Raw genomic sequence first — 144,179 nt, forward strand, 5'->3', positions numbered from 1 at the left:
CAGGCACAATGCACTGAGATAGCTGCCCGCACACCAATATTACAAAACTAAAAACAATAAATTTGTTGATTCAATAATAACATTTTAAATGGTAGAGTAAATAATTTGCTATGTAAACAGTGTCATTTAGAATTAAAAAGTACATGATAAAAAATGTGACAGAATCCCTTAAACTGAAGCATTATGCAGTATTTACTGCCTATGAATAGATGTCTCATACTCCTTTCAAGTAAAATAAAGGGAATTTGCGCTTTCAAGATAACGCCAAGCAAGAACACTTCTTTCCCCGCTGGATTGACTTTTCAGTACCAAGGGATACGTTTTCTTTCAGGGATTATATAGCAAATATGCTTGAACGCATTCTAACAGTTTGGCATATGGAGAGAGGTAATACAACATAATTCCATGTTTGAAATAAAATAATGTGAAAAGAAACTAATGTTCTACTTGTTTTTCATTTATATTGATTACTGCCGGCAGAGACATATATTTTTAGAAATTATATTCTGAAAGCTCTTTTGAAGTTATATTCAGTATAGGCTTTTTTCAACCATTTTCTCCCCAAAGATTCAAACCAAACTGTTTTGAAAAGAAAACCTTATGATATATTATGAACACTTGAGTTTTTATGTGATTGTCGTGGCATATGCAGTTAAAGTGATTTTTGGTGTCTATGTTTAGCAAGAAAAAACATTAAATTTTCCTAAAATATGACTGGTTGAATTGCTGAACAATAAGGCCCTTCCAAAGGAAGTCTGCATTTGATTTGATGGCAAGTCCAGAACACCAGCTCCCTTTGGCCTTTTTGTAAGTGTTTAGGGTTACATGACTCATTTATAGGGATGTAGCGAACCTAAAAAAAAAAGTTTGCGAACATGTTCGCGAACTTACGCCAAAGCCCGCGAATATTCGCGAACTTTGCGAACCCCATAGACTTCAATGGGAAGGCGAACTTTAAAACCTAGAAAAGCCATTTCTGGCCAGAAAACTGATTTTAAAGTTGTTTAAAGGGTGCCATGACCTGGACAGTGGCATGCAGGAGGGGATCAAGGGCAAAAACTTCTCTGAAAAATACTTTGTTGGCACAGCATTGCGCAAAAAACGCAAGCTATTCTAGCGCTAAACACCATGAAAACAAGATTTGCGTAAAAACGCATGTGTGACTTGTGCGGCGTATTGTACAATACTTTTGCGACGATAAAAAACGCGGCGGAAAACGCGGCGCGAACCCAAACTGCGAACATATGCTGAAAGTTCGCGAACATACGCGTTCGCGAACACCCAATGTTCATGCAAATTTGTTCGCCGGCGAACAGTTCGCTACATCTCTACTCATTTAGTGGTTTAGTGGTTGGTCAGAGATACCTGGCCACATAATAAAGTTGGTCATATATGAACATTAATGTATCAGTCATCCTTTCATTACTTCAAGAATACATACTATGTTAATCAAGTGTTCACCTAAAATTCCAACCTAATGCATACTTGGTCTTCCTGTTTTTGAGCCCCACTGCTTTGAGCCTACCAGTGGGATACAGCTCCAAAGCTTGGCAATCTCTAGCTTAGGTCCTGCTGCATGAGAACTAGTGGAGTGACCACCAAAGGAATTTCCTATCACTATCCATATAGTGCCTTGAAAGGACCAATTGATGGACTGCAATCAATTTTCCCATTTGCCTTGATTAGCTGAAGAAATAACAATAAACAGATATTTCATGATTAAAACAATAGGCACAAACAATGTTCGGCACTAACCCTATTCATTTAACTCATCTCGAACAAAGTGGCATATTGCACCTTAAAGAATCACCTTTTCATACTTCCCATAATTTATATTTTTATGGTCATATATGTATGAAACATACTTAATTTTCTCATCTACCTGCATAAAGCACCTTTCCCCAGGAAGGGAATAATGTGTTCCAGTTGTTCCAGATGCTCCATCTGTATCCATTCTATTTATTCTTCTGCTCCCAGATATGTGGGTGTTTCTATATTATGAGTTTAAAGTGTTTCTGTTACACATTAGCAGTGCAAACTAATTAATCTCATACCCATCGTAATTCCATTGGGGTAGCAGGCACTGTTGTGTGGAATGTTGTTACAGAGTTCTTTCTACCATCTGGCTTTTGTGTACGATTTCTACTTTTTTATGTGATATTATCAATGTAAATGTTAGTACTTAGTGGTGGGAAAAAATTTCCATTCTTTCTGAATATTTCTGCAATGCCACTTCAGCAGATTAGTAATGTAAGTGTTGCCAGTATCAGTGTTGATCATATTTGAATGAATGCTTTTTAAGGAAGAGTATGTGAGGTTCATTGAAGAATATGTAAGATTCATGTAAAATGAAGTACATAAATAGCCTTCTTTTAATTGTTTATTCCCCATAGACAACATAACATTTTCTTTGTGTCATTTCTAAAATGCCTATTATTAAATCTATATAATTATGTTTCTGCAAATTTGGCCGTGTGTGTGAATTATATTTTTATATTATCTTGTAGATTGTAAGCTCTTTTGGGCAGGGCTCTCTTCCCCTCTTGTATCGATTATCGATTGCTTTATATGTTACTCTGTATGTCCAATGTATTTAACCCACTTATTGTACAGCGCTGCGGAATATGTTGGCGCTTTATAAATAAATGTTAATAATAATAATAATTATCAGTAACCTTCTTTTACCACAAGGAAGATACTGATTTAAAAGTATTGTTTGGCTGAAAAGCAGTTGTCATTAGCAGATTCCAATGAGCACTGGTCTCTTCTGAAACAGACAAGCCATTTCCCTTTAGTAAATGAAGACCACCCACCAGAATTGTCTTAAACAACAATGCTTGGATACCTCCTGTCAACCAGTGATACATAAAAAGGGCACTTGGAGCAAAGGTCTTTAGGCTCCATTTCTGTGTGTGTCAAGTGCAGCATGCGGGTGGCAATCCTCTCCCTTTTGCTGATTATGTCATGGAGAGAACTCAGCAGGCAAAACTAAGCAAATGTTAAATAATGTATGGGTTATAAAATATCCATGAACATAAACCATTCACTGAAAACAGCATTGCCATTGATGGCTACTGCCAGCTTTTGAAACATTCTGCTGCAAGGAGTGCCCCATGCTTGCAGTTAACAGATGATATTTTAACAGCGTCATTCTTTTGTCTGTTTGTTTTCTTGGTTTCCTTTAATTATTTATGCTCCATAGAGACTTGTATTTTTCACAACCAGCAGGGAAAGAAAAAGAGAACACTTCAAATAATTTTTCAGTGCCTTAAAAATCGGCCATCAGTGGAGCCATAGGGGCGGATTTATTAAAGTGTGACTTTAGAGCTTAATACATAAAAACTAACCCACCTTCATTCTGTTCTAACGTTTTATGTATTAAACATAAAAAGTTTTTATAAATCTACCCCCAAAGTAGTCATATTGGTAATGGCTTTTCTGTAAAACCTATAACAAGTGATTGCTATAAATACAGCTATGGGATCTAATGCTTTGGACATGGGGTTTTCTAGTTTAGAGGCCTTTTCATAATTAGATCTACTGAGAAAATGTAAAAACTAAAAAAGAAGCTTTGTTTTGCCACCAATATCATACTGTTTTATTATTACAGAGGACAAATAACTCTAAAAAAATAAGAATTACTTTTCTTAAATAGACACTATGGTAGATGACTTTCACATATTATGGAGCTTTCTGGATAACTGCCATACCTGTATTGTCAGTAGTATTACCCTTTCTCACTTTTTATTTTTATTATACAAAAAGATCTGTGAAGCACATGAATAACATTTGGACAATAGCAATAATGGATTTCACTGAAAAAAGAAAAGTATTATAAACTTATGTGACTGTGATGACAAATTATTAACACTGGGCAAATTTACACCTGTGCAGTAACTCATGGCAACCAATTAAGTTTTTTTAATGGTTGCTATGGGTTACTACCCAGGTGAAAAAAAATATTGGTACAGGAGCCCATTGTATTTAGGATGGAAAGGGTGAAGTTGGTTATAGTTATTGCAAGCTGAATATTCAGCGCTATGGCCAAGCTAAGAAAGAGGGGTTATGAGCAGGGCACAGAAGATGCTTTCAGTTTATTATTATGTTAAGGAAGTGCTACAAGTATGTCACAATGCCACAATTACCACCTGTACATACAGTCTGTTTGCTTTTAAAGGTATGTGCAAATGTAATTGCAGGTGAAAGCAATTTTCTGTTCTCGGGGTCTGAATTTAAAAACCATGTAACAGGAGTCAGGTCTCCTTCAGGTCTTTTAAAGGGGAGTACCACCCAGACACAATTTAAGCTTTTTGAAAAGAAAACATAATTCCAAGCAACTTTGCAGTAAACATCAATTAAACAATATGCAGGTTTTCATGATTTTAATATAATAATATGTTTTGAAACATTACCTAAGTCTAACCCCCTGTTCTCCCTCTGATCTGGCTGACTTAAAAGAATTAAAAATAAAAATGTAACAGTAGTAAACAAGTGCTCAGCCTGCCTTCAGCCTACATTCTCCAAATCCCACAATTCCCTGCACACCTGATGTCAATAAGGTAAGGAATGCATTGAGGGTTATGTCATTCCTGCATGCTATCTGTAAGCTGTGGAGAAGTTGTTACAATTTGTAACATCAATGTTTAGGTCCCTCCTCCCCTGCCAGGATTTCACATGATGCAGAAAGAGAAGAACTATTTTACAGCTGGATTTCAGCATATAAAAATGGCATTTAGTCATACTTTTTGAAGGAACAGATTACAGAGATAGGTATATTATGGGTTTCTGTGTTGTGTGGACCTCCTTAACAAATTTTGGTGCAGAAGTTGGAGTTCTTCAACCGGATAACGTGCAACATTGTTTCACGGGGAAGAACCAGCAGTTCAAAGAATATAAACAGCCAGAAAAATGCTGCTTGTAATACCAATTCAATGTAAAAACAACTTTATAACCACTGATAATGTGTAATTTCAGTCAATTTTTGCACAGACACGTTATGTTACAATATAGTTTTATGGTTTATATGGTTTTCCCGCCGTTTACAATCGTTCAGATACAAAAAATTGGCAAGAGCTTGCAGACTGTAAGGTCACAGACTGGATCTTATTTCAGTGTTAATATGTATTTCAGATTTCATTGAGGTAATTTGATCCAATTGTTCGTATAGTATTATCAAGAACAACTCTAATGCAGAAACCTTGCTCATTTAGGCCATATTACACTGTGTTCTAGCATTTCCCTTAAAAGGTGATCATAATTAAGCTGATTTTTATAAATATATACAGAAAGGAAGAAGGTGCAAACCAAGCAGTATATTACTCTGCAGTTTGCTGCTGAGCTAGACCACAGCATAGCTTCACAGATGTCATTTTTCTTGCATATGCAGAACAACGTGATCTAGTGACCATACTATTCCACTGAGTCTTAATTTAAAAGGAATAATTACTATTTTAAATGCATTTCACCTTGGTTATCTGTGTCTAAAGAATTTTGTCCTTATGTTTATTAAAAAAAAAGGTTTCAAAGATGCAGATGCAATATGAAATATTAATGAATACATACTATTTAAAATACTGAAGCTAGAAGTTTTTATTAGGGCACCAGTCTGTGCTACAAATCAAAGCTTGCATGGAGCCCAAACAGTATAATACAAGTCTCACATATTCTTTTACTATCTCACATGCCTTTAATGCAGCCTGCTGTATAAAATGTAGTAAACAAATTAAAGGAGTGGTTCACCTTTACATTAACATTTAGGGGGCCATTTACTAACCTTAGGATTTTTTTTCCCCTGATTTGGATTTTTAGCACAGAAAAAAAAAGTCATGACTTTTCCAAGATTAGGGGGAACATTCAAGTACAACAGGTCCGATTACAAAAAAAACGTATTTTCTGCGATATTTTAATTAATTTGCACAACTTTTTCTTACTTTGTGACAATTTGCGTGACAAAATTGTATTTGTTGCAACGAGAACGAAAGTTTCGGATTCATTCAAGCTTCGGTATCGTGACTTTCCTTGGGCCAGGTTGGAGCTGCAGAGTGCCATTGAGTCCTATGGGAGCCTTCCATAATCATGCACTGAAGTCAGAATGGTTTTCCCGCCGTTTACGATCGTTCAGATACAAAAATTTCGTGACTATTGGATCGCCATTTGCAAAGATCGTTTCAATACGAACATTTCTGAACTTTCGTAAGTAATGATCGAATTTCGTGATTCAGATTCGTACTTTAATGAATGTGCCTCAATGGGGATGATTTTCTAAGGTACGAATCCGAATCACGAAATCCGATCATTTCTGATGATCGTTTGAACACGAAAATTTCATACTTACGATTCGAAAGTTCAGAAATTTTCGTACTGAAACAATTGTTTGTGAATGGGGGTTCGATAGTCACGAAATGTTTGTATCCAAACTATTGTAAACAGAGGGAAAACCTTTCTGACTTTGAACCTTCAGTGCATAGGATTCAATGGCACTCTGCAGCTCCAACCTGGCCCAAGGAAAGTCACGATACCGAAGCTTGAATGAATCCGAAACTTTCGTACTCGTTGTGACAAATACGATTTTGTTGTACAAATTGTCACGAAAATTGTCGTAAAGTATGAAAAAATCGCAGAAAATACGCACAGTTCTAAAACTTAAAAAAAATACGAATTTTTGTATTCAGACTCAATAGTACATTGATGAACGTGCCCCATAGTGTCAAAACTGCTAAGAACCCAATTCCGACAATTCACCAGCTAATGATTACCGAGATCATGTAGAAGTCAATGGCAGATGTCCTTTCTCTTCCCTCGAGGATCCTTCTTTCTTTTTTTTTTAACTTTAGAGGTTCTGGATTTTTGATGCTGTTTTTTGTGCGACAATTAAAAAAAGTCTTAGTTTTTATATGACAAGTCGAAAAATTCTGAATTTTCACAAATCTTCTGTGACTTTTGCTGCATGGACTTTTCTGACCTACATGGTGGAGGGCCACTAATGGAAGTGAATTTTGGCCACTCCGCTTTATTAAACCACACCGACTTTGAACCACACCCATGTTAATGGTGGTAGTGCAGCAAAAACCTAAATGGTTGGTGCTCACTGTAGGGATATCCCCCTTCATTCATATGTGAAAGAATTATATTATGTCATATTAAGACATACCCTTAAATCCATATGTCTCCTCCTCCCCTGTGGATAGCACAGCAACCCCCAGCATACAGTATAATTACACAACTTATGGATATAATGACTATTTGCAAATGCTAACAAACTCCCAGAAAAAAACCCTGCCAGGCTCACCTCCCACAGACAGCATGGGGCAGACAGAGTATGGCAAACACAGGCAGCATAGGGCAGGCAGAGTACTGCCTGTGTGTGCCATACTCTGCCTGTCCAATGCTCCATGTGTGTGCCATACTATGCCTGCCCTATGCTGCCTGTGTGTGCCATACTCTGCCTGCCCTATGCTGCCTGTGTGTGCCATACTCTGCCTGCCCTATGCTCCCTGTGTGCCATACTCTGTCTGCCCTATGCTGCCTGTGTGTGCCATTCTCTGTCTGCCCTATGCTGCCAGTGTGTGCCATACTCTGCCTGCCCTATGCTGCCTGTGTATGCCATACTCTGCCTGCCCTATGCTGCCTGTGTGTGCCATGCTCTGCCTGCCCTATGCTGCCTGTGTGTGCCATGCTCTGCCTGCCCTATGCTGCCTGTGTGCAATACACACAGGCAGCATAGGACAGGCAGTACACACAGTGATACATTGCTGGCACTGCTCTAAGGTGTGAACAGGTGAACAATGTGGGGGCTTACAGTCTGAGCCTTAGGTGTGAACAATGCAGGAGGTAAACAATGCAGACACTAAAAGGTGTGAACAGTACAGGGGATACATGTAGAAACAATACAGGGGTTTACAGCCTAAATCTGAGGTGTGAACAATGCAGGGGGACAGTTAATCTCAGTTTACCATTTAAACCTTAAACAAAGGTAAGCAATCACAGCACTCAGACAGGTGGTGGTAGTGGGAGTTACATCATAGACAAGCATGTAAGTGGATACAAATATCTTTAATTATATTTACATTACAATAAATATAAATACACACAATTACAAGCACCTGAATGCCCAATAGAACTAACTATAAAAGTAGCATAATAGGGAGATTACATGGGGCTATTTCTTTTCACATGTAGCTGGCTGTATCAAAGTGAACATTCACTGTTCATGTCATGTAGGCCTTCTTCTGAAAGATGAAATAAATGAATGTTAGCAATCATAATCAAAGTCTCTGACATTATAAATTACATCTATGTAATGAAACCATATCCATTTATAGCAAAATGTATTTCCTCCTCTTCCTGGCTGAGATTCATCTAATGATGCACTAAATTCACACTTCTACTAAGACAAAACCCTATTTTCTCTTTTCATTTACCATCAATCACTGGCAAGTTATACAAATATAACTCAGTTGTAAGCTCCCTTACATTTTTCTTTTTTTTATCTTACTCAAAGTTTAAAGGAAAATGCATAGAAGCAGAATAATTCAGGTTTAGGGGGGCTTTAGGCCCTATTAATGATTGGCAACTTTCATTTTTTTTTAATCAAGTTTGCCTTCTTACCCTTCCTACTTCTGATCCTGGGCCCAGGGACGGATTTGAGAACAGGGTGCCCCGAGGACACCACCCCCACCTCCATTCCCCCACTTGCGCAATACTTAACTCACATACAGATAACTGGGGAGAGGACGCAGTAACGTTTCTGCACGGCCAGTCCCCATTCCTTCGCATGTGTGCAAAATGTGGGAGGCATGCCGCCCCTAAATTTGTTCTGCCCTAGGCCACAAATCCGGGCCTGTCTGGGCCAGTACTCTATCTCTTCCATAAAACACATCATTGTACTTTTTATATTTGCGCTGTGCCACCATACTCTTTCCTGGCATCCCAGGCAAGGGCATGTGCTGAACCAAAATTCTTTGCTGATTTATGTACTGCATATGTGCAAGTACAGAAGGGGCGTCTGGAGCAAAGGAAGAGTATGGCAGAGGTGTGCTAAGAAGAACAGTGCCCAGGTAAGTGCATTTTTGGAAAAAGAGGAGTGTCAACCAAGGGTCTGAAGTAAGTGGCTAGCATAACCCAGTGATTCTACCATACCTTCTCCTTTAAAGGAGAAGGAAAGGCTAATAAAGAGTTAATCTCAAGCTGCAGGCATACCTTCAGCTGTCTCAATAGTGCCCTTAAGTCTCCCCATATTTCTCCCGTTCAGATGATCAGAAGCCAAACAGGAAGAAAAAACACTGAGCTGTGTAAAGAGGAATCCCATAATGCCTCACTCCTGCACAGACACCCAGACCAAGTGAACATGCTCAGTTAGTAAGACTATGGGGGAGATTTACTAATCCACGAACGGACCGAAAGCACCCTAATGCATTTTTTTTCATAATGAGCGGTATTTTTGCGACTTTTTCGTCGCCGCCGCGAATTTGTTGTATATTTTCCGTGAATTTTTCGTCGCCGTTGCAAAAAAATCATATTGTTGCGCCGGATATGAAAGTTTCTGATTCATTCAAGCTTCGGTATTGTGACTTTCCTTGGGCCAGGTTGGAGCTGCACAGTGCCATTTATTCCTATGGAAGGCTTCCAAAACCATGCAAAGTCGGAGAGGTTTTTCCGCCATTCACGATCGTTCAATACGAAAAAGTCGCGACGGCAACGAAATAGTTGCGCAAAATACGAAAAAGTCGTGAAATTTTCGTTTCCAATATGATTTTTTCCCTTTCGGGATTCGGATTCGTGGATTAGTAAATCTCCCCCTATGAGTCAGCTTCCTGCTGATTGGCTCAGATCCACATTCCTAAGGGGGGGGTGAGTTCTTAGCATTCTTGAGGGAGGGGGGAGCAGGAAAGAGCAGAAAGCAAAGATCTGCGTGTCTCAGGCAGAGGAAAACAGACGCAACTAATATTTTTACAGAGAAGTCAGTGCAGCGTTTCTCGGAGTGCTTCTGGCTGTATTTACATAGAGCTTTCTGATAAAGCTTTCTTAGTTTTTACCTTTCCTTCTCCTTTAAGCATATGTCAGGTATGTAAACATTTGTCACTTGCAGTAACTAACTATGCTAAGACTTTATACAGTGAACCTTTGGTTTCCAATTCTTTTAAACAATGTCCTTGGGTTAGCATGCTACATTTTAAATGTTATCCTAAATGAATCCTGAAACCTGGATCTCATTCTCAGAATGCACAACAGGAAGGTAATGGATGCCATGTCAAGTCGTTTACTGTTTAGGCATTTTTTTACATAAAAAGGCTATTTGTAGTGTATGCTTCTGCCCAAAGGGTTACTACAATTGTGCTTCCTGTAACAGAGAAAAGTCCTCCCCAGCTCAGTGACAGAAATAGAACACAACACAGGTCAAACAGCAGTTTAGAGCCTTATAAAACAACAAGATGTCTAAGACCACATTGTTCTTTTTTCTTACCTGAGCTGCAACTTGGATTTGAAATTAGTTTTTGTTCTTATGAGTAGCAACCATTGATGAAACGTTTGCTACCAAAGCCACAACTTGAATGGAGCCAGGTGACTGGGGATTTATACACAATCAATTAGACATTGGCAAGCTTATGAAACTTAAGGTGGCCATACACGGCCAATTGTAGCTTATCAGCCCGTGTAGGGGCAGGAACAAGGGGCATGCCCAACCGATATCTGGTCTGAAATTGGCCAGATATCGATCGGGCAAGTTAAAAGATTAAGTCAGATCAGGGACCCCAGAATCTGTAAACATCTGTATCATATTGTATTATAGTTAAATTATAGTTATAGTAATCTACCTCTACAGCCCCTACATCTCAAAAAAGTGTAAGAAACTTTTTTGCATTTTCACCAAATATGATCTAACCAAGATACTTTCCTTTCTTATTACATAGTATTTATCTAAATGCTATAGAACAATATGAGCCCAGAACATGGTTATTGTTGCACATTTGTAGCCATAGTAAGTTAATGAAACTAGGCACATTCTTGAAGGCAATTGGCTTATGGCATATTAACATTAACAATTTATTTAAACGAAAATAAAACCTTAATTATTTATTTCTCCTGCTGTTTCTTCGCATCCTTAGATGGTTCCTTGCTCTAAGCTTTCAATGGAATGAAGAAAATTTTAAGGGTTCACCTCATTTACTTATAAATTTGCGTGAAATATCCATCAGCATGCAGAGACTTCAGCTGCTACCAGACTTACAGCTCCTTATTATACAAAGAGGAATTTGTGTTTTAATTAGCATTGAATCTGGTATACTAAACCCACTGAGATTACTACACATAGTAAAATTTAATTAACTTGACAAAAAGATCCTAATTGTTTTCATTCCTTTATCTTTCGAGACGAAAGCAAAAAAAAAAAACACCTTTAAAACACAGCAGAACTAGAAATTGTATTGCACTAATAAATGTGTGGCCGAATTTTGTAGTGGATAATTTTAATAGAATGTTTTAAATGAGGATAAAGTATATTGTAACGTTAGCGTATTTCTTCAAATTATCTGTTTATAGTTCGTATTTTAGTCAGTTAGCTTCAAAGGTGAAAAGTCAATGGGAACACTGACTATATATATAAAGTATAAGCCCTGGTATTTATCAGCATTTTTGTAGAGCCCAGGCATTTGTACATTTTTTTTTACTATTCACTCTGTTTGTCTGGAGGCTCCCAGTCATTCCTATTCACTTATATACTTGTGTAGTGGTGAACTATAAACTTAAGCTTAAATTTAATGGTTTCTTATAGCAAGCCAAACACTCACCAAATTAGACTACAGGTCCGGGTGCTTATGCCCTGAACCTCTCGCTCTGTAGATATTCAGTCTTCATGTTAGTGCAATTAATATACTACAGTGAACAGTTAGATATACACTGATCGCTTCCTCTCAGTGGCCCGGGTGCAATGCCCCAGACCCACAGCAAGGGAAACCACGACCTCAAATCAGGTGTAGAAACATCACCAGCATGCACTCAACGGACTCCAGGACAGCGGTTGTAAAACTTCAAAAAGGCTTTATTCAAGGATCCAGACCTGGATCCTTGAATAAAGCCTTTTTGAAGTTTTACAACCGCTGTCCTGGAGTCCGTTGAGTGCATGGCGGTGATGTTTCTACACCTGATTTGAGGTCATTTTTTTTACTAAACAATACTGTATATGTTTTACAAAGCAGAACATTTGAACTACACCTAAAACAAAAAAACATATATCATGATTAGCATATTTCTGCTAAAGGTGGTGGAAAAAAAGATATAGCAATAAAATGTAAAATCAAATTAGGAAGATTCTTCTATAATAAAAAAAAACACAAATACAAAAGTATAGTAGAAATGATGCCTATATTGGCTAACAATAAAAAATACATTGCAAGCTTTTTAAGGCTAAAATACAAATGAAGGCTGGAATGGCACAACATATATACTGTTAGATCAGAGAGAGGTGTTCATGAGTAATAAAATCTAGTTACAGATAGAGATAACTTGTGAAGATAATAAAAGTGAACGAGAAAGTAAGATCTATGAATTCAAATGTATGGAGTTATTAAAGAGATTAATACAGGGCCTTAATTTGGGGGTCAGTTTCATGTCACACTATGTGACCCACCTGAATCCAGAACCCTGGATTATTTACAATCCATCCTAATAAACATTAATTACTTTTATTATCTTCTGTTATCTTTTAAGTTATCCCTATCTATCTGTAACTGGATTTTATTGCTCATGAACACTTCACTCTGATCTAACAGTATATATGTTGTGCCGTTCCAGCCTTCATTTGTATATATACCTGATGAAGGGGCCTTAGAAAGCTTGCAATGTATTTCTATCGTTAGCCAATATAGGTATCATTTCTACAATACTTTTGTATTTGTGTTTTTTTTATTATATTTGACACTGGCTAACACAATACTAGTTTCATGAAGGTTCTTCCAAAAATTCCAAAGTTATATATTTTCTTGGAAGTCTTAATTTGAAAGAAATTAATTTAAATACATAGAACATGTACATGGTATTTAACAAGTGATCCTTCAAATGCAGGTCCTTCAATGCAGGTTTTTGTTTGCCACACAAGCACATAAAGCTGTCTCCTCCCCAATATCCTGATTTCAGGTGCAACCTGGAGAAGAATAATTTTTGCTAATTAAAGGATAATTAAACCTTTAAAATGGGTTGATGTGAAACTGATGAGAGTGCTGTTCTAAGCACTTGCAATTTGCATTCATTGTTTATCTTTTTTAAAACCACGGTGTTTAGGGTTAAAAGTACTGTTAATATGAATGCATTTTGTTAGGGAAAACATCACACACCTCAGATAACTTTTCTCATGTCTTTGTTTCTCCTGATAACTTCCTCGACAAGGTCATGGACTACTTCATGTTTGGAAAGTGCAAAAGTTCTTAGAACTTAGTTCTTATCAGTTTTACATCAACTTATTTTAAATGATTTTACTTATCCTTTAATCTAAAAAGCAAAGTAGGAACAGATATAGGACCCCTTATCCAGAATGCTCGGCACCAAGGGTATTGTGGATAAGGGGTCTTTCCATAAATTGGATCTCCATACCTTAAGTCTACTATAAAATCAGTAAAACATTAATTAAACCCAATAGGATTGCTTTGCATCTAGTAAGGATTATTTATATCTTAGTTGGGATCGATTGCAAGGTACTGTTTTATTATTACAGAGAAAAAGGAAATCAGATTTAAAATTCTAAATTATATGATTAAAATGGAGTCTATGGGAGATGGCCTTTCCGTAATTCGGAGCTTTCTGGATAACGGGTTTCCAGATAAGGGATCCCATACCTGTATATGGTAAATCTATTAATACAAAAGTGGACATTGTTTAGGGACAAGTTCAGTAGACTGGGAGTGGCTAAGGGAGTAGAGACTTGAAGCAGAGTTGTGAATACATGGCTTTTCTTGCTTGCCAGCTGTTTACTTACTACCTCTCTCCACCCAATCATCTCCAGTAGCAACAGTCCAGCCCATACAACCAAGAACTGTCCCAAGAATGGTAAAATTAAGCACTTCATATACAGTATATATAGTCCCAAAGAAGGAGCACTCACATTAAAAAATATATTGACTGCCTGGGTGCTAGTAACAAATAATGTTATAGTCCCATGAAGTACAGCACTCAACAGGTCTTATGCAAGCAAAGACAATTTTTTTAAATTTAATTTCCAACCCCAAAATAACAAGGGGAATTCAGCAGTTGTTGAGTGCTGTACTTTGTGGAACCTTGAGAAAGGTCCCAGGGAGGACCGAATATATATATATATATATAAAAATATATATATACACCGTATATACTCGAGTATAAGCCGAGTTTTTCAGCACCAAAAATGTGCTGAAAAAGTAACCCTCAGCTTATACTCGAGTATATGGATTTGAAGATGTAATGTGCTTGTTGCGTGCAAACACCCCCACCCCCCCGTCGACGTGCGTGCAAGCGCACGACAGACAGGATGTCTATAACTTGTTTCTAGCGTTAGTCTGGCCTCGTTCAGCCAGTCGTGGACCACCCTTCTGGACACAGCAGGATGGCAAGTACCTGTCACTTAGTTTGGCAGCTTAGCCTTCCCAAACTTGCTTTTGTCTGCTGCTGTACCATTTTTCTTTCCCTGTACCTGTTTTCTTTCCCAGTGCTGTAACTCTTCAAGGCAGCAGGGTCAAAGGGTCCTCCATCCACCTTCCCCTAATCACCTTTCCCTAATATGCAGCTGCCAGCATGATATATTTATGAAGAGTTCACAGGGAGTCACGCTGAGTGTCCTTTTATTATTTATTTGATTATTGAAACTTAGCAGTAGAGGCTACATTTCCCACCCTAGGCTTATACTCGAGTCAATACGTTTTTCCAGTTCTCTTAGGTAAAATTAGGTACCTTGGCTTATATTCGGATCGGCTTATACTCGAGTATATACGGTATATATATATATCAATCCAAATGGTGTCTGCACTCCAAGGCTCAATATTCTGCGGGGTGCATAGCCAAAATTATGTATATACAGAAAATAATAATCATCTGTGGCCAGCACAACCTTCAAAACTTTATCAAAAATTTATTGAAAATATATTGTTTAAAACCGACGTTTCGGTCCTCATTAGGACCTTTCTCAAGGATTTTCAATAAATTTTTGATAAAGTATTGAAGGGTGTGCTGGCCACGGATGATTATTATTTTCTGTATATATATATATATATATATATTTATTTACATTTTTTTTAAAGATTGTGAAAAGATCTTGGTATAAATAGAACCTTTGTGCATAGCCACTTTGTAACTTGCTGCTCGATACCTAAGACCCTGTAAGGGATATAAAAGATACTGGAGTTTTAAATAAAAGAAGGTCAAAACAAGGTGTTCAACAACTTAAAGGATGTCTTTTTACCTATTATAATTTGTTTTTCCTGTTTTTGATGGTAACTTTCCCAGGTGATACTCTGCCTGAAAGTGAAGGAATCACAGTTTGCAAAGGTTAGAAGAGTCTCCCCGAGGTTCCCTGTGAAGGTGATGTGAGCCAGTAAAGGGTATCACAGATAGCTGAACTGGAAACCTGCCAAGTCCGTCTTCACATTTGTGGGAGTGTCTTTGGTCTGTAAATGATTATTATTGATTGAGTATTATATGACTATTATGCAACCCATTCTTTTATTGTTTAATTATTCCTGGTATTTATATATGCCAACACATATACAAGAATTTTACATCATTCATGTCAGTCCCTGCCCCAGTGGTAGAGATTTCAGCTGGATTTAAGGTTACTAATACAATTAATATGGAGTAAGCTACAAACCACCTGTAAAATAAAGCCCAGCTACTCTTACAAATGGAAAACGCTTTAATGCTAGGTTAAGTTGTAATTATGGGTTACTTCAATTTTCCAGACACTATGGCTTATTTTTGGTGCAGGTGTGCTGCACCTATTGACCAGTGAAACCAGGTCTGGACTGGGATACAAAATAGGCCCTGGTATTTCATGTACACAGAGGCCCAAACAGCCCCCACCAGCCCAATAAATAGTAACTGCCTATGGCATCTTACAGCAGCCCCTCTGGAATTTTCCAGAATTCACAGCTTGTCAGACTGGGCCTGAGGGGTAACCCTGGATCTACTGTCTCATCTCCTGACCAGGCAATAGCTCCAGGGACTTGTGGCAAAAGAATAGGGTGCACACATTACTCACATGCTGAACACTGAAAATGATGCCAGGCATATTTGGTGCAACTGTGCCTGATTTGAGACAAAGTTCACAAGCAGTTGCATTCATTTTAGTGAATCAGGCACAAATGCAATAGGTGCATCGCAATTGTATTAAAAGAGTCACCCATTTGAATCAGCAATGGCACCAAAATTGTGGAAAAAATTGTGCATTGTAGGGGAAAAAAAGTTGCACTTTGTGCACTGCGTCTAGGTAAGTGAATGCACCCTATTGACTGGGATAATAGCCTAGTCAAAAAAAAGCTAACAGAAAAAAAGGAAAACTTTTTATTTTAGTTATATCAAGAACCTACGTGGAAAAACTCTCTACTGAATTCATCTCCAGCATTTGTGTGAGTGAGCATTTAGGGAAAGTCATAATACAGTCTTCCTTGAAATTATGTTGCAAAGATAACATAAGATATTCTATCCTACTTTAAGGAGCTGGAACAAGTATCATCCTGCATAACTATTAATTTATCAATCAGATTTTAAATAAGCATTCCGCTCAGACTGTAAGCTCTTTGGTGCAGGCATTGCTTTCTTCTGAGTCTCTAACCCCATGGCACTTAATCTTTATATTTATATTTTATTCTATTTATTGCCATGTTTGTCCTCCTGTTCACGTTCATGAACAAAAACTCAAATTTGATGGAGCTATTTCCTGACAGGAAAAAGTATAAACTGTTCTGAGTAATAAATGAAGCTTTGTTATACATGAGAAATAATTGTTACTAAAAGTTAAATCATTGTACAGACATTATTCTTTTAATTCTTAAAGACACTCAGTACAATGAGCAACAAGCAATTTATTTGCTCTTGGTAAATGTGTGTTTTAAACATTTTTTAATGATATTCAATGTGTATTTTATTTAATTCGGCCCCTGGATAACCTCTTGTGTCCTGCGTCTTCCCATAAACACAAAGGAACATTGCTACATCTGCTCCTGGCATTTCAAGTAGCCCGGCTGAAAAAGCAAGAAAACAGTATTACAAATTGCAATTTAGCTGAGAAACTTAATGACTAACTGCTTATTTAATTTTCATCAAACCTTATCTCCTAGGAATAAAAACAATCTAAAAATAAATGGAACATATTATTTTTTTATTGCACTGCCAATCAGCCTTTTTAAAAGCAATTTAAATCATAATATGACTTGAATATGGTTACTTAACCAAACAATTGTATTTATATACATGCTTAATAACTGTGAAAAAGGAGGGGGCGGCAGCGTGGTGTAGATGCATTAGTAATTGTAAAAACATTAGAAAATAAACAGGATCGAGCAGACAGGTTTAAAGAAGATTTAACACTCCCCATGAGTGCAAAATTGAAACTGACTGGGATTCCAAAAATTTGAACCTGCAAATCTTTAACACTGCACTAAGATGAAGGCATATATTTTTCAAGTTTTAAATGGTATTGTCAGACCAAACTCTTTTCAGTCAACTGTAAATCCATTGGCTTCAAGTTCACATGACATGCTTCTCTGCAGACAGAATTGCAGATGGTTGTTTTATATTCGCTATTAAAGATACAGTATACCCGACCGCTCCTGCCCTGACGCGTTAAATTTACACGCTTGGGGGAGGACATCGGGTGGAGGCCCCTGTGAGGGGGGTTAGGGGCCCCTCCGGGGGGGGTTAGGGGGACTATGGGCACGGGCACCTGCAGGGCCCCTGGTGCGGGAGCCCCGGTGGGCTCTTTATCCCCCAGTCCGACCCTGGCAGGCTCTGACTAGCTTCAAGCTCTTCCAGGAGAAAAGAAAACCCTCCTGTACTTAACAATAATCCAACTCTTAACTAGGAACGTTCTAATTTTTTTTCTCTGTAGCAGTTTTTATTGCATAAAATCTATATTTTTTCTTTCATTTTTTGTTTATAATGCTGTGTGCATGAGACATTTTCTGAGCAATGACTCCCCAGTGGAGAAAACAGCCAATATGGAGTACATGATTTCTGAAACCTTACACTTAAATTCAGGGTCTATAAAAATAAAGCTTGTAAACAACAGTAGGAACTTCTTCATTGAGATATCAGAGAGTGATATCTCAATGAGAAACATATCATGTTTTAGTTACTTGTGGATAAACAGGCAGAATAGCAGACTACATGGAAAATTGCTAAATTATGTGCAGAATCAATATATACAATGAAATTAAATACAGTAGGTATTCTAATTCCCCCAACACCTAAAATGTGGGCATCCTGTATGATGATCATGCTATTATTGTAGCTTTGTGTTACATAGGCAGACCGCTCTGGGCAGTGGTTTATACTCCCAGTATCCACGAGAAGGGAGGTGCAAGAGGACATCTAATTGTAGTGTAGGGACCGATAGGGTTCATAGTTCCTATTGCTTAAAATTCCTACTAATTAATTTCCCTTAGTTATATACAGAAGTCCGCGTATCTACTGTAGGTTGCTTCTTCCTTGGCCTACATCCTTTCTCTAGATTGATGTGTCTGGGGAGCCTGGTGTCAACAAGGCCAGTATAGAGTTTTGACCTAGAGGTCTAAACTCTTTACTGGAACAGAGACCCTGTGAATAAGGTTTGGACAGATTACATTACTAGCTTTGTTAGTAGTTTAAAGAGGGTAAGATAGTGAGGCATAGCTAGAAATAGAGATGTAGCGAACCTCACAAAAAAAGTTTGCGAACTTCTGCCAAAAAGTGCAAACTTTTGCGAACTTTGCGAACCCCATAGACTTCAATGAGAAGGCGAACTTTGAAACCTAGAAAAGCCATTTATGGCCAGAAAACTGATTTTAAAGTTGTTTAAAGGGTGCCACGACCTGGACAGTGGAATGCAGGAGGGGGATCAAGGGCAAACATTTCTCTGAAAAATACGTTGTTGTAATCAGTAATCAGAAAATAAAAGCAAATAAAAAGGACTATTGGGTTACAGCAGATGAGATCAGCAGGACAGCTGTCCCCAGCAGCTACATACAGAGCAGTAGAAAGTAGATTACTAGTCAGCAAAGCTACCTAAACTGTCCCTCAAATCCCTGCACAGCTCTCTCCTATGCTAACTCATCAAGCACACACAGGCAGAATGTAAAATGGCTGCTGGGTTTCGGTTTATATATGGAAGGGAGTGGTCCGGGGGTGGTCCAGGAGGGAGAGCTGCCTGATTGGCTGCCATGTATCTGCTGGCTCTGGGGTGAGAGGTCAAAATTTGGCTCCAGCTATGGCGAACCCAAAATTGCGAACTTGCGAACACCCGATTTTCGTGCGAATTAGTTCGCCGGCGAACAGTTCGCTACATCTCTAGCTAGAAAGAGAGACCTTGTGCTCCACCTAAGGATTGATAAATTGGAGGTAGCTCTTCTTTAGGTATAACTGGCCTAAAGTGAAGGGACCACAGTGCAGCAGATATTCAGGATATTGTGTTTCAAGCCCCATAAACTATTTCTGCTGGAGGGTAACCAGACCATTTCAACAATGAGTCTCACTCACTGCTCTACTTATGACTGTACAGAATTACCTCTGTGATGTCTGAGTATTAACCATATGGAGTGTTTTTCACAATAAAAGCTTTTTCATTTAGTTTTAAAGAACCTCTGGTGTCCTGTATTTTTCTTTCTATACAGCATAAGAGAGGTGTAATCTCACAACATCATCCCCTTTCCTCCTTCACTCATCTGGGTAAAACAGTCCAGTGTGACTCATGTTCTTTCATCACTAATCTGGAAAACACCGTTTTAGTCAAGATACTATTAGATTTCTGCTTAAAACTTAAATAGTTGTTACTATACTCTTGGCTGAATAAAAGCTTCTCCTGTATTATTTCCCTCAAACTTCTTAGGGAAATTAAGTTTTCAGACCACCTAAAACTACTTGGCTTCCTCCTTCCATTACAGTGTGATGGACTGTATATGGCACATGGCGCTGTATTTTATTATTCATCTACATATTTCTTTACTTTTTATTTATAATCAAACCATTGGAAAATGATTGAAATGGTTGTGACTAAATCAACTTTTCAGTACATCACCCAAGTATCTCTTGATCAGAATCAGAGAATATATATGTAGGGGTGTTATATGATGTGCTCCTTCTACTACTAAGGTATTTCTGTGATAGTAGATTAATTTAAAGTGTTCAAGTAATGGCAGTAGGTACTATGTTTTTATAAGGGTTTTCTGATTGATCACAGGCTTTAGAGCGTTAGTGAGAGGAACAGAAAAGACATTTTCATTACTTATGGTAATAGCAGTTCTGCATGAATGTCCTGATGGTATGTAAATGATCCACTTATATATGTAGAATTAGATCCAGCTATTTTGAGTGATCATAATGAATATAGACTATGTTACACCAAGAAGGGAGTACAGCATTAATTACAATTAGTAACCAGCCCTCCCAGAATGTAGAAGCTGGCTTGTGAATTTTCCCCATGGACTTTCTAAACCTGCCAATAATTACAGAAATGTGTAATAGTGCTCTGTTGTAAAGTTGTAAAACTGTGCTAAGATGCTGATTGTAAACTCTTGTGAGCAGAGTCCTCTGATCCTGTTTTTTATTCTTGCTGTTAAATTATTGTGAGACCCCTGTTTACTTTTAATGAATGTAAAGCAGTGCATAATTTGCTTGAACAATGTAAACTGATTATGATGATGATGTGCTAGCAATGCAGCTGGCCCACAAGGGAGAAGGCCTGCCCTTGACTTGTTATACATATCCTGCAATGCCTTATATGAAGCATAAATATTCAGCTTTGGACTTTCTGAAGTTGCCCCATGATGTGGACAACCCATGTGTTTAGGCCTTTGTAAATGTCTTAGAGGAAGCCATAGCCCTATGAAGCATGTGGTGTTTTGCTGCAGTGCTCTCTTAGACTATTTTGATGCAGAGCATTTCCCATATTTTTCAACAGGTAGAATTTACAGGATATATGGGGCTATTTGCTGTCCCAGTTTTTTAATCGAAATTATATAGAACATCAAGTAAAGGGATTCATTTATTGTTGTTTTTATTTTTGTCTTAGTGATGTTAAAATAGAGTTTAATCAACTTTCTTACTTACTAATATACTACATTTTAGGGGTAATTTACAATGCCTGGGGGAAGAAGAGCAATAGCACCAAGGGAAGAGAAAGCAGCTGTCTGCAGCAGCATTATGGGGCACAAGCCGAGTCCTCTGACACTCCATAGTGGCACAGGCAATGTTGTATTTAAAGGGGCAACAGCTCTACACTGTGAAAGAGTGCAGTTTTGCAGCAGAGGAAGGCAAAGTATCCATTTTTGCACTTTGCCTTGAAGGTCATAAATTACCCCTTATAGATAGTACCACATTAACTGATCATTTTCAGTGTTTTTTTGAAAAATGTGGTTGCACTGCTGGTTCTGACTATTGAAACACTATAAAAGAAGCCAGATAATTACTATACCTCATGCAAAGCACTTTTGTAAATGAAGACTTGGCTAAAAGAAAGATGACTTCTGCTGCACTGTTTGAAAAGTCAGAACTAGCAGTGAACTCAGGAGAAGACTCAGCCCTCTAACTACACCTAAAGGAGGACTGCAGTGTGCACATTTTGAACCATGTGAGACTATTCATGCCAAACTGGAACAACCATCCCAGAACAGAGAAGAGGTCCTGTGACACCATTTGTCAGCAACATAACATGTCACTTTGACATCCTTACCCCGGCGGTTGCACAACAATTTACCCTTTGTCATGTACATTAGAAAATAAAAACAATGAAAATCATGGCACCATTAGATCACACTTTCAAATGCACACATCTGTGAGTTTCAGCTTACATCTACCCGAATAAGTTTAATGGAACCATTGTGATTGATGTCTGAGACTGTACTACACCTAATGGTTTAAATGCCGGGGAAGTCCCTACCACTCAGATGAACTGAAGAAGCCACCTGGAAGAGTGGTGAACCATTTGCAACAAAATTTAGAAAGAACCCCCTACCAAAATGTAATGCTGATATTTTGGTATACCCAAATAATTATTATTACCACCATTGCTACTACTAATTTTACTACTACTAATATTATTTTAATATTTTTTTTTACTAGCCTAACAATCTTTTTACTAACATAAATGAAAAAAAGTCAAACATCTTTGATGATTTCTTTATATTATTTAATAAAAGATGCCTTGCCTGAAATGAAAAGCCCCTGGCATTCACTGTAAACCTTTAAAACTGTTGCCAGAAGAGATACTAGTTAATAGTTTCCAAAGCTATTGTGGCACATTTCTATGAATCAGAGAGATAAGAGACAGTGTGAGAGAGTGCTTCTGATAGATATCAAGACAAAGGTTAAAAGCATTGTAAAATTCCAGGGAGAGTCATTTGCTCCTGCTCTTGCCCTGGAGTCAGATAACGGGCTGCAAACAGTATCGAGCAAGTAAAAGATCATTTTGTAATTCAAAAGTAAAAAAATAGCGGCAAACACAGATGGGATCCTATGATATGAAGCTCTGTAAAGCAATTCACTACGATGAGTGCTTGCCCATCAAAAAAAAAAGAAAAAAAGTATGTTACTGTATTTGCACTATTGAGTTCTTATGTTGGGTTTTGCAAGAATACAAAGAATTCTTTCTATGTGGCACTGAAGTAAAGAGTATCATCAGCAATGACATAATCATAACCAATTTCACAATAGAGTAAAGAAGTAACAATGTCCGTGATGCTGCACAGAAGAATTGATTCTAAATACTAATGGTTAAGATAAGAACATAGTAGTAGATAAAATGTTAGTTAAAAAGGAACAGCAGATAAAAAAATGCCAGTTAACAAAAACCACATTGAATTTCACCTTGCTGTCCAGATATTTCTCCACAATTTTCTGCATTATGGCTCTCACAATGGGGAGGTTGGATACATGTGGGGAATACTGGTAACTCTGCTACTGTTCATGATTATGAGGCCTTCATAGCTGCATTTGTAAGGTGCATTTGTAAAATAAATTCAGTGCTTGTATATTTGAGTGCAGAGGGGGTGGTATATTATACTATATAATGGCAAATGGAGGATGGGGACATTGCACTGTGATTAAAAATAGTTGTACAGCATATCACAAAAGCTAGGGGGTTTATAATATGCATTTAAATGTCAAGGATAGTCATGAGCTGTGGGTAAAATGCTTCAGCTCCATCTGTAAATACTTATTATGCTGGTCTATTAAATTCAGTAGCCTTAGCTTACTTATTTTCCACCAGAAACAATATGGCAGATTCTAACTGCAATATTTTGTATTGTATAGTTTGCACTGCTGCACAGCCCATGCATTAAAACTTCTAACTTAAAATTCATTATATTTAAACCAAAAATAAGCTACATTCAATGCATTTTTTTCAATTGCACAGTATGCAGTCTATGCAATAACATGTCTAACTTAAATAAATATTATTTTTGCACTAAGTATATCCCACTTTTAAGTAATGTTTAACAAATGATGAATATTACATTGAAAATGTTAGTTTTATCATTATTTTTCTGTGTACAATTATAATGTCCCCAAACACATTTACATTTCTAACCCTTCCCTCTCCTAGCAATGAAAATATCTACTACCACTACTGATGCAAAGTATTCCCCATGTCACTCTAATGGCCCAGGTGCAGCACCCAGAACCTGTAGCCAATGGGGATGAAACATACCAGCAGAACTGCAGCAGCAAACAGACATGCACTCCAAGACCCAGTAGAAGTTGTTAAAATAGAAGCTTTATTTTCACATTAATCCTCCAGATGCATTTTCTGTCTTAAGACATGTAATCATAGGCGTCTACTCATATAAATTTACACACACAAAAAAGTGTGTGTCCATCTGCTGCTGAAATTCTGCTAGTCCGATTTTTTTTTCCAACATTATCAGCTTCATGATAACTCTAGATTAGAGGTATAAAATGTTCTGCCTTTGACTGTGGATGCATTTTGTCACAAATTGGGCATACCCTGTGATACTCACAATGAAAAAGGGTATATCCATTGATGTTTGGACCAATTTTTGGACCAACTGACAGCAATGTAGAATTTATAATGTCCCATCAATTACATTCTGTGTTTCAGACGAATGGAAAAAATGTGTTGAAACATGGTGAAAGGGGTGTGGAACCTTTAATACAGCAAATATCATAATATTTATTAATTTCAGAGTGAGTCTGTGATATTCGCATGAAAAGCACATTTAACACAAACATGGAGTCCTAAAAGGACACCAACTGGAGAAATACTTCTGGAGACTCATCGCTTATTGCAAGAACCCTCTAGGTTACTGACCTCTGGCCACACTCATCTGACTACAGAGTATGAAGTAGCCGGTAATTCCCAGTGTTTCCATTTACTAAACATGCATTCACTTCTAGGCTTTTAGGTAAAGTGTTACATTTCAGCCTTCCCAGTGAGATGAAATTCAAACCAAATGGCCTGAAGGTGTTGAATAGGTGAACAAAGGACTAAATACAGTTGTAATAATTAAGTCTATAATGCTCATACTCTTTAAAGAACACATTAGTTACAAAGTTACACATTAGTAATCACTTAGAAGACCAATACTGATCAATCAAACACCATGTTGACAAGTTCCAAAATACTGTACCCAAGTAAAAGACACAAGCTATAGTTATAATGAATCTCATCAGACTTGACCAATGCAAAGCTACAATAAGGACTAACAGCCACTTATGCCACTGGTATTTACCATCCTATTTGATGCCTCTATTATTATTAGGGGAGGTAAGCAAAAAAAGGTTGGAAGTCTGGTATTTTTTCCAAAAGAGTAGACCATATCCTATTAGCTTTTAAACAAAGCCCAACCATTTTAGAGAATAATTGTGGTGGTTCCATATCTTGTATTTATGTTTATACATCTTTCACTCTCTGTTTCTGGATTTCTTGTATATCCTTTCTGTAACTTGCAATACTGTAGAAATCTTGCTCTTATTGTTGCCTTGTCTGCTGTTTACCCTTCATTGTCTACTTCCCCTTGTCTATATTCTCCTCAGCTATTAATACAATAAATTTCCCTAGCTTATATTTTTCTTGTACACTGAAAAACACCCACGTGTTGGCATATGGCTATGCTTCCAGTGACATAGCTGAATCCTTTGTATGTGTATTTGTATTGTGGATCTAGAAATGTTCTTTAAAAAAATGTATTGGCACTGTAAAAATTACTCTTTAGTCTTATCTCTTAGAACTAAAAACATTTAATTATTTACTTATCTTGTATACAAGAGATTTTGCTATGATACTATACTTATGATACCCATCAAGTAGAGGTTAGTGAGCATGATGAGACAAAATGGTGGCAGGACACAATTTCCAGTGCCTTACAAAAAAATTCAGATCCTTTGAGTGAAAGAGTTTCTCTTGCAGTATTTCCCAGTATTTTGTGCATTCATCCTTCCTTTTTTGAACAAGACCTCACTGAGCTGTTCCACAGCATCATGCTATCACCACCATATTTTCAATATAGGCAGTGTTTGACTTGTGCCACACATAATTATATAACTTTTTGTCAAAAAGATCTGTCTTGGTCTAGTCTGAGAGCAAAAACTGTTTCTCACATCTGGATTATTCTCCTGCAATTTCACAACCTCCAGATGGTTTTTATATTTTCTTTTCTGGCTTTTTCTCTTGCTAGACTCCCATACAGACCAGTGTCATACAGAGCTGTAATGCTTGACCCATACTTTCAATGAAGTATAGTGGTGGTAGTACCATTGTGGGGAGCTGCTGTTTATTAGCAGGGACTAAATGTAGCAAGCATGGATTGCACAGGGAAATAAGAAAAGAAAATTTGTTTCAGTGTGAATATAACCAAGGGTTTATCTTTCGGCATGACAATTATCCCACCCCCATCCACCAAAAAGGACAAAATAATTTTGAGGTGGCTCAAGTATAAGATGGTAAATCTCCCATAATATCCTAGTCAAAGCCCTGAACCAAACGCAGTTATAAAACTGTGGCACTAATTAAAAACTTAAATGCATAGCTATTATAACTCGAATAATCCAGAGTAAGAGAAAAATATGGCTCTATATGGGGACTGAATACATATGGAAACTGCATATTTCAGTATTTTATATTTATTAAGTTTTTTTTCTAATATAAAACAATATCACATAAAAAATAACTTTGAGTTTCAGTGCTTTCAAATAAAATTGTCACAAAAACAGAATTGGTCAAGAATCTAAATACTTTTCCCAGGAACTGTAAATGTTTAATTTTAGATCAGATGCAGTAATGTACACCTATAAAACATAAAATCATTTACATATTGCATTTTTAAAATAATAAACTTTGCTGTTTTGAATGTAGGAGAATGGGGGCTGAACTCCTCTCTATCTTTATTAGGTCCTCATTTGCTTTGATGGCCTCAGTGGGGGATCTGTGCAAGAAAGGTTATATAGTGGTGCAGCACATTCAGGTGTATGTACTGTGAGTAGTGGTTGCCCTTTGATACAGTGATATAGGTAGTTAAACACCAGTGGTATAATAGGTTAGGGTTAACCATGTAAGTTTTCTTGGATTCCCTTTATAGAGAAGGACATAAAGCTGGAAGCCTTGGATAGGGAAGGCCACTAAATTTAGAGCTTGGAGAAGACATCAGTGGACCCATAAATTTCCTAGATTAGGCTTGATGCTACATTTGATTACGCTATGGGTAAAGCTTTCTAAAGCTCAACAGTTTTCTGGAACAGATGGTACATTGGTTCTGTGGTTTGCACTGCTGCCTTTTAGCACTAGATTTTAAATCTGATCTGCACCCCCATGTTTGGGTTCCCTCTGGGTACTAGGGTTTCCTATTGCTCTCAAAAACATATAGGCAGGTTAATTGGTTCCTGAAGAAACTGACCCAGTGTGTGTTTTGTGAGTGTATAGTTTTGCTGGGGCATGGACTGATGGCAATGATGAATGATCTCCTTAGACCTGCATAAATTTATTGAAACAGCATAAACAAAGGCTAAAAAATAGCATAAACAATAACCCTAGAGTGAGGTTTTTTTTTTTTTTTTACCAGTCAGTAACTAATACCTCTTTGTGGAAGAAACTGATTGTGTGACATCTGTACCATAACAAATTCAACAATAAATTGTTTCAGCTAATGATGTTCAAATTGTTTTGTTAATTAAAGGTACCTTCATTCAATGTACAGCGAGGACCCCTTTAGCAAAAGAGTGATTTGTGCTTTGCTAGAAATTGCTCACAGAAGCCACAAACATATACATATATATATATATATATATATAATTATTTTGCTTTTGGTCTACCATAAGTGCACAATTATTATGATTATTTTTTTTCTTCTAAAACTGATTCCAATCTCATGTCTTCCCTAGTAGGTATGTAAAAGATATGCTAACCAAAAGCAATTAAAACCAGTACAAGTATGGAACCTGGTATTAAGAATCATCAGGACATGAACATTTCTAAATAAAGGGTCTTTCAATAATTTGAATCTCCATAATTTGCCTACAAAAAAATCATTAAAAACATTAAATGAACCCAATACAGGCTAATTAGCTGGGATGAAGTACAAGGTACTTTTTTATTATTACAGAGAAAAAAGGAATCATTTTTGAAAACCTTAATTATTTCACTAAAATGGAGTCGATGGGAGATGGTCTTTCCATAATTCTGAGCTTCCTGGATAATGGGTTTCCAGATAAGGGATCCCATACCTGTACTGTATATCTGTATATATATATTTAAATTTCCCATATATATATATGGGAAATTTAAATATCAAAGTTATTCTGTGATAGCATTATTCTGAAGAAAGTATTATTTTTACAATGCCATTTGGAAAGTTAACAGGGCTTTGTAGTTCTTTAATATGTAGTTTTCTTTAGTATGCAGGGTAAAGGATAGTAAATTCTAGATTGTAAGTAACAGCTAAAAATACAATTTAAATAGCAGTTATGAAAACAGGCACTTGTAATAAAAAAAAGTGTTCCCTAAAGATATCTATAAAGTGGACTAGCCACCTTTTTTACATATTCATTCAGAAAGCCTGATCTATCGTCCTTATTGAGCGTAACTATATGCATTGATTCCTAAAAATAAACAACTAAATCATAACAGAAAAAAATGCATTCCTTAGAAAGGTGCATATTATCCTTTAGCAAATGCTCATCTAGCTCGAGTCATATTTGCAGCCATGGAATGCAGAGAGTAATCCTTCTCCTACTGAGACTGGGTAGGGAGGTAGAGGGGAGTACATGAGTAACATTGGTAATTACTGACAATATCACTAAGCACCATCTATAAGGATATATGTTATGGGTTAATAGTGACTTGTAAGCTATAAACAGTTTTGTAAGGATATTAATAGTGATGAGTGAATCTTTTTGCCAGGCATGGATTCGATGTGAAACCATCATTGGTGAATTTTTTTGCAAAACTGATGTGAGAAATCTCCGTGACTAAAAATTCACAGAGTGAGAAAAAATTTGCTGTCTCAACAAGAATGTGGCCGTGTCAAGAACTGTGGTCATATAAAAAAAAATAAAATACAAATGTGAGTTTAGAGCTCTATACATAAAAACTCAACCATGTTCTGTTCATTCCTATGGGATTGGAAGCATATTTATTTATGGGTGAAAGTTACCATTTACCATTTGATAAATACGCTTCTAAAAATGTGGGTGAGTTTATATGTATTAAGCTCTAAACCCACATTTTGATGAATCTGCCCCTAAGAGTTACCTTTCAGGTAACTTCTAATGTACAGCTGTACTTATTGTTGTATTTTCAAACTGGGTGTTTTTCTTATAAACATGGTTCATGAGTGGTACAAGCAATTAAAGTAGTAGAGAGAAATGAATGTAACTGATGACATCATTAAGCACCATTGATATGAGTGTAATTTCAGGTTATTTATAACTTTTGTGTATTATAAAAGCATAAAATACCTTTATTACACAGTAATTTGCGTAATTTGGGCGGTTGGTGTTAAATTAACTTGCTTTATTACCCTGTGGAAGTTAATTGCTTGTGGCCAATTTATAGCTACTTATTAAAACTGAAAAATCTCATTTTCTAGCAGTTCTGAAAACACCTGTCAATCACAAAAAAAAACAAATAAAAAAGGTCAATTTTATTTCAAAGTTTGCTTCTTATATTGAAGCACATATTAAAGCAACAGTACGATGTTCATAAAATATAAGTGTGATGCCGTAACATGTCAGAATACTGATATTTTGTATGTATACTAAAATAAGAATTTGAAAATTGTACAAATAGATACATTAAAAATGACATAGAAATAGGGTGCGTATCTGGCACGTATTAGTTTAAGACAGGATTATAAGCAAAAAGATTTACAAGAATCAGCAGTAACAAGTCTGATGCTCAAGAGACAGAATAATTGTACATTTTACTGTACATACATTATATGGATTGAAGCTGGCTGAATATTATATATATTTTTTTTCAAGTTTAAAAATGCACTACATATAAAGTGTCCATAGTTTAAGGCGAAATTACAGCTCAAAACTGTTATCCTTTTTTTTTTTTTTTCATTTGTGGAAGCTTTGTTTGAGAAGATTTGATGGTTATGTTATATACTGTAAAGATTCCCCTTTTTTGTTGCATTTTTCCTGCATTTCCATTTCTTTAAATAGGCTGCATTTCACAAGTGGTTTCTTGAGAGAGAAAAAAAAACTAATACACAACTTCTACACAGGCCATAGGGTTTTCACAGTATCCACCACCATTTAACAGTTCTTGTTTTGGAAGGAATCCTGTCTGTAAACCTTGCAAGGTTGAAGAAGCCTTTTTCATGTTTTCTTTAAAAAAAATACCTGTTAATGTTTACTCTGGATATTTGAGTACATTATGCAGTTCATAAGGCCAAATTCAGAACTTAATCGTTAAGAGTCATCTTCACACATGTCTTTGGACCCATATAAATCTGCTAGTTTCTTAAATCGAGGTCCCCAGTTTTGTAGATAATCATAGTCCAAATCTGAATCTGTAGAGGCTGACTCTAATGAACTAAGAGATCCAGCCACAGAACCTCTCCCTTCATATCCATAGATCTGAATGGAGTCATAAGGCGGGGCTGTAGGGTCATTATCAGCTTCATGTATCCTTGTGTTAATGAAGTCATCAACATCAACACTGTTTGGTGCAGGTCTTATTCCAATATCTCTGGGGTTATATTGAAATTCTGGTTTAATATCTTTTCGTGGCATAAATCCATTAATCCCATCAGGATTCTGCAGGGTTGCAATGTCAAATGCTTCAGTGTCTTCCTCTCCACCACCTTCATCATCATATGTGATTATATTTTCCCGGATATCTTCCTCTTCAAAAACAATAAGAGGTTCCTTCTTTTCTCTCCTCAGAGTCACAAACAAAACCACAATCACTACAGAAGGAAAAAAATAAAAATAGGTAAATATTTATATTAATCATCTTTATAAAACCTGTTTAACCCTCAACATCAGCAGAAGTTTCTCTAAAACTGAAATAAATTGCTGTTAAAATACAGAATCTTCTTTTTATAAAGACTGATATTCTTTAGTTCACATCAGTAAAAAACAGCAAAAACGATTATTTTACTGCAATCAATTTTCACAATTGAAACTATTATAAATTATATTACTGTAGTGTTTATACAATACATTTAATTAAAATTATAGATTCATAGGCTGCTAATTCCAATTTTTGAAATGTATTAGTCCTTTTATGTTCAGATGTTACATTTTGTATTTGAAAAGAATAATGGATAATTGGCAGAGAAAGAAAATACAACAGAAAGTGACTTATTTAATACCTAATAAAATAACAATGCAAGCAAGGATTGCAATCAGTGCTCCAGTACTGAGTCCAGCATTAAGGGATTGAGGCTCGGCATTACAAGAAAGCTGAGATCCGTCACTATTGCAACTGCATATTCGGACAGAAAGAGTATTGGTGCTGCTCATCGGAGGGCTTCCCCCATCACTTATAACAACAGGAACCAAATACAAGTCTTGTTTCTGGCGGCTGAAAACTCCACGGCCAACACGAATGCTTGCTGTGTTATCTACAATATTAAAGAAACATAAATTATGAACAAACACAAGGCTTATTTGCCTGCATCTATTGTACAAAGTATGGTGAAAGCCATTGCCCATTGAAATATCGTATAACAACAGTAAATATTTCACCAATAATTGCCAGCTTCAGGGTCAGATCCAAGACAGAGAATCCCAGCTGCAAACAGTCCTATACTTTGATATTTTTTTTTTTTATGGAAAAAAATTATTTGCTTTTTAATAAATATATATTATTACCACATTTTATAAATATCATTATGCTGTATCCTAGTGTTTTTGTTTTTAATTCTGGTTAAAAGTATTCTGTATATGATATGTATGATATTTATGTATTTTGCTTCACTTTAAGAACTCTCCAAATCAATCTAATTGGCTTCTGGTGAAATACAGTGTGTGATGTTATATGGACCATATGTAAGATCCACTGGAGAATGAACTGATGAACAAGTGCAGTAAAAGCATGTTGGTGCTATGTTAATAAAGAAAAATAACTGAAATATCAAGATTACCTCACTGTTGATATGTTTACAAATATGGGCTTGCACACAATACAATAAAAATTTGCAAACATTAGTTCTTGGCTCATGTGTATTTTCTAAAAGCCTAGGTGCAGCTGCACTTATGTTATCGAATTCAGTAGGCTAGGTCAATAAGCAAAATTCAAAAGTGTAAACTGTTTGCCTAGTCAAACCAGCCAAATTTCTGTAATTTACCTATTCATATTAGCTAAATTTCACTAACACAGAAAACCAAGGAAGCCACTTACATTCTGCTCACCATGGTTTGGATGGCATATGTCGTTCATCGATAAAAGTGCTGCTATATTAAGGGTTATTGATATAAAAGCCAAACAGCTCATGTAAGTAATTCCCACACAAAAGGCTTTGATTAGAAATTCAATTGAAAAGGAGGCAAAATCACTTTGAAAATCTGACTGTGTTTATTTGTAGAGTATACGAGTAGATGGACCTCAGCATGTGAGTGTGGCTTGGTCCTTTAACACAGCTTGAAGTTTCCAATTACCTCATGGATTTTTATGCAAAATAAGCTTGTGAATGGGAAACTTTGTAACACAAGAGGCTTGTAATGGGGATAGAGTCTGTGATTGCTTCTTTTTTGGTTGCCGCACCATGTAATTACTTGCAGAAATCAGTAAAAGGATCTCTTTTAAAAGCTATATTCATATTACAGAGCAATAATAACCTCGCAAATTGGGTGTTTTATGCCTTTCTACAGTGTTGGTGAAGAATTTGATTTTCAGTACCCATAAAAGGGAAAAAAGTAAATAATATTGCTGTAACAGAAACTACTACTAAGCCTAATAACTCTTTCACAAATTGAAACAGATATATACTAAAAGGTATGTGTATACATGATATACAGTTATATATATATATATATATATATATATATATATATATATATATATATATATGTATATAATAAGTCATCGAGGAGTTCCATGTCAGAGGCTAGAGGCTGAGTGCTTTTATAAAACAGATTTCCCTCTATTTATGAAATTATGAAACTCTATTCCTACACAGAGAAAAACAATACATGCCCCTTCACACATAAATGGCTCCCTACTAGTGCTCACTGAACTATACTATAAGGTTCTCCGCCATTATAGTTGACCTTTATTTGCGTATTAGTGTTCCACGAGTCAAAAAAACCCCCACATCCTAGTGTGTGTTTTTTTCCTTCTGTACAAATGCATTAAACATAAATAGACTCTTGTATTCAAAGGACAAGATTACATATAAATAATGAGTGATACAGGAGGTATATTTATACTTATGTTTAGAATTAAAGTGAAGTCCAACAAGGGAGGAAATCAAAGCAGCAAAAGCAGAATAGTTCATCAAGCCCAAAAAGTTATGATCCTAACAATATCAAGATTCAAATAAATAGCATGCTCATTTTTCTGAATAATCTGTTGAAATTGTAACTGTAATATAATTGTATGCTAGTAATTTATATTGTCATTATTTATTGGCAGTACCAACCTCGTTTGTCTACTATGGTGAAGTTTGGATTTGGGTGTACTATTTCTGGGGGAAAACTAAAGAAAAACCGAAGTCCATTGGCAGTATCATCTTTATCTATTGCAGTGATAGTCAAGAATTCCTGAAAAAGAAGAAATATTTAGTAGTATCAATAGAAAGGTATAGATATAAATATATAATATAATATATATAATACTATTTAGAAAAAAAAGAAAAAAATATATATAATGCTTGGTAGTAATGCACTGTAACTATTTATTCTTATATGGTTAAAGAGATTCTGGTTGCCTATTATAAAGTGATTCAACATCAAACACATTAGCTTTATATAAACAGGAAAAAAACAGTAAAATGAGATAACACAAGCAATTATACATAAACTACAGATTTAGCAAAAAATAATTGACTATATTCTTGTTGTAAGGCAGACGAGCAGTTAATGAATATGCTGCCAGTGGAACAGAAAAGCCATGTAATACATTTTTTGCAGACCACAATATTAAATTGATTCAGGCGATAATAAAATGTCTGCAAATAGGGAATTAAAGAGAAGTAGAAGTCATTTTTCAGTGGTTAAGTCACTGTTCTCTGACTTCAGGATTCCAGGGTGGACTATACCATTAACTCCTTTTGGCCTTAGCAATTTATGAAGTTAAGCATTTCATTTAAATCACAATTTCTCGATGGGTACGCACTCCAGAAATGGGTGAAGGTGGTTTAAGAAATAGCTTTATTCACATTTGTCCTGACGCGTTTTGTATTTTTCAACGCATAATCATAGGTATATTGCCAAACACATAATCACACAATTTAAAATACTGAAGGATCTGACATCACAAATTCTGTCCCCGCCCTTTTCTTAATTAACGCTTACTTATCTGATTAAAAACCACTGTGGATTTTCCTTCATTTCTTTTAGTTAATCAGTTTCAATTTCACTAGTCTAGTTTACTAGTTTATAAATTATATTGTTCCTTGCTAAATCTCATAAACATTAACTTTGTAAAGCAACAAGTTAACAATTACATATAAATATATTTATTCATTCAATTAAATAAGACCAATTGAAACTTTTTAAGTTAAGTCACTGTTCTCTGACTTTAGGATTCCAGGGTGGACTATATATATAACTCCTTTTGGCCTAAGCAATTTATGAAGTTGAGCATTTCATTTAAATCAAACAATTTTGTAAAATTTGACATAAAATTATTTAAGTACTTTTCAAATAATGCCAACCTTTCCTTTTGATATCATTTCTTTGTCTAAAAGCTCTGGGTGCACTATTTCTAAAATAATGTATGCCAGAATTTTACAGACATAAATTTTCTGAAGTCTGTGGGAACTTAGCCGTGTGAGAAATCTTGGAAAGAAATTAGCATAGTTCATAAAACAGCAAAACAAAATGTACACATGTTACACAATTTTACTACCTTTGCCAGTTTCTATGCACCCTTACCAGCTTTTTACAAAAATTTCATTTTTATCTTTGTAGTCATTTCTAAACTTTTCAAATATATAGGTATCACACCCATTATCCAGAAAGTCCATCTCCCATAGAGTCAGTTTTAATCAAGTAATTCTAATTATTAAAAATGATTCCCTATTTCTCTGTAATAATAAAACAATACCTTGTACTTGATCCCAACTATGCTGACAGAATCCATATTTGTGGCATTGGGTTTATTTCATGTTTAAATGATTTTTAGCAGACTTAAGGTATTGGGTAGAGATGTAGCGAACTGTTCGCTGGCGAACTAATTCGCGCGAACATCGGGTGTTCACAAGTTCGGAAGTTCGCGAACTTTTCGCGTATGTTCGCAATTTGGGTTCGCCGCGTTTTTTTTTCCGCTGCGTTTTTTCTCGGCCTAAAAACGCAGCACAAGCCACACATGGTGTTTTTCAGCCTAGTACTGGTGTAAGCAAATCCCGTTTCCATGGTGCTAATAGTGCGAAATAGCAAAAAACGCTGCGTATTTCCGCTAGGTCTGCCAGCTGCCTTCGCGGTTTTACGCAATGCTGTGTCAACAAAGTATTTTTCAGAGAAAGTTTTGCCCTTGATCCCCCTCCTGCATGCCACTGTCCAGGTCGTGGCACCCTTTAAACAACTTTAAAACCTAGAAAAGCCATTTCTGGCCAGAAAACTGATTTTAAAGTTCGCCTTCCCATTGAAGTCTATGGGGTTCGCAAAGTTCGCGAATATTCGCTCTTTTTGGCGTAAGTTCGCGAACGCGTTTGAAAAAATTAAATAAAAAACTTCCTCAGCTGCCGCTAGATGATATCTATGCAAATCTGGCAGCTGGGGTTGGATGCCGAGGAAGATTGCAGGCAGGAAGTAACATCACAAGCAGCCAGGTGTGTGATGTCCCTTCCCAATCTGGGGATGTATTTAGGCCCAAAGCCTAGGGTTGCACCGGACCTTAATACAGCCCTGCCTATACCTGTGCAATGTTTTTCATTAAAAAGGATTGTGTAAAAAGCAGATTCAAACTTTTATTTTACCGCACTCACTATTTTTAACACAGATTTATAAATATGATCTTTTCACTAAAGGTTGATATAAAATAAAACATGATTTTAATGAAAATGTGAGGCAATATCTTATCTTACCTCATCTTATTCATCATTACAGTACCCCATAAGTTATTTCCACGAGAGAAAGATTTTCATCTAAAATCTTTTTAAGACCTAAAGCTGAAACTAGCTAATTAATGCAGATAATGTGTTTTTTTGAGTTATAAAGTAATGGTATTTATTATTCAGAGTTTTTAAACTTATTACTGAACAACTTTCTGAAAACCCTGGTTCCAATTCAGTAAGATAACAAATAGTAAAGGAGAAAGAAAGCAGAGGAGAGAAAATACAGTACGTTCCATTAGTAGTTTTAATATTAGCATTAACCATTACTGTGAAGTTGTATTTTCTATTCTTTCCGCATGAGGAAATACCTGATTGATTGGGGCATTTTCACAGACAAAGGCTTCATAGGGCTTTGCAAATTCTGGAGCGTTGTCATTCTTGTCCAAGACCTTAATAGCCACTGGAACTCTTGTTTCATGAATACGGTTGTCTACAAATACAACAAAAAGAAAAAATCTCATGTGTTTCACGTATTCTTTAATATTAAAAGGGATCTCTGACCCAAAACAGTTTCTGCATAATGAAAGATAATGTAATGTAGAGTAATTACAATTAATTTTTCGTTGATTTGTGAAGGTGAAGGTCATTGGAAAATGGAATTGTAATTGAAAGCAGTATTTGCTTTATTCCTTTCTGTTTTCCGGTTCTGATTTTTGGAACAAGAAGCAGAGGTCAGTTCTTCTCAAGATCTGTTAATCAGGTGGCTTCTATTACATTTTGTTAAGAGTAAGAACCAGAAGTGTAGAGAATATAAAATAGATTACAAGTAACTTTTAAACTATTCCATTTTATGTAATTTATATACATTACAAAGTTGATTATAATTACATTTTCTTTCATCTTGCATAACAAAAACCCCTCTCTTTTTATGTAGTGATCTCCTTAAATTTACTTGCAACTTACAAAATCATTACCCAGCTTTACAAGTATTCTAAATTTGCAGTTTATTTACAACAAGATTATGGAATAAAATAATAATCTTAAAGGTAAGCTTTAGTTTTGACTGAGAAGCTGCAGACAAGCCATACAGTTAACAACCTATAGTAGAGATATGGAATATTTATAGCATCCTTATATCTTGTAGATTGTAAGCTCTTTTGGCAGGGCTCTCTTCACCTCTTGTATTGGTTATTAATTGCTTTATATGTTACTCTGTATGTCCAATGTATGAAACCCACTTATTGTACAGTGCTGCGGAATATGTTGGTGCTTTATAAATTAGTGTTAATAATAATAATAATAATAATATCTAGAATGTTTAATAAATTTCATGAAGAGCCCACAGAAACCCTCCAGCCCTGACAAATCTGACAAACTTGCTCCAAATTACAGCAACTAATTCTCCAATATTTACATTCTGACACACTTTTAGCCTTCCACAAAAGGTAATATTTTTTCTGCTAAGAAGAGTTGCAAAAATCTTGCCCAACTGGTTAGGCAGCATCAGTGCTCATTTCCTTGATTTAGAGTGTGACTAAATTACAGCCACCTGCTAAAGGGAGGGATCACTTGAGTTGTCTCGCCAATTAGGGTGAGAGTTTCAAAGTAAAATCTCTCACCCTATTCTATGAGTTATCAAGACACTGAATTATACTGAACTTGCACTTTTAAGTGGGAAGAGAGAATGGTACATCTGCAGGAATACATAGCAGACTGATTTAACGAGAGGAGAATAATAAGGTAGAATGGCAAATGGAATAGACAATAGAGGACAAAATGGCACAAGATGGCAAGAGAACACAATAGCACATAAGAAAGAGAAATATAAAAGAACAAAAAGGGCATAGAACAGAGATTGATAGAGAAGAAAGGATAAAGGTGTAAGAAATTAATACAAAAGCATGAGATGGAGTGTGTGAGAGAGGAGGAGGGTATTTTGTAGAGCTGGATACGAGTTTACTAAACTGAGAGATGTTTGAAGTGAATTGAAAGGGTTGAGAACAAGAGATTAATTTAATTTGCTAATTTTTCAATTTATAAAAGTTTTAATAAATTTCAGATCAGGAAAAATCTTTATCTGAAAAGCTCCATGTCATGTTGTCATGCTGTCATGTTTTTATGAATAGTTATCCAGAAACCAAAACATAAATAAATATTCCCAACTCAGCGCAGAAAGAAGTAAACAGCCCTGTTGCATCTGCTGTTTAGAAAGAAAAAAAGGATATAGATAATGAATTAAAATCACCCAGGGAATACTTACGAAGTTCAGTTGCGATGACTGAGATGTTGTGCCAAGAGCTTTCCTCTCTATCCAAACCCTTTGTGGTTTTGATGACACCATCCTCTGGGTTGATGCTGAAGAATCTGTCAAGGTCAGTGTGGCGATCGATTGAATATCTAAAGTGGATGATCGTGGAGTAATTAGACAAGAGAATTACTAAGCAGCCTCATGCTCAAGTGTTAGATATTAAAGATTCATTGGAAAGTAGTTTCCCAGCAGCATGCTTTGCAAAATGAGAATATTAATGGAATCTATCAAACAACTTTTAAAAGGAAATTTGGCCTCATCATTTATTCATGTCTCCATGTAGTGAGCATTTTGCTGCATCAGGATACTCTTTCGTAGCTATTAATGTAAAAAAAAAAATAATATATATATATAAATATATCTATAATGCCAAACATAAGAAGTCTTAGGCATCAGTCAATGAAAAGCTGTTATATAAGATTAATCTCCAAAGATATATAATATGTATATAGATAATCTTCAGTATCGACTTTCTGAAAGCAACACAAGCATTGAAGAATAAATATGTTTATTGCCAATTTCAGGTAATCAGGTATTTGTATCTATATCTATATAAATATATGTCTATATACAGGTATATAATCTGGTATCTGGAAACCTGTAATCCTGAAACCTCAGGACGAGGAGTCCATTTTAAACAAATATTTTCCTTTTTCTCCGTAATATAATAAACGGTACCTTGTACTTGATCCTAACTAAGCTGCATAAATCAAATCCATAAATCCAAAGATTCATTGGAAAGTAGTATATATTAAGGCTATAGGCTATGTACCCCAAAATATGTGTGTGGGGGAAAGGGGTAGACACTGGACTTCTTAGCATCTTACAAATGAGTTTAGTAATGTAAAGGCATTAAATTGAGAAATGAAAGAAAGTTTATACAAACAAGGTGGTTAAAAGTACCACCAAATTAGAATACTTTTGATCCCTTTCTCCCCTAGCTTAAAGAATTACAAAGCTTCTGTTGGGGTAAAACAGCTGTTGAGGCTATCATTGCAAGGAGAAGGGACCCCCCCAACCAAGTGTGCCTGCTGTACACTATTTCTGTGTGCCTGTAATAAATTGTAGAAGCTGGAGGTTGACCTGTGTGGTATGAAGAAAAGTAAATGATCCACACAGCAATACAGACTTTAAGACCTCCAGCTGCTGTGTTTCTTTATTTCTGTGTTTGTTTAAAAGCATCCTTAAAAATGGCATAGCTATCCCATTTTAACTTGTCAGTATATCAACCTGAGATAGATGCAGACCTCTTTATATCAAGAAAGCCTACAGTTTATATTCTGTGCTGCGGCAAAGAAAAGAAAAACTTAACAAAAAAAATTCTTCCAGGCATTAGGATGTCAGAAAATTATATATAAGACCTTCTTCAAGAAATCCATTTTCTTATCCAGGTACAGAACTGGGTTATTTATTAAACCAGGAACAAATGAAAACATTAATAAAAGGATGTTTACACCTTCAGTAGATATAGCCAACAGGCTATAAAGCTTTGGTACTGACAAAGTCTTACTTTAGTTAAACCAGAAATGGAGACATTTCAAACAGTATAAAGATACTTTGTAAACTAATTTGGTAATTGTTAGTTGAGACACAAAGGCCACTTCTGTATACTTAGGATAAGGTTCAAACTAATATTTATACTTTTCTTCTAAGGAGTTGCAAATTATTACAATTTAATTGACATAAACTGTCAATTAAATCTTCTGATATTTCTGTTTCTATAGCAAAAAAAGGCTTCATAATAAAGTAATTTCAGGCTGAATTTGGCTTTATTTCAGGTTTCAACAGGTTGTCCTTGATACCAAAATCTAAACTATTATTTTCTATATTTGTTTTTGTGCTTTGTTACGTGTTCTTTAATTGATGATAAATACTTTTTATTTGAGGACTACACATAGAAGTCAAAGAAGACATACTGGCTATGATTGGGAATCAAACCAGCTTTCCTAATTCAAAATGCATTATCAAAGTCAGACCACAAGGGCAGATAGCTTTTTATTGCCATGTTTTGTTTGTCTGTTATCTAAAATGTATTTTATTTAATGAAAACTATCAAAACCTTGAGGAAACCCATGCAGACAGTGGGCAAATATAAAGGAGATCCTATACTAAGGGAGGGCAGGGTACAAAGGGCTAAAAAAACAAGAGGAATTCACCGTGATCATTAAGAGGTTTGCTTTTGCACGCTTTCACTTGTAAATTACCTCTACTATACCCTTAAAAGCTATGCCCTGTTTGGAATAGAACTAAGGACCTAAGTGCAACAAGGTCAGTAGTGCTAACCACTAAGCAACCATAAAAATCAATAGTTAAAATGTCTAACTAGTAAGCTATAAGATTTTTATCTTAATAATTTTGGCCACCTATTTACTAGATGCATTTATATAAAGAATGTTTCTCATAATCATTTTTAGCACAAAGCTTGTTCTACTTAGCGAATGCTTGCTTTGAAGCATTATACAAAAATAGATGGTAATGTAATGGATTTGATGGGTTTTTAATGATTTCTGCAAATACAACACATACGGCTTATTGGTTTAAGCGATGGTAAATGTAATTGGATGATCAACCTCTGCTCTTGATTGTCAGTATGTAAAAAGTCAGACAAGGTCCATATCTGCTATACAATCCATTAGTGAAACAAGACTTGGGTTCTTCTGAAATCCATAACCCTTGTTCTCTGTTGTGTATGTCTGACTTGAGGTTAACAGCATCAATTTGAAAGATGTAATGTAATGTAGTTTATGTTGGCAGCCTTGTATAATCTCAATGGGACATTAAGTACCTTGCATTTTCATTGCGAGCCTTAACTAAATGATACCAGCTTAACAATCGTGTGACTGAGTATTTACAATTACTAAGCGGTTTAAAGTTTAATGCAGCAAAATGTAGTGACTTTAGGGATGGAATATCTTCAAAAGGAATATCTTGATCCTAAATGTTTTTATTTATTTATGTCATTTTTAAATCCATGTAACATTTCTATATTTTGCGTGATAATTTTTTTTTCTTGTATAATGCTGCTATAACATATGGTCTAAAGGAAACTTCTTATATTTCATCCAAGAAATTCATAATTGATAGCTTAGAAATAACTGCTTAAATGTAAAACTTAGAATTCAGATCAGTGAGCTGCATTACCTCTGGGTCAGGTAGATATATACAATATTTTACACAGTCACCAAAGGACACAAACTCTGTGCCCTTCTAGCTTTATCTAGCTGCCCAGAATGAAGAGGGCAGCCCAAACTCTGCACTCTCTGAATGTCTGCCTTTTCTGCCTGCGCAGGTTAATAGAACCACATAGAGATCTGTTGTAAATTAACTGTGCTACAGAACACCGCAGGGTGAAGATTTGGCAACATTGTACTATTGCAAAACGCTGTAGCAGGGCACTAAATACTTTTCCATGTGCCTTTATAACATATAGCAAAGGGTGTAGGGGTAAAACCATCCACAGTGTGGCTAGTCGATTGGCATTTAGGCCCCTTGAGTCTAAGGTGTAGATTGTAAGCTCTTTTGGGCAGGGCCCTCTTCACCTCTTGTATCAGTTATTGATTGCTTTATATGTTACTCTGTATGTCCAATGTATGAAACCCACTTATTGTACAGCGCTGCGGAATATGTTGGCGCTTTATAAATAAATGTTAATAATAATAATAATAAGGTGGGGGTAGGCCTTTGTGGGAGTAGCTAATGTAAGATTAGTCCTTATTACAGCTCACTCCGAAAGTAAGAGATATGCTAAAGGTAGTTAGTAAGCAGTCTAAAAGTTCAATGGGTAGAAGGATTAGTAAGTCTTAAGTGCCACTTGCTGATTAGAAACTCAAGTGTACAGACTTGTACATCCCACGGAAGTTACACTTGGATGATCTTGTACTAAATGCTTTCAAACAGTACTATCAACTAGTTGTTACTAATATGCTGCCTGAGCTAAACCATCAAAAGTAGTTACTTGTGAGCTATTTACTGACCACTTTTACTGTACAATTTTCAATGTTCCAGAAAATAAACAGTTCACTATTAAGAACCACTGGCACCAAATGTATTGTGACATCTACCCATGAGTGTGAGATCAGAGTGGATAACTCTGATAACTCAAACCTATAATACTTGGGCCCATCCTAAGAGAGTCACCTGTAATGCATACTCTACTGAATATTGCAAGGGGTTGTAGCCACTAGTCCCATGTCTAAGTAAAAGGCAATGCCCTTTGTCCAAAGGTAGTAAAGAGTACAGCACTGAATTCACAAATAGTGTTAAACATACATACAGTACATACATACATACATACATAGGTCTCTATATCTATATCTAAGAGCAGTGAGTGATACAGCAGGTGTGGGCTTTCTAAATAAATGATGGCAAATGGCAATGCTTCCTGAAAGCTTTTGTGGGCTCTGACAGTTTGATTGTTTGATTTAGGCATGCCAATCTTTTAAGCAAATTATTTTCTTTTTAATGATGTCCTGTAAAAAATAAGCAGTGCCATATACTAGCTGGTAACTAAGCTGCATAAATCCTTGTCAGTACAAAATGTTTTTTCATGTTTACATTTGTTTTTAGTAGATGTGATCCAAATGGAAAGAACCTATGGAAAATCTCCTTAAATGATTAATACTTAATAATTAGTGGCACAATACTGCATTGTATGTCTAATACTACTTTGTACTCTAAAGACTATCAGTGGTAGTGAATGTCCCTCCAACACTACCTATTACAGGGTAACCCTTTTAATATTAAACCTAACACAAGTAGTGTGCAGGTGATACCTTTATTGTCTAGCAATGATTTCAGCAAGCTTTCAGAAAATTTCAATTCCCAAGATAATTATTTTTAATATTAAAAGGGTCAGGTTATAACTTTGCCTAGCTAACGTGGTACAACACCTTTAGCACCGCTACCACAAACAGATCTGCATTGCATTCCTGAAATGCATTATTATGAAAATCTTTTATTTTTGTAATAATAGTTTTTGGTTAAGGACATAATTTTTTAATACTTATAGAAAACAATGAATAAAAAATATGAATTTACCTTATTGGGCTGTTAGCTGCATCTGGGTCTTTAGCGTGCACTCTCCCAACCACAGTATCAGATGGAGCATTTTCATATACTTCAAAAATGTAAATATGTTCTAAGAATATAGGAGGTTCATCAAAATCTTCTACTGAGATCTTCACAGTAGCTGTGTCTTTGAATGGTCCTCGGCTAAGGAATCTGGGATCAATATGAACATTGACAGCTTCAACCTTCATACTGTAGAACTTCTTGGTTTCATAATCCACCACCTAGGAGAACAGTTAATAAAGGTTTAAAAATTTATAGCAAAGTAAATAAATAGTCTATAGTAATTACATACATTTTTTTTTTACATAGCAGCATTCCTGGGTCCAGCATAGTACTGTGACACCATCAAGAGTCCCTCATGTCATATTCCACTAACTTAGTACTTTTAATTTTAAAACACAAAAAGTGTTTTTTGCTAAGTAAAATAATGAAAAAAAGGAGTAACTAACAGGGACAACTTAGCATAGCAGACAAGGTTCTCCTGAATGTGTGAAAACACTTTGCTGGGCTTAAGGACAGTCTGTTCAGAACCCAGTGCAAAGTTATAAAAATGGAATTAATAGGGAACCCTATGCAGAAAGCTTTGAGTAGAAAAGCATATTGCATTGGCAATTCACTTCCAGGGTGAAGGCAGAAGAAATAGTCTTCTTAAAGCCTATTTTTCTCCAAAAAAAAAGGCTTACAAAAATGTAAATGCCCAAGTCAGCACTACATGCATATCTTAAATGAAAGGTTTATGAAAGCATTTTAACTGTGTTTAACGGCTGGGAATTGGGCTTAGCTTGTGAGTAGCAAAGGCAACAACAAGCAGTTATCAATGGATCCATTAGTTTAAGGAATCAAATGTACATACAATTTAAGACATATCTGGTTCTCTGCTTATCTAAAACAAATGGCTATAAACTAGATTTTGTCTTTATGAACTACACAAGCTGTTTTGTAGAGCATGTTATTAATAAAAACAAAAATGGGTCACTACTAGAACTGGCATAAAACATTATGTATATTATTCCCTGCCTGATAAATTATTTCCAGCCAATGTCACATACACATTATAAATTCTAGAATCTATGAATTGTTGCCTTACCTTTTTAAGTTTTACAACGCCTTCCTGAGTTTGATAATCAGCTGTGATTTCAAACATCTCTGCACCATCTCCTTCAAGAATACGGTACTTTATTAAGCCATTTTCACCAATGTCTGGGTCTTTAGCTTTTATTCTTCCCACTTCTTCCCCTGGAACAGCAGCTTCTGACACAGACATGGGGTATGCACCTGAACACATAAATTTAGGTTGTAACTATCCAGATGTTGGATCAGTCCTACAAAAACATCTTCAAAGAAAACTATAAAACCCCATTGTTTCAATGTATTCCCATGAGAGAAGTTCTGGAAAAAGTTAGACAAGTATAGGAGGGAATTGAAGTCCATCAGCAAAAATTCAACTCAGTACTAACCATGGCAAAATGGTTTTTATATATTCTTATTCCAGACTATTATCAGTTAATATGTTTTTATTTTCCATTTTTACTGTTTTCTGCTTTCTTTTAAGTGCAGCAGAAAATAGGACAATTGACCTATATGATTGCAGCATTGTTCAAAAGCATAAATGGGTTACACGGTGTCACTAGTGGCAGTGATTAGTATCTAACCCTAAAGCTGATATGTGAATAATATAGGACATTGAGCATTATCTGTGACCACTGTATCATAGCAAAATATACATAATATGGGACAATAAGCAGAATCTGTAGCCCTATAGCATTGGCGCAGATTAGGGCACATTAAGTTAGTAGTAATAACACTACTGCAGTCTAATATGAGATATTAGACACAGTCTATTAGGCAGTCTGTACAGATGAAGCAAAAAGCTGGACATGCAACACCATTTTAAGACAAATGCAATTCAGTGCTCTATCTGTGACCCTATAGCAGTGCCAGTAGTGCAGGAGATTGGGAAAGTAGAAGTGTATGTAATTATATGGCAGAAAGCCAGTAATACAGGTGATAAAAGTATTTGCAACCCTACAGCAAGTAACTAGTTCAGAATATTGAACCTTTGTGAATTTTGAACCTTTACCTGTGATCTTAAAGTTAAACAGTAAACAGTAAAATAGGAAATGGCAATTTTTGCAGCTTGCATGCAATAAAGGATATAGGACTCAGCAAAGGAAGAGCAGTGTACCGATCAGCATTGGTTTATGTCACACCTAATTCTTATTAGAAGTGAATTAGTGTTGATTTATATTCCCACCTTAATTAGCATCAATCAAAATAATACAATATGGGTTGATTTGGGTTAACTCAAGCTGGGAATAGGTCAGAATCAGCAGGTAAATGATTTCTGGCCTAATACATATGCTGCAAACTGCCACACTTTGGACAACCTCCTGATCTGTCTAAAAGAATTTGCTTATCTTTTCTAAACAACTCAGAAGCCCATCATCATTCTGAAACTGGCATTGTTCCCAGAATGCATATTGTAATGTGTGCTATAAGCTTTTATATTTTTAGGCAAAAGAATAGAATGGAAAAGAATAGAGTAGAATAGAACAAAATAGAATAGAATAGAGTAGAAAGATAGATAAAAAAAATTTGTAACATTCAGATACCACTTACTTTGTGGAAACTTTGGTGGATTGTCATTGACATCTGTCAGCGTTATTGTCACTTTAGTTGTCCCTGAGAGTCCTCCCATGTGTCCTCCCATATCCTTTGCTTGAATAACTACATGATATTCTTCCTTGGCTTCTCTGTCCATGTTTGGAAGAGCCGTCCTAATGATTCCTATGTATAGATCATGGCAAATAAATAAAACTGCAGCAGTTGGATTTAGATATTGCAGAAAATTTGGATATTTTAATTGTTGAATCTTTTGAAGACTGCTTAAAAGGGTTGTTAACTTTTTCATCAACATCTCCTAATTGGATATCACTCTGATCACACAGTCAAGGCTTCTATAACTGAATACTGATTTACCAACTCAAAATTTTAAGACATGGGTTGGTTATAGGTTATCTTAGTCCATTGTTCAATCCCCTAATTTGTGCAAATGTAATGCTAAATGGAAGGTTCATGTTTAGTGCATGGGTTTATTGTAATATTGGGGTTTGTAACTTTTTAATTAATCCACGTAAGAACTCTAGGGTCATTAATATCTACAAATTAACATATTTTTTATTAAAATGGCTAACTAAAGGACATTTAAAAAGTGCTATTTTCTTAATTTTGCATTGTTATTGTACTTTTTTTATTTCCCTTTTATAAATATCACTCTGACAAGATTTATTTTTTATTTAGAGGAAATGATAAGATACAAGAACGGTAAGAACGGTTCTCGAAATCAATAACTCCTTAGTGCCTTAGTAGACTTGGATTAATAACAGATGTTTGGCTTGCTTCACAGTTCAAATACCTTATATTAACCAGATGAAGGGCAAAAAAGTGCAGGTTTATTGCTTGGTAATAATGAAACTGTTTACCTGTTTGTGCTTCGACTGAAAAATACGGTTGCCCTTCGAGAATACTATACACAAGCTTAGCGCTGTTTCCATATGTTGGATCATCTGCATCAGAAGCTGTTACTTGAATTACAGATGTACCTACAGAATAGGAAAAAAGCAGCATAGCATTAGAAGCATTTTCATTAATTCAAGAAAATGTTCTCATTTATGTTGATTAGCTATTCATTATGATAGCTAAATGATTCTCAAGGATTTTCTGATATAAAATCTACATGAGAATCCAATACTTCAGAGATAATGTGTCAGTACTTGATGATGATTACAGGTATTGTCCCTTATTAATAGCAGTTTTACATTACAGAGAAATGCAATATTCTAAAAACACAGCACTTAGTGAGTGATATTAATATATATATTCTCTCCTTTGTATCCTGTACAATCATCTACTGTTAATACCGTGCATAAATGGGTAATAATCCATGTTAGTGATTTTGATTATATCTAGAGGGATATTGCAGATTTTTTTTATATTGAATCAAAAAAGGGGTAACTTTTCTACTAAATCAGTAACACCATATCACCAGTTGAGAGCAAAATATTCTTGGAATACAGATCTGAATTAGTCTTAAGCCTAACAGGACAATAATTTCAATTTAATGTTTTAGGGGATCCAGGGGATAGTTAGATGCTTTAAATTAGCCATTGAGCCATTCTGCTAAATTTCCCCTTGGCTTTAAAAATGCATTTTATTTGAAAGTGACCCTATTGGGCACTTCTAAATATAGTAAATTAAAATTTTGTTAATTATCCCACAAGGAATTACCATTCTAAGTGGCGCTAATAATGAGCAGGCTCCCTAAAGCATTGGCACAAAAAGTCCGAATTTCCCTTATCTTGTTATACATTATATCACAAAATCATATTGTACAAATGTAATAAATATAGTCACTGAAGCATTGTTTAATAAAATATCTTCAATTATCATAAAAAGAAGAGATTTGAACATAACCAGCCTCTCCACACAGAATTTCAGCTTTATCTTTATATTAACTGAGCAGAATGTATACAGTGACATTATATTTATAATTTGTTTTCATTTTTCATTCCTTGACATTTTTTAATAATTTTTTTGTTGTTCTCTAAATATCCAGTTTGGTGTTTAAATTTCCATTTTATTGGTTGGGTTAGCGATGCATATAACTAACCAATGATATGTTTTAGGTTAGAGTGGGGCCAAATAGAAAGCCAGGTAATTCAAAAGTTACCAAACAATATAAATAAAGCAATAATAGGTGCGCTTGACATATTAAGCAGCAAGAACTTGCCCATGGGTATCCCAGTATCCTAATCATCACCGCTAAGTACAGCAACACCAACCGCCAAGTACCCAACCTTTTGGGATAAGTTCTTTGGAAATATACATACCTACATTGGACATCTCTGGCACATTTGCATGGTAGTTTTCATGTAAGAACTCGGGGGGATTATCATTTATGTCTTGGACTTTAACGATAAACTCTGATGGCGGTTCCAGTGGTTTATTTGTTTCTCTGTCAACTGCCTGTGCCATTAAGGTATACTGAGCCCTTTCTTCTCGGTCCAGGGTCTTGGTTGCGTGGATATTCCCTGATTTGTCATCAATAACAAAAATGGTCCCAGCACCCTCTCCTGAGAGTATGTATTTTATCTTTCCATCTCCAGAGTCAACATCTGAGTGAAGCTATGTAGACATATACAAAACCAGACATTAGCAAGTGCAATTCATATCATAAACATTTCTTGATGGCTTTGTCAGATTTACATTGCATTTTCTGATATGAATGCACTAACTATTACATATTTCTGTTATTTATTTTAACCATTATTGCATTATGTAGTTATCTACAAACTCAATCACAAGGTTTGTATAAGGAGTATTTTGGTAAACAGTGTCTTATTGAATGCCATAATAAAAACGTTATATTATTTATATGCATTTATAGTATTTTTAAATATATTACATACCAAATCTTTTAAAGAAAATATATATAAAGGCCATACATATAAAGGCAATCCATAAAATGGCATCACTTAGGGGGGCATTTACTAACGTTCCATGCATTCAAACAGAAGGTATAACTTAATTAACTTAATTAATTAATTTTCAGTGTAACCCTACAACCACCTTCTACCCAGAACAGGTGGGTAAAATGATCAATAATGTAATAATGATCACTATCTCATAAATACAAAGTATAACTTTGGAATACCATGTTACATAATCCTGAACAAAATACCATTGAAGCCTATGTTGTCTACCCATTTGCACGTGACTTTCAGGTTGTGCAATACATAGTGTAAAATAGCTAGAGGGAAAAAATATGCAGTAGTTCTTAAACAATTGCTTTAGAAGATGAATGTCTTGGAAAGGTTTTCCTTCCACCAAACCATTTATTCATAATACCTTTATTGTATGAATAATTGTAAACTATGTTGGCTGTTGAAGTATCTGGTACAAAAAGCCACACCTTTTTTCTGCCTGAAATCAACAGGGTGCTTTGGATGCAATAACAAAGTCTGTTTCTTCTCTATAAGGGAACTTTACACAAAGATAAATTACATTAGGTCACTGATGTTAAAATGATAGACTGTTTGCTTCTCAAACTTTAGCTTCCCTGATTGTAAAAATGTGCTTAGTTTATAGAAATACACAGCCTAAAAGTGAAAGAAATCATTTTGGTGAGGAATATGCCACTGATACCCTGCTGTGAATAATAAGCAAAGCAATAGCAAACTCAGATAAAGAACAGTATGAGATAGCGGAACACTGAATAAACTATTCAGCCTATTTGCTCAGTCACGGTTGGAGTACACATATAGCAATATATAAGAAAATATATATTATTCTAATAAGAACAATTTTCAGAGCACTCAAATTAAAATGTACTAAAGCATTTAGTGTCACAGCATTTAGTCTTAAATAAAGATCTGTTTGGGATTCGGTGGCGGGGTTCAATGTTTACAATAACTGTATCTGAATAATATGGACTTTACATCCCAATCTTATTTTAAGCAGGTAATAAACTAGTTATAATTTATACAAACCAGCAACTTAAGCAGAACTAGCATAAAATACTGTATTCTATCAAAAACTATTTTAAAACAAGGTGTCTTGTTCCTTTTTATATAAAAGGAATTCAAATTCAGAGAACTGATGTGTTTACACTTACCCACAGCTTCAGTTCATAGGATTAGGCCACAATTTTGTGCTAGGTACAGGTAAGAGAAAACTTCTAGTTTTTTTTACTGTTATTGTCAAGGCTGTTGTGTTTATTTTGCTATAGAGATTTGCATGTTTAGTTCTGCTGGGGTACAGTTGCAATATTGGGACCTCCCCCTAAAGGACAGATTTATAAAAATATGAGTTTAGAGTTTAATACATAAAAACTCACTTTCACCTTTTGATAAATATGCTTCTAAAAAATCCTATAGGAAAGAATAGAACATGGGTGATTATTGTTGTATTAAAGGACAATGAAAGGTTAATATAAATTAAAAGTAAGTCTAAAGGCATTCTTTTTAAGTACTTACTGCATATCTAAATTCCCAGATCCCTGCTTGCTTCTCTGAGATACGGTGCTGGCAGCCTACAGCAGTGTGAAGACTACAGTGACATCACTGAAATCTCTCTTCCCTTCCTGTAGGTGCCAGCAGCAGCCTTCCTATTCTCTGAGCATGTGTGTAACTTGATCCTGTCTCCTGTTCTGAGCTACACATGCCCACCAGCCAATCAGAAGCGGATCTGGCAGAGGGGAGGAGGGGAGGGAATGAAACACATGTGCAGTATGAAGCAAGGAGGGAAAGGAAGGGAGAATACCTTTTTAGAGATGGCTGCCTGTTCTAGAAAATGTGAAGTAAGTGTGACTGAGTAAATATTTGATTAGGTGAGCCAAAAGTGTGGCATTTTTACTAAACAATAGGAGGACTATTGGGCAGTATGCTTTTTAAATTTTGACTTTCATTCTCCTTTAAGCTTTAAAATCACATTTTAATAAATGTGTGTTATAAGAGAGTCAGTTCATAAGTATGTGTAGAAATGTGTTCACCAACACCTTCATAAGTAACAGGGTCAAGAGGGAAACAACAACTAAGTCATGACCAACATGACTAGAATAAATAGCCCTTAATAGAGGGATCATCCAGAGAAGCTTGTAAGCTTCCGAACTAAATGGAGTCCCAGCAAGTTTGTTTATATATCTATATGAAGTCCTTTGGAGGAGTATATATCAGGAATAATGTACCCCATATTGTATCATGACTTCCATAACTATACAAAAAATGTATGGAATGCCAAGGTCACTTTTAATATCCTCATATTTTGTAACAGGGGAGTATATTAATACTATAAGAGTTTCAGTTATATGACACAACTATCACTGACTGTAACTAATGATGTCACTAAGCAACGTTTATAAGATTATCATTATACAGGACATTCATGCAAGATATCTGTGTATGGATGGGGCACAAATGGATCTCCCCCTCACCTGTGATCCTCCTTTAAAAATCTAGTAGGGTTGCAGTATAGATAGTGGAAGAAGTATTTTTGTCTATATAATAATAAAAGGACATTTATTGTTTTTATCTTTACCCTGGATAATTTGACCAGCGACTCATTCTGTATCTTTTTCATATAAATGGGAAGTCATTCATTCTAATCCACCCACACAAATAGGTAGATACAACATCAATACAAATTTGTTTGTACAAAAAATGTTTTTTTTTTGCAACCCACACACTTTATTGTAATTAAGAAAATTGATATTTCAAATCACAGAATCATATAGATTATAATTTTAATGTGTTTTAGTGTTCAAAGAGATATAGAGTCGAAAATATTACTTTGCACTAAGCAGTTTAGTGATGGAACCTGCCCTGCTGTTCTGAGAGAAAAATGAAAGGTCATCCAGCTGCAATCCCTTGTATATAGGTGGACCTACGTATGTAAAAATGCTTGCGTAGCACCAGGAACAGCAGTACATGCAAATTTAAAAGGCACTGTAACAATACCCCTTTAAAGCTTTTCTGTTAATAGATCTATTTTGCTTCAACTTTATTTCAAGAATTTTTTTTTCAATAAATACCATTATATTTTAGTATAGGTTTTGGTATATATTTTTATATATGGGAGTATATTGACAGGTCCAGCGTCGGACTGAGCTGCCAGACTCGATCCCCACAGGGTACTCCATTGATCCGCCAGTCACACTTCAGGTAAGTTTAATTTAGGCGTGCTCGGGGTAGGGGGTCAGGTGGTTGTTGGGGGCCCCTTGCGAGGGGGGTGTGTGAAGGCAGCAGGGGCCACTGGGGGGTGCAGAGGCCCCTGAGGCAGAAGCCCCAGTGGGCCCTGCACCCCCCCCAGACCCTGCACTGGTCTGTGCAGGCATCTCATTAGGTACCATATTCATTATATAGCTCTATAGAGTATAAAATTTTGTGCCAAAACAAAATGTTGGAATGAAATGTGACACATTGTGTATTGTTATTAAAAAATACTGATGAAAAAAATGATAAATAATAGAAGATAAATCTGCATTATAGTTATTCAATTCACAGAGGTAACGTCTTCATCTCATAGAGAAATGTACTTTCTTATAAGATTTATGTACTTTTTTTGGCAGTATATGATTGCTTCGTTTTTTTGTAGAAAAATTTTGGAAAAATGTCAGACTTTTTTTGAGATTTATAAAACATTATGTGACTTTTTGTTGACTGACAAAAAGTACGCCAGGTTTAAGCTGACGAGAACCATATGGAGTATGTAGTCCTTTGGAGGCTTAGAATAGTAGAGGAAGCCAGTCCTTGACACATTTTCAAGGGGAAATTAATCCAATTATTGTTTTCTATTTCACACATTTTCAAGGGGAAGTTAATCACATCACTGGTTTCTATTACACACTTTTTTAAGGGGAAGTATCCCATCGTTGTTTTTTAATTCACACACTTTCAAGTAAAACTTAAATTTCACAAATTTCTCGAATTGTTCAGCTTGAAAAAATTGTGATTTATGGACAATAAACTCTATATTTTCATCCGACCCTACCAACATTATCGTGACATTTAATAAATGCAAGAACGATTGTGTTTTATGTGAAAAAATACCAAGTACTGATTTGACGAGCTTCAAGGCCAGAAAAATTCTAGTTTTAGTAAATCTGCCCCATAGACTAGAAGTAAATACATGGTGCACACATGCTGGGTTGAAGGGCCATCAAACATAGTGAAATGCCTAAGGAAAAAGAAGGAAACACTCTTTATCACCTCCCTCATATAAAGAATCAAGCCTCCAATGTTATAAAAGAAGATAATGGGGTATGGTGACTTTAAAAACATGTGTTAGGAACTTTCTGGTGTAGAACCAGGAACCTGAAATGTACTGGCAGCTGCTCCTCCAAGCTGATCTACAAAAGACAAGTGATTTGGGACTGAAGGACAATATCTACAACTTTTCCCAGTTCTGTGTTCCATGGTTACTACCTGTGTAGCCCAATTAAGGGGCTATTTAAGCATGCCTCCTCCAACAACCTGTGCTAAGACATTAGCCAGCACACATGTGTAAGAGATTATTACATTGCAAGTTTGTCAGTCATTTTGATTTATAAATCTTTTTAATAGCTCATTGTATTCCTTGACATGATCTTTATACAAATAAGTATACAATAAAAACTGTCTTACTGGTAGATATAGTAATTAACAAAGAAACTATTACAAATGTATTTTACTTACCCGTCCAACAAGTACAGGATCTGGTCCGGTATATTCTTCTATTACAAAAAATTGATTCCAAACCCATCCTCTCTTTGACCTATGTAATACTTGCCCCTCTTTTCCTTTTTCATGGTGACCATGGAATGATTGCCTTAGTTTATTGTTTCTTCTTAAAGATGTGACATGACTACAATACGCAATTCCCAGACATAAAAGTAAGCCGTGTAAGCAAAAGTCTTTCTTCATTTTTGGTAGTGTTGTAAATTCAAAAGTGCTTGATAAATCCAGCTAACGTCAATCAGGCTGAGAATTGTTTACTACTAGTATATCCCACAGATTATTGCCTTCTTATAGAGAATCTCCATTGCTTGCACTTTGACTTAATATCCAAAGGAAACTCTAAAAAAAGAAAATACAATATTTAAGCATACCAGGTAAGCAATAATAAAAATAATAATTTCATATGAGTAAAAATCATATTACTTAAAAGACCAGTATATTTTTATTTCCCCTTTGCTTTTGTCTAAAGGAAATATTAAAAGGAATACAAACACTATATAAAACTATCCCACAGAGCACCCAATAAACAAATTCATACTGACACAGTGGACTCTTCTATCTAAATTGAGAGAATACAATTTGAATGTATATTTCAATCTTACTGTTCTGTTTTTTATTGACAATAAGGAATGTGAATATTTCAACATTATGACCCGTGTGAACATATGAACACTTAGAAAAATGAACCAATTTAACATTTAAATAATATTAAAATACAGAGACATCTATACTACAATATATTGAAAAAGTATTCCAATTCCAAGCCTGGTATAGACAGGGCTCAGTAGAGAGTTACATCTAGCAGATGATCAGGAAAACAGAAGTATTGAAATGATATTTTTTTTATTTGTAAGAACTACACTGGTGACCTTGTGACTCTTTAATCTGAATCCCATTGTGAGCTCTCTATGCATAGTAACAAGTTCAACTCCTGTTGCCCCTTAACACTGAATGTACCCAAAGAATGATGCCTTTTAATAATAAGTTATGATTTCCCTGGTCGTAAACCATCATATCCCACACATATTGTTAATAGACCTGTATTATAGTAAAAGAATATGATCTGGCATTCACCTTTTGTACATATCTGAACATGCTGATATAGTTTTCAACATCAGGTCTGACCAGATATAACAACAGCTCAATAAATTAATACTTGAAGTTTAACAAGCTCTTTGCCTCTAGAGTAATACATTACAGAACGCTAATAGGGTCAGCTATATGCATACATGTATCTGCCTTTTATTTAGGGTTGTGCGTCTTTGAATAGAACAAATGACATGCCAGTGACATAGGCTTTATGTATAATAAATTACTGAACAACAATGCACAACTTGAACAGGTTTTAGTGTCTAAGCAGGGAAAGATAAAAGCATGTAAAGTATCCATCTATTTGTAAAGGTAAATGGAAATATGTTTAATTCAAATAGAACGTTTGCTGTAAGACACAAGAACTTAAGGGAGGAGATCTGAATTATGGAAAGATCCCTTATCCGGAAAGCCCCAGGTCCCAAACATTCTGGATAATGGGTCCCATACCTGTAATACTATCTATAATATCTATCATGTATCTACTAGTTATTTATTTTATATTATGCATTGATACTATTTTTTTTAATAATAATAATAATAATAATAATAATAATAATATTAGTACAAATTATAAGAAAAAAGTAAAGTGCATCTTAATGCAAAGGTTTTATACCACTTATCAAGCAACATTTTGGAAGAGGTGTAGAATGTATGTGGTTTTGTATATTGGGTTAATTTTGTACAGGTATAGGATCCCTTATGCAGAAACCCGTTATCCAGAAAGTTTCCGAATTACAGAAAGGCCATCTCCCATAGACTCCATTATAAGCAAATAATTCTAATTTTTAAAAATGATTTACTTTTTCCCTGTTATAATAAAACAGTATCTTGTACTTGATCCCAACTAAGATAGAATTAATCCTTATTGGCGACAAATCAAAGCCTATTGGGTTTATTCAATATTTAAATGATTTTTAGCAGACTTAAGTTATGGAGATCTAAATTACGGAAAGATCCCTTATCTGGAAAACCCCAGGTCCCGAACATTCTGGATAACAGGTCCCATACCTGTATTAGATGAAGACGTTAGCTCTGTGAATTGATAAACTATAAGGCAGATTTATCTGTTGTTATCTATTACTATTGTCATCCACATTTTTAATAACAATACACAGTGTGTCAGATTTCTTGCCAAAATCTAGATTTCATTACCAAATCAATTATGGGAAGTACTTAACCTATATTTGACAGAAAAGCAGTGCATTTGGGTATCAGAAATACAGAACAAGGCCTCATTGGACCTGTTCCCCATCTTTTGAGTAGATAAATAACTGAAAAATTTTCATCTTGAAGATTTTAATACCCAAATAAAAGAAAGCCATGTAGCCAAACAATTTTCTTTTTTCATTTTTGGTAGAAACTCCCTGTGTTAACAGTGCTACCATTCTATTTTATTGTAAAACAATCTTTTTTGTGTGTTTGTATTTTTAACTTTCTAACACCTACATGTACCCATCTTTAGATGAATAATAAATTGTTGGGCAACTAAATCTGGGCAAATTGCCAGAGTGTCACAGAACACCTTCTTCATCTTTAAAAATATAAACATAATTTAAAATATAGTTAAACTATAGAATCCAAAAAGGGTATCGGAATCTGTTATATTTAGAAGCAATTTTTGTTCTGCTTGCTCAAAGTAGTTGCTATAAACATTAAAGCAACTATGACTTTTGGATCAATATTCTATTGATATAAATATATTTAAGCTAAACATTCTCTTTGGAAAGGTATTATTCTGGAACAAATTGTAAGCGACAAGTGACTGAAATTGTAAAATTCTATTTGGCTTAATTTAGCAATACATTATTTACTTGGAAGAACATAACACAAAAAGTAAAAATACAAAACTCACAAAGATGTCAATCTGTTTTCAAGATTGCATAAAAAAGACTAAACTAGAGCAACTCTTTTTTTCCCACCAATATGGATTTGTGCAACTTGGTAACCATCTTGTACAAGGAATTGTTTTATTATTACGGAGAAAAAGGAAATAATTTTAAAAAAATGTCGATAGGAGATGGCCTTCCCTTAATGCTGAGCTTTCAGGAAAATGGGTTTCCAGATTAGGGATCCCATACCTGTAACAAAACAGACCAACTAATTTTGTAAACAAGAACATAAATGTGACCAGACATATTGTGACCCTTGCATCCAAAAATAGGATGTGCCATTTAGACGTATCATATCCCATGTAATTACATATCATTTTAGTAATTCATAATAATCAGCCTGCACAAAAATGGCTAAAATTACCAAACAGTCTGACCACATTTCTACATACTAAGTCAACTTCACTCTTGTGCTATAATTCTCTAAAAGAAGAATGGTTTGGTGGTGTAACCTAGCAAGTAATGGACTACAATTAAAGGGGTGTGCTCCAAAAAAAATAGGACTCATAAATAGAGAGCAGGCATAAGTTTTACTAATAACCTGTACAAGAGAGACTGTATAAATGGTATGGAACACACACATATATATATATATATATATATATATATATACACACATACCAAATGTTGCTACATCTTAGTATAAAGTATCAAACAGAATTTCTTGATAAGGTGACACAAAATACAATATTGTAAGGGTAGCTGCCATTTAAATAAATATGTGTCAGTATGTGACAGTTGGGGTCAGATTTATGAACGTCAACCTTATGCAGAAACAACTGGTTGCTCTGGCTGAATGTTTTTTTTTAGGGGGGGTTGATTTGTTTTTTTGCAACAAGATGGTTTTGCCAAATATAAAAAGCTCTCAACTTAAAACTTGTGAAGCTTTAAAAAAATCTCACTGACCAGCAATTCAGAGCAACTGACTTCAAAAAAGTTAGGTCAGAAACCAATCAATTTCTACAAACCCAAGTCTAGTGCCCCTTAGTGTCACCAGTTTATTTGATAGGTTACAAGTTATTGATCATAGTGTTGCTGCATGCCCCATCTACCAAGAACAAAGGCCACCATGGTGCCCCCTGAATGGTGCGCTGTCTGCTCCGTGAGTGCAGCCATTCTCTGGGGCTCTTGCGCTCCTTCTGGTGCTCTTGGACTTCTGCCCAGGCGAATAGTAGTATCTTTTAAATGTTTCTGTTAGGCTTAAATAACAGATTTACTAATTTCTTCTGCTAATGGTTAAGGTACTCTGAAATAATGAGAGCTTTTAAATTAATGTTTGTTTTTAGAGAAACAAATGTTAGCAAAAATTATATAGGCATTATGACTTCTGAAGGCACCTTGTTTCACTAATTTGCATATTTTTATATTTTTATAATTAATAAGAACACTTCTGTTGCATTCACAGGGTGTGTTATATCAGCTCTGATTCATGAATTCTTTAGAATGCCTTTTATTCTTACACAGTTCTATACACAGAGGTTTTCAAGCTGTGAGCCTACAGCCCATGAGATCTTATACCATGTTCTCATTTTGGTCAATTTCAGCATATTAGATTTTTTCCTATGCCGTTCATTTCTCTGGATCTCCAAAGGGTCATAAACTGCATTTAACCATTTCTGTTTAACACATTTGTAGTAAACATGATAAAACTTCCTTGTCAGATTTTATACAAGCGATAAATAAAGTAATAAGATGTTCTGAGAAAAGAACAGAAACGGCTAGGCTTTCCACTGCAACCACTATACATAGGAGAATTCTGCTGCTCTCATGATGGCTGGCTTAGGATGCTGCATTGCTGCATATCTTAGCACTGGATGAGACTATCACAAAAGGTCCAGGAGTCTTGGGTATGTGGACAGGATACCATTCAGTGTATTATCACACATTCTGAACATAGTATAAAAGGGCATGAATTAGTAGCCTGGGATAACTAGTAGTAATTACTAATTAGCCAAAGGACAGAACATAGGAGACAGGATAAGCAAGAGATCCAGGTCTTTGGAAATAGTGTCTATAATTTATGGCCAGCAAATAACGATAATATGGTAGTCCCATAATACATGGTGGAAGTTAGCTGACTCCATACAGCATCTGTGAAAAAAGTTTTCTCACTATTTTTAGTACCTCAGTGACGATTTACATGGGTAAACAATTAATTCATTTATTATTTTAATTATTTTTGTTGCTATAAATGGGTTAACATAAAACATGATTTATCCTAATGCATTATGGGTGAGGCAAGGTTCAGTTAGAAAAGCATTGATAACCTTGAATCTGGATATTAAGATATAGATGTCAATGGCTATTCATAAGAAAATTTCTAAGCAGCCATTCTCACTTTAGATAAGTCATGTTTTCTGCCCAGCCTAATACTAAGTGACATCCTTACCCTCTTTTATAGTGTTGCTAGTTAGGTTTAAAAGAACATCGTAACAGCAGGTTTTATTTCAGAATAACCAATGTTAAATGGACAGCCTTATGCACCAAGGAGCTGCTGAATCCTGCATTGTACTTGCACGATAAAAAGATTATTGGGCTTGAAAAGCAAAGAAACGAAATCTCACAGCTTCTTAGGCATCTGACTGAAAGAGCCATTGTAACGTCACCACAAATCCTGCACTCCCCAGACACTTGACAACTAAAGCAGCGGACAATAGAATTTTTGTGTCGAACAAAACGTTCCTTGTCCATCAAACGGCTTATCTGCTTCATTTACAAATGTCTTTTATTGTCCAAAAATAATCCTCAATTAAAAAGCCGGACAACATAGATATCCACCATGACTTGGATATATAAGCGGTATGTCAGACCTGGGATAAGACGGAGATACATATGCTAAATCGCTGTAAAGGATAGACTACCTTTGAGAATACTTTGAGAATATCTCCATGTATGCACCTGTCTTTTAATATAAAGCACCATTTCACACCATGTAACAGCTTTAATAGACATTTGTTAATCTTTCTTTTTTAATCGATGTAAAGCCACAGGCAGTGGTTGAAGGTTGCATTGTGTCTTTTGTTTTAAACTGTGCATCATGACAAGTTTAGGCTGAATCACACTTTTACTACAACTGTACATTAACAATAGGCCTGTCATATGAAAGTAAACCAACCCTTGACCCTGAGGTGTCAGTGGGTGCTTATAGTTTAATAGTTTACAACTGATAATATGCAAGAACATTGGTTTTCAAGAGAATACCTTCAGCTTGTCTAATTAAAACAAAACAGGGCTGGAATGCCTAGCATAATGAACTGTATGGTGTCATATTTATTACTAAATTACACTGTCTACAAATAAGTCATTATACCATTTAAAATGTTATTATTGAACCAATAAATGTTTTATGTTGTAATATTGAAGTGTAGACAGCCATAGGCAGCCATCTCAGTGCATTAAACCTGGTTTTGAGCTTTCAGATAGAGCCAGCACTTCACAATGTAACTTTGAGATAAGCTGTTGTTTCTTCTACGTAAAGTAACTGGAGGAGTCATAGCAGGATTTAGGTGCTTTATTATTGAGTATTATTCTCATATCTACCCCTATGTGGGGGCATTGGAGCATTTTAACAATGCATAAGTCAGGGAGCTGTTATGTTGTTACCTTCCCATTGTTCTGGTGATGGGAAAGGGAGGGGGATGACATCACTTCAGTTTACAGAGTAAAGTCAGATAGCGAAGTTTATCAGAGCACAAGTCACATGACTGGAGGCACCTGGGGAACTAAGTATATGTCTAGTCCCACGTCAAATATAAAAATTAATGATAAAAATATCTATATATTTTTAAAAATGTATTTGCTGTTTAAAAAAATGGATTTTATTGCAAAATTCTGCTGAAACAGCAATATTAACGGATGCAATTTAAAAAAAAAAACTTGTTTTTCCGTGACATAATTCCTTTAAACACATGCAAAATAGCTCTCCATAGATCGTCTATGAGAATTGGCTGAAAGCCCTACAACCAGTGCCTGAGAAAAGGAAATGATGAAAGTAGCTAGGAACGTAGTTCAGGTTAACTGGGGACAACTGCGAGTCTCCAGATATTGGCTAAGGTACTCTTGAAATTGGATCAATTACTATATTGTGTTGAGATAATATATTTGTAGTTTAATCTTGTTCAGCATGAGATATAAACAAAACTTTTCATTTATAGCTATTTATTTCTGATATAAAGCATGCTATTATTATTATGTTTTATTTTTTCATCATCAACATATTCTATATTGCTTTACATTCTTAAAAAATGGTGATTATAAACAAAACTGATCTTTTTTTTAATAGGGTACTAGTGTGCAGCATATGGAAGTTTAACCAGAATAGATGTATACATGACAGAAAAACTACACTTAAACAAAATTATATCTTGTTTTTTGCTTCTTACATTTGGGAATGGGCAATTTTAAAACGATTGCATGGCATTCAGGGGATTGGCACCATTACAAAATGAAGAGCAATTTCACTGAATTCTAAAATCAGACAAGTGCCTGTCTTCAGCAAGCTTCTGATAAAAGCAAGACACACTGTGTAATAGAGCTATTGTTTGCAATCTTCTGCTCAAGGAGTGCAAGTGGGCCTAGACCTGACAGAGATCTTAGACAGAGAAACAGACGGTCTGTGCTGTTAGCTCAATGACTCAAATTTAAGAACCCAGGGATTCATTACCTGTCATTTCCTTACTTATCATTGTGGAAGACAAATGTCTGTTTTACAGTAATAATAATAATCTTTTATATCCGTGAGCTGTTTTTCAGTTGCATGCTACAGTTAACTCTTTTTTTTAACGCCTAATACTTCAGACAGACAAATGATTTCTGAGAAAAAGGAATTCTTTAAAAAGCCTGTACTGTGTTCATTAAGCACATTTCCATTTGCCTTCACCATTAACTATAAGAAACTGAAGTAACTAAAGTTCTGTGAAATGCATCACTGATTCATTCCGAGTGTTGCTCTTTTACTGATCTTAACACTTTCACATAACAGCAATGCAACTCGATTGTTTCTTAAGGGTCACTTAAAAGGGAAAGTAACAGGCTAGTGAGCTTAAAAAATTACCCTCTTTTAATTCTTTCATAGGATAGTTTTTATGAGTGCCTTTTGAAGGTTTTTTTCCTTAGGTTGCCAACATGGAACAAAAAGGCATTTTGTTTCGTTTTGTTTCTGGCTTGAAACTCTTCCCACTGATTCAGTCAGTCAAGAAAATCATCTGTTACAGTGTTTTGCAAGTTTTTTTTTCTTTTTTTTGTTTTTGTTTTTTTTAACAGAGTTTCCATCACAGTGGATTTGATGAATCACCCTTTGTCCTTCTGACCATTCCTCAGCTCTTTAAATGGCAGCAGTGATCGCTGGCAACCCTCATTTCTTCAAGGCAGTGAGGGGGTGAGAAAAAGGGTCATTCCATCATAGTAGTGCTGATCCTAATACTGATATGAATGTCATTTAGCTTTGAAAGTCATAGAGGGATTAATGGGAAAAAGCTTTTTTTTGCAGGGTTTTTTTTTTTATTTGGAAAATTCACTGGTACAATCAGGATATACAACTAGTATATATTTTATTACGATGATCCTTTTGTAAGGTTGCTAGTTGTAAAAAGTCTTAACGATGGGCAGCTTGGCTATGCTAGAGCTTATAAAGCCTTAACATTCTGTCAAAGCGGTATGTGTGAGCAGGGCCTCCCTAATTATGCTTCAATCTCTTCTCATAAATCCTAGGTGAGAATGAGAAATGCCAGACTAGCTACTGAGTCATATCCGTTTGCAGTTGCCGAACCACTTCTCCCTGACCACAGTGATAAAGTGCTGCAGAGTAATAGGAGAAAAGCTCGACAAATTAAAAACAGATATTACATTTCTACTGATTTCTCTATTGTATAATCCAAGGTCCATGTAGCAATTCAGAGTCTTTCCCATGTTTATTACTCACATGTATTTTAGACAAGATTACATCTGAAAATGGTTCATAATGTGGTATGTGCAGCAAAAACCATTAGATATTGGACTCTGTTAAAAACAAAAATAACACTTATGAAGACACACAGCTTCATAGCCATAGATTGGTCTTAATGTGGAGAAAATACCGTGCTCTGTCACTCATCCCCAGAGATTTCTGCCCACACTTTATACACAGCTTTTAGTTTATTTTCCAGCACATGCCTTTAAAGGGCTCCCTGCATAGCACAAACAGGTCTGTACCATTACTACACTACAAGGCACATTGTCTTGACAAAAGGTTAAATTAATCTTAGCGCCTTCATGTGTATTAGCATTCCTTATATTCTAATTTAGCACCTTAAGTGTGAGCATTATTCTTTTAATGAAACGAGTTGATTGCATTTCCCCACGCACTTTACATCTCATTTTAGACCTAAAGACCACTTGTTGCTTTCAGGTATAGCTCAAATCTTAGGATCTCCTTTTCCTCTGCTGATGAAAGATTCTGGGAACTGTAGTTCAGTAACAGCTGGTGGTGACTTTCAGTCTGGCTTTACTGGAGACAAAAGATATTGTCATTTCATATGGGATTATAATAATCTGTTTCTGATTGTTCTGTAGAGCTGCTTCACAGATTTCTATACTTAATCCCAGCAAGATAAATAATCCCCATCTCATGGTTATAACGCAGATGCAGAGGGAAAAGGGTTTATCTATGAGATGTCTATCAGCAACTTTTACTGATTTAAATGTTTAAATCCACCTCATCCCATGTTTGAGGGACAATAATAAACTAACAATATACTTTTATAAAGCATGGTAATTAAAATGATTGCTTTACACTAGTATTCACCGTGCACCACTTTATGACTGGAACCAGGCAGATTACTCTTGTGGCACATACATTCTAGAAACAACTCGCCAAAATGTATGGCTATTTGAGATTATCACTTGTGAAAGTGATGTTTCTCTAGTGGCACTGGCTTGTCACTAAATAAAGGAAAATTTGTCACTTTTGCTTGCTATATTACTATTATTTTATTACTTTTTGTAAACCTACAACCGAGTATAGTAGAAGATGTGTCACTGATTGATACAGGCAAGTTTTGCCTGGTAAATGTAGAATCCATACTGACTTGTTCCAGTCTGGAAAATGTCAGCATCACTTTAACATGTATTTTTTTGCTTAGACATCAAACACACTATTCCTTTCATTAAACCATGCATTCTTTTTGCCTTATTTGTATCTGTTCTTAACATTTTTTCATGATCACCGATTTACTAGGCTATATCAAAAGACGTTTTTAAACAAGATTTTTACAACACCTCCAAGTGCTCTCATAACATACAATAACCACATGAAATAATTATATAACAATAATAATGACATATTACGCTGGCAAAAGGACATCAAATAAGTTGCTCACTACTAGTCCTACTCTGCTTTTTATTAACTGGTATGGTAGTATAAGAAGTCTGCGGTTGTGTGGTTGCACAGTAAGGCCTATGGATCGTCTAGGGTTTTCAATAGGCTTTTTAAAAAACCTTTTCCCTGACCTGTGGACTCCTTTTGTCTTACATAAGGTTATTTTGCACCGTTATAATACTTAGCATTAAGTCATGAACAACTTAGCACCTGCAGATAATAAATACTAGTGCTATGAATATATAATTGGCACAGAAATGCGTGAGACTTGTTTTGCTTAGAAAACACATAATCTTTACATGAACTAACTCTAAGCATACTCACCAACTAAAAGCTGCTATTGCCCTGTATTCCAAGTTGATATTGGTATATATTAGCAGAAGTGGGGACAGTCTATTAAATGCTGAATTCCTACAAAAGCCCCTATGTCTCTCTTAGAGTCATACTGACACCAGTTAAATTTTCTTGTATTGCACTTCAATAAAAGAAGTCAAGCAATACCAGCATCATAGAGGACAGACCCAATAATAATGCCCATAATTAGATTGTCTTGAAAAAAAAGTCATATTTTAAAAGAAGATGAGAGAAGAAATGAAAAAAATGAGTGTGAGCATAATATGAATAAAATACAAGATCATCACTAGAGAAAACCCATGCAAACTTTGTAGGGAGGACCAGAGTAATCAGTAAAGCTAAATCAGTTCAGTGTATATAATTTATTTACGCTGATACTATGTTAGTTTTACTATAAAACTGCAAAAGTAAAAGCATGAGATTATCTTTACAATGGGCAATGGCACAGGACAAAAAAATAATCATAATGCAATGGAGATGGACATCATTGTGTATTTAAAGTTGTCTCGGCATTAATCTGGAGCCATGGATTTACTTTAAATAAATCTTTTCAGACATTTCAAGGATCAAGTAAAAGTTGTATTTTTTATAGCCACCAGGTGTCAAAACATAGAGCAGCTGTCTCCAAGGTTCTCAAAAGGTTGTTGTATATGTGGGCTATTCTATACTCTTGTTAATGCCTATAAAAGCAGTACAACTAAACCCCTTTATTACAGATCCTTTAAACTGGGTGAGAATCTAAATATCTCAATATGTGAGTTTAGTCTTCTGATTAAATTTCCAAGACACACCCCATACCACCTAAGATGCTTAACAAATCATAAGTCCTCTTAAAATAAACATACTAACAAATGGAATTGGTCACTTTATACTTTTGTGGGTTCACAAAACCTAAATATATTTAAGAAAAAAAAATTGTGCAGAAGGAACATTTTATGTGTTGCCCATAGTTCCAACATTAACAACTTTTATTACATTTCCCTAATAGATTTCATTTTTTATGTCACTCCACTTCTTCCAGGAATAATATGCCCAGATATCCTCTTATCATAGATACATAGCAATTGTATTAACCTTTATATAATGCTACAAGCCAAGTATGCCCACAGGACACCTGCACACTTTACATCAGGAGAGCCAAGATGCATATTGTGAGAATATTAATCAAAATACGATAGAGATGATCACTTTACATAGAGAATAGCTTCACAGCTGCACTTGTTTTATAGATAAAGAAGTTTGAACAAATCCCCACATACAGTTTATTCTGGAAAATAGATACAAACAGCTCAAACCTATCTATCCATCAAGACAACAGACAGTACATTTACAGTAAAAGACCAGTTATACCTATATTAATACAAATTCAGGCTGCAAACTTCCAGTAAACTTCTATTGGATTATGCACCTAGGGCCGAAATCAATTTAATAGATTTTTTTTAGTCCGAGCTGTGCTATTTGATTACACAAAGAACCTTTGAAAACTTTGCTTCCGTCAATCATTGAAAAGTCGATTTCTGTAAGAGAAATTTTCACTGCAGACCAAATTTATTGGCCAAGTAGCATCACTCGGAGTGATAACTGATGGCAGTCAGATATATATTGCCTTGTGAGATGTGACTAGCTTATCAGGCAGTCAGAATGTTAATGCACACTACCATGAACAGTTTAACCCCGCCATATTGCCTAGATTTTTTGAGATGCTTAGAGACTTCTTATGAATATAAATAAAATGTCTCTCTCATAAGACAGGCTTGAAGTGATTTCTATATTATCACAAATATAATGATTTAGAGAGATGTTACAATATAACATACTTCCCAACATTTGAAAAATGCAAAGAGGGTGCTTATTTACTAGCATTTTTGCTCTCCTGGGGTTGTAGCTCTCTGCACAGAGCACTGGTTCAGAAAGCTAAAAAGCCAGTGCTTGGCAGTGGGCTGCACCTCCTGCCACTCCTACCTTGCACTACAGCATGAGACACGAGGTAGGGGGGTGGGAGGATGCCTATGTGCCTTCCCCTGCCTGCCCCTTTTGAATCTAGTCCAACTCAGTGGGGGCGTCACTAGATTTAAAGAGCAGTCCGAGGGTCTCTGCACTCTGAAGTTCCTTTTACATTCACACAATGGTCAATTTTATCAGGTATGTTTTTGGAGTATAAGAAGAAGCCCACACAGAGACAGGGAAAACATACAAACTCCAGACAGACAATGTCTTGGCTGGAATTGAAACTAGTACACAGCACTGCAAGGCATACATGCCAACCACTGTACCGTTGTACTGTCTATTTTCACCCAACTAATTGTTTCTTATAACCGTGGGAAATTTTCTTTAAATATAAGTAACTGGCAGTTTATGATACTTTTTTTTTAATAAATATTGACATACATTAATAAAGTTAGTAAAACATAGGCGGTATTTAACTATAATTATAATAATTATAAATTGACAGTTTACAGTCCAATTAGACTGCGGCCAGTAATCAATCAACAGGAGGTAAGTGAGGTCAGGAATACTTTTAGCACTAAAAAACTGGAATTGTGAAAAAACACGCTTGAACGTTAATAAATCTCCCCCTGTGTGTTATTTGATAATAGGCGTTAAAAAGGGGTTAATTTATTGTGTTTTCTTTTAGCTAAACTGCATCCTGGGAGCCTGTCTTCTCAAACAGTATCAATAGTTTAGAGTATATTTAAAAAAAAAAAAAAGCAGATGTGTCAAGAAGAGAGAGTATACTGCAATGAACAACTCCAAAATGAATGCAATATGTCTTGTACTGAAGCTCCCCTGCCATTTGTTTATTTGCTTTATGGAGCTCTTGCTTTGTGTTGCTGTTTAAAGTTTCAGAAGTAGGTGACACATCTTCAATTCTGCAAAAATACTTTCCAAAAACACAAGCATTCACAAAACATGTTGAGTGCACTAGGGGCCATATATATACTATACCTAATTGGTCTTCCATAGTTTTACAATCTATATAATTTATATTTACTAGCATGGGGCATTTCATATGGAAAGGTTTCTAATGAGAAATATGGGATCTGTGTATATTGTGCACAGATAAGACAAAAAATGGTTAGTCTGTTCTTCTGTCATCAGTATTGCCTCTGCAGTTATTAGGATTTATTGACTTTACAGATGCACAGTGCATGCCTATTTTGTTCCTGAATCCACCTTCAGAGCTGTTAGATAATTTAGAAACATTTTTCTACTGTGACACTCAATCTAAATATTGTCACTTTGCATATTGCATGTCAGTAGTGCATATATGATATGTGTTAATATTTAAGTTTAATGCATGTCGGTTTAAGTGCTATAGAGTGAGATTCATACCATAATCTAAAATGAACTTACTGTATGGCAACTAAATGTTATTATCCAATAACACTGATAGCTAACCATACAAAACCAATCCTGAATTGAAATGTATTACAACCATGAACACCCAATAATGAATTGTTTAAAAAAAAAAAAATTGGTAGCCCACAGCCCACTAACCATCATCAGAGGTGTTTTTGCCATATGGTGGACTAGCAATCTGTGGAATCTGGCAAATGCTGTAGGGGTTGTTTAAGATGCCATTGACATTGAGCTAGTGGGCTGCTGTAGGGCCGCTGTGTATTTTCAATGCCAGGGTCTATTTTGAATCTCAGTCCATACCTGGTTCCTCTTATAAGAATGTACTGTAAGATGTTTAATAACTGCTTGGTGGTACAGACAGAAATAATAACATTTTAAAGAAAACATGCTCCCACAGAGCTAGGTCACATAACACACCCAGAGCCATAGACTCGAGGGAACCTTATTTAGCTTTTTATCTTTATAGCCAGAAGATACTGAAGGCTGGAATTACATTAACCAAAAATTAGCAAGTATGATGGGGTATTTTATGGAACAAACTCATAACTCAGTAAATATTGTATTATCCACACTGTATATAAAACGTGTGATATTTTTTATGACTGGTGATTGGGTCACTAAATAATTTTGGTTTGCAAAACCTTTATGAAATTAGGCTACAAAAATGATTTGCAAAAAGGAATTATTGTTTGCTTTGGGCATATTTTTTTTCCTTTAACAACTTTAATTAGATTCCCACAGTGATGTCTCAGAGCATCTAAGTGGAGGCCAGACCAGACAATGCAACAATGCCAAGTTTCTGCACAAACTGAATACAATTTTTAAATGTTAAGCCAAATAAATAGGCTGTGCAGAGAAAGGCAAGCAGCAGCCCACTCCTGTACATGGTTTAACCTATGACAAATTAAGTCAAGAAGGCAGTGGAAAACAGGCAGGTAATTCTGTTTCAGGCATTACAGTGCCTCCTTTTGCTCAAGTCAACTCATGTTTACTACACACTATCTATTGCTTATGTTTTCTTGGCTGAGCACAAAAAGATTTTCATTATTTTCAATAAAAACACAAAAAGCATAATCCCCTTTATAAAGTCACAGATACAGTATATAAAGAGAAAGACAGGAATGTACTATATATGGACAGATGGCAATATGTAAAGTAAGTAAAGATCATGCAAAAGACAGATTCCTTAACTAATTGCTTGTAATTATTTAACCAGCTGTTCACCCTATTACACAATTATTGCATGTGGTAATTTGTAGGAATTGTGACCCCCAGCACATGAAGGCATGTGCTGAAATTAACAGTGAACATTTCCTATAGGGGAATCAAGGAAAACCAAAGGCATAATCATTGTTTGTGGATTTGCCACACTCCATGGCTTTCTGTGTTGCATGAGAAACACAATTATTGCTTTATATAGCAAAGAATATATAGCTTTACAGTGACACCCTCAATAGATAACAAGTGGCTGAAGCCAGGCAGATTATTATACATTTTGTTTTACAGGTGTTTACACCAGGCATTGGCCTTTAGTCTGTACTGATATCAAGAAATGGCAACATATGTTCTGTTGCTATACCTAGCACAACTGCAGTAATCTATAGGACTGCAGGTAATGTTGCTCCACATTTGTCAGGGATGCTTATGGTACATATGATGTTGTGATTGCTCATGGAATTGCTGTCACTTCCCACTATAATCAATAGCATAAACCATGTGTAGAGAACTGGAATTATTGCCATAATATGCAAGGGTATACTTCCCATTAATAGCTATGCCAGTTTAACACACTCAAGGTGATTCACATATCTATAACATGAAGTCTGTAAAAGTCCCCAACAACTATTCTCCATACAGGAACAGTTACGCTACTTTAGACAGCCTCCATCATAAGACATCAGTGACTTCAGAAGAAACATGCACCATCAACTCACTGACAACAATCGCCATATCCCAGGCCCACATTACTACAAAAAAATCACATTTGGCTCATGGCAATAATTATCTCCCAATAAACACACATGAAATACATATGATTGATACTGACTACAATGGCAATGGCAATCCCCCACCCTTTTTCCACTGCTGTGAATGTTTTCTGTGAAAACAGTGATTAATCAGCATGTACGTCATAACACTATGCATTTCTTAAATGAGATAAATAATCAGTGAGCCTATAGACACCTATATTCATATTCACCTATATTCATGGGCACACCTATTTCAGGCAGGTACAACTGTCACATTCCCTAGTTGGTGCAATAGTGGAGGCACACAGAGTTGCACCTGACAGCAGCAGCTGCAACTCCAGATGGGTAAAAATACATGGCAAAATACATGGCACTTTGACTCTTTCCCCATCTCTTCCCTAAAATCATTTACATTTCTCTAGGTAACAGAAAACCAGCATCAGGAATCTTTACCTATTGACTGTCTAGATTTATGTGCTGTGAGGACACAACAAAATGAATTCTATTGGCAGATTTTTCCTGATTCCCTGATACATTTGTTAGCCCTTGTAGCAGCAGCCTGATGTAACTGTGAATTCTGTACAATGTTAAAAGTAATAGACAACAACAAGAGATCCTCTGCACCCATTATCAATATAGGATATTAAGACATTCTGTGCATTAAGCTACCATGAAATGTCAAATCCACTGGCCTTTTAAATATTCTAATTTGTTTTTATTTATGGGGAAAATAAGTTGTTTTATTTTATTATATTGTTATGCTTTATGCAATCTGTGACCACCTCTTTCTTTATATTAATTCTCTGAATTCTTGAAATAATGCATATAAATGAAATCTCATTCTCCTGAGCATTATATTTTTTATTTGTATGCATAGTATATATATATATATATATATATATATATATATATATATATATAGCATGAAATAATCCATGGCCGGCACACCCTTAAAATTCAAAAAATTTTTATTGAAAACTCATTGTTTAAAAACCAACGTTTCGGTCCTCATTAGGACCTTTATCAAGGATAAAACAACGGTGTATCATCTCACATATAAATACCCTTGCAAGGGTGCACCCCACAGAATACTAAAAGCCTTGGAGTGCAGACACCATCAGGACTGATATATATATATATATATATATAAATTACTTATGTTTAAATGTCTCCAGCCAAATAAAGGAAGCATTCATCTAATTTCAAGGTAGGGTATATAAATGTAAACACCATCTTTAACATATGTTTGTCTATGCACCAGTAATGACAGTATGTTTATAAAGCTGAGCCAATCAATCACGGAGCCTTTCTCACTGTTTGAGCATCAGGTGATGCTTTTCAACAGAACAGTGTGTGATCTCTGAGAAACTAATGTAGCCACTTGGGAAGCTAGAGACCTGCACAAGCATCTGTCAGACACTAAAATATAAAGGAGGGGGCATGAGGGAGGATCACATATGTAATGCAAGTTACAGGTAAAATATACTTAAATCTTTAGAGTTAGATCTTAATGTTCAATCCGGTTATGGCTGCTGAAGCAGTGCCATGGGCATAAAGCAAACTTGATATCATCCAGTTCTACTAAGCCATAACAATAAACAGCTTTTACATTAATCCATAAAGTATTGCAGATAGTCTGCTTCACTGATATCTATGGGAATAACTCAAATCAAATCCAATCAATCAAAGGTTTATTGTTATATATACAATATATATTGCTTGCAAATATATACAAGCAAGCAAATTTGCCTCTATATTGACTACTTACTGTTTAATAAAAGGAGAGCAAAGAAAATAATTTTTGCAATGTTGTATTGCAATAATGTATTGCAATGTTTTTCAACTTTACAACACACATTTCACAAGTAGCCTTATGCTCATTTAACAAAAAAAGGACCCAGTCTGCAAAGTGAATGTTCTAATACATGTCTGTTTACTTGTTGTTAACTTGATTTTTTATTTGATTTCAAGTCATTTAGTTTATCCTGTATATATTGATATTAATTTAAACAGTATTACTTGCAGTATTCAACAACTACTGTAGTTTTCATCTCTAAAACGCTAACTGGACCACACTGCATCAGAAAGCAGAGTGTTAGTATTTACAAAACACAACTCCTTTTTATCCGCAAAACTATAGGGAATAACAATGGATTCCTTATTGTTCTGCTTGCCGGCCACTGCTGTGATGTGACAGTCACTGAAAAATGCAACTTTGTGCTACTCCCTGCCATTTCCATTTACTATGAAGTGTGGCAATCCATACTGATTTCTCACAGTTCTTCAATCCATGAGTCATGAGCCTCAGGGAATGGACAGACGGCCCAGGCTCTTATCTTCTGTCATAGCTGTCCATGCTTCTGTGGTGCAGAAATCAGAAACAGCTTGCTGTATAGCAGATCATTATTGTGCTGTACAAAAATATTGATGTTTTCGAGGGGGGTTACCTGTAATTTTTCAAAATGGGCCTAAGGTTATAGTTTAACAATTTCTGTTGTTGTTTTTTTTTACCCTTTGGAATGAATATTTTACATATAATAAACATATGGAGTATCTTAGGGTAAATTAGTTTAATTTATTTCCTGCTGCAAGATTTCAATTGAGTTTCAAATCAGACCTCCAGGACACAATTACTGAGAGGGTAAATGCAAGGGTACACACGAGTTGCTCTACAATAAGCATTTGGTTTCATGCAGCAAATCTGTGAAGCGAGAGAGGTTTATTGAAATGTATAATCCTAAATACTTCACAAAAGGGTTATATTAGAGCCATGTAATGGGCTGGGAAAGAAATATTGTGGAACATTATGCAAATGCATCACTACAAGCCAAACAAAACCCATAAACTTTGCGCTCTTAACACTTTGATTACAGATTATGCAGACAATGTAATTTAAAATGTATGCTGCTTGATAAAGTGCAATGAGAGGAAATTATGCAAATTTTAGCACATTAGATTGATTTGGGTGAAATGAAACTAGTTACACTCGATGTTTTCAGAAACGAGGCACAATTATGGTGATTGAGAAACCGCAATGTTAATGAAGTGTGGTACAGTATTCTTAATCAATTCCTCCTCCTGTGGTAATGGTTCAGGCTTGTTCCTCATTCCAGTGCACTTACAGCTGAATTTACCCTCTTCAGTATATATCCAAAAAACACAAAATTGATTTTTCATAATTGCATAAAATGTGCCCAGTCCTTGAAAGTATACAGGTATGGAATACCTTATTCAGAAAGCTCCAAATTACAGGTAGGCCATCTCTTATACAGTCCCTTTTTATGCAAATAATTATAACTTTTAAAAATGATTTCCAGTGCAGTGCTTTATACTTGATCCTAACTAAGCTGCACGAATCCATATTGGATTATATAAACCAATCCTACTGGGTTTATTTAATTAATAATCAATTAACTTATTTTTTAGTAGCCATAAAATATTGCTGATCTAAATTACAGACCCCCTCATCTGGAAAACCCCAGGTCTAGAGCATTCTGGATAACAGTACAGATACCTGTATTGTCTTGAGTCTGCCCATAATAAATATAACTAAAAAAAGACTTATTGTTAATACAACACAAGTTATCGTGTAACTCAGAATAAAAATTGACCATGCATAGTTACTGCAAGGCAAGAAACGTGGTTTGTCAATGTAGAGTACAGCAAGAATGACATTGAAAGTGGTGAAAAATGACTGTACAATTGATCTGAGATACACAATAAATTTATTGCATGCAAAATGTCTTTATTATTTAAATGGCATTGAATATAGGGCACTATAAGCGTACAATTTACCTTTAGATAGTTCATATGTTTATTGCGTGTAAAATATTTTTTTCCATTGAAATGTCATTGAAAGCAGTGCAATTTTATATTTTATGTCAGTAAATGATGTGACAAATATATGCAGCATGTCAGTTTACTAAAAGTGGTGCAATATGAGTGTACATTTTTTTTTTTTTTTATGGCAGTAAATGATGTGTGAAATGTTTAAGACAAGGCAAGTTATATGGACCTGGTTCTATCATACTTGGGTTTTTTATGATGGTCATATACAAAAATACTATTAATCTGTATTTATAAGCAATAATGTAGCACTGTGTAGTTAGTAAAGGATGTACATACATTGGTACATGTACACAACAAAGGCTCAGCAGGGCTCTGCTCATGCAATCTAAATAAAGAAATGGAGCAAAGGCGTAGCCCATATGTGAGCTAGGTGGTTGAAATCATGTTGCTTGGAAAAAACAACGGTTATACTGATGGCAAGTATAGTTTCAGTGGAAAGTTGAGTGCTCAGTCACTGCTCAAAGGTTGTGTTCAACTAATCTTGCTGGGCCAGCTGTGCCATTCACTTTAATCACAGTTTGTTGTTATTTCAGAAGGCATATGCTTTTCTTTTTCATTCTTATGTGATCTTAATCCTTACCTGTGGGGCATTTATTAAGACCAGTGAGATCAAACCACCTACCCGAGGGACCAAATCACACTGATCCAATTAATCAGTTCAAGAGGCCAGATACAGCCATGCCAAATGCACCATTATGCAACTCACACAACCAGTAACTCTATACTTTCAGGAAGAATATGCAACATCAAAGAAGCTCATTCAGCATTCATTTAATGAGAATATGTGAAATGTAACTGCCTGACCATATGAATTTGTTCTCAGTCCCAGAGTCTTAGGGGCAAACCTTAAAGAGATACTGACACCAGAAATTACATCTATCATAACATTGTCTTTGTAAGACTTTAACTATTTTGCCAAAAATGTAATTGTCTGTCTGATCCCCCATGTTCCTTTGCCATATCTGTGCAGCAGGATTCCGTTAGCATTAGAAGCTACAGGCATTAGAAACTGACAGGCTGAGAGGTTGAGAGGTCAGGTTGGCAAAACAGTCAGGCTTAGAAACTTCAGGTAACAATTACTTACAAAAGCAGCCCTATCGGTAACAAATGATCAACATGACTTATAGGTAACTTTTTTATGTACATTCAGAGAGAGTTGTTTTTTAGTTTTTAAGACTTAATAAGTAATGAAGGTAAAGCTGATCACAAACCTTCAATGTAATACTTTACTCAAATTTCATATATAGCACTGAACCACTATGGGGCCCATTGCCTTTATTACCAGCTATTTCAGAAAAATAGAAGTTGTACTAATTTGCATGGCATGTGCCATGTGAATATTTATATTTTTCAAGAGTAAAAATAGGTACCTGTTTTACAGAAGCCAATATTTACACCTAAAAACAGATGTAAAAGTCACCTATAAATTAGATCCTAGATGACAGCTGCACCATAGCATAATGTAGCCATACATGTTACACCAGACTTCCTCTTTATTTATAAACTATAAAAAAAGATTTTTGTATTTTACAAATAAGGAGGATAACTTATACATTTCTCAGACCACCTAGACCATGTTATATATTTACTTAACCTTTGCACCTTTTATGACTGAGTTTAGTCTAGAAACCATCTGGAGTTCAACAGTTTAAACAGCAGTGGTGGATCCTAAAATACAGAACAATGAGGCTGCTTATAATAACTGGCCTGCGCACATCCTTCACTTCAAAATGCTTGTTTTTTGTGCCACAGAATTCATTATATACCAGCATGAGTCAAGTAAAAGCTGGTTGTTTGGGGATCTAGTGATATCAAGTGAACACAAGATGCCAAGCTATCTGAACCCTTCAATCGACATTCTGTTCCAATTTTTGTTTTAACACAGCTGGTAGTGAAAAAGTTGGAGCCAATTCTTTGCATCCTGCTTTGCCATCTACCATAATCAACTCATGCTGAAACTATTCGGAAAGGTGGCACTGGGAATAGATTGAGGAAACTGAAATATTTGTGATGAAATCTCTCAAGAAATATTCACAACATTGTGACAAACAATAATTATCGAGATATGGTCTTAGGAATGATCTGCAGCTGAAACAGGCTTTATTCCGCAGCTTTGCCTGATGAATATGAAGAATATGTAGCCTCCTGTGGCGATCTAAATCATTAAAATCTACCAGCAAGGCCAGCCTTCTACTTATGGGATCATTTCTCTTCACACATTTCATCTCTTTTACCATAATTTGTAAAGTTTCAACACATTTTACAGCCTATAATAATGGCATGACAAAGTAACATATGAACAAGAATAAATCACTCCACTGACAGGTAAGATATTGCAAGCCTGCCTGTAAAAGGTTAGAATCCAAAGGTATAGTCTTTAGCCGAAACAAAATGAATGGTATTTGTGTACTTTCAAGGCTAACAAAGTATAGGGGGTATTAAATTGGCGTTTTATAACATGCACATTGCACAGATTATTTATGGCTGCATTTAAGCAGAGGCATCATTCATATAAGAAGATCTGTTAGTGACAGAGTGGAGGATCCATCTTCTATGGGATTGTGCTCAGAGCAATTTATGTTAAACAGGAGGTGTGTTTTTGCTCTTAAACTAAATATTTGTATCCCTGCTGCTGGAGAAAATGAGAGGCCACTGAAGAGCTTTGCATAATAAACAGGCAGATGTGATGGAATGAACTAAGCCCATGTGTCTGTCAGCTTCTTTTTAATTAACCTTAAAGCTTTTGTGTGCAGAGACTTTAAATAAAGATGAATAAGTAGGGTTTCCAAAGCTTCAGTATATTCAGTCCCAAATAGTGTTGAAATAAGTGGGGGGGGGGGGGGCTTGATGTCATAAATATATCTGGTGTTATAAAGTCATCAAAATATTGACCAGTAGAAGGCAAGTGAAACTAACCTTGCCCTAAATTTGCATTTGTTTGCTATAGGAAAAATGTTGGACTGAAAAAACACACTAATAAGTTATATACAGTATATATATATATAGCAAGAAAAAAGAGCTGCACTCACCAGGACTTGACAAAAATATAATAAGTTTATTTAAGCAAAGAGATCCAACGTTTCGAGCACTAACTGTGCTCTTCCTCAGGGATGTATATATATATATCCAAAAATAAAATAAAAATATATTTAAAAAAAAGAATTATTAAGCAACTACTATAATCGGGATGCATGTTTAGTGTGGATAGTTTCATGATACAATGGGGCCCAGTTCCAAAGCTGTAACAAATATGCAAAAATCCAAAAAGTAGGAAAAAAAGCTTCAGCAGATTTACCATTTATTGTGGGTAGTGGTTTGCAGTAAATTTGCTGAAGCTTTTTTTCCTACTTTTTGGATTTTTGCAGTTGTATTTGGTTGCAGCACAGAGCAACAACTAGGAGCTAAAGCTTTTTTCGTAAGTACTTTATACAAAGTTCACCAATATTTTTTTATTTTTGAACAAATATGCCCTCACCATGTCTCTCATGGTACATGTGGCATTTCAGGCATTGTCTCTGTTTTTTGCTGTCTTATTACGCAGAATGAGAAAAATATATATTTAGTAAACAGTGTCTGCATCCATCTGCTGTTTATTAAGGAAGAGACTTTCAATTAAATGAATTGTGTGGGAAACATAATACAGTTTGTTATTGCAACGCAAAGAAGACCACAATGCTTACAACTGGATCTTGTGCAAAGCCACAGATTCATAAAAATATGCTGTGTTATAAATACCAGGAAATCATATTATGGTGGTATCCTTTTAACTACTGCCACTAATTGGGCATATTTCAGAAACACAGACCAGGTAATCTTATTTGTCAAATTGAATTTGTAACCTCTCTTTGTAATAGAGAAATCTATAGAGAACATCTGACAAACTAGAAACCAAGAAAAAATAAAAGCATATATATACATTTTACCAGAAGATTATAACATGCATAGAACAATAGCCCAAACAAATGGTTGAAATGTATGTTATAAAGGTCTGTTGTCCTTATGCATGCATCTTGACTGTAGAAATCATTGATTACTAGAACTTAATTGTTGATATTCATAGAGGAGTGTAATCTATTTTTTGCCAGATTAACTCAAGTCAATGGGACAAAATCAGGCAGCAAAGAATCTGTGGTGGTGGAGTTCAATGACATTCTATGCCTGAATTTTACATCTCTCTTCATGTATGCTTTGATGTTTTACAGCAGTGTACTATGGCAATGGTTGGTAAACTTCAGTTCAATGCAGTTTATTTTTACACACCTTTCTAAATATGCCTTTGAGAGTTTAGCTGTTGCTGACAACAACTTACAGTACCCTCCTGCTCGCAAAGAGTTGTAGATCTTGCCAAGAGTGAAATACAGCATGTTAACCATTACAGGACTACACTCGAGTATGGGAAATCAAAAGAACATAGACAATGAAATGTACGTATGTTTATGCAGTGTTCTTGTGGTCAAATATACAGTATGCATTTGTAAAGAGACAGCTAATTAAATGGAAGTGTTGGTAATCAGATTAGTGTGGGATTGTGTTGTTCACTCAATAGCCTTCTTAAATGGTTAAATACTTAAATACTTAAATTAAATTAAATAATTTATTTGGAAATCCTCTTGTTTCCATATAATTGATCCCATGCCTGTACCTCATCTTCCTTGTGTTTTGTGTCCTTCTGCAGACATATGAAGAGAGAAGTCAAAATATTTATCCTTAGGTGAAATGTACCTAAAATAGATATCTTGTAACACTAATAAGGGAGAAAAATAAGCCAAAGTTCCTTTCATACAGCTAAAATAATCTTTTTTTAATTACACTTTATGAAAAAAAATTTTGAGTTTAGAGCTTAAAACATAAAAACTCACCCACACTCCATTCCTATGGGATTTTTAAAATGTATTTATCAATGGGTGAAAGTTAGAACTCACCAATTGATAAATATGCTTCCTTAAATCCCATAAGAATTAATAGAACATGCATGAGTTTTTATGTATTAAGCTCTAAACCCAAAATTTCATAAATCTGCCCCATAGAGTCACATGATTCATAATACAAGTAATACCATATACCATTTGGTTTAGTCAGTCTTGCCATCAAGCAGTATTGGAAATTGCATAAGATGCCAGGGGTTGCTTGGCTTGCATAGCTTGCCACTAATGTATGATGCTTAAAAGGAACAAATATGTAGTTCCGTGTTAAGAAGCTGAATCAGTAATTTGATTTGGTATATTCAATATCTAAATGGCATTCTTAAGGCAGTAGCTCAATCATTTCTGCGTATTTAATCTGAATTTACTAGATACTCAATGCCTGCAATGCTTGAGTAATCTAATTAATCAATTAAATTATTAATTGCTGTGATTACTATACAAAGTGTTTTCTGGTTAATCATAGATTATACTTCCTATTGTTTAAATAGCCATATTTGACAAATACAAATCAATTAAAAGATTGCTTTAACAGTATTTACCATTTATCCTCCAGGGAAGGGCATGCTAAGCTGACATGTAAGCTGAGGTTTTTTAAGGTACTATATGTTCTTGTCTTTTGGGACATATGGGACAAGGTAGCTTGAGGACAGAAAGGGCAAGGTCAATAAAAAGGAATTGTTTACTTCCTAATTACTTTCCAACGTTCATTTTCCATGCTTTGGAACTACCTATATGAAACAAATATTTGACCCTCCCCCATTTAAATGAATATTCAGTGGTGCCAGAGTGAACAGTGATATAATCTGACAAGAAGCTACCAAGGAACTACCACAATTATGTATTAAGAGATGGTTTCAGTAATATCTTTATATTTATAGGAATGGTTGCCGATATTCTTCAACATTTACAGAATTTCTGGGCCTATGATTCTAATATATGTAAGACTCCTCAGTAGAAAAAGATATTGGGCTACTAAACTCACACTATGGGAGAACATTACAATTTAAGAACATTTTAGAATTTAGATTGAAGTCTGCTTTTAGAGCAATGACTCCTTCACTTTTCCTTCAACTTATTAAATTTCCAATATTTTGTTTAAGTTAACTTTGTCCCATTTTTAATCAAAACTACACAGCTACAGAGATTTTCCTGACCTAAGTACTTAATTAGAACAAAAGAAGGACATTAAATCTATGCATATTGGGGGACTACATTTAAGATCAAACTGTAACCCATTCCTTTTAACACTGACACATCTGCTAAATCCCTGAAGAGATATTCATAAAACGGTGAAAATGTTGCACGTAAAAAAAATTCTTGCACGTGTCATTCTTTTGACGTGTGACAATTTTTTTTAACTTGCCTTTCGCGAAATAGTCCGCCAATGGCGAAATGTGGAAATTCACTGTGAATTCATGCCTGCCGAATTATTTCGCCCATCACTAGCTATAGCTTTTGTCCTAATAATCAAAAAAATGTAGCATGCTTTAGGTTATCAGACTATCCTTACATATAGGATACTGGGGGCAGATTTATTATGCAGTGTAAAAAATGGCAACAAAATTTGTCACACGTCACCAGGCTTCGCCTCATAAAAAATGGCGCAAAATCCGCTAAAACTTACATAAAATAACAGCATAAAATCTGGCATTTGGACGGCGAACTTCTCCATTTATTTTTCTGGCAAATTTTATTTTACACACCATAGTAAATAAGCCCCTAGGTGTTAGTTAGTTTGTCAGTATCAGAAGAAAAGTAACATGATGGGTGACATAGAGTACAAATATTTCTGTCACCAATCCCACATACTTTCAAATCCCAGGGGAAATAGATGAATTGTTTTAACTATAAATGCAGCCTCGCCCCCCTCTCCTGCTTTATGTAGGTTAGTAGTTCAGATCTCTAGATGTTTACTAATTAGACTCCCTAAGATGCAGTGCCACATAGCCAATCAACAGGAGAATTCACATCCTTTATACAAATATGTTATTGGCTAAACATTATGCTTAAAATTGGAACATTGTGCCATATTTAATTTTTTTCAAAAAATACAATTATTTTGCAATCAACATGAATCATTCTAGTTAGGTAATGTATCATTATTGTAGAGAAAATCAAATTATCCAAAAATAAAAACTTTTATTTAGATTTCTGGATAGGGTTTTTTGGAAAACAAATTCCCTAACTGTACTGTAAAATTCATCCATGTGGTAGTCTGTATCTCTACTGTGATGCCACTGTAGAGAACCTAAACTTGCATACTACATACCAGTTATAGATTCTGACATTGATAAATATGTTGTGCCCCTTAAACGCTTCATGGGCAGTTCCTTGTCTGAGAGGTGATGTATTCAAAGATAATATTAAAGTTAAATCCAGTAGAGTGTTCTATCACTGGCCATAACTCTTACTTTGGTATGGCCTCCACTAGAGGATAAGAATAAAGGCTAAAAACTCTTGACAGCTTGGCTTATTTAGTGTATACAGAATTCATTATAAGTTAAGAATTTATTGCCTGAAATGTTAAATGTGGAGACTCCCCAGACCCACTTCCTTCCCAATAAACGAACTGCCAGTGTGGTCAGTTTAAGTTATGGATGACCTCAACTCAATTAAAGCTAACAGGATGTCTTTAAGCGTGTGTCTGGTTCTTGACACAAGCTTGACTAGATAAGCTAGGGTTAAGTTATCCCAAACTGTCTTCATGCCTTTTGTCTCCCTAAGCAGATAGGTGTTAAAGTAGAAATTGTACTTGCTAAACAGTGCAATTTTGCAATTGTTTCTTCCAAAGATGGCACAAGAAAGAAATGGTGGTAATTAGCATCAGAAGTGTGATTCTCACTTGTAGATGCACATGTTTTTGGATAGCATATATTTAACTGCCAGCATGCTCTGAAAAACCATATCTTCACTACATTCATATTGTTATTATCCTTTATTTCTATACAGGTATTTCTTTTTCAAGTAACGAGTAACTGGTCTTAGGAAAACCTTATGTATGTAATTCATTCTCAAACTGGTAACAAATTCGTATTTAGCTAACATGAGCTAACCATTCCCATTCTAACAAATTGACATTGGCTGGGAACTGAATATTTGTGGGCAGCTAAACCCACACTGATGTGTTTGCAAGGTCATAGCCCAACAGGAAAATGGTACAGGCCGAGCCTCCCCAAAGTGCCTATTATCTGATGGATTTTCCATCACAAGGGAATTAGCCCATTTATGCACAGCTGACTCCAAAAGAATATGCTGCATTGAATATTATGTGATCTAATGTTCCCCATTCTACTGTGTCCTTTACCTTCTGTTTCATTCTATCTTGTTCCTTTTTCATTGAAAGTCCTTGTGGGAACAGCCTTCACTACACCTCTTCTTATATTATTTCTCTATAGCCCTTATTTTTCATTACCATTAAATAAAACTAGCTAGCTCTATATAAATAAAATGTTATTATAAAAATCTCTATTCATAAGAGAGGTTAATGTCTCCTATTTTCCTGTAAATAGGCATTTACACATAAGGCTACAGCTTGCTTTATGAAATATATATTTTAATACACAGGAGCAGAAGTCTCAACTGAGACATTCTGAAACAACAAAAAGCACCAGCTGTTTATGGTTTCTAAGGGCTATGTAACATGTAGCAGGTTGTGCTATTTTAACTGCAGGGTTTTTTTCTACAATCCAAACACACTACGAACAGCAAAATTACATAACCTGCTTCCTATGAAAATAAATGGGAAATACATGAAAAACCCAATGATTCAGCAAAGACAATGGCTGTTTGGTTGCAATGTTTTAAAGCAGTAAGTGAAAAAGACATGAACCATTACAACCAACTACATGAGCCATTAGCCTAAAGGGTTGTTACTATTATCACATATTTATAATGAATATATATTTATATATATATAGATGGGTTTGTCTCTGAAGAAGAGTACTGTTTGTACTCGAAACGTTGGAGTTTTTTCAATAAACTTTTTTTCTCTGGGTGTGCTTTACTCTTTCTCTCTCTCTATATATATATTTATATATATATATATATATACATCCACAAAACGATCCGCACTCCAGACTTCACTATATACCGCTGTAGAGTAGTGCCCGGGTGCAGCTTGGGATATGTCAAATATTCAACAAATAGTAAGCGCTCTCCAGGGTCTTAGCTTAAAAACTCAGTCTTTATTTCATTATTAGATCAGATGGCAATAATGAAATAAAGACTGAGTTTTTAAGCTAAGACCCTGGAGTGCGCTTACTATTTGTTGAATATATATATATATATATAAATGCTATTGATAACTTAAGCAAAGGGCCCTGCTCAAAAGAGCTTACAATCTAAAAAAAGGAACGGGTATGAGTGACAAGGGGCAGATTTATTTACATTTAGCGATGCACTGAATCCACTTTTTTTGGATTCGGCCAAACCTCCGAATCCTTCATAAAGGATTCGGCCGAATACCGAACCGAATACTAATTAGCATAGGTCACAGAAGGGTTAAATCTTCATTCGCATATGCTAATTAGGAAGGGGTAAATTTTCAACTTCTGTGACAAAAAGTCACGTGATTTTTAGGATTCGGATTTGGTTCAGCCAGGAGCAGAATTCTCCCAAAAAAGGCCCAATCTTGGCTGAATCCCGAACTGAATCCTGGATTCGGTGCATCCCTAACATTCAATTTTGAGTTTTATGTGCTAAAAATCAAAAATTCCGAAACTTGAATGCTCAATATTTCTTGCATGCAAAAAATTTGGGATTTTTTTTGGCAGGTTCATGTAGAAGTAAACATGGATTGTCCTAGCAAAATTCGAGAGATTTTTACAATTCACATTTTCAACTGTTTTTGAAAGTTGGTAGACATTAAAAATAATGAGTAACATGCAATTGTGCTGTATATGGGTTTCTTTTTTCTGAAGAGACTGAGTTTTTGAGTTTTTTTAATAGGTAAGTGCACATTTGGTGAATTTGAAACTTATTTTGAATTGACAAAAATTTACAAATTCAAAATTTTATAAATCCCTGCTTAGAACTACATTTTTTACATTATGCAGAAACAGTTTATTGGTGGACATTCCCTGAAGGAGAAGTGCTTAAAGCCGAACTGAGACCCCCAGACAAAAGCCCCTATCCACTGCCCTCCATTGAGTCCCATCCCTGCTCCCTTCCCGCAGAGTCTATATCAATGAAAAGTTTTCAACGGATCAGTTTGGTGACACAGAGTGTGCTGGCGCGTGAGCAGACACTCCAGCATTACCCACAGCTGCGCATGTTCCAGCAAGCTCTGTGTCACCAAACTGATCCAAAGAAAACTCAAACATACAGAAGATGTTAGCTCACACTGCACTATTCTGCATCTATAGGTCAGGTTTTACAAACAGTCATTGAAATAGACTCTGTGGGTAGAGAGCAGGGAGGGGGCTTAATAGATGGCAATGGATGGGGGCTTTTGTTTGGGGAGGTTTAGTTCTTCTTTAAGGGCATATATGATAACTATGTATAAATATACAAGGAGATCATACAATCAACTCTTTGATGCTTTATTCACAAGAGGACTTTCCAGTGGATCTAAGGGCATTCATTCAGGTTAGAAGAAAGTAAGGGTTTTATAGAGTGAGAGCTGTAAAGTTGTGAAATTCTCTATCTAAAGCATAGAGATGTAGCGAACTGTTCGCCGGAGAACTAATTCGCACGAAAATCGGGTGTTCGCAAGTTTGCAAGTTCGCGAACTTTTAGCAAAGTTCGCAATTTTGGGTTCGCCTTAGCTGGAGCCAAATTTTGACCTCTCACCCCAGAGCCAGCAGATACATGGCAGCCAATCAGGCAGCTCTCCCTCCTGGACCACCCCCGGACCACTCCCTTCCATATATAAACCGAAGTCCAGCAGCCATTTTACATTCTGCCTGTGTGTGCTTGATGAGTTAGCATAGGGAGAGAGCTATGCAGGGGTTTGAGGGACAGTTTAGGTAGCTTTGCTGACTAGTAATCTACTTTCTACTGCTCTGTATGTAGCTGCTGTGGGCAGCTGTCCTTCTGATCTCATCTGCTGTAACACAATAGTCCTTGTAAGGACTGCTTTTATTTTCTGATTACTGTTACTCTTCTTTTCATTGTGTACTGCAGCTCCGTCTGTGTGTGTTTGCTACTGTAATTTATAGAGCCCAGTGCTATTAGTCTAGCTGTGTTGGGGACTGGTGTGCTGCTCCTAGTAGTTCACCCCCAGCACCAACCAGAAATTTAAGTTACTGTTGTGTCCAGTGCTGTTTGCTATCGCTGAGCGATGTTTTTCCACCAGCAATAATATATTCCGTATCCACTACTGCGTCGTTTTGTCTTTGGGTGTGAACCGGCTGTAACCTTTACACGACTTGATTGGCATGTAGACGCAGGCCGTTTTAAAGCAGTTTATTACACAAGTTTAGAAATGTAGTGTGATTTCTGCCCTTTACAGCACAAAACGCAACGCTGTGTCAACAACGTATTTTTCAGAGACATTTTTGCCCTTGATCCCCCTCCTGCATGCCACTGTCCAGGTCGTGGCACCCTTTAAACAACTTTAAAATCAGTTTTCTGGCCAGAAATGGCTTTTCTAGTTTTTAAAGTTCGCCTTCCCATTGAAGTCTATGGGGTTCGCAAAGTTCGCAAAAGTTCGCACTTTTTGGAAGAAGTTCGCGAACGGGTTCGCGAACTTTTTTTGTGAGGTTCGCTACATCTCTACTAAAGCATTTGTACTGGCACTTACATTAGATGCAATAGGTACAATAAAGGGTTGGGTGCCTTTTTAGCAAGCAAGAAAATACAAAACTTTGTACAATATTGATGCAAAGACTGGTCCACCTTAGTAGTGTAACAATAGAGGAAGCAGAACCTGCAGTCATGGTAGGCCTGGTCCTCGGGGTCTGCTTCCTCTATTGTTGCATTGTCAGGTAGGAGAGCAGGCAGGGAGTGGGGATTTATATGCGAGCTGTCGGGTAGGGTTTGTTACTCTGCGACTTAGAGTGGGACTTTCTATGGACCATTCAGAGGTAAGGCAGGATTTATTAAAGCAAAAGGTTGAGCTTGATTAACTTGTCTTTTTTTTTTCTCAACATAATTTATTGTTAGCAACTGAGATAGCACATTTCCACTTCCCCTTATATGTGCTGCCACACTGCAAATATACTATGCACCGTTAAAACCTTCATAATGGCTTATCAACTAGTTTTACACTAGGTTACACTTTTGGGGAGAAGTAGATTTTTTTTAATGATAGTGACAATTAACAGTTGTCTGTAAAAAAAAGATAGCAAATCTTTCATTAACAACAAAATAAAAACAATTCCTGTTTGTTGAAAAATGATCTTGTCTTTTATGTGTAGAAAAGGATAAAACATTTAAAGTGCAGCTAAGTGGTCCTAGGAAAAGAATGACTATGTTCAGCTTTCAGACACCTGTTATTCCTACAGCATAATTAATATTATTTGCGCTTTAATAAACACCCATTCACCGATCATTCGATAGATATACGCTTTGCTTGCCTTGATCGTGTGTGTTACAGGGATGCATATTCACTGTCATACTTCAATAAGCACCTTTTTAAACTCCCTTGCATGCACTTACCCTGCATTGATTTCTTCTGCTTCAACTCTGAATTCATTACAATACTATTAACAGCTTTGATAAAATCTTCTGCTGATTCAGTTGATCGACTCATTTTAGAGTGAGAATAAGAAGCAGCGGAGCTCTTATGGATAGATTGCTTCATGCAGTCATCCATGATAGACAAAAAGAAAAGATCTCACCAAATGCTAAAGAAGGTATCACTAAAAAAAAATAATTTCCCGTAGCAAAAATTTTTGTCTTTAAAGGACCATAATACTTCTGTTTATTTTTTAGTTTATTTTCTTGGATGCAGCTAAAGGATGTGGCTTATGTTTTTCCCCAGGCATCTAAAACTATTATTTTATAATTCTGGCCTTGCCTAGGCAGCCAGTGTAGTCTCTATGGCAGGATGGCTGCCAGCCTCCATAAAAATTCCAATAAGCCTTTTGTATTGTAAACCAGATGGCACGGCCTAGAAATCCAGGGGCATAGCATATCATTAGGTAAGAAAAGGGGGCACTGGTACCAGCCTTCACAGCAGGTATTGAGATGCTAGTAGTAGAGAAATATCTGTCTCCTTAGATATTCCTATGTCTACTATGTCTGCAGGAGACTAGCAGATTACACCATAAAGAATATATTTCCCCAGTCTGACCTGTACCCAAACCGAACTCGCAAATTTCAATTTTAACCTGCCTGACCAAAGGGTAAACCCACAGATCTTATGGGTTGAGGGTCAACCTGCACATCACTAATGCTTAATCCCTTTCTAACCACTGTTGTTTTTGTGTTAAAAACAAACTGGTCAAAACTGAAGCACCATATACATATACAAGTGGTGAAGGGGTTAAATATTCTAAAAAGCCACACTATTGCTTTATGACTTGTTTCTACGCAATGGCTCCCAAAATCTTAAACAATTACATGTTTTCCAACATGGAATGGAGAAATAAAATATATATCTGTAAGAAGCCATAGTAGAACTACATTCATAGCTGCAAACTCTGAGAAACTATACTAACAAATGATTCTGTAACAGACCATATTTTGCTGTCTGCCCACATAACACAAACCAGATCAGGTTAATTCACAAGGTAGAATTTCTGTGGTGCATTCATGGATTCATGGCCCATTATGTCTCAATTTAATCTTATTCTGTTCATGATCAGTGAATTTACTGATCTGAATCTAGTAACATCATTTACATTTACTAAGGAGAGGATAGCCAAACCTAGGCGCTTTAGCAGTTAATCCTCTTTTCTCTTGTGAGCCTGGGAGCTATAATTCTGTAACAGTGAAAGAACCACAGGTTGGTATTCCAGGCTCAGTGTGGCACGCTGTCAGGTTTTTTATAATTCCATTACTCCTGTCTGCAATATATTATATCTTATCCAACTGAGTAGAACACAGGAACTGAAGTGGGATGAGATGCTTCTGACAATGTTAGCCTGCTGCAAATGGCATGTTTTCTGCAAGCTCTACAGGTTTTCTTATAGAAACAAACTACAAACACACAAAACTAGACAAATAAGCAATGGATTTTGCTTACACATACAATACTAAGGACACAGAATTTATTCATAACATATCAAAACTATAAAGATGATGAACAACTAAGCAATCTTTATTTACATATATAATATGCATGAACCATGAAATCATTAACATCATTAACCCTACTGCTATTATAAGCACTGCTTTGCTGCTTCCAAAAGAAGAATTTGTTGCATGTTACTGGGCATCTTAATACACTTGTTTTGTACACTGCAATTGTTGCTATGTAGGGCAGTTACCGCTGCTGGGATCCCCCAAAACATTAGATTAATTTATAATGTGTATGTAAAATTGAAATAAAAGCAACACACAGATTAAAGGGTTAAACAATATTTGTTATGAAAAGTATGCCAGCCTAGAGTCTACAAATATTACTATAGACCAGCAGTAAATCTTGTTTATTAATTAAGAAGGAATTTGTGTCACAAAAATATTGCTGATTTGCTTTCTGGTTTCATAATCATTAACTAAGTGATACCAGGCATAGCTTCACGATGGTGGCCTCTCTCAGTGTGTAGGACTGCACTCTGCCCTGACATTGCTCATATGCACTGGCCTGTGAAAATGCTGTTTAATCATCCTAAGGAAAGACAGATCATTTCACGGATTCACTAAACCTGTCAATTACATGCAACTATCTATTGAACCTACAGTAATATATGCCTTATCTCAGGGATAACCAATGTGTATAATACACCAATGTGTGTAACTGTGTATAGCATTCTAAAATTAAAACAAAATAAAAGAGTTGTTTAATGTAATTTTACTTGTTTTCACTATAGTCGTCAGTACTCATGCAAGACTGATGTGCAGCAGTTTAGGTCATAAGCCAAAGACTCACTGGGGGGCTCTATACTGTAACTGAGTTAAGAATTGCCCCATGCAGTATCCCATAAACAATTAGATATTTTCTTTGATTATTTTAGATTCACAAAGCTGAAAGTTCTTTGGTTGGTTACTGTACTGCAGAAAGGCTGACATCATTTATACATTTATCTATATATCAGTCCAAAAAGCATATTAACTCCAAGGTTTGATAAGCACAAAATGAAGTTTCACATACATAAATGGCCACCCTGGGAATATTTGCATTCAGGGTTGGACCAAGGTGCCCCCGCCGGCTGTGTCACCTGCATCCCCTGCAGGGGCCCCCGACATCAGGGAGGACATTGGTGCCCAGGGGAAGCGACAACAGGGATCGAGTCTGGGCCACCGGGCCCACTAGGGCCCAGACCCACCGGGTTTTTTCCCGGTGTCCTGGCGGCCCAGTCTGACCCAGTCCACATAGTGATAGCACTAGTTCCAGATATCACATAAAATGTAAGTGTTCACAGGAGCACAGAGCCTTTACAGATATAGGCCTACAATGAAATCTCACAGGTGTGACTGGGCCAGAAAATGTCATTTCAGTCTGTACGATGGCAATAAATACTTACACGTGCAAATTCTAATACATTATAATCCCCAATTGTGATCATTTACTACTTTCTTGCAATACCTCCCTACGCCTGTAGACTGGGATCCTAAACCTGTAGCCCCACAGTCTCAAAGTCAGAACAATATATTCTGCTACTTGACAGAGCATGCGAGGAGCTATAGTATAATACAGTAGTAGTACAGAACTGCTTTTATAAATGTATTAAGCACTTCTTTATGGAAAATGTCATCAGTAAGTCATAAAACCATTCCCACATCTCTGCTAAGCCCCTGCAGACCTAAGTGACATCACTATTGTGGCTTTTGGCTCTGCATTAAGCTGCATTTAGAATGGGTTTTTAGATTAGTTAACCCAATAAATAGCACTAAGACAGGCATTATTTCCTAAATTGATAGATTACCCCATTCAGATTTGGGAAAGGAGCTAGCCATGACTGCAGAGATATGAACCTCATGGATACTTCCTTACGACCTTGCCAGTACAGAGTTAATGCAGGCTGCAGAATTCTCTAAATGTTCAGAAACAGCTCATCGGCCGCTTTCCAATATAAAGAGCACTGGATTTGCTTTGTTTTCACCTTTCTCATTTCTCCGTCTCCCCTTTTCATTTAGTGAAGTGATGTTCTCTTAGAGACAAGAATATAGACAGCAAATCCCTCCAAATCACTGCGGCAGGGTGAGTTGATGCTGCTTATTTTTCACTCAGCCTCCAGCCGAGGAACTCCTCAGACAATCTAAAGTTACACGATTTTTCTAAACTTTGTAGTGAACTACAAGGTGGTAATATAATGCTGAAGGTAACACGAACCACTGACTAGAAAGATGTTAATCCTGACAAACTGCCTGAGCATTAGGCTGAACCACAGCTAGATTGAATTCTGTCTCCCCTGAGACATTCTGCAATGCTGGTGGTAACAAACCATCTTTTTCCTACTGCCCTAAGAAGCACACAGGCCACTAGCTGAGATTTATGAAAGAGCGTTACTGCCCTCTAGCGATTACTGTTATGTTCAAAAAGAATAATTGGCAGCCATTAAAACTGCTTCAATCTGAAGTGCCGAGTCCGTCTCCATACGTTTAACCATTTTGCATCTCTGGTGCCCGCAGCCACCAAAAGGGCCCATCTGGCAGCAAAATAACCGGTCACACCATTGTTTGTTTCTGATAGATGCAGAGTTTTTCTACATTATAAACAGAGCCTTGTAGTTTGGATATATTCTCGAGTTTGTCAGATTGTTTTCTCTAAAAAGGGAGACGAGAGAGAGAAAAAAAATAAACAAGGTTTTACCTCAAAATAACTTGCCCTTTTATGGTAAAATTATCCTGCTCCAGATGTTTTCAATTGCCTGCAATGTCTGTGTACATCATGTGGGTTTGACTTAAGACCTGTGATTGAAAAGACTATTATTTATGCTCTTATTTAGTCTTACAGTGTTGGAGGAGGGAAGAAAAAAGCCTCTTACACGTACAAAACCTGAAGAAAGAAATTCTACCTTATGGAGACCATCTGTGCAGCTAACCCTTTCACCCTGCATTTCCTGGTCTCTTTAGACTGCAAGCTCCTAGCATGAAGGACTGTATATTTCTTATGCTTAAGGGAATCTGAAACACTGAATCAAATTTTATAATCAAACTGATTGTAAGGCATTTAAAGGGCTAACTTTTTTTAAAATTGAAAAGTTAATCAAATCACTAGTTCCCCTTTGTCAGATTTATTTCCATACGGGACTAATATCCTTTATAAACTTACAGAATACAGTTGGGTACACATAGCCCTAGCTAGTACCAACTCCATAAGGATATCTAAATAATAAAAAATGTAAATAGTTCCTGGTATTTCAAGTAAATTGAGGTACAGGCCCACAATAAATCCCAGGTCTATAGGAGTTTACAACAGCCCCTTGTTAGGCCTGCCATGATATTCTAGCACATAAGTGAAGGCCTGTGCAGATCTAGACAAAAATCTAAACTCAAACTGTACTGATGTATTTCAACTTTGGTATGATTGACTAAGAAGCCGATCATCTAAACTGGTCATTTTTGGGTGGGGGAAAGGATCTACGCAAACCTACACAGACTGTAATGTAGTTTGGACAGGAATGACCGCATTGTTTGAAAGAATCTGCTCTTGTGCACACTTTTCTGACTTCATATCCAAAGGAAATGCGAAAAGATGGTTTTATCAGCCCAGTGATATTAGTTGGTTTCAGAGTAATTCATGGTTTGTTTTGTATGCAGGGTTCTGTGGCATTTGTATGTGATTTGTTCATATTTATTTGCTTTCTGGTTTATATAATATATATATATATATATTGTAACAGTATTGTATTTATATCACAAATGCTTTTATTTCAAGTTCCTATTTGAACTGAAATCTTAAAGACTGCGGGAGAGATTTTGGTTTGTTATACTAAAGATGGAAAATCTGTACTTTCCATCATTTCTATGGGCCAGCATGAGGCCTTAATTAGTCCTTGGAATGATAGGATCATGCGCAAAATGCCTGCAGTCTCTCTAAAATTATGTGCATATGCACAGGGAATGAAAACATGAGAGAACCTGTGGGGGAATCATTACCAGATGTGCAAATAGCTCTAAACCCCCCTAAAAGGCCTAAGCCAGTGGTGCATTTTTCAGGATCTCTGACAGCCATGAAAACAATATGCCTTGCAGGAATTTGCCTTGTTGCTCCAGCTCAAGCAGTTCCAGATGAAAAAAGGCATTGTATCTGGCACAGCGAAGGTATCAGTGTGAAAACTGGTCAGGAAATGAACACAAATACCCCCCCTCCCCCCCAATCATGAGGGCTGTGTCATAAGGTGCCAAAAGATCATTAAAATGGCTGTGCTTTTCCATTTACATCTGGGCGACTGTTTGGCTTGTAAATCGTGAGAAGGAAAAAGTTCTGTGGAAAAGGCTGAATGCATTTTTATATTCTGAATAAAACATTACTGCCCAAAGGGGGTAGGGCGAATGAGTTTAAAAGCCAGCAACTTTACTTTGCTGAGTATGTATGAGGTCCATTACTTCAACAGTGGGAGGAGTCTAATGATGGAGATTGCATGCTCCCCATTAACCCCTGCCCTTCCAGCAATAAGTTTACTCTGTTAGCGCTTAACTAACAATTAAATAAAAAAATAATAACTAAAATATATTTAATATAACTGCATTTTGATTATGTTATATAGAGTAATTGCTTAAGAATTATATGTTAGCTTCCTTCGCCGCCAACAGTTACACTGTATCCAGATAAATATATCAAAATGAAGAAATGCAACACTGTTGGTGTCTTCGATAATGTAACCATTAAAAATGTTGTGTCGTTCTACAGCTGATGGTTTATTTAACCTCATTTCGTGTAAATAACATTTATAACAGGCGTTCTAATGTTGTAAACTATTCCAAATGACTCAAAGCATTTCCTGCACTGTGTTATTCTGTAACATGAACAAGCCGGTCTCTGATGTTACATTAACACAGGCACAACATACTACCCACTAATGAGGTGCAGCCATGATTTGGGCCTACATTATTGTCCAGAGAAACCATCTCACTAACTTCTCCTTTAAGGTTGTAAGCTCTAAGGAGCAGGGCCCTCTTTACCTCTTGTCTCAGTCAGCAATTGTATCTAACTTGTATGTTAGATGTGTACACCCTTCTGTCGTACATCACTGTGAAATGTGCTGCGCTTTAATACATGTTAATGATAATCATGGTAATAAAATACATTGTCAATGCTTTTTGAGGACATAAATGTCTCTCGACATGCCATTTTAACAAATATTGATTAATCATTTCCATTCCTCCTTTACACATGTAAAAATAATTTGAGGTTACACTCTATTTAGTCATATAAAAAACTGTACTTACTCTGCCATCACTCAGGTATTTAAATGATTAGTAATGAAACCTTAATTAAAATATTAAAGAAAGGGTTTATCCCAATGGAAACATTCTTAGAGTGCTTATCATGCCCTGGGAATAAATACGTACAAACAAGAAGCATTGCTAGAGCTGCTAGTGGATTCCTGCAGTGCACTGGTAGTTTGGGCCTCAAACATCTAATAAAAGCCAGCATGGATTTTATATTGACCCTTTATTTGAAAGCTGGCACCCAAATGAAAAGATTATCTTCTATTGGCAAACCAAACAAATCAAGAAGATTGATAGTAAAGTGAAAGTTTATCGAACCCACTGTCTACTAATACAAATGCTCTGATTACTCAGATAACTACTCTGTATATTCTGTGAGTCATTTAGGGTTTTGTCAATGCAAAGAACAGCACCACCTCTAGTCTGAGGGCACTAAACTAGGATCCTTACCAACAGTAAAGTAAGTGCAGACACTTTAGCTGACACCTTTCTATATCATATTCATTGGTAATTTGCATCACATACTTGGAAGTTTGTAACTTCTATGCCCCACAGGAGACGCGTGATTGGTTATAAACTGATGTGATTACAGGGCCTGCATAGTACTAATGCAAAATAATTATTATATAGGTAGATTAGGTGTTATAAGGCCTTCCTATATTTCAATAGTAAATACTGCATATATCAATATGACCTTTTTTCTTGTACAAGTATTTGCAATGTGTATGGCTATGATTTGTTAGGACTGCTGCATTCTTTTACAGTTCTCATAACCACCTATGAACTGCATTTAACTTATATATATCTTATATAGCACATACATTATTCTCTTTAAAAAAAAAACCCTGAAAATCCCACTTTTCCTAATGATGGTTTCAAGTCCTACTCATGTGTTACACTGTGTTGCAGAACAAAGAGGTACTTAGAAGTACTTTCCAGAGAGGATAACACTTCCTTTTGGCTGTGTTAGATCCCTTTTACATTTAAAACTACACCTGGTTAGCAAAGTATACAAAACTTATGTAGAGAGCACTTGCTATGCACTTTCTTTCTAATAAAACCCCAAGAACTCTTCACAATCATCTACTTGTGCCTTGTTTGCACACTGGCAAAAACAAAAAAATAATTGATTTAGATGCATTTCATAATAATAGATCAGGACTTTCCTGCCTTAATTAAATACAAATGCTCAGACATTCTTATTGATAGAGTGTGACTTTAAACAGTTTTTTTTTCTTTTTAAAACCAAGCCCAGCCGCCTCATATGTACATAATAGGTAAGGGATAGACTTCTGCAATGAAAAGGATGCGGGGAGAGAAACGACTTCTGTCAGCGGTGAGTTGTTCTTTGTCACTGAACTGTTCCATGATTAAATAATTTAAAGGTAAATCTATTCTTCACTTGGGTTCTCTGGTCAGTATAATGTCTCTACAGCAATGTCTTTGATATGAGCTGAATATCTATCTGGTTTTGGGCAGCTGAAGGACTGAGTTCTGTCTGTATAGTTCTGTACTCTGCTAGACTGCATATAATATAAACACAGGATGCCAGACATATACAGTTGGTGACCCAAACACTTCCAAAGCTCCATGAAATGGAATCACAGAATTGCAGGCTATGTTTGCCATGTTTTCTTAGCCTGCCTTGCCAAAGTGGGTGCAGTGCATTGCTCACTTTCTTATCAGAGTCAGACCATTTAACAGGATTTTTTTTATAAATTTGAATAAAGATACCCTTAGGATCCCTCTCTGTTCTGCTACAGGATGTTCACTGCTCATAAAATATTTAGCATCCTTACACAAGAAATGAAGGGATCTAGGAAGATATTGCTGATATATCCCCACTGAAGCCTCTTTCGCACTGATTTCCCTCCTCAGGTGTAACCTCTTTGTTGCCAGGCATTAGTAAGACATTAAAGGGTTAACAATACCAGGGGTCTACCTTTCCCTATGTTATACTACAGACCCCCTGAAATTACAACAAATAAAAGACGTGCATTTAAAGAGTTAACCTATTCACTGCCTGAGGGGCCTGTTGGGCATTGCAACTTACATCCACAGTGGTCTCTGATTAACCCCTTTGCACCAAGGGTAGCATCCTTTGCTACAAAACAACCAGTCAATAGGCCCCTTCTCCTTGGCACTAAGGATGCTTTACCCTTTCACTGCCAGAGGGGCCAACAATCTGTGGCTTGCTGCCCCGAATAGCAGAGAAAGGATGAATGCAGCTGGGTACTAACCATGCCAACGATGCTCTGCAAAAACTAATCCAGGCACAGAAGGGGTTAATCCAGAGCCAGTCGAAACAAAAAGGGGGCTTTCCATACTCCAGAATAGCCCCCAATCAGACCGTTACATATTCCTGCGCAGATCATCAGACTCCATAGACATTTCCAAAATAGCCCCCACTCTGTGCCAGGCAGAGGTGGCCAAAAGAGAATTAAAAAGAAAAAAAAAGTGCCATGCGAGCCACTTTAATAAATGTAAAGCCATATATCTTCCTCCTGCCAATTAACCATACAGCCAAACTGCAGCCAGAAGCAGCCATAAAATCCTGGGAAGGTGTCATAGCTCCAATGCGCTCCTGTGCGCTCCACGAAAGCGAGATGGGCAGGCAGGAGGCATAGAAGTTCCTCCAGGGGTGCGCTCATCTCTCCAAGGGGCTGCCAGCTTCCCAAGCTCCCTGCTGGTGGCATCCACCTCAACTCGCTAGGAAGAGCCATAAGAGGACAGAGATGCAAATAGACAGGGAGACAGACATAGATCCCCTTTAGAATGGCAAGGGGTGGGCTTGGATCCTTACCTTGATGAATTCTTCTCTTGTCTCCAGAGGGAATTCAAAATAAAAAGGTCCCATTCACATGGACACAGTGCGGAGAGCCTGCAGCATCTTAAAAGTCCTGTACACTCCAGTATAGAGAGGAGATCCGAGTGAAGCCGGGAGCTTGTGGCAAGGAATGCAACAGAGAGAGAGAGAGACTGAGGGAGAGAGAGAGACTGAGGGAGAGAGCGGGAGAGGGAGGGGGGCAGGCAAGGGCTGAGAGCAAGCTGCTGACGGAGGGAAGGAGAGGGGGGCAGTGAGGACAGAATCACATGAATAATTGCAAGAGGCAGGGGTCTCTCAGCCTCTCTTTCCTGATTTGTGAAGAAGAGGAGTGTTTGTCCCTCACAGGTGACCCCCAGACCTCCAGTCGCTCTGTGCCTGGGCTGCTGATGACAGACTCGAGAGATACAATCTTGGATAAAGTGATGCAGATACTGGATTGATGCAAAGCAGATTGTGCAGCAATGGAGGCATATGGAGGAGAGGAAGGGGGGAGACAGAACCCCTATCAGGAGCACCAGGAGCTGGGGGAGGTTATAGCATCTTGGGGAGCCAGTGTTCTCCCAAGGATAAGATGTGTGTGTGGGATGTGTGTTTGCTTTCATTACATCCAAGGGGGATTTAGATTTGCATAAATTATGCATTCATTTGGAGGGTTTGATGTAGTGAGAATGCTAGGGGGCTGCCAAATAAACTGGAAGTGTTGAGTTCAAGAGCTGTGGGAGGCTGGGTCTAAGACAGGTCAGTATCACTGAATGATCTAAGCGCTTCTGGGAAGAGGAGACCCAGGCTAGGGGACCACTTGCTCTAATCAATAGCCACCTTGTATGTTTGGGCTGCTGAATGTTTGCTAATAAAATCATTAGAATTAAATGAAAAACACATCAAAACGCTATGATTAATTGTTTCTGTAAATAACCCAGATATCCAGCAGAGATTTAAATATATGCAGTGCTTATGGAAATGCTGTTTGTTAGCACCTGTGTGAATGGCTTTGTGCACCTTCTGTGTATGTTTCAGTGTAAATATGATTTACTTGTTGCACAAATAAGTGGTCCTCTCCTGCTGTGGCGCTGCTAATCAATAGGTGAGAGGGTGTTAATTGGTCCTAAATATATAGGTCACCATATTCTGATTTCCCACTTTTTTATTTGTCTTTCCAGGCAACTTGATTACTCCCCTTTGTCTCCAATGAAAGTGGTTCTATGGGTCTGGGGGATGCATTTGTCCCCAGGGCTGACACATGTACACTGTTGTGTGCTGGCAATGTTTCCTTCTTGCTTGGCTTTCCTGATGCAGAGTAATCATCCCACAATTAATCTTGGGTGCAAGAATGACTATGAATGGGGATATTTACCAAAGTGCCCCAGCTGCACAGGCAGTGTGATGCACAGCAACACGCTCTTATTCCTTGAAATATTTAGCACTTTTGTTTACAAACCTGTAGCAGATTGAAGGCCAAGTTTCTTTCACTTGGTGGATGCACGCTACATAAGATTGGACACATTAATTTGATAAATGGATAATCACTGTCATTGTATTCATACTGTATTTACTATAGGATATCTAGGATTTAACTGTACACTTTTGGTAAAAATATCTCTTTTGCTATTAGTTACAAATGGTATATAGAATTCAGAAGCAGGCAGTGCTGGAACTAAAGATGCAGCAGAGCCCTTAAAGTAGCTAGCGGTTTAGTGAGGAGATTTCATTAGAATTTGCAGGGCCCAAACTGTGGGAACCATAATTCAGAAAGTACAGAGAAAAGGTTAAACTAAACTGAGAACTGGTTCTTTATTAAACTTTTCTGTTGCATTATGGTTGTTTCTTTATCATTCTTCTAAACCTGCTGTCCCACAGCCAGAGTGCCATCCAATTGCTTTTATTTCCAGTGCTACAAAAGCCACCAATTCACCTTGCTATACCTGCGAAGCTCACTCATAGCCAGAGCCCATTCCAGTTGCTGTTATCCTCACTGCTTCTACCATCTCTCCCTACTGTATCTGCAATCCCACAATAAAGTGCCTTCCAATTGCTATCATCATCAGTGCCCTATAGGCATCATTTCAGCAAATCCATGGCCAGACCCAGTTCCAATTGCTATTATACTCAATACTACTATTGGAACCATTTCATCCTACTATAGTTTCTAAAGTAATCCATGGCTAAAGCCCCTTCTAATTGCTATTATCCTCAGTGCTACTATAGGCACTATTACATAATACTTGCTACTCAACAACCAAAGTCACTTCCACATGCTATTCTCTTTACTGCTACTATAGGCACCACCTCACTTTAATTTGCATGTTACTTTGCAGTCCGAGTACATTATAATTGATATGATAATTAGTGCTAAAACAGGCACTCTCTTACCCTACTATAACTTCTATCCCCTTATCCAGAGTACCTTCCAAGTTACTATTATATCCAGTGCCACTAAAGACACCATCTCACTCTACTTTACACACTATCCCACAGCCAGAATGCTTTCCCAATTACTAGTGGTACAGTGAGTGCCTGCTCTGCCTAGAGGGGGATTTGTGCATTACCGAGCTTTCACATACTCTTACAGCAACTCCTCTGATGGGCCCCAATTCGAGCCAGGCCCAGCACAGTTATCCCTGTTTTTACCATCCCAATAGCAACTCAAGGCTTCATTTTTCTCAGTGGTTGTAAAGTTATGTTTAAACATAACTACTATTGAAATTGGTATTTATCTAGATGTTTGTATTCTATGCATTCTTTGAACCCCCACAAAAAATTTAATTGGTGAACTATTTTAATACCTGCCACTCTGGCTGTTAAAAACAAAATAGTAAGGCTGCAGCATTCCCTTAATCTCTTAGGATTTCTTCTCCTTCTCTAACCCACTCAGCCACCTCCCTTAGGAATTTACTTTGGCTGTTGGCTACCGAGCATGCTCAGTTCTTCTCAACTCAGGTTATTAAACACACCCTCCAATCTATCAGCCAATAAATATATAGTATTTGTTTTCCATAGAAACTCTGTTCTAGCTGTGGTGGAGAAACATGCTGCTTTTTGGTGTAGAAAAATGTGATGGTGCTGGTTAACCATGGGGGGTATATGCAGTATATACCCCCCATGGTAGAAAAATGTAGGGCTTACATGTCCTTTAACAGATCTGGAGGAGAACTGACATATTGTTTGATGAATCATTGCCAGAAAGTGATAAAAATGTTGCTTTTAATTGCTACTGCAAGGAAGGAGTCCTCCGTGACTCATATCACTAATCTCCTGCCCCCAGCCAGAGCTCTTCTTCTTCTCAAAGAATATGCTCCAGGGAGGATACTTTTGTGTAGAGCGGGCCACTGCCACCTTGTTTCAGGCCCTGCTTATCCCCTGCATCTGTTTAATCTGGGCACATTCGCATTACAGAAACCTGCCCAGACCCAGGCCTCTGCAAGAGGAGTGTCAGCCAGTGGTAGGAGGTTAAAATGGAGGTAAAGGTGAAAACCACTGGATAGAAGAGAAGTAATTGCATACGTTATACCCTGGGTTGGTGCTCCTGTTAGAAAGAAAACTGTAACAGCCCGGGGTAGCTCTGAGCGATCATCTTTCTTCTTTCATCTATCTTCGGAATCCCATGGTGGCGCATGCGCAGTAGAGTGAAAAAGCCAGGTTTTTGTTAAAGAGGATTGCTCTTGCACCTACCCCAGGCTGGTGCGTTATTTTAATAACGGGAGCACCAACCTGGGGTATAAGGTAGGTAATAACAATTACTGGGGGGTCCCTAACATTTTGGCAAAATGTGGAAGGGAAGGCAGCAATATAGCAGCTACCTGGTTCAGTTACATTGAGCAGGAGAAACAATAGTGTGTCTGAAAGCAGTTCTAATGTGTAGTGCTGGCTCCTTTTGAAAGCTCAGGCACAATGCACTGATGGCTGCATAAACACCAGTGTTACAACTAAAAAAAAAATACATTTGTTGGTTCAAGAATAAAATATTAAATAACAGAGGAATGTATTTGCAATGTACGCAGTGTCATTTAGTAATAAAAGCTACACCATAAAAATCAGAATATTTTTAAAGAGTAACTAAAACCCCATTAGAAATGTTTTTCTTTGCTATAGTTTTTATTTGCATTTTAACTTATACAGATCAAATGAATGGTCTGTTGAAAAAAGTTGGTGCTCCTCTTCAATGGAAAAGCAGCTGTATTCATTCTATTGGTGCATAGATTCTATTGTTAAAGGTGTAATGTTCTAAAGTTTTGGGAATCTAAAATGGTTTTATTTTGGGGACCAGTAAATTCTAGTTAATGGCAAAATATAACTCCCTTTTTACTTTTTTCATGTAGTTACAAATATAAAATAAATATAATGGGTGGGTGAGCTTGTCCCTGCAGTACCCCATTATTTTAATGCATCTGCATATCATTAGCCTAAACACAGCAAATGTAATGGTGGGTGTTAGACTGGATCTGCTGATGATTGGATTTAAAAAAGGAATCCACACAGCTTTTTTATTATGCTGAATGCACTAAAATTATTTTTCTTTAATTATTTACTTTTCTGCTAGTACATCTCTGGACAAAATAGGCCCTGACTAGTTATGGGCGAAATGTTTCACCAGGCATGGATTCACGACGAATTTCTGTGTTTCGCCATTGGCGGATTGTCTCGCGAAACGGATGAAAAAATTTGCTGCGGAAACATTCACTGCACGTCCAAAAATTGCCGCCGACGTCAAAAAAGAATAGTTGCGGGCGTCAGAAGGATAGCCGTGCAACAAAATAATAGCCGTGGGTGACAAAAGAATAGCCGTGCGACAAAATAATAGCCACGGGTGACAAAATAATAGCCGTGCGTCAAAATAATAGCTGTGGCCGAGAAAATAATAGCCGTGCGACAAAATAATAGCCGCGGGCGACAAAATAATAGCCGTGCGACAAAATAATAGCTGCGGGCGACAATTTTTTTTGCCGCATGACATTTTCTCAGTTTCGCGGATGTTTTGAAAGATTCGTGAATTATTCACTGTTTCGCAGATCTTTTGAAAGATTCGCAAATTTTTCACTGTTTCGCAGATCTTTTGAAAGATTCGCAAATTTTTCGGCAAAGCGAAACAGAACAGATTCGCTCATCACTAGCCCTGACATTTCAAGTAAACAGCTTCCCATCAGCCTACTATGGCATCTTACAGCAGCTCCTCTGGCATTTGCCAGAATCCACAGATTGGCAGTTCAGACCTGGCCGTATCAACAAAGGTTGAGGCCTAATGCAAACATGGGGCATAGCCAGTCATGACTACAGTGGGCATTGCGGCACCAATGCTATCCCTGCACACAGTTTGTGTTTAATGATAACCATCTCGAGGCTTTGGTAAACTAATGAGTAGTAATAGGATGTGTGACCCCTGTAAGTACCAGTAGTGGTACTTCTGACTGACGTCAGTCAAAAGTGATCTAAAAACTTATGAAGATAAGCCAAATAGTAGTGCTGGGCAGTATACCGATTTAACCGGTATACCGTTTTTAAAAAAAAAAAAACTATATGAATTTTAAACATACCGCAATACCGGTGTGCGCGCCCCGTGCGTACGTGACGTCAGCGCGCACGCAACGTCTGCGACATGTTCCAGTGACCAGAGTGTGAAAGTAAGCAGGAGAATGTTGTGGGCACCCATCCTAAGGCTAAGGCCTTCCTGCTGTTTTTTAACTGCACAACGCAAAATTAGGAAGTGTGTGGCTATATTTAATCCTGTTCTATAGCTTCGTACGGGTATATATTCCAGGGAATGTATTTCCGTTTGGTAAAACTGGCATAGCTGTAAACGTGCTCCAAGATTCGAGTGGATGAGCCTGTCTTCCTTTTGCCATTTTTAGCTATCAGCCCACCCCCGCAGCACTGCTCGCCCCTTATAGCACCCTGGTCATACCTGTTCTTTAAAGGCAGAATAGTGCAACGGGATTGGTGGGATCTAGGGTAGCCATCTGTTCAGTTTTGACCCATTCAGTTTGGTTTTGATCTTATGATGTTATGACCTTATATCAGGGATCCTCAGCCTTTTATACCTGTGAGTCACATTTAAATGGAAAAAGTGTTGGGGAGCAACACAAACATGGAAAAAGTTCCTGAGGGTGCCAATAAGAGCTATAATTACTTAATAGCCTCTATGTGGACTGGCAGCCTTTTTATGCAATCAAAAGCTTGCTTCCTTACCAGAAATTCAAAAATAAGACCACTGGGAACAAGCAATATTTATTATTTATTTATATACCGTCAAATACCGTGACACTGATATAATTTTGAAAAATACCGTGATATACATTTTTGGTCATACCGCCCAGCTCTACCAAATAGGTTCTTCAGCCTCCTGTCATTTTCCCCTGTAATATTTGAATTTGCAGTTTAACAAAATGTGGAACCTATTCATTGCTTCATGAAAACATTTCCCATAATGCTTTGCTTCTGATTCAGTCTGTTTGATGTCAGGGAGCTAGATGTGTCTCTAGCCTGGCTACTAGCCCCTCCAGCTCTCACAACATAATGAAGCTGCAATCTATTTAAAAGTCACAGCGAGGAAAATGCCCTCTTTTTCAACGTGTTTTCAACATGTTTAGAGCATTTGCATATTTATTAAAGGGAAGTTTGTCCACTGAAGACAAAAGCGTGTGTTTACAACCTCGGCAGGAGAAAGCATAACAGATGAAAGCACGCTTTCTGTAGGAAAAGTTCAGGCTATTGTATTCAGTCCTTTGAACCAAACCTCTCTTGAAGGAGAAAATCCTTATTTTGGTACAGATCTAATGAACTGTTATACCCTTATTCACATATATGTGTTCAGTTCTAGGCTTGCTCACTGCCCAATGTATTTTAGTAATCGCATGAGAAGGGGAGAAAATTCTGTGCATTCATCATTTCCCAGCTATGCACAGTTCTACTCACTGCTATGCAAATGAGGACTTCTAATTGCTTAGGGTCATTTTCACCCATGAATCTGCTTTCTCATAAGCCTTCTATACAACTCAGTTTTCTAAATCAGCCTGCTATACAATTCAGTTTTTATGTCATTACCAATCTGCTGTAAACTTGACCTACAAACCCGTGTGGTACAATGCGTTATGGTATTAAGCACTGGTCCTTTCAAAACCACTCAAGGATTCTAGATAACGACATACAATAGTGAATGCATTTGTATTTCTGCTTCAGGCATTGATTTAATTCCCGTATGCTCGTGTTGCACATTGTGGCACATTTCACATCCTTTTAAATGTGCAAATATTTTAAAAAAGCTCTGAAGCTAAATTTTCTGCCCATGAGACCCATGAGAAGCTGGTAATACACAGCATCGAGCTTAGATACTAATATATATTTCCCAATATTACTCCAGTGGTTCCGAAATCTGATCCATCTTGGATATGGGCTGGGTGGGACTAGGCCGGGAGGACACCTGAAAAAACCCAGTGGGCCCTGTACACACATATAGGATAGAAGCATTGGCGCTCCCCTTCTAACCGTCTTCCTCTGATTGCAGCCCAACCCTGCCTGTGTGTGCCTGTGTGAAAGCAGTATATATATTCTGAACTGATGGTTCTGACTAAAGTCAATGTAGCAGAGGTCAGCTCTGTTAATCAACTGGATTTTTTCTACAGTTTTTAAGACCCAGGACTAACACTAAGAATAGTGGAAGGAAGACAAATACTGCTTTCATAGCAATTACATTTACAAATAATTTTGGAAATGTTTTAATTGATATATATTCTGACATTGCTTGAAATTAAATTTTCTTTTATTTAAAAGTTACCTTTCAACACTGGCCTTTGAAAGATGATCGAATGACAGCATCTTAACAAATCACCGCGTGCTAACACTGAACTGAAATATACTAAACAGTGGGTGGAGACTTAGCTGTGCCTTTGACTCCACCTCTTACATATTTGCAGCTCCATGTCCAACCAAGGGCACCATCATTTTATCAGTCACTAGATATTCATGTTTTACCTTTTTTATTGGCAAGTCTTTTACTGCCTTGTACACAAAATAACACCAATAATAAAATAAAGTGGACAGCTGGTTAGCAAAATGACTGCCTTTTGATATGATGTAGATCATGTATAATGTGACACAGCATAGTGGTAAGTTGGGTTAATGAAAAAAGCCATGAATCTGTTCAACCTTTCCATAACACTCTATGGTTCAGGAAGGCAAATGAAAACCAATGCTAAACTACCTTTAACCTCACCAAAGAATCACTCATCACCAACTCTCTGGGTAACAAATTATATATCCTGACTAGAGATAGGCAAATCTATCCCAGTTTTCTTTGTTGAAAAATGTATGAAATGGCGAAAATTTGCAAAATACATTAAAATCAATGTGCGTTTTTTTTTTCACTGAGACTTTTTTTTTTTTTTTTTGCAGTAAATTGGAGTCTATGAACTGTCCTTAAAGTAGGCAAACCATTTTAATGCTCAAAGAAAAATATTCTGTGCTGCAGTTGACCTACTAATATGTTTATGGATGTGGCTGGAAAGCACAAAAATAAACCAGAAACAATGTGAAGGCCTAAAGCAGCTGAAAACTCCCAACTGTCCAATACTATATTCAAATGTCCCATGCCACACACAGCAATAAAAAAAATAAAACACAACACACAAAATAAGATGCTCTAATGCTCAGTAAATGCGTTATGGGTGAAGACATGCAAATCATACCTTCATGTCCTTTGGTAGACTATACATCCAGAATCACTTGTACAGTTTAATAACTCAGAGACATACAGTAAATACAAACCTGCAGAGAGCCTGTTTCAATCTTGCTAGATCTCATCAGTGCAAGATATTTGAAAAAAGAATGCAAATCCTGGAACAATACAGTAATTTCATGTAGATAGTGTCAGATTTAAACTGAGTTCCATTGCACTTCAAAGCAACAATAATATTGTTTGATATTGATATTGTTTATGAATGGTTATCACTTTGGTTCCATTGATGGTTTGCCAGGCTAATCAAATAGATTTGATCTGCAGCCCAAATCTGTCTTTGGACTATGTTACAACATGGCACTTGGGTTGTAGCTACTTGTGATGACAGTCACATGGCCACAACTCGATGCCTATACAGGGCAACCTGTAGCGCTTCCCATTAAAGTGAATGAGAATACCCTATGGTAGTTAGCAGCATTCTGAGCAATCTGTGGGCATTAAAATGCTTGTCAGCTAAGTCAGTTGCAAGTTAGAAGAAAACCTTTGAGTCAGCAATTGATCATGTTGCTATGAATCAAGCTGCTGTCACTGAATATAATAAATGCAAATTATGTTTCAGATAAAATTATTAATGTGGGAGTCAGTTAAGAGAAGCTTCAAAAAGGCAGGTTAGACAGGAAAAAAACACAAGGAATAACAGAAACCATTTGCAGATTCCACAGACTAAATCATACTTGAAGTTAATTTTAACATAAGTGGTCTGTTTAAAGATAATTAAAGATTGGATTCAGGTTACAATTAGAATAGATAACTGGTTGCACATTTTGGAGCACTGTGGCATGTATCACGGTTTCTCTTTTTCACCCTTGCTTTACTTGGTGATAACCCTAACTCCCTTCTATTATAGTCAATGATAGTAACCACATAGCATATGGGATCCGTTTTCAATCAGAATCATGTCTGGCAACATTTTCAGGGTATGGAGCATCCTGTTACCTACTCATAGTGATTTGTGTTGAGTGGAAGATAAAGGCATGCTTGCCAATTGTGTTGTTATATTGCTACAATTTATACTCATGAAAGGTGCAGTGAAGAAAAAAAAGTTGTTCTTATGTATATGGTACAATTAATATTTAACTGCCAAGTTTGTCTCCTAGGTCAACACACCATAAAGCTTATTTACAATCTGTAGGCAGAAAAATGGGCTCAAAACTGAGGCTATTCAAATGAGAAATAAAGCACACTTGCACTACTATTACCATTTTATACTTGCCCCATGTACCAATCCACGGGTCGCATGTCTTTTATGGTGCATAAGATGCAGCATGCTCTTGTGCAACAGAGCCCTGTTCCTGACATCTGCCCTATCCAAACAGTAATTCCTGTAGGTGCATAATGTTGTGCCAACTTATTTGAAGATTATGAAGAAGTGAATAACTATATACCACACATAAGGTGCCCCTTTTCTGGAGAGCGGAGAAGTTTCACTCATTCACACAGAGCAGGATAGGGACATTGACAAATTGGAAATAAGCATTAATATCAGTGGGTATGAATTGTTTGAAATTCATGCAAAAGAGCTGCTCTGACGTCCATTTTGGAAACCTCAAGGAAATTCTTGGTGTCGGTAACGTATACTTGCATGCTTGGGCCCTGCTGTAAAATATTGTTGCATCAATGATGTGCTGGCTCAGCCCTAGTAAAGTCTTCAAGACTTGGCCAAAATCACCTCCCACTGCAGTTAACATGAATTGTTTTACAACACTAGCAAAATTACTCAGATACCTGCAACCAAAAATGTAAACATGGGCATTTTTAAGTGACAGTTACTTGGAACTCCCGTGTTAGTGTACAGGTTTTTTTGTTGGTGTTTTGACTACAGCCACAAGTAGTAATAAAAATCAGAATACCACAGCCGATGGCACAGGGTCAGACTGGGTCAGCAGGGAACTGGGAAAAAACCCAGTGGGCCCCGCTGGCCCAGACCCAATCCCCGCCAGTGCTCCTCTGGGCCCCTCCCCCAAGGTACTAAAGGTAAGTATACTGTTGGGTGGGGGGGGTTGGGTGGTTTTCCCCTGGGAGGTGCACAGCAGTGGCACTGCGGGGGGCGTGAGGGCCCCTGGGGCAGCTACCTCAATGGGTCCTGCACCAAGTCCAACCCTGCCATGGCACGTGTGATGCTTTTTTGAGAATTTCAGCTTGTTGAAAAGGGCACAAAATTACAACCTGAAGGTCCAATTTACTTAATGTAAGATGCCTACAAGCACCAGCCCAAAACGTAACTAGTGCATGTCTCATGCTGGAATGCACCATGTACCATTAGCATCAGTTTCTTTAAAAGAAATACAGAAGTCTTGTTCCTTGTATATGCTGAAAATAGAGCACACAGATTATTTATAGAATGTAAATAAAGCAAAGCTGTTAGGCATATGCCTTTGATCCAAGTGAAATAGATTCTTATCATATCTACAAGGGGAAAGCTAAAGTCAATTAGACAGGACAGAGTTAAGTGTCTGGGTAAAGATATGTGATGTGATAAATGCCCCCAGTGTGCCTTCACTATCAGCAGTGAAGGTGAAAAGTTCAGCAATAATAGTGGACCATTAAGTCCTTCCCCAGATCCAACTCTGTTCTTAATGTTCCAGGCTTTCTTTAGTTTTGCAATCCCATATTTATATGAGTCTTAGGGCCATGTCACACTAGGACTTTTTCCACTGGCATATTTACACCAGGGGTTAAAATTCAGATTCACGTGCTTCCACCCCATCAACAGTGTGCATAGCATCAGCCTGTTAGGACACAAATTATGGCACAGAAATGAAGTATGCATTTTCCCAACAAAATCTACTCTGGTTAAAGTATTGGTAGTTTTGTTGGCATTGTTTACATTTATTTGTATCTGAAAGACTATGCTTCAAACATATTTAGGTGAAAAAAAGGGCTCAAAATGCCTCTCCCAATCAAGTGAATGGGGGCCACAGAAGGTGACCACTGGTACTTTTCAGATCACAGAAATACTTCCTTGTTGAAAAGAACCAGTATGACATTAGTCTATTAACACAGAAAGTAACACAATACTAAATCTTGGGTAATTATGTGATGGTAATATTCTTTTCCTTTCATTTTCCTAAGTGTTCCTGTAAATTTATTGACACTGGGTACTGCTTCATTCTGTTGGGGAAGAGTATGCTCTGTACTTCATAAGCTAATCTTGGATCACTGAGTTACGGAAGATTATTTTAAGTACTTGTTCCTCTTTATATTTGAAGCAATTTGTCCTGGCTAACATCCTCGGTTAATACTTGTATTAAATTAAACTGAGAGTGGGAATGATTAACTCAAACTGAGTTCGGGGAAGCAATATGTGGGAACTAATCAATAATAAATAAGCAATTGAGGAACAGAGTGAGATTTTAAACTATCTCAAGTATTCTGAGAAAGTCATTTTAAAAATTAATTTTAAAATCTTTTTTCTTATTAACTTATAGTAGTTCTCTGTGCTATATACAATATGGCATGTTTATAATGGTCCATTTGTTGCAACTGCAGAAATCATGCATTACAAAAATCTAATTGCAGTATTAATAAAGTGTGCATTTTCATTAATACCAGACTATCAAGGAAATTACACCAATTTTGTACCACCTCAGACATGGCAATGCCCAATGAATAAAAAATGTATGTAAGAGTGGCACACCGAGTGGATCAGTAATTGGTACTCTCTGCAGGAATATTACTGTAGATATCCATTAGCAATCAGAAACATATCTATACATGAATATGCAGGGCACTCATTCTGAAGAAAATCAAAGTTTTTTCCATCAAAAAGGCAGCAAGGGGTTGCTGTCAGAGGCACAGACTTGAGCAAGGTTCACATTACATGAATTTAAACTGTTTACTCCAATTGCTTTCCTCTTACCAGTAAGCCTATTGGTAATGCACAATGACGTCAATGGGACAAGTTTTTCTGGTTGAAAAAACTGCAACATTCAACTTTAAATTTTCACATTTTTTATAAAGCTTCATTTGTTACCCCAGAATTTTACACATTCTCCAACACATTTTTATTATTACACTTGATTTTACATTGCATTTTGAGGCTTTAAAGTGTGAATGTACTGTTATTTATATTAAAAAGCCACTTTATGGCACAACTTTGGAGCTATGTCCCTATGTGTCAATGGTGGCTGTTTCTTTCTTTATAATAAGGAATCATTACAGATAATATATACTGTATAGGCCAACCAACTGGGATTTAGTGCTATCATCAAATTACTTGCCAAGACTAAAACACAGTAGCCCAATCATATTGATAATTGTATAGTCAGCTTCAAACTAAAAATAATAAATGTGAATTTCTTTAGTCAATATCAAGTTCAATTCAGTGCAGACCTTCCAGAAGGATTTTCTAGAAGAGTTCCTGATGTTTCACACAATCAACAAACTTTAATCTAATTGAATTCATACTGCTGGTCTAAAAATACAATTGACTTGGAATGTGATGTCTGCTTTGGAGAAATGGCACACCAGGGGGAATATATTTGTACACAAGTGCAAAACTGGGCACAGAACATTATTTAAAAAGGCACTAAGATCTATGCACTCACTTTCCAACTTGGCAAAAAAAAATAGAAGCCCCAGTTTGCACATGACTGCAACTCAGAAACTAATTTGCACCTGCGTTGGTTGACTTTTCTGCAGTGAAGATGTTTTTAGGACATGGCTCCTTTGTATCTGGGTCCTGCCCATTCCTGGATTCTTGTAAGGAGCATTAACACATGAAATTTTAAAACTGCAGTCATATAGAGAAGATAAGAGTCTTATGCAAGACTAAAGTTAGCCATACACGGGCCGACTTATCGGCCCATGTAAGGGCAGGAAGGAGGTACATGCACGACCGATATCTGGCCTGAAATTGGCCAGATATCGATCGGGCAGGTTAAAAGATTTAGGCATTTAGGCTCATTGATACGGTCCCCGAACCGACTGCCCCACTGCCACCCAGGGCCAAACGATCGATTTAGCCTACATGTTCCCCGATATCGCCTACCCGTAGGTGGGGATATCGGGTGAAGATGGCCAAGCGAGCGAATCTTCACGTGTATGGGCACCTTAAGGCTAATGGCCCATTGGACATGTTTTGCCATACATGCCATGCCAGCAGCAGTGAACTTAACTTGTCTACCTCAAATCTTCTGTCAGCTTGACACCAAAACAATCATTTGATCTCTTTTTTTTATGAAGGTCCTCCTTTCACTGCTTTCTGTGGGTCAACCATGGTGCTTTCCATTTTATAACATCAGGAGTAATAACAGGTCCAACAGTGGCAATTCGATGGGTAATTTTTTCCACTATACAAAGTGGGGGTCAAAACACTGTTTGTGTCACTGGCCTAACACAAGTTGAGACTGTAACAGCTTTACAGAAAATAAGATAAACAAAGCAAAAAAAGATATTTAGTCCTACCAGACACAAATGAATAGAAGAAGCAAGGTCATAATCCTCCTTATTTCAAGGGGGTCTAGTGAACATTGTTTATTTTACCCATCTTTCTTCATTCTGTTTTCAAAATTAAGTCATTCTATGAGATGAAAATAACATACTGTATTGTTGTTTTTTCTCCTCAGAAAAAAAGTTTACCAATCATGTGTTTAATCTAAGTAGGACTGACTATTTATATGTTTGAGGGATAAGGAATTAGTTGATGTAAAAATATATTAACTAATACTAAAATATTATTGAAATACAGTTATTTTAATGGCATGTCATTTTTGAACTTTTGAACCTCAATAAGTTTCTGACTGCACAGCGAGTTTGGGAGCTGCTAGCGAGTTTTGCATGTAATCTAAAGTGTTGCATGTAAATTTAAGTGTATAGCAGGCGTTTAAAACAAAAAAGGCACTTGGGGTTTACTGTGCATGCTGGGAGTGCTGGTTGAAAGGAGAAAGTAAGTGCAATTAACTAACTGCTGTGTGACTTGTAAGTGCTACCTGGCTGATTGAGCATACTAATTAAGGGGGTGGAGTAAATCTGGTAAATTCTCAACAGACATTTGGCTGTTTGGTTTGAACCTCAATAAGTTTCTGACTGCACAGCGAGTTTTGCATGTAATCTAAAGTGTTGCATGTAAATTTAAGTGTATAGCAGGCGTTTAAAACAAAAAAGGCGTTTGAAACTTAAAAGGCACTATACAAGGGATTGCACTCGGGAGACTGTAAGTACCCAGTTGCAATATGAGTTGCAGTATGATTGCTGGTGTTACTCAGTGTGCATCTTGTCGCATGTATGTGGTCCTGGAGCAGCAGTTCCATGCAGCATTTACTTGTGAGAGATGCAGGTGGGTTTTCCTCTTGGAATCTGAGGTGCAGAATCTAAGGGGGGAACTGGCAGCACTGAGGGCAGCTGCAAACATGGGGGAGAACAGGAGGCTCACTGAGCAACCACTGGCAGGGGCCGGTGTAGTGGGGGGGGGAGAAGGGACAGTGGAGGTTAATGAGGGAGACAAATTTGTAACAGTTAAGAGGGGCAGTAGGGGACACAAGGGTAGGGGGGCTGGTTCAAAGCTTGTACAAACCAACAGATTTGCCGCGTTAGGTGAAGATGCTGGGGAAGGCAGCTCTGAGCTGGCGTGTATGGAGCAGGCTGACTCTCAGAGCACCCTGGGAGCCGGCACCTCTAATACAGGTGGGGGGAGTAGTGCTAGGAAGGGAAGGCAGGTTATAGTTGTAGGGGATTCAATTATTAGAAAGGTGGATAGGGTAATTTGTCGCAAAGACCCTACATGCCGAACTGTGTGTTGCTTGCCTGGTGCTAGGGTTCGGCATGTGGGGGAACGAGTGGACAGATTGTTGGGAGGGGCTGGGGAAGACCCGGCGGTCTTGGTACACATAGGTACCAATGACAAAGTTAGAGGAGGGGGGGAAGTCCTCAAGAACGATTTTAAAAAGCTAGGTGCGAAGTTGAGGGCGAGGACTTCCAAGGTAATTTTCTCAGAGATATTACCTGTGCCACGAGCAACATTAAGAAGGCAGCGGGAGCTCAGGGAGATTAATGCGTGGCTGAGAGATTGGTGCAGGGAGGAGGGCTTTGGGTTTCTCCAGAACTGGGCTGATTTCTCAATCGGCTACAGGCTCTTTGCCAGGGATGGGCTGCACCTCAATGATGATGGGGCAGCTGCTTTGGGGGAAAAGATGGCTAGAGGGTTGGAGGAGATTTTAAACTAGGAGTGGGGGGGGAGGGTGCAGCGGGAAATTCTGTGGTAGACAGGATAGATGAGGTAGTGGGCATAGTAAGGGAAAATGGGGGAGGAGACTTGCTTCGGGATACTGATAATGGCAGGGAGGCCCATAAGTTGTTTACACGTCATTCTCACGCCGGAACCAGTATTAAATGTATGTTTACCAATGCAAGGAGTCTGACTGGTAAAATGGGAGAGCTGGAGGTACTGGCGTTGGAGCGGAAATATGATGTGATTGGTGTTGCTGAAACTTGGTTGAATGAGTCTCATGACTGGGCTGTTAATATTGGGGGGTATACATTGTTTCGGAGGGACAGGGGCAATAGGAAAGGAGGAGGAGTGTGTCTGTTCATTAAGCACGACTTAAAAGCAAATATTAAGGAGGAAGTGATGGGGGTAACAGAGGGAGCTGAATCCTTATGGGTTGAGCTTCTCACAGATAGTAAGGAATCTACCAAACTAATTGTAGGGGTATGCTATAGACCCCCTAATGTAAGCGAAGAGGAGGAGGCCCAGCTCCTGTTGCAAATAGAAAAGGCTGCTAGTTTGGGGCAAGTGATAATAATGGGGGATTTTAATTACCCTGATATTGACTGGGGCAATAGTACTGCCAGGACAGTAAATGGGAACAAGTTTATAAACTTGCTGCACGACAACTTTATGTCACAGGTTGTTGAGGAGCCAACCAGGAACAATGCTATACTAGATCTAGTGATCTCTAATGACCCAGAACGTATAGCAAATGTGCAAGTGGTTGAACCCCTGGGTAATAGTGACCATAATGTTATTTCATTTGATGTTTGGTGCAGGAAACAAATTTACACGGGGGCAACAAAGACACTGAATTTTAGGAAGGCAAATTTTAGCTCCTTAAGGGCAGCGCTTCAGGGCATAGATTGGGGCATTATGTTTTCTGATAAAAATACAGAGCAGAAATGGTTGTCATTTAAAATGATATTAAATCATTACTGTTCTCAATTCATTCCATTAATAAGAAAAAGTAGAAGTGTTAAGAATCACCCTATGTGGCTTAACTCTGAGGTAAAGAAGTTAATAGGGAAAAAAAGGAAAGCTTTTAAGAAATATAAGTCAGAGGGGACAGTAGCTGCGTTTAATGAATATAAACACTATAACAAGTGTTGTAAAACAGCAATCCGGAAGGCAAAGATAGAAAATGAGGAGCGCATCGCGGCCGAGGCCAAGACTAACCCCAAAAAGTTTTTTAAGTATATTAATAGTAAAAAGATGCAGGTTGAGGGTGTGGCCCCATTGAGTTATAATAACAATATGGTTACAGCGGATACAGAAAAGGCAGATGTGCTTAACCAGTTCTTTTCTTCTGTGTATACAGTAGAGGAGCCAGTGGGCCAAGTCTCACCCAATAGCTTCACTGTTGCCTCAGCTCCAACTACACAGTGGTTGGCACAGGATATGGTGCTTAAAGGGTTACACACGATAAATGTAAACAAGGCACCTGGGCCAGATGGAATACACCCTCGGGTACTGAGAGAGCTAGGGGCAGAATTGCAGTGGCCCTTGTTTCTGATATTCTCAGACTCTCTTTCATCAGGTATGGTACCTAGTGATTGGAAGAAGGCGAATGTCACTCCCATATTTAAAAAGGGAATAAGATCTCAGCCTGGCAATTATAGGCCTGTAAGTTTGACATCCGTGGTGGGCAAGTTATTTGAAGGCTTGTTAAGGGATCACATTCAAAATTATGTAGTGGAGAATGGCATTATGAGCAGTAATCAGCATGGCTTTATGAAGGACAGGTCATGTCAGACCAATTTAATTGCTTTTTATGATGAGGTAAGTAAGAAGCTGGACAGTGGGGATGCAGTAGATATAATCTATTTGGATTTTGCCAAAGCATTTGATACCGTTCCCCACAAACGACTGCTTTCTAAGCTAAGGTCTATTGGTCTTAGTGAAGTCGTTTGCACATGGATAGAAAACTGGCTACAGGATCGGGTACAGAGGGTGGTTGTTAATGGCACATTCTCTACTTGGAGTAAGGTTCTCAGTGGGGTCCCTCAGGGTTCTGTACTGGGTCCACTTTTGTTTAATTTGTTCATAAATGACTTAGGGGAGGGTATTATGAGTAATGTATCAGTGTTTGCAGATGACACAAAACTCTGCAGACCAGTCAATTCTATCCAGGATGTGACATCCCTGCAGCAGGATCTTGACCAACTGCCAATCTGGGCAGCTAAGTGGCAGATGAGATTTAATGTGGATAAATGTAAGGTCATGCACCTGGGATGTAAAAATATGCAAGCCCCGTATAACCTTAATGGGACTGCACTAGGCAAATCCATAATGGAGAAGGATCTTGGAGTCCTTGTAGATAATAAACTTGGCTGTAGCAAGCAATGCCAGGCAGCAGCTGCAAGGGCAAACAAGGTTCTGAGCTGTATTAAAAGGGGTATAGATTCACGGGAGGAGGGGGTTATTCTTCCCCTTTACAGAGCACTGGTAAGGCCCCATCTAGAATATGCTGTTCAGTTTTGGTCTCCAGTGCTCAAACGGGACATTATTGAGCTAGAGAGGGTCCAGAGAAGGGCAACTAAGCTGGTAAAGGGTATGGAAAGTCTCGGTTATGAAGAAAGACTGGCCAAGTTGGGTCTGTTTACACTGGAGAAGAGGCGCTTAAGAGGTGACATGATAACTATGTATAAATATATAAGGGGATCATATAATAACCTCTCTAATGTTTTATTTACCAGTAGGTCCTTCCAACGGACACGAGGGCACCCACTCCGTTTAGAAGAAGGGAGGTTCCATTTAAATATTCGGAAAGGATTTTTTACAGTGAGAGCTGTGAAGTTGTGGAATTCCCTCCCCGAATCAGTCGTACTGGCTGATACATTATATAGCTTTAAGAAGGGGCTGGATGGATTCTTAGCAAGTGAGGGAATACACGGTTATGGGAGATAGCTCTTAGTACAAGTTGATACAGGGACTGGTCCGATTGCCATCTTGGAGTCAGGAAGGAATTTTTTCCCCTCTGAGGCAAATTAGAGAGGCTTCAGATGGGGTTTTTTGCCTTCCTCTGGATCAACTTGTAGTTAGGCAGGTTAGGTATAGGCATTATGGTTGAACTTGATGGACGTATGTCTTTTTTCAACCCAACTTACTATGTTACTATGTTACTATGTCAATTAGTACTGTATATACTCGAGTATAAGCCTAGTTTTTCAGCACCTAAAATGTGCTGAAAAAGTTACCCTTGGCTTATACTTGAGTCAGGTGCCATGGGTCCCTCCAGGCTAGCACCCTCTGTTCTTTGTGTGCAAATTAGGCCACCCGCAACCAGACCCTCCAGTGCTCTGGCCCACTCCCAAATTCATCTTCATTTACTATCCTCACCTGTCCCATTCTGCACTAAACATTGCACTGTATATTCTATATAAACCATAGTTTTGAAGGATTTTAACGCTTTGTGTTTTAGCTTAGTTGCTGATTAAGTACTCTAAAGGTATCATTGTTGATAACATATTGTTTTTGCTGACCATCTTCTCCAATTACAGAGTTAGTTTACTGTTTCTCTTTAAATATATTTTAAAAAATTACAAAAATATTCTTGAGTATTACCAAGTAATAATAAAATAATAGTACTGCGGATAAGATTCTTAATAAATACTATAGTAAGAGAAAAATATTCCAGAATTGCATTAAAGTCATATTTGAATTATGTATTCTTGATAAAGTTATTATTATTATCAACATGTATCTATTAAGAACCAATATATTCTACAGCAATGTACAATAAATGTGTTTATACATTGGACATACAAAGCAACCAATAACCGATACAAGAGGTAAAGAGGGCCCTGCACAAAAGAGCTTACAATCAATAAGAGGAAGTGGTTGAGACACAAGGGGGCAGATTCATCAAAGAACGAGTTTGAATCTCGAAATGGGTAAAATTCGGATTAGGTACGATAATTTATGATGATCGGAAATGTTCCAAAAATGCTTACAAAAAATCATAATAGTCACAATAATATCGTGAGCTAAAGGTAGGTGCAATAGGTCTTAATACTCAGTCACATTGTTTTCTGGGGGACTTTATTTTAATTGCATCACAGACTCAAAGTCATTAGACAGTGTAGGACTCACGTACAATGAGGGGCCTTGACGTGGCACATGAGCTTACATATTTTGGCCAAAGTGTGGTACTAACACCTCATTTTTTGTAAAAATAATTTTTAAAGGCAAACTAAGCGCTGGCAAACTTTCTTTCTCTTTGTGTATAATTAATGGCATTTTATCGTTTATAGCAGCTGGTCAATTCCAGATTGTGGGTTAGACCGAGCGCTGGCACAATAGTGTGTTTCTAGCAGCAGGTCAACGCTACAGCGTGGGTTAGACCGAGCGCTGGCGATTTCTTTCTGTGTTTTGTGTACAAATTGTAGCCAAATTTTGCTTCTAGCTGCTATGTAGCCTTTAAATCAATGAATCACTTTCATGTGTGTGCTAATGAGCTGGGGCTTAAAAGCTCCCTGCTTTTCCACTAGAGCCTTTTTGAGCTAAAGGTAGGTGCAATAGGTCTTAATACTCAGTCACATTGTTTTCTGGGGGACTTTATTTTAATTGCATCACAGACTCAAAGTCATTAGACAGTGTAGGACTCACGTACAACGAGGGGCCTTGACGTGGCATGTGAGCTTACATATTTTGGCCAAAGTGTGGTACTAACACCTCATTTTTTGTAAAAAATAATTTTTAAAGGCAAACTAAGCGCTGGCAAACTTTCTTTCTCTTTGTGTATAATTAATGGCTTTTTATCGTTTATAGCAGCTGGTCAACTCCAGATTGTGGGTTAGACCGAGCGCTGGCACAATAGTGTGTTTCTAGCAACTGATCAACGCTACAGCGTGGGTTAGACCGAGCGCTGGCGATTTCTTTCTGTGTTTTGTGTACAATAATATCGCATTGGCGATCCAAAAGTCACAAAATTTTCGTATCTGAATGATCGTAATTGCGGGAAAAACTTTCTGACCTTTCTGACTTTCTGATCCTTCTGTGCATGTTTTTGGAAGCCTCCCATAGGACTCAAAGGCACTCTGCAGCTCCAACCTGGCCAAAGGAAAGTCAAGATAACGAAGCTTTAATGAATCCGAAACTTTCATACTCGTTTTTTGTCCCGTAAAATTTGTTGCAAGGTATGAAAAAGTCGCGTAAATTAACGGAAAAAACGCAGAAAATACGCACAGTTCTATAAATTAGAAAAAATACAAATTTTTTGTATTCGATATCATTCGTACTTGAGAGAGAGTAGTGAGAGATGTAGTACAGGGTATTGCATTTAGTAGCACACTGAAGTCATGCTAAACTAAATGGGTAAGGGTAAGGGTAAGCTTTTCTAAATAAATGTGTTTTCAGAGATCTATTGGGAGAAAGTCAGAACGTGGGAGAGAATTCCAGAGATGGGGTGCAGCCCTTGCAGAATCTTAAATGCAACAGTGTGAGAAGGTTACGGGAGAGGAGCTGAGAAGCAGGTCAGTAAAGAAGTGTAACAAGCCGTTTGGTTGGTATGTAGAGTTCAAAGATGTAGAGTGGGGCAGAGTTATGAACTGCTTTGAATGTGTGGATTATTAGTTTGAATTTTATTCTGGATGAATTTTATTCTGAAGCCAGTGCAGGGATTGGCAGGGTGGCATGGATGAGTATGAGTGGTTGCCAAGGTTTATGAGCGTGAAAGGAGTATTCATTATGGACTGGAGAGGTGACAGAGAGAGTTACAGTAGTGTGATATGATAAGAGAGTGAATTAGAATTTTGGCATCATATGGAGTGATAATTGATCATATTTTAATTTTTTTTTGGTGAAAGTGACATGACTTGATAAGTGAGTGGATATGAAAAGTACATCTAGGATGTCATGGGTATCGAATGGGGAAAAGAGAGTTTTGAGAGGCTTAAGGTGAAAAAATATAAACCTATTCCTGGGCAGTTGGAGGAAACAGCTACAAATCTCCCTGTGTATCTCAGGGAAATGTTCATACTCATATTCCTGCTTGATCTTTTGTAGAATATGCACATTTATCCAGTTACCCTTACATTTCACAGAAATAAAAATCCCTGCAAACTAATGCCATATGTTCCAAAGAAATAAAAAACATTTATAGATACATAATTTCCCAGAGGGCTGTCTGATATAGGCAGCACTTAAGAATATAACTAGCATCAAAACAACTTTATATAATACCCAGTTTACAGCTTAATATTTTTCTTCTTCTTTCTTAACAGAAATATTTTCAGCATGATTCTTAAACCATTTCATTATAAACAGAGACAATATAACCATTATCAAAACTTTAATTAGAAACCTGTGTGCAAATTTTAAAGGAAACATGAGTTCCATATTGTAAGGAGCCCCAGGTGACCGGCGCATGTCTGTCCTTACCTGTATGCATGCCTGTCCCCAGGCTGCTGCAGTTAGATGTGTTCCTGCTCGCAGCCTTTGTAGACGCATTCCTGCATGCATGCACAGTATGGTGGGCGCCGCTTGGCACTGCCAAATTCAAACTTTAAAAGCGTTACTCTGTTTGTTTCAGTTGCCCAAGGTGATTCTGAGTATCTAGTTCCTTGCTAAGCTTTATAATTGATTGATTCCCTGGTTTTGACTCCTTGCCTGATTTTTTACTACGATTCCTAGCTGCCTGCCACTGACCTTTGCCTGACTGACTTTGCTTCTGCCTGATCCCTACTGTACCCCGTTTCTGGAAATAACCTTGGCCGTGAGTAGGATCCCTGTCAGTCCCGCCGCAGAAGTCTGGGGCCCCAAAAGGGCATTGGTGAATACTGGGGTTGGCAGGGCTCTTCTGTCTCGCCTAAGAGGTTACTCTTGGCAGTTACGGACTGCTATATATATTACAATCCGCAACACATATATTATAAATTTATACAATTGTGTTAATTGACTGAAACTGAAATAAGCTTTATACTGGGGTGCAGTTAGATAATAATGCAGGTGCCACTGCCCACTGCAGGCCAAAAGGAAGCAGGAAAGTGGACATGAACAAGGCATCATGGGCAGCAGGAAGGGAGGCCTGCCAGGAGTTCTGACTGATGGCAAACTATCATTGGCATCATTGCTTTTTTTAGGTTGTGGACCAGCAAACAATTTATAGGTACTGGAAAAGCAGAAACATTAAATAAACAAAATACCATTACTTGTTCTTTAAGTATGTTGAAGGGAAAGTGTGTCTTGGGTTGCTTCTGAGTAGAGGGTCCTGCCTTGTAAAATGGATACATCACACCTGAGTGAGACAAGCTGAGGTGTCCCCCAACATATGGACTTCAGTTTTACAGTGCTATTGACCCAGAACTTTTTTAGAAGGGACTGAAGCATAGCTTAGGAAATGGTTGGGGGCATAATGGAGTGTGACAAGGGCACAACATACTGTAGGTGGAATTATATACAGCTTTGTGCTGTAATATATTAACTATGTGTATGTGTGGCTGAACTTCTTGGAAGCTGGGACTGCTCATTAGAGACTACAAAACACATACATCAAAATAATCTTTCATATACTGTATTGGGTGTGAACTGATGCCACTGAATTTTAAAAAGATATCGGTATATTAAGATATTGGTTGTGCTTTTACCTACCTGCATGCTTCTAATATGCCCACTATGCAGATGTCATCATTTGACATGCTAAATTCCCATTTGAAGTTCACTTTGCATGAATCATACAATCATATATTTTCTGCAAATTTAAAAAAAAGACATTAAAGAGAATTAAAAATGCTGAAAATGTGACAAGGCATACATAGCACTGTCTCTCCTCACTTGAACCCCCACCCCCCCCACCACCACCACCACTGGACCCCAGGTGGAAGGGTCTAGAGCTGTCCACTCCTACTGCTGTACAGGTAAAATGCCCAGGTAAAATGTTTGCCTCACACTTCCTTTTACCCCTTGTTAATAACCCCTCCTTTCAGGCTTGTTTCCCAGGACTCCTTTTGCAATATTGCACCAAAGTCGCAGTTAATGCCTTGTTCCTGACAATAACACATTAGCTGATATTACATCATGCTTTAAAAACAGTAAGTGAATTATGCCCTTGGGTTACTAATGGCCACTGTAGACTTCAGAAAACTGAACTTTCACTCCTCCACCCCAATTAAGTACTTCTACTCAGAGTCACTGTGATGTTGCATATACACTTTTTTTCTATTAATAGCCACTCTACACACATAGAGAGTGCTCTATAGAACACATTTCTATATGATAAGTTTTGCGTTTTGAAATTATTTGCGTTAAGTCCCCCTAGAAAATATTTATAATAGAATCCTGCAGCAATGACTTTACAAATCAATATGCAGCACAGAAAAAAATAGTTAAATCTAAAACACTCTTAATTTAAAAATATGTTTTTACAAATGAGTTGCTTGTATGCACTGTCCTTCACACTTCATTAGAGTTTGTCAAACATAACCCTCACCATCAGTAAATAAGTACTATGTTTGCTACATAAAAAAGTGTGCATGCTGAGGCAAATCTACAATGCAGATTTTCTCTCATGCTTTCGTGAAATCAATGAATACATTAATTAACAAGTTTCTATGTGATTTTGTGTGTTTGCTTATGTGAGATAATCAGGCATGCAATTTAATGACTAAATCCCTGGGACTTTAGGGTCACATGTGATGTTATAAAGGGGTGGGAGAGGGCTTGGATGCATAGTGTGAGACCCCAGAAATGTTGGTGTGTTGGTTTTGTAGAGGAGATTGCATTGGCCAGTAGCATGCTGTAAGGGAGTAATGTGTCTGTTTGCGACTGTTTACTGAGTCAATAAAAGAAGAAAGGACTGAAGGGTTATCCATAAAATGATGAACAAGGACACCACACACTGTGTGAAAAGTAATAAATGAAAATGATGCCCGGGTACCTGTGCTAAAATGGTAGGAGACGAGATGAAAGGAATGAATAATATTTTATACAATTGGGCATTGTTATGGGAAAGATGTAAGTAAGTAAGATGTCAGGATAGAAGTACAACTTATGGTTAACATTAATACTGAAAGGATATTGTTTCTAGTGCAACAAGATATTTCGTGTCTCTGGCTAAATCTTGGCAGGTCAGTGATTTCATTGCAGTCAGTTTATATCAGTGACAGAATGAAACCTACTATATGGGCCCTAAAGAGAATGTTTGGGTGTTTCTATAGTCTACAAAATACAGTCTTTTAATAAAGCACAATAATGAAGTCACTATATAAGTCATGTTAGGGTACCCTTTTAATAATAATCTAGAAGTTAAGGGATCCCCTAACACAAAATGTCCATCTACCTTGGGATTTGACACATTCTCACTCAGCTATAGAGCAAGATCACTGATTAGATAAGGCTTAAACCATGAGGTTTATTCTATTGATATTTAAAATCAGTTTCCAGTGCTATTGAGTTAATTTGTACAATTCAGGTTGTTAAAGAGCATTGGTGTTGATTCAGAAATAAAATGATATACACTAGAGGGGCAAAAGGAAACAAAAGAACAAGATTAAACAGAATGTTTCTAATTGAATCTGCTGTACTAATTTATTTGCATTGCGCTCAGTTTCTTTTCTGCTATTTTGTTTTCTATCAACAAACATGGAATTAAAAGAATTTGCTAATTCGCTCCATCCTGGGGTTTGCCTGATTTTGTCTTATAAATTGGCGTCAGAAATTTTCAACACATTGTGATTAGTTTACCTAGGCATAATAAATTGTATCCTCAGGTTAGACTTTTTTGTATTTTAGATTAAAGGAAGTTTAATTGTATGTTTTGTTTTAAAAAGAAAGCTTCCAAAATATATTTGGGAAATTAATTTGATTACATAGTTTCATAGTTAATTTGAGTTAAATAAAAAGACAAAAGTCCCATCAAGTTTAACCCCTCCAAATGACCCCCAGTTCACATATATACACTTAGGGGCACATTTACTAACCCACGAACGGGTCGAAATGAGTCCGATTGCGTTTTTTTTCGTATTTTTCGCACCTTTTAAGTTTTAACGCTACGAAAAAGGCGCAACTTTTCGCGTAAGTTTTAACGCTACGGAAAAATCGGGCGATTTTACGCAACTTTCGTAATGGCTACGAAAAACTCGCGTTTTTACGCAAAAATCGTATTGGCCCTGGGGCCAAACGATCCAATTATAATGATGGGCATAGGCAAAGTCGGTCCGGGGACCGCATCAACAAGCCGATTCGGTCCCCGATCCGACTAGATTTTCTAACCTGCCCGATCGAGATCTGTCTGATTTCAGGCCAGATATCGGTAGGGCAGGCCCATCTGGAGTGCCCATACATGGGCCGATTAGCTGCCGAAACGGTCCAAGGGACCGATATCGGCAGCTACTATTGGCCCATTTATGGGGACCTTTACCTATACAGACCTATCTATACAATCCCATATATAACTATATAAACAAACCTATACAGGTGTAGGATCTATTAAATGGAATTAGTGATGTTTCACTTTCCTGAAAAATTCAAGAAACATAAAAAAATTTGTGAAATGATTACATTTTGCCGAATGCATTGGAGTCAATGGGCATTTTTTTCCTGCACATTTTATTGTGCCAAATGCATTGGAGCCAATAGGCATTATTGACTTACTTTTTTTAATTGCATGATGTTTTCAGATAAAAAAAAATGCATGGCAAAATTCTAGTACAGATTCACAAAAAAATTTGCTATTCACAGAAACACAAATTTTGCTGCAAATCTGTCTTAGGTTTAAAAATCAGAAGTGCTTTGGTCTTGGGGTTTTACAGGATATTTCTGTGATTTAGATCACCATAGCTTTGGTCTGCTAAAAATCATGTCACCAATATGGATTCATGAAGCTCAGGATCAAGTATAAGCTACTGGTTTTTATTACAGAGAAAAAGGAAAATAATTTTTAAAAACTAGAATTATAACTAGAAAGATGGCCTTTCCCGAAATTATAGCTTTTTGCATAAAGGGTTACCATATAAAAAATCAAGTACCTATACTAAATTGTAGATCTTTAAACCATTACAGCATTGTATATTATACTTGTCCAAGAAGTTATCCTAGCCACTCTTGAAGGCATTTATAATATTTGCAATAATAACATCACGTAGCAAGGCATTCCACAACTTTGCTGTCCTCACTATTAAGAAACACCTTCTCTGCTTTGAATGAAAGTTTACTGAATCTAAAAGGTGGTCTTTTGATATTTGTCATTTTCAATGTTAAAGATGCCCTGCTATCCTTCTATAATGTCTGCTAATGTAATCATGTCCCCACACTCTTTCAAGGCCATCAATATCCTTCTTAACTGCACTGCATACTATAGGTGAGGCTTTATCAGGGATGAAAAAAGTGTCAAAATCATGTTTTCATCCCTTAATATAATTCTCTTTTTATGCAAGACAGTATTTTATTTGATTTAGTAGCCATTCATTGGTTGCCTCACATGCCCACTTGCAACCTATGCACAAATGCAAACTGCTAGATAACCTGCAAATTTGTGAAAAACCTAATTAAAAATGATATTTGTGCATATTAACACCCTTTGCAACTTATACATTAGGATGTTATCTACCTACCCACCCACATCTCCCAGCATGCTTCAATGCTAAGCATACTGGGAAATCTATTTTAATCCTTATTTTGGTGCAACTTATACATTAGGATGTTATCTACCTACCCACCCACATCTCCCAGCATGCTTCAATGCTAAGCATACTGGGAAATCTATTTTAATCCTTATTTTGGTATGCTGGTACAAGTGGCACATCAATGCATGGGTGCAAGCATTTTTATTAATGCTGATTATGGTTTGGTAGTAAGTACTGCTAGTGCACATAAATGGCCTATTTCCTTGGAATATAGTATATAACCATATAATAAACCCAATTTGTAAATGGAAAACAAGAAAGTTTTAGAGATACAATTATTATTACTATTAATGTTCTGTCTTCAATATGCAATTATATATGTATCATGACACAATAACCTTGGGATGTCTTTTCCAACCTTTAATATATTATGGGAACTATTAGTCTTCTCTGTATTCAATTTTGTGTGTTTGTTTGTGTGTATGTATGTATACATTATATAAATATATATATATATATATATATACAGGACATATATATACAGGACAGAAAATAAAAATTAAACAACACATTACATGCACTACAACGTTTGTAGTTTATTTGGTGACATGCCCGTGTGGGCTATCGTATGTGGGGAAGACCGACCTTACACTCCGCATCCGGATGGATGGGCATAGGTCGGCCATAAGTACAGCCTTTCGTGATCAGAAGACAATCAAACCGGTAGCAAAACATTTTTTGGAGCTGGGGCATAGATTGCCAACATTTAAATTTATAGGGATTGACCATGTCCCAGCCCCCAGACGTGGGGGGGACAGAGCCCGGATGTTGTTACAACGGGAGACTTTTTGGATTAAGAAGCTAGGTACCATAGCCCCTAGGGGCCTGAATGAACAGTGTAAGTTTGGTTGTTTTCTGAACACAAGGTAATGTCAGTATACTGTGTAATTTTGCCTTGGTTTCGTTTTTTGTTGATTGTCTCAGTTCCCCTTTAAAATGGGGAGGTGAGAGTGGGAGGGGTTGGGACACACCTTTTAGCAATTAGGTATTTATTAGGATGTTTTAACATGGCCATTTGTATCTTGAGAAAGGCTCTAGGCCAGAGCCGAAACGTTGATATGATGGCAACTTTGAAATAAAGATCGAATTTTTTAAGCTAAAGACCCTGGAGTGCGCTCATTAGCAGTTAAGTAAATTTGATATTTCCCAAGCGGCACCCGGGCACTATTCTACAGTAATCGTGAGTGCGGATCGCTTTTCTGAATATATATATATATATATAAATTATATATAAAAATGCACAAATGGGCTGCTTCGCTCAAGACTTATGGAAAAATAAATTTAATTTATTAAAAGTACAACATGGCTAGTTATGATTAGTCATGTTATACTTTTAATAAATTGTATTTATTTTTTCATAAGTCCTGAGCGAAGTGGCCTTTTTGTGCATTTATCTACTTTGAGATTTTGGAGGACTGCCCCCAGGCATCGGATGAAAATTTCCAACGTTTCGAGCACAACCAGTGCTCTTTCTCAAGGACAGAGCACTGGTTGTGTTCAAAACGTTGGAATTTTTTCAATAAAAACATTTTTTCTTTTGTATCAAGCCCCTTTGTGTGCAGCCCTCTTTCTATTATATATATATATAATAGAAAGATACAAATACAAATATATTAACAGCAAATTGTATTATTTCACAAAAACAATGATAAATATTAAACAAGCAGAAACACATTTCTTCTTTTCTTTCAAACAAAACTAAAATAATGTGTATGCCTTAATGGAATTATACATCCACACAGAGTAATATTAGTATAAGCAATGTAGCTGGAAAGACTATTGATCCATCATGAAGGGTTTCATTAATTCTATTCAAGAGACATGTTAACAAATTGGTGTGGTAACATTTGACCCAGTGATTGACTTGGATATGCCCCTTGCACTTATAAGCTGGATTAGATCTATTGAGTGATGGAATGGGATTTTGCCTTCATATTTTATGTCACAAGAGTAAAAAATAGATCAAACTATTGACCTTCATTTACCAACATAAGCAAAAATCATCCATATATTTTTATTAAAGCTTATATTTTAGCATAGGTATAAACAAGAAAGTAACATTTGGTGATGTAAACACCTTTTTTGTTAAACTGTATTAAATATTCTAAAAGTAACTAGAAATAAATTCATATACTTTGCATGTGGAGCACACACTCCTTTAGCAAGTATTACACTCCCACCTACCTTGAGAGAACTAAGTTCTCTTGCAGTAAGATATATTTTATAAATGTTATGCTCCTAAAGACCATGATTGGACTAGGTCTACTGGTAGCTTATAAATATCCTATAAAGTATATGTAATTAGGCCTAGTATTTGGCATTCTTTAGATGTGATAGACCCTGTAGGGAACTGTAGTGCATGGACAGTACTATCCTATTAAGAAATCATTAAAGGACATAGAAAGGCAAAGTCACTTGTGGGTGCCAAAATGTTAGGCACTCTCAAGTTACTTAAATCGCTTACCTTGTACCCCAGGCTGGTGCCCCTGTTCGGGGAGAACAGCAATAGCCCGGGGTAGCTGCAGTGCTTCCTCCTTCCGGCTTCCGTGCGCGCATGCGCAGTAGAGTGAACAGCGGGACTTTAACAGAGAAGTCGGCTTTTCACTCTACTGCGCATGCGCCTATCGTATAGTCGCAGCTAAATGAAGCAGGAAGGAGGAAGCTCATCGTTACAGGTACCCCGGGCTGGTGCTGTTTTCATTTTGGTACCCCCAAGTGACTTAGCCTTTCCTTGTCCTTTAAAGTAGATATAAACTTTAGTTTTTGTTTCAATCCCAACACATAGGGCACCTTACCCCAACCTGAAAGGCATTATTTGCGTTCGCTCAATCTTAACGCTCTGCCTGCACCAACGCATTCTTCTTATATGTATTTCGCGTTTCTCCCGGCGGGCATTTTGCAGAAATGGCATCATCATGTGCTCGTTCCTCTTCACAATGCGCATGTGCGCATAGCCCCTCCTGCCTGACCTCTTCAAGAAGCTTTTTTTTAACAAAACTGTACAGACAAGAATCATTGTGGGCATGCACAGCGAAAATGGATTGAAAGTGCACATGTGTGCCATGCCAGGAGACAGGGAGAATTCCAGAGGGAGGGGGAGAGGGAGTGTTCAGATGGAGACAGATCAAGGAAATGCTGCAGTTTCACTGTTTGGTTTCAGCGACAGGAGTGGCAGGTATTTGAAGATTGGATGAAGCTTTTAACTGATAAGATTTTTGGTTGGGGGGTTGACATGTTCTTTAATACCTATAATACCTGGCAATATTATTGTATGACCAACAGTGTTGAAAAGTTATGGGATTTACTGTCAGACTTTTTCAATGGGCTTATTTATCAATTTTCAAGTTTTTGAACTTGAGGTTTTCTATTTCTAACTCAAATAAACTCGCATATCGAATGGTTGCTTATTAATAATGAAAACTTGTTCAAATAAAAAAACTTAAATATCTCAAATTTTTTGAGCTCTACAAACGTGATGAGTTTGAGAATATGGCTTGATTTTTCCCATGACAACTCCTACTGACTTCTATTAAAACTCATAAGCTTTTAGATGGTGAGTTTTGGGGGGTTTTGTACTTAACAAATACGAGACATTCAAGTTTTTGAACCATAACTCGAATTTGACTTTTTCAAGCACAAAAAACTTGAATCAAGAAAAAAAAAATCAAACTAGACATTCTATAGAATATCATACATGTATGAATTAAATATCTTCAGAATAACCCAAAGTTACTCTATATCAATGAAAAACAAAAAATAAAATAAAAAAACTTTAATAAGTAAGACAGACCCTAGGGGCTGCCCAACAAATGGTCAAACTGTAGCAAACACCCTTGGATCAAATGTCAAAATTTCCCAGTGGGTGTTTTGCCTGGAGTTAAATAAATATTCCCAAATCATCTTGTAAAACTCCTCATAGCTGTGTATTGCTACACTCTCCCTACTATGGTGGTCAGCTACCAGTTTCTCACAACATAAATATGTCCTTATTATACCAAATTTTATAGAAACTCTACATCATTTCTTAACGCAGTAAGGTAGTACATCCTATGAGTTTACTGTATTCTATTTAGGATTGCCCTTACCATTAATGGATTAATTTATTTAGACAAGATAGTACCATATCCAAAAACCAAATAACCCTGGGCATTCTCATACTAAAGTCCTGTCCCCCATCGGCATCTTCAACAAGCTGGTGAGGAACAATGTTGCAATAATTTGTGTAATAATGAGAGAGCATGAAATAATTTCTTCATTAATTTGTAAATATTTTCTTTAGTGGTTACACATAAAGAAGTCTTTGGTGCATTATCCCCCTATATCAGGTTGGAAGTGGAATTGAGATATTCAGATCTCTCCCATTTTCCGTATCAGTCTCTGGATATAGGCTTGCAATGAACCTTTTCTGTAGGTAACCATCTTTACAAATACATAGAATCAGATTATTTTCAACATCAAATTTCTTAGATCTGTGACTTTATTTAAAGTCTGCATTGTAGGGTGAAGCCTTAATTATTCTTTCTGTTAGTTTTTGTTCTAGTATTTTCAGTTGATGATGCCTATTTTTTTTGAATACATAGGTTACCAAGAGACATTTGCACCCTAAACACTGCTTGTAAATAGTCAATGGAGCGCTCGTTATTAGTGAAATAATTATTAATAAATAAGACCATGATATATAATATGTTCCTCACACAGAGCCCAATGCTCTCTTTCCTCCATTTCCTGCTTTCTACTACTTGTCCATAATATTTATTTTATATATTATTTGTTTTATGTTTATGCTTCTATATAGGACCCCTCCAGCATCTTTTTTTACCAGTGCAATTTAGAACGAATGAAGCACCAGCACACCTTTTAGTTTTTAATAAACAATTTACTTCACCCCTCATGCAGGATTCAGTGAGAATACTTGTTTTCAGTGATGAGCAAATATTTTCGCTAGGCATGGATTCGCAGCGAATTTCCGCATTTCGCCATTGGCGAATTGTTTTGCGAAACTTCAGTGAAAATTCGCCGCGGAAAAATTTGTTGCGCGTAATAGATGTGGGCGACAAAAAAATAGCCATGGGTGACAAAAAAATTGCGCAACAAATGCGTTTCGCGAATTTTTCGCCATTTCACAAATTTTCTTGCCGTTTCACGAATTTTATGGCGAAGTGAAACGGGACAGATTCGCTCATCACTACTTATTTTGGATATTTTAATAAAAATTAGACTGAAATGAAAATGTTGAAAATAAAAGTCTACGGAAAGAATTACGGAAAGCCTGTCTCCCATAGACTCCATTTTAATCAAATAATTCAGAATTTTAAAATTGATTTCCTTTTTCTCTATAGAAATAAAACAGTACAGGAGTTTTTGTCCGTGCAGTGTGGGGCTTTAGAGTTGGTTGAGGGTAGGCTGTCATATTGGCGGGGGCAGCGGGAATCACCAGCAGGGGTTCAGGAGGGTCCGTGACTCGAGTATAAGCCGAGGGTTAATTTTTCAGCACATTTTGCGTGCTGAAAAACTCGGCTTATACTCGAGTATATACGGTAAGCCAAAGAACTAGTGATGGTAATCCAATTAGAGACTATAATTGCTAAAAACGAATTATATGTGTCAAATGTGGTATATGTGCAAGGTTAGCTGCAATACACAAAAACAATATTCACTGTCTTAGTAGAGTAGATCATAGGTTCATATATCCTTCATATGATATAAAATAGTGTTTATATAAAACCCAAATTACAGTACTGTGAATTGCAGACTTGCATATTATGCATACTGCAGCCTGAGCAAAATTATTTAGCTGAAAAAAGCATGGTTTAAACAGAGTAAAGGAACATTTTAGATCCATGTAGCGTGTGGTCACACAGCCAGACAAAAGTCATAAGTGATCATTGCTGCTTTCACCCCATTTATTCCAACATATCCAGCAACAGTGCACTTGATTAAAATAAAGTAGAGGGTGCCAGCCAGGGCCGCCATCAGAAATCACTGGGCCCCTCACAACAAAATTTTCTGGGCCCTCCTCCTCCCACGCCCTGCCCCCCAATGCCCCCCCCCAGTGATCCCTCCCATCAGTAGAAAGGACACACAAACATTGGTAGCCAGGGCCCCCTAATACATTGGTGCCCAGCAGCAGTGCCCCCATAATACATTGGTGATCAGTGTGCCCTTCAGCCCCCTTAATACATTGGTGCCCAGCAGCAGTGCCTCCATAATACATTGGTGCCCAGCAGCAGTGCCTCCATAATACATTGGTGCCCAGTAGCAGTGCCCCCATAATACATTGGTGATCAGTGTGCCCTTCAGCCCCCTTAATATATTGGTGCCCAGCAGCAGTGCCTCCATAATACAATGGTGCCCAGCAGCAGTGCCCCCATAATACATTGGTGCCCAGTAGCAGTGCCCCCATAATACATTGGTGATCAGTGTGCCCTTCAGCCCCCTTAATATATTGGTGCCCAGCAGCAGTGCCTCCATAATACATTGGTGCCCAGCAGCAGTGCCTCCATAATACATTGGTGCCCAGTAGCAGTGCCCCCATAATACATTGGTGATCAGTGTGCCCTTCAGCCCCCTTAATATATTGGTGCCCAGCAGCAGTGCCTCCATAATACAATGGTGCCCAGCAGCAGTGCCCCCATAATACATTGGTGCCCAGTAGCAGTGCCCCCATAATACATTGGTGATCAGTGTGCCCTTCAGCCCCCTTAATATATTGGTGCCCAGCAGCAGTGCCTCCATAATACAATGGTGCCCAGCAGCAGTGCCCCCATAATACATTGGTGTCCAGTAGCAGTGCCCCCATAATACATTGGTGCCCAGTAGCAGTGCCCCCATAATACATTGGTGATCAGTGTGCCCTGCAGCCCCCCCAATACATTGGTGCCCAGCAGCAGTGCCCCCATAATACATTGGTGCCCAGCAGCAGTGCCCCCATAATACATTGGTGATCAGTGTGCCCTGCAGCCGCCCCTAATACATTGGTGCCCAATACATTGACGACCTGCAGCCTCTTCGGCTTCTCCGATGGCTTCGGTGGCTCCTCTGGCATCTTCGGCAACATCTCCGGATCCTTCACGGGCGACGCCTCCGCACGAATGGAGACAGGCCCTTTTATAAGGTTGCGCCCCGTGCGTATGACATCACCCGTACATGCGGGGCGCAACCAACCAATGACAGGGCCCGGATTTTATTAAAGGGGGCCCGAGCGACTAAGAAAACTGTAGCACCGCCGGGCCCCCTTTAAAAGTAAAAATTGCCTGGGCCCGGTACAGCTGTCCCCGCTGTGCCCCCCTGATGGCGGCCCTGGTGCCAGCCCACCAGGATTCAGGATTTATCTGAACAACCATTTTGCCATAATAATGACTTTCTCAAGAAGTTGAATTTATTACTCAGTGAAGGGCTTTAAGGATTTTTTATTTTGACCATCTAAATGTACCTTACTCATTCCTCCAAATGCATTTTAGCTTTGTTATTAGTAAAAACCTTTTATTGTTACTTATGAACTACGCCAGTTGAATTAAGCCAAATGCCATGGCGGGCACTAAGTGGCTTTTCCAATTGCTTTTATTATTCATTCTATGCCATACAGTTCTGCTAGCCTCTAGTTCTTCTACAAAGAACAATTTTTGCACCACTAGGAGTTGAAAAAACAATTTTATTTTTTTTTTAAATTTAAGAAGTTTTCAGAATTTTGAAGACTTAAAACCCAGTAATACTTAGCGCCAGCAAATGAGTACATTCTCATTAAAATCAAGAACCATATTGATTACAACAAATAATATATAAATATAGAGGCCGAGTGAACAAACTGGCGATCAATTCAGTGATTGTTCTGTAAATCTATTTGTTCATTGTGAACTGACATCATGACCTGTTCATGCTTTTAACTCTGACACCAAGGTAATACCAGAAGTGATATATTGTACCAATTTCTGCTTACTGCCTAAGCAACACCCCATCCAAGAGTTAGAAAAAAAATCTAATTATCCTAAATGGACTTTGCCAAAATATTATAGTATATTATACTGTAAATATTAATATATATATTAAAAATATAATGTTAACATTAGGATATATCATATTAGCAAATATGATCTTACATAAGAAAATATATCTTACATAAGAAAATGAATGTGAAACTGGGCTTACCAAAATTGAAAATTAATCAAACATTTGAAAGGTGGACATATTAAACATTATCAATGAGCTAAATTTTTTGGTAGGCATGGATTCGCGGGCAATTTCTGTGTTTTGCCATTTGCAGATTTTTTGGCTAAACAGGCGCAAAAATTTGCTCCCTGCAAAAATTTCACCGCCTGTCACAAAAAATGACGTGCATCAAAGAAATTTTGGTGCATGTCAAAAAAGTGTTTTTTCATGTTTTGTTAATTTTTCAGCGAAGTGAAACAGGACAGGCACTTGTCACTATTAAATATATGTTTAATGCATTGGGTGGCAAATATCTAGGTGTGCACTAAGCAGAAAGGAACCGCACTGAATGATCTGCGTACTGTAAGTGGGCTGCCTGCCCTGGACAACTTGAGAAAAGATATATGCTACATTGCTGTAATAATTCCTAATGTTGCTTGACTACAGGTCCCACCATGCAAAACCCTTGATAAGATAATCGAGTATGCAAGTCAAACCTCTCATCTGTGGTTATGTTTTCCATTGGCTCACGTTTCTTAGCAGGTTTGCATGCTGAGTTTTTAAAAAAGTAGATAGAGTAAATGATTTGTGTGTCCTGTTAAAGGCCTTTAGTAGCATTACAGTTTCCTGAGAACACTTTAAGATACCATAAATTGATTTATGATTGTCAGGCATTGCCATTTAGCAACCAGTGTATTTAAAGTCAGTGGCAGGCATATGTTCTGGCGCTTCTTCACCAGCCCTTAGTGCTCGGGTCTCCAACCTTTTATAACCGTGATCCACATTCAAATGGAAAAGGTGTCGGGGAGTAACACAAGCATGAAAAAATTTCCTGGGGGTTGCAAATAAGAGCTACTGTATATTTGGCTATTTGGTAGCCCCTATGTGAATTGGAAGCCTACAGAAGGTTCTGTTTGGCTTTACACTGGGTTTTATGCAATCAACACTTGCCCCAAGCCAGAAATTCAAAAATGGGCACCTACTTTGAGGCAGCAACATCCGATGGGTTGGTGAGTAACATGTTGCTCACAAACCACTGATTAGGTATCACTGCATTAGTGCATTCAGACCCAAAATAATGTAAAATTAAGTACTTAAACTAAATATAGCAATTTAAATGTGAATAATTGAGTCTAAACTACATTTTGGGTCACAAAGCTGGTTCTGTGGCATCATTTGGGTTAAAAGGTTAAAAGCCAATGCTTTAGCCTAGGGCTTCTTATTACAGAGATGAGTATCTGCAGTGAACCGATGTTCAGGCTTTGGTTTCATAAATTGCCTGCTCACCAAGTTATGCCTTGACTTCTCCTTTATGAATGGATAAGATATATAGATAAAGACAGACAGACAGACAAAGAGATAGAAAGATAGGTTTTCCTAAAACAAATACTCTACATCAAAGGATGATTTGCAAAACATAAGCAGAATTGTTTGGTAAGAGATCTCAGAGGCATCAACTGAGCAGTTAAACAGAACATTATATCATGGAAATAAAATGTGAACTGAGTGTATATTAAGCAGTACTTTCTATGCACAGATTCCACACTGAATAGATTCAAAGCCTTGATACGTGAAGGGACGCAGCCCTTGAATAAAGAGAAGTTCAGCCTTTTTTATACCACAATAACTCTGTTGCTGCAGGCACACTGTGCTGGAAGCTGTGAACTGACTTCTTTTTTTTTTCCTACGCATGTCTTTTCATCAAAAGAATTCACACACGTTTAAGGCAGTGAATGTTTATATTGAAACGCTGTTTGTGATTAAATAGAAAACACATTGCATTTTGCAATAACTGTACATTTAACTGTTCTTTTGTTTGTCCTAATTCAGGCTAAATGTGAAAGGTATTGAATATACCCTGAAACTAATCTTTCTGAACTGACACCTCTGTGATACTTAAAACTGACCCTTTTGGTCTGTGTTTCTCCCCCCCTCAGTGTTTAAGCGGAGACAGCGGTATTAACGGGATTTCATTTTATGGTTTTTGCACTCCACTAAATCTGTGGGGACACCTCTGCTCTGTAACCTGTTAATGCAGAACAAATGTGTTCTTATCTTTACATTCATCAAATGACAATCCCTGAACTCAATGTATAAGGAGCAAGAAGAGGTATAATTATGCAGCTTTTTCAAAATATGTTAGAGATTAGGTTATTTTCCCTCTTATTTATGGAAAAACTAACTCTCTTGGAGAAGAACACACACCATATCATATAAAACAAATAATTATAGGTTTATACAGTCCTTACACTCAGGATAGGAACCTTCATTGATATGGAAAACATGATGGCACGGTGGTTAGCATAGCTGCATGAAGTGCCCAATGGTGCAAAACAAGTCAGGAGGGAGGAACTAATGTGGGTTCTGTAACACTGGGGCACCTCTGTCATTTGCTGTGTCATGCTTTTAATAAAGTAAATGTATTTATTATGTGAAATTTGCACCTAATAAACATCCAGTAGTTTAAACTGCTGAATTGTTTTATAGATCAATTCAGTTGGTGCAACATTTGTTTTAAGCCTGATCTTCTAAATTAAAATGTAAGCTAGTGGTAACCATTGCTAAAAGACTACCAAAGCTTTAGTAGTGTTGATGGTGAAAATTACACGGAGGTGATTACACGGTCCATGAATATAAAAGCTAGTTTACTAATGCTAGAGGCACAAAACACATACGTGTGACCCTTGTCATTACCCACAAAGCACTTTTATCTCTACCATTATTATAACCTTCTCTGATGGAAATCCTGTCACTCTACATGTAGGATTTGTGCTAGATTCACTTTTTTGTTTGTGTTGGAGTTGGTTGTTTAAGTTGGCTCTAATGTACTAGAAAAGGGAATTCTCCCCAAAATATGAGATAGACCTACACACCTAAAAGGAGATAGTGAGGAGTAGCTCGATTATTTTAGAAACAGTAAATCATTTGTAATTAATTATATTAAGAAAGTTTAATATTTCCATAAGATAAAGCTTATATTTAATTTCAATTTTTGAGGTTCCCCTTTAAATTCAGTTGAGTTTTTGTGATTTGTGTTTCTTCGTAAAAGTGATATGCACTATATATACGTGATGAGTAAAGAAGTCATTTCAGTTCTATCTGCTAATTCTAAGCTTTTTCATGGTAAATTTAGTCCCAAGACCATTGCTTTAGAATTAACGTAGTACTCAACCCCAGGTTTAAAGTGGGTGTCCAGTGACTTATATAGTGGGGGGGTTGAATTAAAGCAGGTATTTTTTAACTCTTAGCAGAATAAATGGACCGTTTAGAATATTATGACTTCTGTTCAGCCCCAAGGTTGCTTTTGAGGATCCAACGTCCCACTGCAATATGCAGTTTAGAAATAGCTTGCATTGTGACAGAATGACAATACATATAATTACCGAATGCACAGGCTGTCAGAAAATAGATAGGCTTTAATGATGAAAAAACTGGAGAAACCTGATCACTGGCAAATTACTGAACTAGGGTGTGATGTCCATTAATCATTCCATCTCTAACTAGATTACTCCATGGGCGAGACCAACCACTTCATGTAATGCATTCTTTCTAAAATGAGCACTCAGACAGGCCGATAAGAGGAAGTTATTTATTTGGATTCATTTATTTGTTTTTCACGTCTGGTCTTTTTAACTGCGACCACAAGAGATTGGAAAATTGTCGATTCTAAAGTGGAAGCAGCAGGAGGTTTAGAGAATGCTGGGTCAGTGACAGCCATGGGAGCTATGCACTATGATGAATCTTGTATTTTCGTATGGCGCCTCTTACATATAATTTTTTTTAATTCTTTTTTTATAAGTGAGACCTAGTTACAGTAAAAACAAGCTGAAACGAAAGGAGCAAGGAATAAAAAAAAAACAGGTTTTACATTTTCAATCATATAATGCATTATAACATTGTATTTTGTTGTATTCTATTGATGTTTTTAACTTCTTTAAAGCTGGGGATATGTACTGCACCACCTGTTGCCTTTAAACATGCAGCAGGTTATAGATCAAAAAGTAACCCAGAAATGTCAATTCTGGGTGAATCTTTTTATGTTTTGTATCACTTTGGCCTCTGTGAGTTTGGCTTATGACTAGTCATTTCTCATAGAGATAAATTTGTTTTGAACAATGGTTCTTGTTTGCCAGAGTCTGTAAACAATTCTTCAGTTAAAACCATCCAATATTGGTGTGTTTTTTGTCCTGGCTTAGAGTGGTTACTTTAAAAGGAATGTTGAACTACTATTATGAATAGCCATGCCTATTTAAAAATGGCTTACGTTTAAAGAGAGAGAAAAAAACAAAAAAAAAACAAAGTTGTTGTTAACAGGGCTGATTCTGAACTCTCTTTCCTTCTGATGACACCCCTCACTCACCGCACTTACTTTTTTTGCCTCATGGCAGGAGCACCCCTGGTTGTCAAAAGCTCACTCTCAAAGTCTCACTTCTTTGTTGCTATTTATGGACTAAGGCAATAAGGCAGCTCTGGAAGATATGGGCTCCTGTTCTTTTTACCCCTCTTTCAACTATCTGAGAGCCCTGGATACAATATAAATAATGTGATGTGGACCTGTTGTAGAATGCAGTTGAATACTTCTTGAATTTTGCAATTTAAAAATGTTAAGAAGGTTTCTCTCTGAGTAAGTACTTTCAGATGGGATGGATCACTAACTGAGTAAAAGGAATCTTTATCCATGTTGCTGCATTAAAAAGCAATATAATTGACTAAAATGAAAAATTACACACTGTCCCAGCTTGAAAATACATCCCCTTCTATATCACATGCCCCACCTCTTTTTGAAGTTGGACATTTTTCAGTGTTTCTCCTCTCGAGTTATAAAATATTTGCACCCTCAAGTGTCATGTCATGAATGCAGAAGCTAAATTTTCTTTTGAATGCTTCTCTTTCTGCTTTGTGATGGAATCAGTGCCAAAAGATTACACTGCACTTGCATAACAGCCAAGAAAATATTGGCAGAAAATCCATTTGCATTTTGCTCATGCATCCGTGTTCTTAGCAGCTAACATTCACTTTATTGAAAGATGGAATATATAGAGTAGATAGGCTACCCTCACAACTGGAAAAAGAAAATTACTTTGAATATCCTCTTAGTGACCAGCAATTCAATTGCTTGTAATTGATGATACCTTTCTCTCAATATCACCTTAGCTGCTGCTTTTCATAAAAAAATCAACTATAATAGCTTAGCTCAGATTCATTGTAGTCATTTGTGAACCTAAATATATAATGCAACTGAATGAAACATACGGAGAGACATTTTTATCAATTCATAAGTGGTGGACAGTTCTCCACAGATTCACAGCAGAAGACATTGTGGAAATTTTTTTAGCTTTGACCATTTCTATATTTTTATGGTTATTTCCTGTTAATAAAATTGGCATCAAGTATAATTTTTACCAGCCAAGAAGACCATAGTAGAGATCCTTATTTCTTTAATTACTAGTAAACACTAGTAGTTTTAGACTCTAGGCCTGTTTTCACCCTCTGAAAAATATCATATACAAGTGAACAAGAGGTGTAAAATGGAATATGGTGAGTTTGAGTTCTGTTTTCATATACAGGTATAGGACACGTTATCCAGAATGCTCGGGACCAATGGTATTCCGGATAAGGGGTCTTTCCGTAATATGGATCTCCATACCTTAAGTCTTCTAAAAAAATCAATAAAACATTAATTAAACCCAATAGGATTGTTTTGCATCCAATAAAGATTATTTATATCTTATTTGGGATCAATTACAAGGTACTATTTTATTACTACAGAGAAAAAGGAAAAAAGGAAAATTCTGAATTATTTGATTAAAATGGAGTCTATGGGAGATGGGCATTCTGTAATTCAGAGCTTTCTGGATAATGGGTTTCCGGATAAGAGATCCCATACCTGTATAAGAAATGGAATCCCTTATATGGAACCCATTATCCAGAAAACCCTAAATTATGGGAAGGCCATCTGCCATGGAGTCCATTTTAGGCAAATCTCTTTTTTAAAATGATAAAATCTGCCAAAAACAATACAATCTTTGCTAAACTCAACAGGATTGTTTCCACCAATATGGATTCATGCAAATTGTAAGTATGCTGATCCAAATTACAGAAAGACCCTTTACACAGAAAAACTCCAGGTCCCAAACATTTCAGATAACAAATCTTATACCTATACCCCCTAAAAGGAAAGGAGCAAAGGAAAATTTGTTGAAACATAGTCAAACATTTATATTTGTTCAGCTATGGACTTTTATTAAGTAACTTCAATAATTTTTGCGCACAATATTAATGAATGACTCCTTAAATACAGTGGTCTTGATGAAGACCACTGAATGTTTATAAATGTTGGCACTGTTACTTTAGGTTGTTTATTTTAGTTTACACAAAACTACCAATTTCCTTAAAAATACTAAGAAGAGAGTAGGTAAATAAAAGCAGAAATGGCTCCCAACTGCAGTTTTATTAACTAGAAGTTGTTTTTTGAAAAAAAAGATCCTATCGCAAAACTTTGTACAGGTATAGGACCTGTTATCCAGAATGCTTGGGACCAAGTGTATTCCGGATAAGGGGTCTTTCCGTAATTTGGATCTCCATACCTTAAGTCTACCAAAAAATCAATAAAACATTAATTAAACCCAAGAGGATTATTTTGCATCCAGAAAGTATTAATTATATCTTATTTGGGATCAAATACAAAGCACTGTTTTATTTTTACAGAGAAAAAGGAAATCAATTTTAAAAATCTGAATTATTTGATTCAAATGGAGCCTATGGGAGACAGGCTTTCCGTAATTCGGAGCTTTCTGGGTAACGGGTTTCCGGATAACGGATTCCATACCTGTATATTTATATAAAAATGGAAATATTAAATCATTCTAAATAAATATTAGTCATATTAAAGTAAAAAAAGACTAAAGTGATCTGTTCAATTGCATATATTTCTATGATTTACATGATCTCTGTTGGCATCAAGATGGAGGAGAATGGGTTTTTAAGCTTAATTAGTCAAGAACTGCAGTCCTTAGGTCAAAACGAATGAAGCTTGGGCATAAGTAACTGGAGCATTAAGGTTAGATTTATAAATGACGTGGGCCAGTATAGTTTTTCATGATATATTATTCTTAAAATCGTATACAGGTATATATTGTCACCTATTTTCCAATGTGAATTCCACATTTATTATTATTATTTTTCACAGTTCTAGCAAAAGCACATTCTAATGCTTCACTGCATATTAAAGTAATTCCCACCAATTTACACTTTATGCATTAACTTGCTCTAGTGAAACAAATGTTAAAGTTGTGTCTAAAAGCCCTGTAACTGTAAATGTTGATTAAGGTTTATGTACAGATGTACAGATATTGGATCCCTTATACGAAAACCCTTTATCTAGTTCTCAATTACTAAAAAGGCATCTATCATAGAGTCCATTTTAAGCAAATAGGAAGCTGTAAAAAAAAACCTCAAAAAGAGGGGCAATAGGATTTTATTATAGCAGTTGGAATGCTATCACTTTAAAATGGATGCGATCATTGTGTGATTGGTGCTATCTATTTAAGGTGCATGCCACCCCTCAAATGGTGCTTCCCTAGGCCTGGGCCTTTGTGGTTTTCAAACAAACCAGGGCCTGAATCAGCCAGTACAATAGTTCTTGGTAGATAGTTCCACAAACTCACATTTTTCACTGTTAAGATCTTTCTCTGCATTTTAAGATGGGATCTCCTTTCTTCTAATCTGAGTGTATGCTCTTGTGTTTACTGCAAGCATTCAAGAGTTTCTTGTATGGTCCTCTTGAATGTTTATACAAAGTAAGCATATCCCCCATTAAGCGCTCCTTCTCCAAAATAAACAACTGAGTGTAACTTACCTTTTCTCTGACCTTCCATAACATTTATCAACTTAGTAGCTCTTCTCTGGACTTTCTCTGTTTCATTAATATGATAGAATATTCTAGATGGAACCTTACCAGTGATTTGTAAAGAGGGAGTGTGCCTTTTTTTCTTGTTTGCCCTTCCTGCTGGTGACTGACATTGCTTGCTACAGCTAAGTTAATTAAACATGAGTCCCCCAAATATTTTTTGTATCCTAAATGCATAACTATACATTTATCAAGATGAATATTATCTGTCACTTAGCTACCCAGTTTACCAGTTTATTCAAATCTCTTTGCAAGAATGTCACACCTGTCACACCTGTGATCATAGATATACTGATGGCTATGCCCATTTACAAGTTATTAATGTACAAATTAAGTAAATGAATCCAATACTAAACCCTGTAGCACCCCACTAAGATGACTTCTCTAAGTAGAGGATATTCTTTTGATAACAATCCTTAATCCAGTTTTCTATACTTGTATTAACGGCATTTCTAAGACAAACATACCTTATATTATATATCATGTCTATGCTACAATGTACCAAAAACTTTGACAAAATTTAAGTAGACCAAACCTACTGCAACGCCACTGCCCAAGTTTCTATTTGCTATATCATAAAAAGTAATTACATTTGTCTGAAATCATTGAAATGAAATTCATAAAGACATGCTCATTATTGTTGCCCTTACAGTATCATGCCATTGTCCAGAACATAATCTTGAATGCATTCCTTTAACAAACCTACAGATAGCTTGCCCACACTAGATGCCAGCCCTGTAATTGCTTGGCTGAAATTAAAATCCCTTTTTAAATAACAGAATTACATCAGCATTCCTCCAGTCCATGGGTACCATACTTGAAAGTAAGCCTCACTAAAGCTAAACTAAGTTTTCTAAGTACCCTAGACCTGGGTCCTTTTTCACATGAATTTATCTGACATATTCTGCACCAGCTACTGACAATTCCTTGAGCTAAGCATGAGTACCTTTACAGAGTTAGTCCTGTAACTCTGACTCCTCAGTTGGATACACTGAGGAAAAGACTGAAAAAACACATTTGCTTTTTCAGTGTCCGATGTAAACAAGATTTCTCTATTTGTTTATTTATTGTAGCCACACTCCAATAAATAAACAAAAGCATGTTTTACTATTGGTATACTTAAAACATTTTTTTGGGATTATTCTTTGATTGGTATGCAATAAGTTCCTCATTTTCTATTTTTACCTTCATGATTACTGTTTTATAACTAGATGTATTTTTCAATGACATATATTTTTTGTGAAAACTAGGCCAAACATGTTTCATATGTCTTTGTACACTGTATTAATTTATGGTGTTTAATCAGTCTTTTTGTATTTTTTTGTTATTGTTACTGAAAACTCTAGCACAAATTTGAAATACTAAAACTTTAAATGAATTATTATGCAACTCAACACCTATATTGTTGTCAGTCATGTAAAGTGTTAATTGTGTTAGGTGTTTATTTAAAAAAAAAAAAAAAACAAGCTTCGAGCTGCCTAGGCACCATTTAAATTTTTGTCCAAAACTAATTTTTGTCTAATTAAAAAGCTGAACAAATGTCTTTATTGCTGTAATGTTTATGGAAAGCTTTAGCTGGAGTCAAATGCAGAATTTTTCCTATTGTTTTGAAAGAGATTTGATTTCCAGGCACCACACCATTGTGAAATGTTAGATGATTTACATTTAAGTCCAATAACTGACAGCCCGTAAATACTACAAATACATCAAGCATCTGTTCACTGGCAGACAGTTCCCAGCCTGGTCTGCTCTCTTGCTAACTGTTCAGATTTCATGGTGCATCTATCATTAATAACAGCCGTAGACTGCAGGAACTTGGGATCCTCGAGTGCGCTGATTAGGTTAATGCCTTTGCTGTTAAAACCTTTTGTTATATTTAATATATATAAAAATTCAGTGTTACTGTTTGTGTGAAATCTTGTAGCGGCAGCCAAGATTTCTTTTCAAGGACAAGAAAAAAAGATCAATATTGGTCATGCTTTTTATGCTAGTAGTATATTACTAACTCACAAGCTTCACAGATAGATTTAGAATATTTTAAACAAATTAATATAGTATGTCAAATAAGTTTTTTAAGTTAAATAACATCAGCTTATGTTACTGTCTTCTGTAATGGTCTGGATATTATTTCTTTCCCAGGCTTTACATATCCCTGCCACTCAAAGCATTCTGCAACTGAAACTTGCTAATATTAATAATTATAATCTGGCTCCTCTTAAAAAAATCTCACTGCCTATCCCTCAAGCTGTCCATTCATATGTACTCATTATTATTACTACAAAGATGTACTGTATTTACATATTTTGGCTTTAAAGGGAAATATATATACTCCCTTTTGACATGAGTGAATCTTGTAATTTTCTAAATTCTCTTTACAGCCCATTATAAGGTATATTCCACCCAACATTGCCTTTTAGAAAGTGAGATTACTGTATTACACAGATTTTGGGGACCAGGCAATAAACATTTTTACTAGTGTACTAGTTCAAAGAGTAAAGTTGAAAATCTTGCAATAATAGCAAGGGATCAGAGTATTGTTGCTGGATTGTGTGAAGTAGGGACATTTTTGGATAGTCAGGTTTGAAGGGTTGCACTGGATGTATTTAATTGACATGCAATCAGTACAACCCAGCAACCTGCATGTATTTCAAGTCTCCCAGATTTTTTACATGACCTTAGAGCAGAGGTGTATTGTCTCAAAACTAAAAAAAAATGTGCTTGGTCTTCAGTCACAACATGCACAACCTGCATATTAAAAAGGAAAAATTAAAATCATGCACATACCTTTCTTAGCTGTATTGTCTAGCGTCAAAATAATAGCTGCGGGCGATGGAACAATAGCCGCGCGACAAAATAATAGCCGCAGGCGACGAAACAATAGCGGGGGACAAATTTTTTTTGTCGCACGACATTTTTGCCGTTTCGCGAATTTTTTGCCGTTTCGTGGATCTTTTGAAAGATTCGCGAATTTTTCAGCGAAGCAAAACGGAACAGATTCGCTCATCACTACTCATCACTAGTGTCAAACAGCCCCCAGTCACCTATTCCTACTGAATAGAATAGGATATGCTCTGTCACCTGGTAGATGTTGGTGGTACATTGTAAACATTGTATTTTCTGTTTGTTATCGACAGACTTTTACTGATTAAATTTCTTCAGAGTCTTATTATGTAAAGCAAAAGGTCCACCTTGGATAACAAAGAAGATGTAAAAGCTCAACATTTGAAATATTCATAGCATTTCTGTATTAATAATAGCAGCTAAACCGAAAAATGTGTTCTGAATCCGTAAGGCCTTAATCTTTATATAACAGGCAATTTTGGAATGTATTATGGAAAACAAATGTGTTGTTCAGTAAAAAAAAAAAAAGAAATTCCAAAAAAGTAAATGAAATATTTAATATTATACAGCCATTTTGTATGTATTTTATTCCCTGGTTGTACAGTATATTAACCTCAGTCCATGAAAAAAGAGATTCTTGCTTTTGTTTAAACTGCATTCTAAACAGGGATTGAATGATATTCGTTTTGTAACAAGGTTACTGCACCATTATGTATTTTCTGCATGAAATGAGAGGTAAGCCTCATTACACAACAAAATTTCTATAATCAGAGACCTTGAAGGCAAGTATTGAAAAAATGAGTAGTCAGATAGTTTAAATGTAGATTTCATATTCACCTTCAAGCAAAAATGGCACTTCTTAGTTAAATTAAAGTGTGTTTTGCTTTAAAAAAAAATGTGGCTCATTGTTATCCCAGACATAAAAGGGCTCAAGAACAGAGGTGCAAACTCTGGAGCACTGAAAATCCATCTAAAGTAATAGATGGATGGATCCTATAGGACTTTTAGAAGTTTATGTATTAGGGGGTGAAAGTTGGAGTTCACCAATTGATTAATATGCTTCTAAAATCACATAAGAATGAATAGAATGTGGGTTTTTCCGCTGTGCGTTCTAATCTCACATTTTGCTAAATCTGCCCCTTTGTGTCTGTTTTTTTGCACTTTCTGCACCTTTATTAACGTGGCCATAAGTCTTTTTCAAACAGTAATATCACTGGTATATCATTGGCATGCTGTCATTAATCTGCCATGTGATGCTCTTCTATTCTTATTATATTTTAATCAGTTAAAATGTTGACTTGAAGGAAACAGGCCTTCAAGTTTAGAACATCCAAACTTTATATACAAATTTACATTTTCTAACAGTAATAATACCAAGATGTCACTTCACTGTTCCTGCATAGCTTACAGACCTTGACTATATCTTGATGATATGACTTACATGTTCAGTTGCTTGCCATAAATGGTGGACAAACTAGTGTTTTTTTTATACAGCTATTAGGAGAAAGTGTTTCTATTTCTCCTTTTGTTTGAAACAGTTCACTAAGCAATATATTTTATACGATAGATTTAATTTCCCAATTTGTCACTTCCTTGGCATTTCGCTTTATCTACAAATATCAGTGTAGCTGATTTAGAAGAAATAAAAAAGAATAATGAAAACAAATGCTTGACTGGATCTGATATGTATGTTTATACATGCTTGCAGAAATATGTCACTAATGTTTGTCCACTACGCTATAATTATAAAATCATATCTCTCATTTACTGAAATATTAGTTGCATAATATGGATACAACTTCAACCTTTTTTTCTTACCTCAGGTAACCCATTATATAGAGAAGCTGGAGAACACTAGCATGTCTGATTAGAATATCTCTTGACTCTTGACACTTAATACCCAAATAAAGTCTCAAACATTTGTCCAGTATTACCCAAATTGCAGATGCATGACTTACAAGGCCAACAGAAATGGTCCAGTTGAATTCTGAAACACGGAGCTTCCATTTGAAGCAGCGTAGGTGGTTTTTCACGGTGAGGGCAGTGGGGTTGTGGAATGCCCTTCCAGGTAATGGCAGATTCTGTTAATGCTTTTAAGAGGGGCCTGGATGAGTTCTTGAACAATCAGAATATCCAAGGCTATTGTGATACTAATATCTACAGTTAGTATTAGTGGTTGTATA

General features: G+C 36.8%; 1 protein-coding gene across 1 annotated transcript; it reads right to left on the bottom strand.

The window, feature by feature from the left end:
• Positions 1 to 29,280: 29,280 nt before the first annotated feature.
• On the bottom strand, positions 29,281 to 95,631 carry cdh11 (cadherin 11). Its single transcript, NM_001015858.1, is given in 12 exon segments — positions 29,281 to 30,575; positions 30,984 to 31,235; positions 33,255 to 33,375; positions 36,200 to 36,321; positions 38,092 to 38,228; positions 43,177 to 43,430; positions 44,297 to 44,484; positions 45,829 to 45,996; positions 46,692 to 46,811; positions 48,099 to 48,393; positions 53,439 to 53,819; positions 95,522 to 95,631. Coding segments are annotated over 11 exon segments (2,385 nt in total). The 5' UTR covers positions 53,667 to 53,819; positions 95,522 to 95,631; the 3' UTR covers positions 29,281 to 30,075.
• Positions 95,632 to 144,179: the final 48,548 nt, after the last annotated feature.

This window comes from Xenopus tropicalis, chromosome 4 (genome assembly GCF_000004195.4).
Source record: "Xenopus tropicalis strain Nigerian chromosome 4, UCB_Xtro_10.0, whole genome shotgun sequence".
Lineage (NCBI taxonomy): Eukaryota > Metazoa > Chordata > Amphibia > Anura > Pipidae > Xenopus > Xenopus tropicalis.